This window comes from Chelon labrosus (assembly GCF_963514085.1).
Source record: "Chelon labrosus genome assembly, chromosome: 4".
NCBI classification, from domain to species: domain Eukaryota; kingdom Metazoa; phylum Chordata; class Actinopteri; order Mugiliformes; family Mugilidae; genus Chelon; species Chelon labrosus.
The window spans coordinates 24,998,517-25,142,695 of NC_140340.1; the positions used below are offsets into that span (position 1 = coordinate 24,998,517).

Consider the following 144,179-nt stretch of genomic DNA (forward strand, 5'->3'; position numbering starts at 1 on the left):
CTGCCTGCACACAGGAAAAACAGCCAACAGGCGTCAAAAGGCTCCAACCGGTCTGCACTGCCGATGACACATCTGAACCAGGACTCCCACAGGAAGTGAGTCCTAACCACTGGTCCTCAGTCATTACAGAGGCTGGGCTGCCCAGGGAGGTGCCAGGCCATGCCGGAGCACACAAAGAATTCAGGCGTAAACATACACAGCACACACACACCCACAGAAGATGTGACACAAAAACTCTCGGCACAAACTTCCTCTACCTGTAGCTGTGACTGATGAGTTTCGAACGCCAGCAGCCAATCATCAATCAGCTGAGGACAGATGTGACATTGTGGTGTGCTAAAAGTTTTTTGTGTCTGACACCACACTCACCCCTCCCAGTCCCATATGAGCCTCTCCACACACCTGCACACAGGTGTGATCATTATCAAGCAAACAGGAAGAGCCTGACTGGGAACTGGAAACTAATCCCACAGCTGCGAGGAGATGGCCTGTGGGTGTGTGTATGTATGGGTGTGTGCGTGAGTGTGTGTGTTAGTAAAAATTGTTGAAACCTTGCGTGTGCTGCTCTGCTCTCATAATCAAATTCCTCCGTTTCTTTTCAACAGTGTGTCTCAATAATCACACTGAAGTCAAATCCTCTGTCTAAGAAACCATTTACTCTGTGCTTTTGTCCACTTTCATGTTTCAGGAAGTAGTACGAGCACTACTTATTGTCCTCGCAGCAATAATAACAGCAGCAAAAGTGACAAAGCATTGCTGGAATGTCCTATTTCCTCTCAATGAATTCCTGTACCAACTTTTCCCGTTCTGGCTTCCTGTAGTGTGCTTTTGTAGATCTATTTGCTGTAGCGATAAAGAGGGCGTATTAGCTAATACATTTCCCTTCCACTAAATGAAACAATTTACTCTGAAAAAAGGCTACCAGGAAACCGTTTGCGTGTACTAGCACAAATATAGCCAAGATACACAATGTCCTCAAAAAAATACAACTGTTGCTTTTCTGCCTTTTGATGGATGTGTGTATATTGCAACGGCACCGACACAAACAGTAGCCTGTTGCAGAAATAAAACGCTAAGTGATAATCAGCTCATATATAAAAAGTCCCCAGGGAAATGAATTCTGTGTCAGCGATGAAGGATTGAAGGGGAGCTGAGAAGACAGGGCACTACCATTCTGTCAGTTTAAATCAGGAGCTAATATGTTTCACTTTTCATTCCCCTCCTCTGCCTCTTCCCTCTGTCTTCTCTCTCCCCTTGCCTTGATGTGCTGTAAACAGGCTAAAAAGGGCCCAGCTGTGTGGAGTTATTGTTGGTGTCAGTAGGAAGTGCTGATAGCTTTTGCAGCTGAACAAAAGCTGGATGAGGGGAGTGGAGGGGCGCTCCAGACACTGTGGCTCCAGCCTAGATTCTCTCCCACAATCCCTGCACCGCACTCCCATTGTTCTGCCCACCCGGCCTTCCCTCCGCCCTGTCAGCTGCGACCTAGGACAGAGGGCAAAAAAAAAAAAAAGGAAAAAAAAGAAAAAGGAAGAAAAAAAAGAAAGTTTTAAAAAAACTTTTTACAGGCTACTGCTGCAACAGCTAGAAGAAACAGCCGGTGGTAGTTAACTTTGTTACAGCATGACTGACGTTATCTTTGGTACGGTACAACATCTGTGCCAATACACAGTTATATAGTATATATATTAAAGTCCAAGGACAAGGGAAAAAAAGTTTATAAAACTTGATGCAAAACCAAATTTGCACCAAAGCATAAGAAAGTTTGCATTTATAAACCATTATATGTTGCAAACATTTTTAATATGAGCATTTATAAACATGATATATAAAGCAGTTATGTCATAGAGTAAAAGTTAACTTTAAGAAAGTTGTTTTTGCAACTTTACTATTACTTAATTCATTTGAGTCGATCAATAACAAAATTCCTGCAATACTATACTGTATAACAACAAAATACATGTGGCATTGTTTCGCTTATTATTATTATCATCATTATTTTGATACTGCTGCACCCCTACAGTTTTACTCAACGCTCGGTTGCAAGATTATGGTGGACTAGTTTTAGAAAAAAAGGGTCAAGTGGAACTAAAGTCAGAAAAATATAGAAAGTTGTGAAAAAGTATAAAAATACATGTTTACTGCATGAAAAAGCATCTTTGGAGGATATAACCTGAATGATTGTGATGCATGAGACTAAACATAAGTTTGGAAGAATATCTGTGACCATTAACTGAGTTTCTGCAAATAAATCAAAGTGCACCAAAGCACTGAAAAAGAAGAAGAAAGTTTTATAGTAACCACGGGGACACACAGAGTGAAAGTGGTTGTTTGGAGGAATGCAACTGTTGTTCAGTGTTAAAATGCGGCAGCAGCAGCAGCAGCATAATGACGAGCCTTCCTCCTTTGTAGCTGGGCTGTTAACCGGCCGACTGCGCTTTGCTCTGCAGGTGCGCTGGGCGGTAATCTCATCCCGCTGCTTTAAGGTGATAAATGGACGACAAAGCTCCGGAGCCGGTTTGTTCTCAGGGCTCCGCTCGCCACGCAGGTGAATGGAGGAGTGCGGAGTGCGAGCCCTCTTGTTTGACGTCTCCATGGAGACCGCCCGAGCGGCGCCAGGCTGACAGGCGTCAAGGCTCGGATGAATGGGTGACGTCACCGCGCTGGCGCCTGCCAGTCTGCTCGGGCTTGTTTGGACAATCTGGGGGGAAGATTCAGAGCGGAGCGATGCGATGTGAGCACACACTGCAGAAACATGTGAAGGAATCCGTGAAAGCTGCTGCTGCTGCTGCTGCTGCTCACACTGGGCTTCCTTCAGCATTAAGAGCCAGGAAAAAAAGAGACTCTGTGCTTCGAGAGAAATCAAGTTTGTGAGCATAAAGAACGCTTTCAGCCTCAGCAGTGCAGATTATATCGAGCATGAATGACTGCGCAGTTTTCCCAATCAGTCAACAATCTGCCGTCAAACAATGCTCTCAAGTAAATGATCAAATTCAATCAGTTCACGTAAAGGTTTGTTCAAAACAAACTTTATCTCGAACTGATTAAAGTTGGTTTTAAGTGAATCTTTTCCCCAGAAGCCTTTGGCTACTCTTGTGTATTTAATTCTCTAACTTTACTGTACCATTGTCATCCACATCTGCAGCGCCATCGACAATGGTGAAAGGCAAATCTAGGGCACTGTGGTATCCTAATTATCATTAGCCATTCATCCTATTCATCCTGTCCCATCCCACACACATTCTCACAGCACATACCCAAGCATTCACCACCCCTTGACTGTCCCCAGGCAATCTACACCTGCAGAGTCCCCAAGCCATGGACAGCTGGATTCCCACATATTACCCATAAAAGACACACATTTGTTTCCATTTGTAACGCCATCCCTCAAACAGATTGTAAATCCCGATAACCAGCCGAACGCAGTCATTGGCCGAGAGCGAGGTTTTGGCCCGCCTCCTCAAAACAAATGCAGCCCTCTCATTGGCCCGCCGCCTTCAAACAGGACGATTCGGACACGCCCCCGACTTCAGCAGAATTATAAAGCCGAGGAGGTTTGCCCATGTGGATGTTGTGAACTGTCAACATTGTATTGCTATCATCTCTGAGAGGAGGACAAGCCTCTTTGCTGCAACTACTTTTTTTTCTTCTTTGGAAGCTACACACCATACACTAATCAAGATGAAGGTTGTCGGATCTACCTGCGCCTTGAAGAGCAAGGTCGGCGGCGAGGACATGGTGCGCTGCCTGTCCGAGCAGAGCCTGGCCATCTCCAAATGCAAGATCCCGCTGCTGGACGAGCAGATGAGCGTCTTCCTCCAGGACATGAACAGCTGCTACAGCAAGCTGAAGGAGCTCGTGCCCACTCTGCCCACCAACAAGAAGGCGAGCAAGGTGGAGATTCTGCAGCACGTCATCGACTACATCTGGGACCTGCAGGTCGAGCTGGACGAGCCGGAGAAGAGCCGTCAACACTCCGTCGGCGGCGTCCCCCGCACCCCGCTGACCACTCTGAACGCAGAGATCGCCAGCATCGCAGTTGAGGTAAATATCTTGTCACACATGCTGCAGAATAAATATGAGAATAGCCCAGTGTCCCACATGGTTGCATGTGCCACTGAAATACATTAAGTTTCTGAATGTCAGTAGGCGTGCGCAAAGTTGCCAAGTCCGTGCGTAAAAGCTCCTTTTGCGCACAGGTTAGATTGTAACTGCCTTGTATCCATGAAACCCACATGTACTAATCAACCGACTTTTCTCTCCCCTCAGAGTGGATGCTCAGATGACAGGATTATGTGCCGTTAAGAGCCCCATCACCCCGCAGCGAGCACCGCGAAGAACGAACAAGGCTACATGATGTGACGTCTCGACCACATCAGCAATTAAAACCTTGAACTGTGTAGGGACGTTTCAAACTCCCAAAATGCTAGAAAATATACCGTTGTGTGGACATCGTCCGGCAGCGAGTGTCTCCGTCACTCACGGCTCTCGATTCATCCGAGGGCCATGAGATAAGAAGAAGACCGGCGGTGTCAAGACATAGACTGGGTTAGCCGGGGGGACCAAGACACGTTCAGTGCAACCAGCATCGCTTGTTGCTTGTAGAGTATCTCAAGAAAGCTTATGTGTCTGTTACACTCTTTGTATCTTAACCATATAGAGAATTAAACATTTTGTACAATTTTTAAAAAAAGTTATTTTTCTCAGATTCCTGAGCGACAAACTGTATTGTATATTACAATGCCACAGTATGTGAAGATATTGTTTTCTTACAATGTACTTTATTGGTGTTTTTATTAAAACAAGACAATTATTTTTGAACAAGACTTCTTCTGTGTCACGTGTCACTGTGTGTGTGTGTGTGTGTGTGTGTGTGGGAGCAAGATGTGTATCACATCATGTGCCAGGGGCTGTTCAGTGTTGATTTCTTTCCTAGAATTATAGTTGTGAAAAATAACACTCCTGTGGTTGGTCTTATTATCCTTTAGATTAAAAACAGGCTCACTCATATTCATCAGAACATCTTATCTTGAGTTCCCAGTGTTTAGCTGATTGCCAGTAAAAAGTGCTACACCTACAAGAAGCTGTTAAGTCATTCAGGTTACACAAAACTAAAGCTGGTGGTAAACATAATGGCTCAAAGCCAGTTAAATTGGTAATTTGCCTCCTCTCTATTGGTCATTAAGGTATCTCATTACAAGGGGAAGTCTCACTTAAAATCGTCTATAGATATCTACAAATACAATTCTCACAGTCATCACAAATGTATTCTATTAAGTTTATCCTCCACATGTGTTTAACAAATTCAATGGCAGCGAAATTATTTATGGTTTATATGGAAAGAAAGAAAAAAATAAACACAAAAGGCTTGTTTCACTTCATAAAACGTCCATTTAAACCTGGTGTTTCAATATGTCATCGTGTAAATCAGCAGTTTTTTAAAGTCTCTCCCGGCATCGCAGGGGTTAAAATGGCTTTGGCGAGGCGATTCGTTATAAGATTTATTCTGTCTCCCTGGTGCAATGTTTTTCCCATTTCCCTGCGGTGCGATGCGCACAGCTGCAGCCCCGGCGTGGCCAGTGTGTGATGATTGTGTTTGTGTGATAGCTTTGTGCCAAGGGCAGGGGAGGGCGGCGGGGCCCAGACTGAGCGGCGCCTCGGCACACCTGGGGAAGTTCAGGTTAAATAGCTCCACATTCCTCAACACACAGCTGATTGAAACATTAACAAACAGTAATCCATGGGCCAGGCCGCAGATGGGCCGGGAACCACGCCAAGACGGAGAGAGAGAGAGAGAGAGAGTTAGTCTCGGGTAGAGATTCCCACAGTACAGTCATATGCCTTAAGTTTGCTATTAATATATACACTTCTTATAAAAGGAAACCTACATTGCTCGAGCCATTAGAGAAGTGTATGCGATCACTGAACACAATTATTGAACACGTACTAATTCCTTGATATTCAAAACCATTCATTCTATTTCCCCTCTCAATAGTTAATAAATCGTAATGATCTACAAGGCGCATACAAATGCTCTTTATGGAGTGTGACTGAGCTGTGGTGGAAACCAGGTCATTGTTCTGTTCACAGTAAATCTGTAGTTAATATTATATTACATTTAAATAGAATTAAAACTGCCACGCGGATTTTATATTTACTTCAGTCAAAATTATTATTATTTTAATCCCTGTCTATAAACGTGAATCAAACCTCACGTCCCCTTCTTCAACTCTCTCTGTGGTCGTTAGCGCCCTCCTGCGAACATGAAATGAATTGCAGGCATTAAAAAGACTGAAGTTTCCCTCTTGTGACAAAGAATGAGACATTAGAAGACAACAGCGACCTCCTCTGGTGACATTAAAAACCTGCGGCTATGACTGACCTACTAACATTTAGTACTTAAGTAGCCTAGTGTATTGAAGTACAACTTTGAAGTACTTGTTCTTGACTTGAGAATTTTTGCACAGAAGTTTCATGCTGGTACTTCCTTCACTTTTATGTTTAACTGCCATTCAACCGATGGATTTTACACAGATATAAAACAATAACATACCACCTTTTGTTAAACGTATGCTGAATTGTTACGGATTCAAATATTCTACAGTATTTATAGCAGGTTTAAACATTCCTCTGACATTTCCAGCCAAATGTTGTGTGGGTAACTAGGACTAGTAACTAGTATTTACTGTAGCACTGTATTCAATAAAAAAGTTGTAAATTGTCTGCACTTCATTTGGAAACCTACAGTAGCACTTTTTATTCTACTACATGTGTTTTACAGCAACAGTGACTAGTTTTTCTCCTGATTAAAAATGTACTGCTTCCAGTTGTGCTTTTGTGTCGTGTTATTAGCAGTTCAACCAAAGACTCCTTTCCATCTGAACTTCTTTAATAGTTTAACTGAAATGAGAGTCGGAGATCAAAAGCTTCTCTACATTAAAAATAATAATAATAATAAAATAATAATAATCTGCAGCAGTACTTTGTCGTAACTCCATTTATCATCTGGTGACCCTGACCTTTGTGAACCACTGGAGTTAAATGACTGCACAGTGTATGAAGTAGTTAAAACTGGTGTTGGAAGAAATCTTCACATTGTTAGTTCAGTAAGTATCAGTTGAGCAAATAATATATACGTATAAGCAGAAAGATTTCGTTAAAGTATAATAGTAGTGGTTTGGTCCCTCTGACTGTTATTATTCGTAGTGAAGCCTCAGTGTGTGTAACAGCGTGATACTGTTGTAGCTGCTGCAGGTGGAGCTAGTTTCAACTACTTTATGTAGAGTTTTATAAACTGAGACATCAGATAAACGATTAAATCTGTTTTTTAGGAGCTATTGGATCATTTGAACATTTATTGAAATGAAACCACATCAGAGGGGAAAATAATCGTAAAAATTTGTTGAAGCTGTTAAAAACTTATAGACATCTGAGACCCTAACTACCCACTGTTGTTATTAAGAAGGCGTTTGGAAACCTTTAAGAAATTGTTACATTTTCAAAGCTTTTTGTGTCATCCATTGTGTAAAATCTTCATTTTAAGAGCAGAATATTTCAGGTTTGCAGCTGCATGCAGGTATGCAGCTGCATAAAATGGGAATACTTAAGTAAATGTACTCAGTTACTTTCCTCTAATGGTTAAAACACTCCACCATGATGATCAGTATTATCAATCTAATAATGCCGTAGATGACATAATGGACAGGCTCTCTATTCTGCTTATTCAACTGCACTACTGCCTGTGTTTACACTTGTTGAGAATTTAGTGCATCTCTCTGTATGGTTTTATGAAGTCTTGAAGTTGATTGTTTCACAACACAAAGTAAGCTATAAAAATGAAAATCAAAGCAAGGTAGCATTACTGACTGGATATGAGATGGAAAAAATGGGAATGTCTCATTTCTTCATTTGTTTTATTCCAGTAAGCTGACAGCAGCTTGGCGGTTTTGTTCCATTAAAGTCATTATTTTGTGAAGGCACTATACTGGCTGCTATCTACCGTCTCCACATTGGAAACTCCATATTGGAGTAAATTGCACAGAGGCATTGCAATGATATTCGGAACATAATGGCAGAACCGGAGTCGGGATTGTTTAAATAGAAATTTGTATTTACATCAATATCAACAGAAAAATTCTGTAATATACATCCTGTAAAATGACAGCTTATCTCAGCTCCAAAACAAAGAGAAAACAAAACAAACCAAATCATCTCTTGCCTCTTTTTGCACTTCATCCAAACTTGACAAAGTTCCTTTTTCAGGAAGTAACAAAGTCTGGACATAAAATGAAGTCGTTTCCTGAAAAATAGATGAAATATTGATATGTCTTAGAGTGGATTTCATTCCATTGGTATGTCTCTATCACAGCAAAACATGCTTTTTTTTTGTCTGAATGTAAAAACGTTCTGCTTGAGGGTTGAGTGTTTCCAGTCCTCTTCATGCTGCACCGACAGCCTCCCACTGTGGAACAACCTATTCCATGTCCAGAACCATCCATGATATGTACCCATTTACCATGAGAATAATATAACACATGTCATACAAATGTACACCAGAAGCCTCAGAAACTATACACAGGTGTGGAAAAATATCTTTGGATTGCGCATGTTGAAAAGGTAGATTCAGCAAGTTGATAACAGTCAAAAGAACATGGTGTGAATAAAAATACACTTGACAGATAGAGCTGGTGGGAGAACACTGCAGGGACCAGGCTTGTTGTTGAGCTGAGGAATCCGTGTTCCCACCTGCTATCAATCCTATCATTCTACGTGGTCGGCGTCTTTGCGTCCTGTTCCGTCAGAATTCACCTTTCCTACCTTTCAATAAAACGTCTGATGGCGTCAAAGCTCAAACCTTCAACGCGTCAGATACTCGTCAGAAGTAAAAGTGCCTTGCTAAAACATGAAACACATAACTTTTTGGAAAAATTAAAACGCATTCAGAAAATGACAAACAAAGGAACAGAAAATCAAACTGCAACATTTGCAAAAGCATTAAAAAAAAAAGAAAAGAAAAAAGAAAATCAACCAAATCAGTATTGACCTATGGGACACAAAAATACAAGCAGGTCTCATACTCTGTGCAAGAATGGGCCTTTAAAAAGCATGTTTGATATATTTTGTAGAATATTTACAATTCATATTCACAGAGGACATTTGAAACATCTAATACTGCAGTACCATTTGTTTGCTTATGACAGGGATTATGATGCTCAGTTATAGTCTAAAGCATAGAGGTGAGAGTTATTGCTCCAATCTGCATAACATAGTAAACTGTGTGCTTATAGCTTCCCATGACTTAAGAACGAAGGGCATCCTAGGGGTAAGAAAAGACAAAAAGAAACCCACTGTTGCCAAGGCATCGAATCTCTAGTAAGGCTGTAATGATGAAGAAATATTGCATCAATCTTTGTTCCACGCAGAAGCCTCCAGGTAAAGTGCAGCCACAGCCAGTTGTACCGTAGTCCAGTTCTGTAGCCTGGCCGTGCCGCTAAATACTGCCTCGGAGTTTCACATCTGTCGCCTGAACGCACACAAACACGTGCACACAGTTTTTTTGGATGTGTATGCGTGCAAGGCTTCAGCTCAGGATGAAACCTTACACAAGTTGTCCTTGTAGCCCTACTTTCTGGAGGGCAAACAGTGTACTGTGCCGAGTCACATTTCTGAGTCACATTTTATGCTGGAGGACTCGAACAGTCAGCGTGTGTTTGTGTGTGTCCAGCTCCTTTCCTGGTCCGGTCGGCTCTGCCATTACCGAAAGGGTCCAGAGTCTGCAGTCAGCCACAGGTCCTCAGCAATACTTCTGCTGAGATAGACAAACAGATAGAAAAACCCGGCTAAATGTTGTAACTGGAGCTGGCTCCAGATAGTTCTTAAATATCTAACATTTATACAGTTGGGGAGATAAGATGACTCCAGAAATTCACACAGATAAAGAAATCGTAACATTACATGTAACGACACTAGCTGATGTCATTAAAGCCGAGTTTGGAATGATCCAAAAGGGAGTTTAAGAGTTTAAAAGGACACCGTCAATGTTGAAAGTTGCTGAACTGGAGCCCCCACTGAATCTTGAAGATTTAAACACTATCCGTCTCGAGGAATGCACTAAAAACCGTAAAGTGTTAAATACCTATTATTGTGTTTTCTTTGTGTGAACTTCAGAAGTTAATACCAATGTCTAGTCAAAAATACATGCGAACTTCTCTACTAGAGTGATAGACCATGTGTCTTTGTTCATGAGTAACTTATTTCCCCTACTGTATTCAACAGCGCTGTAAAACATCAGCTGAACCTCATGTAAGGCCACTATGTGTCTACCTGATCAGGTCCCATTGGTATTCTGCCCATTGTCATAGGGTTCATGCTCATTTGGCCCTGAACCTGTCCTGGTATTTGAGCCATCTGGCCTGCACCAGACCCACTGACTGGTCCACCCATGGAGTTGTTCATCATCATGGGTCCAAACTGGCCCTGGTTGCCCTGCTGCGGGAACTGTTGCGGGGGATAGGAGCTGGAAAACCAGAATTCACATGAGTCACATACCACAACTTTACTTTAAGAATGATCACAGAGGGATGAGTCTTTCCTAATGCAGTGCTATAATGGTTATTGAACTCGTAATAAAGCCAAGCAATGATAATATTTTGCTAAAGGAAGCCTGATACCACATACTTGTTACGCGGCATGCCACCCTGTGGCCAGCCTTTCATGTCTCCAGATGGGTACATGTGCCCGCCCTGTGGATTTCCCTGCATCCCTGGCATCATGGTGGTCTGTGGAGGACCTCCCATTCTTCCTTGCATCATATTTCCTGGTGGGCTACTTCCTGGCGCCATGAATGATGGGTCCCCCTGCTGGCTCATTCCTGCTAATTCAGCAAAAGGAGTCACAGGTAAGTAGTCTGGCTTTCGCCAGCCTGATCTGACAGCGGTTTCTTTTCCGCCCTGCAGATCAGTCTGGAAACCCACACATTCACTTCTCCTGCAGCCGATCCACTTTTTCTGGAGCCAATCACAAACGGGCTTATCCGCCTGGCGCGCTATTGGTGGGTTCAAAACGATGACGTCAGAGAAGCGACGGTAAAGTCGGCAAGCAGCTTGTTGTTTACATGAAACATGGCAGCCACCAGAGCACAGCTATCCGTCGACGCCGCTGTCGCTGCTGTTTTAAAAGATTTCAAAGGCAAGTGTTTTCTTTGAAAACGGAACAGAAACTTTCTGCCATTGCTGCTTCTGCAGACCGCTGATCAATCCTACAAACCATCCACGTTTGTTGACACGTTTCCTGCCTGGAGTTTCGCGTCGCTCTGCAAAGTACGTCACCCGGATCGATGGTCTGATTGGTGAATGACTATCCAATTGCGTACAGAGTCATTTGAACTATGCCCGTTGATCACGCCTCTTGTGCAGTAGAAATTACATGGCAGACTCCCCAGACTAATGTTCAGTCTTAAAAGATTGAACTTAGTCTGGCGAAAGCCAGACTAACAGATAAGAGTCATCCAGGTGGAAATCATAGGGCTTGTTCAGACCTTGCATTAAGATCAGATTTGGGTGATCTGTTCGCAAGTGACCAGCTTTAGGTACATGTGTTGAGACCTGGCATTAAACATGCTTCTCCATATCCGATCTTAGTTCTGCGCTCTATATGCAAAAAAACTGACATCATCTGGGGCACAGTAGAATATTTTAACCGCTGATGTCTCTAAAGGATCCTGAACAGAGAACAGCACTGTTTTATGTGTGTGCGTCATGACTTTAGTACACACATTAAGTTGATCTCCACCCTGATGTTAGTTAGATAAAAAACTCATGATTATAAGTCCAACCTTAGAAGTTTCAATACACACCGTAACCTCTGGGAATAAAGGGAAGTAAAGACATCGCTAAATGAGGAAATACTTAACCACACACGGTTCCTTATACATCAATATGACCGAATCAATAATTATTAAATACTTTCATTTGTGAATTCTTACTTTTAGTTAGTTAACAACTACATGGTCAGAATATTTTAAAAGACTCCCATTAATAATGAACATCACTTGGTTTTTCCTTTTAGGTGATCATTTATAATAGCAGTCATGTGTTTTTTTCTGAAAGAATGAGTCAAAATGCTGCTGATGCAGGAGCACCACTGTTGAGTTCACACTACTAAAGGAATGCAGACAAATATGTCCCAGAACACCTCCAAATGTGGTCAGAGATCGGATCTCTCAATGCGTCCTGGGGGTGTTCACCCGTCTTTTTTTTTACGTGACTGGATCGCCCAAATTGGATCTTAACGCAAAGTCTGAACAGGCCCATACAGACTGCTAAATCTGTCTCAGTTAACTCACCATAGTTACCTCCATAGTTGAACCCCTGTTGTCCTGGTTGATTCATGGGAGGCCCTCCCATCGGGCTGTCCATGCCGCCTGGAGCGGTGACATTGGGAGGAGGGCTAAAGGCTCCTGCTGGCCCCTGACCCTGCTGCTGCTGCTGCTGTTGCTGCTGCTGCTGCTGCTGCATAAGCATCATCATCCGCTGTCTCCTCATCTGCATGGTCATCATCTCCCTGCTGCGCTGAGCCATCATCTGGGCATTCAAAAAACCAGGCTGCAGAATAACGCAATACAACACCTTTATTAAAAGGGGCTCTTAAAAAGGAATGTAGACAACTTCATAAGTAAAGTGCCGATTATATACCTGACCACTCATGCCTGCAGACTGCATGCCGGGCTGCATGCCGGGCTGCATGCCGGGTTGCATGCCGGGCTGCATGCCGGGTTGCATGCCGGGCTGCATGCCGGGCTGCATGCCGGGTTGCATGCCGGGCTGCATGCCGGGCTGCATGCCTGGACGCATGGCCGGGTTCCCTCCAGAGGTGTTTTCCATCTTTATGCCTTGTCGAGTTTGGTTCATAAACTGCCAGGAAAGACCACATAGAGACAGTTTATTGTCTGCAGAGTTTGATGATATAGACACTTCTGAGGAACAGGGTGTCCTGTTCTATTTTCAATTTTACAATAAATCTGTGTGTGTGTGTATGATCACCTGCTGTCCTTGTAGTCTCTGCTGTAGTTGCAGTCGAAGAGGCTTGGTGGCAGTCATCATGCGAGGTCTTGTCATGTTTGCGCGAGGGTTGCCCATACCCCCCATGCCGGCCATGCCAGGGAAGCTCCCCGTCTGGCCCATCTGATTCATCATGGGGTTGAAGCCTCCAGGAGCCTGGCCTTGCATGGTGTTGCTGCCATAACCGGGTTGCATTCCCATGGAAGGTGGCCCCGGGGGCCCCGGGGGCCCCGGGGGTCCAGGGTAGCCTTGGCCATACATGGATTTTTGGTCCGTTCCGATGGAGGAGTCCATCCCTGGGAAAGGCTCTGATGGTGGGCCCTGGCCTTGATCCTTGCCCTGCTGGTGGCCTGGGGACTGGTGTAAGAAGACGTTGTCATGTTAGTAGATGAAGTAAGCTTTGCAAACTGAGTACACCAAAGCTGGCTGCAGGTATTTAATGCCAAAGTACAGTATACACATACTACAAAACCAAAAGTATCAAACCTTTGTGAGCTAAAGAACATTTAATGCTAAGCTAAAAGTGAAGTGGTCCCAACACTGGTAATGGGTGTATGTAAAGCAAAATGTATTCTGAATTATGTCTTATACCTGGCCTACTATTTCAGGGATGCCTAGGGCTCGGTCTATTTCCTGCAGAGCGATGACATCAGCAGTGTTGAGCAGAGAGTCAAGCTGGTCCAGAAGGGCCCGTTCGTCACTCGGGCCCTCGCTATTGGCCAGGGGCCCCAGCAGCTCATCCAGAGGGTGTGCAAACTGGTCCCTAATCCAACAAAGGAAACCAAGTGTTAAGGGACGTCAAGAAAAAAAAGACTGCAGTCACAGACTTGTATAGTGTTAGCATCAGAATTCAGCTTGAAGTCTCCCAAGTTTGAGGAATCAGAAATTATACGGCTGGTAAAAGGTTTACCTGTTTGTGTTACCCTGTGGCCTGTCCATTCCCATGGCAGAGTCTGGCCAGGAGGGGGACTGAGGTGGGGGTCCATGTCCACCAAAAGGGCTCATCCTCATATTGGCTTCATTGGTACCTACACAGGTGATGATGGGTAATGTATGATCAGAAACAATTAGTCAAACTGTCCACCAGTCAATTCAAAGATTATTTTAATCGAGATATTTATACCACTTTATTGAACCACACATAAATTATGTTCAATCATAAAACATGACTGAGTTATACATTTACAAGTCACAACAGACTCCTACCCATATCCATAAGCTGTTGTTGCAGCATGGATCTGGAGTTCCCAGGTGCACTGTTGGATCGGCTGATCATGGGTCCTCCCATCGGACCAGAGCGACCCATGCCTGGGTGTCCTGGTCCAGCCACAGGGCTGCCACTAGACCTCGGTATTCCCCATTCCCCTGGCCCTGCCATGGGTGGGCGTTGATGTATACCCATACCTCTGCCCACAGATCCTGAACAACACAAGAACCATGAACATTAAGTGTTTAATAAATGTGTTCAGCAACACAGTCAGTGCAGCTCCCTACATATCAGCACTTTCAAAGATGGTGAGTTAACTGAAGTAAGTAGTACTGCAAAAACTGATGTTTCCATGCTGTCTATTCTGTGCACATCATGACTAAAACAGAATGCTTGGTGTAAGTGTGTAAGTGTTTAAGTTACTTGTTGGATTGCCCCGTGGTGGACACACACCCATGCCTCCAGAAAAGCCATTGGGCATAGCTCCAGGTCGAATAGGAACATCTATGTTCTCTTGTTTGACCAATGTGGGACAGGGAGCATTCCTTCTTGTCGCCAGTCCACCTCCTACCGGTCCCTCTCCACACATGGGCTTGGCATCCATGGACAAGGCTCTTTGATAGGCACCACGCTGACCTTGAAGCATGGGAACTCTCTCCCCATCTGAAACAACACAATTATAGGTTTAATAAACCTCGACACATCTACATCACTGTCACTGCCACTGACTGGAGAGGATCCCAATGTGATACAGTGGATGATTTAAAAATACATTTGAGATGCCACATAGCTAGTATTACTTCAGTGTCTTAACTAATCATACTCTTCTGTCATTTTCTATACCAAGCATGTTTAGCATTTATATGACACACTTGGTTATACTAACTGACATACCGTGTAAACTGTCAGGAACATTCCCCTGTTTGTTTCCAACTTCTTTCCCTGCTCTGGAGTCTGGTTCAGGGAAGAAAACAGAGCTGTTCCTCGGGACACCCAGAATGGTCTCCAGGGTCTCCGTCTGAGCCATCAAAAAAACAAGATGATCAAAAACAATGTCTGGCTGGATATTTTAAAATCTATCTACAAAAATGCACACAGGAGAGGTTTGGAATAAAAGTCCTACCTCATCTGACGGCTCCATCTTGACCTTGCTGTCCATGCAGTGGGGGTCAGAGCTGGTGACCCCTGCACCCTGGGCTCCTCTCCCATCCATATCCTCTAGCTTTGGCTTAATATCACCGCTTTCTTTAGAATCATCTTTATTGAGGAGGTAGTGAAGAAGGGCGTGAGGTTTCTCCTTCTTAGGGCTGTGCTGCTCCTGCTTAGATTCCGATCCCCTTACTCCTCCAGTGGTGGCAGGCCCCGGCTCTGGTGCTCCTGCATCCAAGCTGCTCTTCCCCGTGGCTTCAGCTGTAATGCGAGCCACTTCATCAGGTGTGTTACCATTCTGTAAGAGTTTATGGAGGATCTTGTGCTTCTCTTGCAGTGACTGGCTTGCTAAATGCCCTGTGCCACCACAGGACGACAAAGCACCGTGATTCCCACTTGTGGAAGAGGACACTCCCGTTGAGGAGGAAGGACTGGTGACTCCAGCAGTTCCATCTTTAGCCTCAGGGGTGGAGCTGGGCCCAGAGTTTGTCGTGTGATTAGGTGGCACCAGCTCATCTGTAGGGGAGGTGAGGAGCTGCAGCAGCTTCTTGTGGGACTTGTCAGGGACGCGACGGTTGGATTCTCCCCCACCAAGAACTGCCTCTCCGCTGGCTTGGCTGTCTGGCTTGTCAGGAGGGCCCTCACTGGTGGGTGTGTTTGGGTGCTGCTGAGACTGCTGCTGAGACTGCTGCTCTCCACCAGCCCCTAGTGAACTGCCTGGGCTCTTAGAGTCGGAGTAGGCCGGTAGGCCTGGTTTACAGGGTCCACCTGCCGTCTGATTGGTGGAGTTGATGCTTGGGGAGCTGTCAGGTTTATGAGGAGGAGGAGAGGTGAGTGGGGAGGGCATTGGATTGCCCACTCCTTCACTGATGGCTTGGAGAGCATTCAACGAGCTGCTGGAGAAAGTGGTACCTCCACCTCCAGAGTTACTAGCATGAGTGGAGTTCATTGGAGAGTTCATACCTGCAAAGGAGACAACCAGAGGTGAAGTGAACAAAACACATGATTTAAATAGTCGTGGTTATCCACAACAAACTAACCTCCTTAAATTAAATGTTACTGATAGTTCTTAAGTTTGAAAGAAGTTTGGTTAGTACCTCCAGGAGAGAAGGGGCTGGCACCTGTCTTGGGGCTTCCTCGAACTCTGGGTGAACTCATGACATTATGTGGAGGACCGTTAATCCCTGGACTGGCCTGGGGAGGGCTGGTCATTCCCATCCCATACCCTCCACCTCCAGGTCCACTTCCAGCTCCATGGAACTGACCCATCTGCTGCTGATGGTGCTGCGGCTGCTGATGCATTCCGTGGTGGCTCATCTGATTCAGCTGGTTCATGGACCCCATTTGATTCACTGAGTTCATGGGGGAGTTCATTGGATGCATGGAATTCATTTGATTCATCTGATTCATCTGACCCATGTTGCTCATCTGATGCATGGAATTCATTTGATTCATCTGATGCACGGGATTCATTTGATGCACGGGATTCATCTGGTGCATGGGATTCATTTGATTCATGCGACCTCCTGCAGCGTATTGAGGTACTCCTCTCTGTGGTATGTTGCCCTGTTCAGCCATACCATAGCCCCTGTTCATGCCAATGCCTCCCCCTGGCCCCATATTCATCTGTTGGTTGGGGTTGTTCATGCCCATGTTTTGAGGCCTCATGCCCCCAGCCTGGTTCCCACGATAACCATTGTGATCCCTACAAGTAAAAAATAAAATGAGTAAAATCCATTTAATAAAGAACAAAGATTCTCTAAGCTCTAAAAATCATATTATTAAGTAGTTTAGAACTTTTCAGGTATTTGCACCTTTGTAGCAAGTGTGTAGACAGGAAAGAGTGTGGTTCATTTGTGTTGGGATTCCTACAGAGGTCACTCCTTGTTTGGGCTGTGACTGGGGTGCCATCAGAGAGTGAGAAGCGGTAGAGTGGCGTCTCTGCATGGCCATTATGAAAAGCTGGAGCAGAATAAAAGAAGTTAAAGAAATGAATGACGCCCAAAATTGCCAACTATGAACAAAGAATGCATAGTATCAGTATTGATGACAGCAATGTAGAATAACATATGGAAATTTAAAACATAACAAGTACATGCCATAAGCAGCTCTTCATCTATTGCTCCTTCTTTACCATTTACCCTTTTTGCAAAGTGATCTGCTGGCATGACTGATTTGCCGTTTATGTTTCAGGATACAAGTCACCAGCTCTTACAATTATGAATGTCTGCAGCTGCTCTGCAATAAATGTACCAGTAAACAACAGTGGAAAGTTTTTATTGCTAAACAACTTTGAAAAGCACTGACAGCTTTCCAAAGGTCATGTCTGAGGACTGGAGGCTACTGACTACTGATGACTTTCTAACTACATGCTTACATGACAATACACTAAGCAATGCACAGCTCAGGGATTGGCAGAATCTGCTGTGGTTTAGTACTGCTCCCCAGTAGGACCATTAATATAGGTCAGCACAAATATCATTCTCTGTTTGACAAGAGAGGCTAGTTGGTTGGAGGTGCAGAACTACATACCATCTTGATAGTGGCGTTTGTAGGACCACGGTTGTCCCTCGCTTCGATTGAGGAACATCTGCATGCAGCGTCTCACCAGGTCCTCCCAGCCGGGACGCATAGTGGTGTGAAGAGTGCTCTGCTGTTCAATTTCAATCAGTTTACCTAAAATAGAAGATGCAGTTAGTATGAAACAAATGATGATGGGTGATAAAGGGGAACAAAAGGGCTTTAGATAATGCTTAAGTTTCATTTCAGTCCTTCTCGCCAGACAGACATGCAGTTTTATCCGATAGCCTACTTGGTCTTCCAGAGCTTGTCTTGACCTCTACAGTTTCTCTTAATGACATTTTCTAATGAAAATGTGGGCAGTTGAAATTCCAAGCTTAATTTTCATATCCTCTATTGCTCAGAGGAGACATTGATTGCAAAGTTTTCCCACAATGTTTGAAGTGTTATCAGGCTGTGGGACTGTTGTGAGTCGGCAAACCTGGACCTGCTTTATACGTCTTAAGGAGTCAGTTAAAGCCTAAGGAGTTAATGACATACATACTTCTTTAAAATTCAGTAATCTATGTAATTTGCCCAGGAATGCCAACATTTTGTTTCTGCTGCACAAAAAAACAACAACACTTGGGTAAAAACTTTGGTCAATTAGATGTAACACAGTAGACACTTACCAGACAGTTCATGGCGGGTGCTGAACCTCTCTGTCCTCTCTACTGCTGTGATGCGTCGTGCCACACATATCATACACGACTGCAAATCTGAGTAGAGAGCAATGCAATGTTAAGTCCTCATATGACTACACTGGAGGAGAAACTGAACAGTCAGTGATACTTACCATCTCCCTCCTCCATCATAGCCCGGGGCTGTGTGAGGGCGAAACATTGCATGGTCTCATAGCGCTGGACCCCAGGCCTCTCTTCTGACAACCCATGACTCTGACCATGAACCAAGTTCACCAGCATACGACAGTTGAAGGTGTGGCTTTTCTGACGGGGTGCCTCTCCACCCCACGATGCTCCATTTGGTGCTATATAGAGAAAAATGTAAACAGCTCAGACTGTCAACAATGCATGCAATCGTTCATGCACATATGTGTCAATACATGTGATTTTGAATGAGTTTGAATCAATATAAGTCTGCACTTTCATCTCACCGTTAGACTTGGGTAGATTCTTGTGAAACTCCTCTCTGTCCTCATCGTGGATGATGTTGTACACGCTGGTGTTGATCAGCTCCTCCTGCTTGTACTGCAGGTACTGAGTCACATTGTCTGACACGAATACAATGCTGCCCTCTCGGTTAACCACAAACAGAAATCCATCCAAGGCCTAGAAAGAGCAGGGGCACACATGACAATAAATACTAATCAATGTAAATAACTTTTTTTCCCATCAACAGCAAGAGCAATGACATCAAGGCATCGGTCAAGCATATGGAAGGGCAGCTAATTGGTGTTGCCCTGAGTGATGGTCCCCAAGCTGACCTGTAAGAGCAGCGGTCCGAGATGGTCTTTGTCAATGACCCCTTGACCAGTGGAGGACACATCCGCCTTCTGGACATCGTCATCATTGCAAGGGTTTTTTCCTGAAGACATACAAAGCACATTATATTACCAACTAAGAGAACAATAATTTTACAATTTTGCACATGGATGTTTTACTACACAGAGCATTACATATCACAACTGACGTGTGCGTTTTCAGACAAAATATAATAATGGACATTTTTTGGACGCCCCTTCATCATGCTGCCTGTGACAGCCATTCTTTGAGTCACTACTTTTTCTGACCACCAGATGGCAGCACAAGTCACGGCTGCATGGTTGGCATGCCTTTCTATTTTTAAAATCAGCATGTGTCTGAGGCTTTGTTGGATACCACTCTATATAGCAGGGTCATTTGCAGCACACTAAGCAAGATGAGAATTAGTGTAACAGTAGATTCAAGACACTTTCAAACCAAAATTCTTGTTCAACCAAACTGACTTAAAAAAAACTTATAGCAGTGAGTAAAGATGTGTTATATAGGGGTGGGGGTTGAAAAAAGTGAGTTAAATAGACAACAGATAGGAAAAGAAGAAAACAGAAAGGCCCTTCATCATTCCCATCCTGTAACTATGGTAACCTGGCTGCACAACACCAGGAACAGCAGTAGTCAGCTGTGACCCTCTGGGTAGATTCCAATATGATTGCTCCCTTTCTTCCTTACCCACTTCTCCTCACAGATCTAATCTCAAAGCTAAAAACAGGTGGGGGAAAATATCCCCACCTTTGCGTATTTAATCATGTCATATCTGCAAAATGATTGCAAAATGGCCTACAGACAGGAATGACTCTCTATAAGGTCTGATTTCTGAGTCTCCAGTGTCATTAGTCTCCCAGAGAGAAGCATGGTTTGGCACTAACAGATAGACACTGTCACTGACAGCCTTGAGCCATGACCACCGAGGCTTGGTCTCAATTACTGGTGTTCATTTACCCCCAACGACACAAACAGCCAAACTCGCTGTCGGTCTGAGGCGGCCTGGCCATGAACCAAACACACCACTTCATCACTGGCATCATCTGTCCTGCAGCAGGGCACTTGACAAGCCTAACTTTGTCCACTGTTTGCTTCACAAATAAAAATAGAAAAAAAAATAATAAAGATGAGGTGAATTATAATGTTTCCTGAAGAGCCTGTCTAGGAGTGCATGGATGTAATCTGAACAGAGGTGGTACCTTGCTCTTTGATTTGTCTGATCTGCCTCACGGTCTCCTTGAGGATGGCACATTTATCAGGCTTGACGTTGAAGCTGTCAATGTTGGAGAGGTTGGCAGAGATGAGCTCAGCTAGCTCCTCGATGTACTTGCTCTCCTGTTCCCTCCGACGCTTGTCACACCTGCCGGGGCGCCAAGGGGATTAGACATGTTGCCATGACAACCTCACCTTCTCATGCCCCATCCGTATGCAGGCCATACGGGGCTCCAGTCCTTTGGATGTTTTATTAGAACCAAATGCACGTTTATAACAGGGATGTTTACGTGAGGCCAGGAGAAAGAAAGGGAGTTGACATGTGAAATACACTAAACAGATGCTCTAGCACTCACCCCAAGCCTGGTGTGTCACAGGTGGACAGTTTACGTTTGCGGTCTGAGCACAGCGGCTCCAATGAGTTGTCTCCTATGCCACTCATCTTCAGCGCATATCAGCACCTGAAAGCACACATCCTCACATCACATATATATATATATACACACGCACACATATAGACAGTGCAACATCATCAGAGAGAATAAAGAGTGGTTTATATGCTCATACGTGTGTGTGTGTGTGTGTGTGTGTGTGTGTGTGTGTGTGTGTGTGTGTGTGTGTGTGTGTGTGTGTGTGTGTGTGTGTGTGTGTGTGGCATGATCCAATCAAAAGCCATGTGTGGATTGGAAAGTGCTCTTAGCTGTGTGTTTTTTTTGCCAAGTCCACCCAGAATGAATAACTGTAAATGAATTGATGGTAGATTCCCACAGATTTATAAGGGCAGGCTATCCAGTTAGTAAAGCAGCCTTGGTTTCTGCTCTGTGTTTGATGGGAGTGAAATCTCATCTGTTCCACTGTGAGAAGCGACTGATGATGATGTAGTGATTTGCAGCCTCGGGGGAGATGGGTCATCCTGCGTTCAGCCAGCCTGCCCGCTAGAATGATACCACTCTGCTAGCAGTGGCAACACACATACACACTGCGTACACAAACCATTTCCACTACACTTACATGCTCAGGCATGTCATAACACAGTCTGTGAGAGTAAAGAGTCCTAGCACCTACTATCCCAGCAAGGCACATATTCAGCAGCCAGCCAGCTTTTGTCTAACGGCCTGGGAATGCAAAAGTAAAAAACACAAGCTGCTCAGGCTTGTGGAGCATTGAAGCAATTCAGGCGAGGCTCCACAGCGTATTCCAGTGACAAGGGAGAATGATCCATTTACCGCATTCTCTTTACTCTGCAGTCTCAATACTAGGCTACATCCGTTCTTTCTTCCAATAGGGTTTGACTTCTGCTCTCGATACCATCCTCAGACAACCCCTCCCTTCTCTCCCTCCCTCTCTGGGTGTAGCAGTACTGAGGTCCCTGCCCTTGTTTTGTTGCTCTGGCATTGCCCTGTGTCTGACCCCTCAGAGTTCAAATTAAAGGAAACCCCTGTAGCCAGCTTCTAAGGTCATTGCTTTTCCTATTCCCACCCAGAAACAAGCACAAAGCTGTAGCGTGTGGCTGTACAACCAGATTGTTCAACTGAAACTCTGTCCTGGACTTTGTGTATGTGTACGTGCACACACACAAGCGCACACAAGAGTGAGCTCATTCCAGAGAGGAATAGTGTAGAACGGATGGGAGCCATTATGCAACTCCTGCTCTGCAACTGCAGGCTAGGACATGCAGCCCAGTCACCCACCACCCCTACTACTACTACTAGAAGAGCACCAGGTTTCAGACACACACTCTGCACCATAAATCTGCATCGCATGCTTCTTGTCTGTCTACGTTTCAGCACCCCTCTCTAAATCTGCCTGTCGTGCTCCGGCTGTGACTCTCACTGCCCTCCCTTCTCTCTTTCTTCCTTCCTTCCTGGTTTCTGTCCTAAGGCTCACCTCTGCAGCAGTGGAGAAAGATGACATCAGCCCTCAGTCAGCCACACATCCTGAAACAAACAGCAGAGCTGTGTGCTGCTGAGAGTCTTTCTGAGAGCAGGGATTCCATAGCAAGGTAGTACAACAGGGTAGCTACGCTGAAACCCAGACTGAACGTAAATAGAATCCAACATGGACATTCAATATTCTTAGAAAAATGCTTCTGGCTCTCTTTGTTGTATATAACTGTAGCAGAACAACTCCATTATCATGAGACAGACTCATAATCTACTGTAGTTTTTATGTTCATATGTTTCAGTGTAACAATCATGTTGACATTTTGCAGTTGCTAAAAGTTTGACATGACTGAAATCTGAAAACAGGCACCCAATGAGTAAAAACCTCTAGAGCAAAGCGAGACATTTCAAGCAGCAGCCCACCAAAACCACAGATGAGTCTCAACAGGCCTGGCAGTATGCCACTGACCTGAATCAGCTTCATCTGACAACGTGAAACCTGCACAGGGACAAGATGAGTTGTTTCACAAACCATCGAGTAGACAGACAGGAGGTGCCAAAGTGAGAAATATAACATCTCATAGTTAAAAATAAAAGGGTCTGGTCTTTATGTTTAATGGATTTTCCACCTGGGTAGAGTTTACAAGTGAGGGTGAGTTTTTACTTTTTTTATAAAAACAGGACGCTCACCTTGGCCAGAACAAGCCCCAGTCAAACTCCATTCAGGGTCTAGTGGCACTTCAATGTCTCGACATCTCCTGAAAACAAAATAGGAAAATATGAAGGTCACAAACTGTGGCTCTCTTTAATGTCTAGATGTCTCAACATGACTGTGGCATTCATTTGTGTCCTATTAAAAAAAAAAGACTCCGATATGTTTTTCTTTCGCAGAAATTCATGGGAAAACTGATTTCTAAAATTGCACAGGAAGTCGCAGCAGATAGCATCCTGTTTGCGTCCTCCCCTCAGCCTGTTCCACTGCGTCATCACTTCCCTTTCCTGGAAATGTAGCCACTCATCCACCCTATTTACATATTCTGTTTATCAGTCTGGTACCCTGTTGTCCTGGTTCTTACACACACCATCTCTACAAGTGCTGCTGGCCATCACAGGTTTTCCAAAGCTTAACAAACTCACTACTAAGAGAACAAGGCAACATACAAACAATTGCTTTCGCTCAAAACTCAAAAATTCCTGCAAAAACTATTGAAATTTATTTATTTGATTTATAAACACAAAATTTACTATTACTACTATACAATTTATAGTCACCAAGAGACAGAGCTAGTTACATGTCCCAGCACTTCTTTTTAAATATACATGTGCTGGTAACCACTCTGTCAAATTTCCTAATCTTGACAATCACACTCATAATCACAGTAAAGAAGACCCTTGTGTTTTGCGTTCTCTCATCAGAGCATTTGTATATGCTTTCATCAGTGCAAAAGAAGTTGCACTGAGCTCATCCCCCATCTGTTTTTCTATTTCAATAGCAGTAACAATATTACGCTGAGACATAATAACTTTCCTGTTTGAAAATGATTTTTTTTGAGTCAAAATTATTATCAAGTAAAGTGTAAAAAAGGTTCCAAGCCAAATACTGGGAGCGTTTGGCTACAAACTACTCCCAAAACCACTGACCTTTAGCACCATGGTCCCACTACCCACAGACAAGCCTGTCCGATGTTCTTTCCATCATGAAATCTGAGAATAATCACACACACTAAACACAAATTCTTCACAAACTAGATTATAGGCTAAATATAAAATATGCACTTCTCACAACTAATACAATAAATGGTATCAAGAAATATTCTCATCTTTCATTATTCTAGCTCACAATCGTCACATCCATACACAGGCAGTATGTGAGTCGTAAGTCTGCCACGTGGGCCAGAGTGTGTTTGTGTATTCCTCCACCACAGACCACTGATCACATCAGTCCTAAACATGGAGCTGCAACTGAGCTAATGCTGCAGCTAAATTATTTAAATACAGAACGACAGAAAAGCGTTTCCCTTTTTGTCAGCCATCTCACAGTTTAATAATTCTGTGGCAAGTGTTAATAACAACAGATCAATAATTTATAGAAACAGTGAGCGAAAATCATCCTGTGAAAAGGAAGATCTATTTGACAGATTTCATTTTTCCCCCCTGAGCCTTAGCTTCTCATTCACATTAATTTTTTAGAGGATTGTTAAACTTTGTTAATCCCTGTGTTTTCTGTCCTGCCTTACAAACACATACACAAGAAGCCTTTGGAAGTGAAATGTAATTCAGACCGGGCGATATAAGCACTCATATGAATATGGACCACAGGAGGTGGAGGAGGAGTCAAGGCAAACTGAGTAGAATAAAAAGAGGAAGGAGGAGGGGATACAGTGAGGGGGAGGGGAAGAGAAAGGAGACGCTGCACAGAGCCCTAGTGTTGGTTACATTTCAGAAACGTTTTCATACTGCTATCAATGCTGATTATTTGACTTTGTCTCAGTTCATTAACAATACTTGCTTGGCTCATTTTTATTTCAAACAGAAAGTCTTATTAAGTCTGACCTCAATGTCCCATGGCGCTTTAAAATATTAAAGTCACACTAAAATCTTGCACAACAGAAGCTTACATAATGTCTAATGCTGGCTTCTGTAGTGTGCAGTAATGCAGCAGTAGGAAGCGAAGTTGTGGACTGCAGTTGTCTGCCAGATCTGTTTTGGAGGAGTACCCAGACATATCTGCAACCTTAGCAGGCTGCTTTCAGTGTTGTGAGTGTGGTTAGAAGAGACCAAAATGGTCCTTTTTAGCTAGTAGTAGATAAGTCAGTGGTGCTACCTACTCAAGAATCAAACAGCAGATATAATAAATAAATTTAAACCGACAGCCTAAATAATAATCTGAACAAAACTTTGTGGCTGCAGTCAGTTTCTCTGCAGCACAATGGATTAACGTCACAGAGTTAACCGAAACTGTTGTGGTTTCATGACACTCAGCCAAAATCATCTGAGATATTAATGTTTAAGACACTTTTAAATGTGGCTATAGTCTGCCTCTTTGTTAACAATATTTGTGCATTTTGAGTAAAATGTAACCACTTCAGTTCTCGTACCTAATTGGTCAGAACTGCAGAAGCAATAGAAGCCAAGAGAATTATGTGCTACCAGCTGTTTAATTACAGTTTATCTTTATACATATTTTATTGTATCTTTCAACTAAATAGGTTCTATTCAAATGTTAAGTGCTTATGTTCTCCGGATAGCTCAAAATGCTAATCTAGCAACAGTTAAAAGACGCACCCACAGGTCATAGGACAGTATGCCATCTATCTTCAATGTTTTATGGAGAAAGGAGCTTGCTTCACCAGCAGCTCTGTGGACAGTGCACCCTCACCCCCATAGGCAGTGAGTTGCTCCAATGCCCAGATTAACGTGACCAGCTAACAGCTGACCCAAGTCAAGATAACACCCATTATCGGATTATAATAAACTAATAATATCTTCACAGTTATTAACTGCAGAAAGTTACACTGACAGTTAAGTGTAAACACCAACATTATATTAACATTATGCGCTATAGCTCATGCTCAAGTCCAGGAGTACAACAATACCCCAAACCCTGTAGTTATGTATTTATGTCATGTAATTAGGTCAATATTTGATAGTTTTATTAATAATTGTTCCACACTGTAGCACACTTTAAATCAGTATTAAAATACAATGTGTACATCATGATGAATGTATCTCACCATGATGTACTTCTTGAGTTATATTCTTTAAGCTGAAGGAGTGTTTTACAAACAACTACGAACCTCTTTGACTGAGAGGGATTTTGCTTCCTCGTGCCGTCTAGACTACTAAACAACAATATTGTAACCACTCCCAAATCAGTGGATATTGGAGTGAACCTACCCTGTAGTATGATTACAGTTAAAGTTTGTCCCTTATGAAAGCACCTTTGTTATACTTTTTAAAATCAGGCCATAATGATTTTCTGGTCTTAAATGACTAATAGTGTTCTTGAAGGAACTAATGTGTGTGGGTGCAGTTGTGTTGCTTGATTGACAAGTATAAACATTTTAGATTTCTGACAACCATGCTTATTCTTTTATTGACGTGATGCTGATGACATTGCTATTGTAAACCTGGTACAAATGGACACTGCATTTTTCTGTACAAATTATTTCAGTAAGTTATAGGAAAAAAATGCAACATTTCAATGCAGAGTGGTTTGACTAAAAGGCCAGAGCAGCAGCAGTGTCAGTCAGTCATGACCAGAATAGTGAGGAGGACATTCCTGCTCAGCCTGAAATAAGGCCTGCAATCTGAGCTCCCTGAGACAAAGAGTAACAGACCTAACAATAAACACTGGCCCACCCAAAACAAAGATCTGACAAACTGGGGCACACATACACACAATTATAGACCCCCAAAAACACAGATATTGAACAGCAAGAGGAGGTGGTGAGTAGACAAAGAATACTGTACAGAAGGCAGTTTTCAGTTAATTTTGAATCATGAAAGATCCTGGTTGAAACATTAAGCATCTTTACTTCATTGCACTCAAATATACACACACACACACACACGTACTGCAGAGGCAAAGTAATAAAGTAACAAAAGGTGTCCATTGCCGTCTTGGACATCAAGTGCAAAAAGGAAACAAAAGGACAGAATGACTTCCTGTTTTCCTTCAAAGAAGCTCTCCACCTCCTGTCGAGCATAAAACCAGTCATATACTGGGTTAAGTGCAACTGGAGCTGCCACCTACCCCAGCAGTGTCAACGGTGTCTCTGTGGGAAATCTTAATCTGAATCCAAACTCTGATTTCAGACAGGGCCCACGAACCTTCAGCCACAAGTAAGAAGTCCAATGGACTGCTGGACTGTGAGCTATAGCTGAGCTCTCAGACCACAACAAAGGGTGGACATTTCAAAGTGTTTTGGTACATGAACCTAAATAAACTGCTATCTTTTTGGGGTGATTTATGAAACTGCATAATACTTAAGGGAAACACTATAATGTTATTCTAAGGTTGACATAAGAAGTTAGTTAGTACTGGGAAGCAACGTGTCACTTGACCCACCTCTGATGCTAAGAAAGAAATATACAGTCATACTGTAGCTAACACTCATGTTAGCTACATATTATTGGCAACACCTTTACCAACACACTGTTACATCTGCACTTTGCACTTTTGATCTTGTGTATTCAGAAAAGAAAAACTATAAATGGTTTAGTAAGGGCTCTTTAGCAAATGGTCTGTCTTGGGAGTTCAACTTTAGTGTCAGTGACATAACAACAACCGAGAAAGCAGCAAAAGCACTTCTGACCGCAAACGGGGGGGGGGACAGTAATCGACTTCAACCCATAAAACGAAACAAAACACTCTTTAATAGAAGTTGGTGTGAATGAAAGCGGGAAACTCTACACAAGTGAATGTAAATAAAATGTTTGTAAAAGTCTGACTGCTAAAGACAAACAACAGGATCAGATTTTAAAACGTAACATTTTGAAACAAAAGGCATGGCACACCTTCAGTGACTAGCAGTTGGATATGGCTGTGAAGTCTATGCTGGAATTAGACATGCTTTTTTTTTTTTTTTTTTTTTTTTTTAAATAAATGCCACAAAAAAAAAATAAATGAATGGATGGACCACACTGATGCCCTGTCATGTCATTTAGAACAAAATTTAAGTTTGTTTTGTAGCTATCTATCATCTTGACATTTGGGGGATTCCTCTTAAATTTTAACGAAAGACAGCTACCAGAAGCAAACAATTTTTCATACAGTTGAATGCACCATTGTCGCTGCTGAATATTGCTTATTATCCCATTTCCTGCCAACATTACACATGATCTTAATGAAACAAGGGCCAATGGGACTTAACTGGAGCCAAACGTTGTGATGGCAAGATGGAGAGTGCTGCCACACAATGAGATTCAGGAATGGGGATGAGGGGGACATGTGTGAAGCATGTGTGTGCATGTGTGGATTTTGAATAAGTGAAGTCGTAAATTGCTCACAAAAAGCCTCATTTTAGATGGAGATACAGCTGTGAAATTCCAACAAGGCTTAAAAAGCAAAGGGGGAAACACAGACTGTCTTTTATTTGTCTGCAGACATTTCTCTTTGTGTCACCGCACACTTTCAATGTGAAGGTCCTTTGAAACTAGGGCCGAGTTGTGAACTGCCAAAAATAAAACTAAATACATCACTGTTTTACCAAATGTATTCATGAGCTGTGTCTTTCAAATACAAAGCCTCAACAAGCATGATTGAATTAGAGTTAATATTATTTCATCATTCAAGAAGTAGTCTGCAGCGGAATAAAGCACACCTTTGAAAACCGTGGTGGTGATGCAAATGTGAGAAAAGAGGACAGGGAGGTGGGGATGGTAAAGCAGACAGAAACAGATTGTGAAGCATTTCCATTAGTTAAAAAATGAAGCCGCTGTGTTTATGTTAAGTTATCGACCAATCAAACAATAAAACACAGGAAAACACAAATAAAGCTTTGTGCTCTGCATCTGGACAGTCAAATTTATAGTGTGACACATATACACATATTCAATGGGATGAATATCTTAAACCGTTTAACCCATCCTCGACTCATTTATACTGACTGCAAAACAACAAACTGTTGACATTAATTGCATTAAAAATTCCCTCGTAAAAAAATTCTGCAGTACATAATGTCCATAGATGAATGCGGTGAGAAACAGGGTGTAGTTCAAAGCACAGGGAAAACTACCTCCATTGAATTGCTTGTTTCCTCTAGATAAAAAACAAAAAAAAACAAAAACAAACAAAAAAAAAACATCCCCCCATCCTTACTCAACGCACACAACACAGAAGAGCTCGGACAGACTGTGTGTGCATCTCCCCATTTTTCTCACACAAACTGCAACGTGCAGAAAAAACAGGGAAAATAAATGAAGGTGAAAACAAAGGGATGGTGGATTCCACAGTGTGTGTGTGTGTGTGTGTGTGTGTGTGTGTGTGTGTGTCTGCGCGTCACACAGGCATCTCCTTCAACTATCCATCATTAATAAAGACAAAGAACAGGAATAGGACCCACGCGGGCACAGACACAACCATCTAACGCGTCGCATAGCGCCACTGTAACAATCCTTTCATTTTCTTAAAGCTTGACATGTTGGTGTGCATAGCGAGGCGATAAGCACGGGGACACGGCATTGTTCAGGATAGACCACGGTGACCAAACAAAATGAAGGCGGCCATGATCACAGAAGGCTAATATTATGGAAATGAGTTCATTAATCAATGGCTAAACAGCCTTTTATCTGGGGAGCCAGAACACCAGGGCCTGATCAGAATCTACGCTGCCCAGTCTGATAACACACATCTTCACTAGCACCAGATCCAGCTGCTGTAAGCCCACAAATCTTACATGGCCACAGATAATTTAGTGTGAAGATATGTTAAACATTCAAATTACTTTTGGCTATTTTAAAAAATGCTTGACATCGATATTAAATATTGTGACTGATTTTTAACTTTGCTGCTCAGGAGCAGTGTGAGTTTTGTGTACACGTTTCAACTGTGCCACTCGCGGTTTTCTCTCTTCCTTTCCTCCCTCCCACCCTCTTGCTCTCGTTTCTTTCTCTCCTCCCTCTCCTCCCTCTCTGCGCTCCCTCCCCCCTCTTCTTCCCCCTCCTTCTCCCCACCGTCCCTGTTGGATTGGTGGAGTAAACACAGGAAAAGAGCAGGCTCTGTTCCACCACGCCAGAGCTGAGCCTGGGCGTTCCTACAGCGCTCCTGCGCCGGGGTCAAAAGTTTACTGTGGTTTTCATTTCACCTTTCCTCAGCCAATCACAGCGCCACGCTGCAGCGCCTGAACTCTGACCCCTGCAAAGAATTCCGCTCAAAAGATGGTCTGACGCCAGTTTCACAACTTCAGCTCCAATTTTTCCCCTTACTACTCCTTTTCCTTTCTTTCAGCCGGGCAGTTCCACGTGTTGACAGAGCCGAGGTGAAAAAGATTCCAGAAATGGGGCATGAGGGGAAGCGGAGCAGGCGCTGAAGACACTACCAGTTCCTGCTTTGTTTGATCTCCAAGGGTGAAGCAAACTTTTGCAGGAAGAAAAAAATACCCCAAAATCAAAGAATTAAATCAGGATCATTTTACAGCTGGATATGTCAGTGGAGACTATTTTAGTTTGTATCGTTTCAAATTCAAACTACTTACAAACAAATCCTCATGCGCTGGATAAAGTGTACCACTAAAGGTTTTGGTTTTCAATTCTTTATGGTCCTTTACCTGCGATGATTCACACAGATGACTTTAGATGTCTTATGACACAAGCTAGAAATAGGGGTCAGAAGGTAAATGGGTGGGGAGAGACTCTGAGCTTTGCTGCAGTTGTATCCCAACACCTGGAGATCTGTTTAGGAATCAAATCAAAGCTGACTGGACCCAGGCACACGTACACACACCCACACACCCACACACACACAGAGCCATAATCCAACTGTGAGTTTGTTTTTGTCTTGGTGACACTGCACTCTGTCCCATCTGCTGAGTGATTAAGCCTGCCCTGCTAATCAAGTCCTTTGCACTGTAAGGGGGTAAGCAAAGGACAGCACAGGCTGATCGAGCGGACACACACCAGACTATGCTTTCCCTCTGCCTACATGGAACATGAAAAAAGGGGTCCGTGTTCCTGCAGACCTCATATGGCTCAAAATGACAATGAATTTAATGGGTTCAGAAAGGCTTTCAAATGATAAAACTCATACTATGAACCAAATAAATATACTGCTGTCCGTTTATTTTATCATGTGGACATAAAAACCATGTACTGTGATGTGGATCGGACTGTTGTCAAATCATAAATTCTCCCACTGTGGTCCACAGACCAATAGTTTTGTCAAACTGGAGCAGGGAAGAAACACTTCCATAACAACGAAAATGTACCCGGGTTGAGCCGTGAAATTGTTTTATTGCTCTCTGCCATTGCATTTAAAGTAAAGTAGTGGACATGTGTTTACTGAAAGAAAAAGAAAAAGGCATTGCTGTGAGCTCTATTGGGACATTTACCCAAGACAGGAATCACTGATCAATAGAAGACTACTAATGTATTAAAATTTACAAGCTTCACTGATAACAACAGGACTTCCTTGTGGTTTTGTTTTTTTGGCCCCTCAAAACTGTCGAAATCAAACACACAAATTTCTTTAAATAACCTTGAGCTTCCCTTCAATTACAAGAGTGACCACATGGAACACAAAGGAGCTCAACAGCCGTGAGACTGGTGCTAATAGAATGGGGACCTTTACGTCTCCTATTCTGGTATATTTCCACAGTCATACAGAATCACTTGTTCCACTATGGCAACTGCAATCAGATGTGCATATAGGAGCAAACCATTAAACAGGCTAAATGGGAACATGGTGATCACTTGCCAAACAATACAAAAATACTGATCTGAGACTTCAGTGCAAAGCTTGACGTGATGTGGCCATGTCAGGAGGCAAGTGTTAGCTCCGCTATTCTGGGGACGACAGTAAGCTCCAGAGCAACAACCTTTTGATTAGAGTGTTGCCTTAACGACAAGCCACATCAACAGGGGTGACGCCACCAGGCATAGAGAAGAACCATATTGACGAAGGGAACATTTTCCATTTTATCCGTAAAGAAGTGAAAAATAAATCTGCCCAATTAAAAAACAAGTGTAATAAATTATGTGACACATGGCTTGCCAGTGTTGACATGGTGAAATAAGTCTGGAGCCTTTAACGACGGCCTGAACGCCTGCCATTCATGACTTGACTTTTCTTTGAACTCAAGGCTGCAACAAAGTAAAAATCACAGTGAAAAACAAAAATGGTGTTAAGTACAGTACTGTGAGCAGATGTCCACATACCTATTGCAACCTGTGCCATTTTCTCTCATTAAAGAGATTGTAAATTTCACATGAACTAGGAGACAGTGTCCGTACAGTCCCTGCTTGCATGGTCTCATATCCCCTTACAACTTACGCGACTGCAGCGCCATGCCAGCAGTTGCTTTTCAATCCAGGGAGACCCAGAAACCAACCACACCCCACTGCCACATAACTTCAACATCTCTTCAATAACCGTTTCATTTTAGAGATGTGCAGAGAAAGAGGAACACAATGTAAACAAAAGAGAATGCATGCAGCCAATCATATGACATGGCTGATGTATAACGATTTAAATGATGAGGCCAGTAATGGTAAGCTACAGTTAAAAAAAACAAATAGGACTTGCCTATTCTGCAATAGTCTAGGCTGAAGACCCCTTATTTTTTTGTTGCAAACCAATTCCCACATCAGATGTGTAACGGGATGACTTAAAACTACATTCAGCCGGTACCGGTACCTGCAATTCATTCCACTCTTGAGTCTAGCCTCATTCAAATGACTGGTAAACCTAGCAAGACACAATTAAATAGAATAATCATTAGGATAAAAGTTAGGTTTCTGTTTAACTCTGAATACATGCACACCCTCTCCAGTGATCACCTACACATGGTTGCTTTCTTCTTTCCCATTCCTTCACTTTTTTCAGGCAGCCAGTCCAATGACATTTTAAAAGATCTTTACCATTGAATATAGTTTCATTCTTTATAGCCACCCTAAGTTATCAATGCTGGATCCAACACAGATTTTTCAGCAGGAATAGGGTGAAACAACTTCTTTTTTATTTTATATACATTATATTTTTTTTTTTATCCGATGAAGGCAAAGTATTCATAAGAAAAACACTGTAAAACACTGTAGACCGAGTTATGATAGAGTGTCTATGCAGCAGTTGAAAAGTTCATTCAGAAAAGAGAGCATCTCTTTTTCTCTTTCCCTCTTCACCAGCCTCTTTCTTCTTCTCGCTATGTTGAAAAACAGACAGAGGGAGCATCTGGTAGCAGTTATCTCTCAAACCAAACTTTTTTTTCACCCTTGCCGTCTCTCCCCAAAGCATTTTTTTATAAAAAAAAAAAAAAAGACCTTAAACAAAACACAAACAAGGTCTTGCTAACATTTTACAATAGTAACAAAACTAAGCCAGAGTCCTACCCTCCCACTGGCTTGTTCAGGTGAACTCGTTTTACGAGCATTCTTCAGCTGGGGGAGCGAAAGTTAAAGGGGGAGTTGAAGTTAAAGAGGAAGGGCAAAGAGGGGAGGGGGACAAAGCTCTTGGCACTCCCTTCCCTAATAAACTCTTGCCTTCATCCAATCAATGAGGACTAGAGGGAGAACTGTTCCAAATCCTTGCTGGTTATAAACTAGAATTGGGTGCAATGATTGCTTCAGGCTGCCTGTTTGGCTTTTAGAAGTGTGCATGGCTCACATATGGCTCAGCCAGCCCAACACTTGGGTTTTTACCTCAGAGTTGAAGAAGAGGGGACAGAGTGGATGAATGAGATGTGACTTCAAACAGAGTCTGAGAGCAAACTGCACCACTTGACTCGGATCTCTGCGAGTCCGGCTTTCTCCAGTTTATCTGGTTTCAGCATACGCTCACTCTCACTTGTTTGGGCAAAGCAACTTTAAATATTTCAACAGTGGAAACATGACTGTCTTGTTCAGCAGAGATTTCTATATTTAGCGCAGACGTAGGCAGAATAAGCAAACCTACCTGTTGAGATCTGCCACACCAACACACCAGTGTATGGTATGCACACATGACATGCAGACCATCGTCGCTGTACGGCTGACCTTGAGATGTGTGGACTAAACAGGATGTTTTTCACAGCTTGAGCTGACCACAGGAAACTTCTGAATTCTTAAACCTTGTTGTAAAACAGCATTGTATGACAAGTTGAAGTAAAGTCTAACCAGCTTCAGAGAATCGACCACTGCTGAGTACTCTAACTTTACTTGGAAACAGACCAGGGTAAATCAAATTCATATCAAAGAAAACACGATTACTGACGGCTTCAGGATACGCCACTACCTTAAAGCAACTGGAGAGCAACTGTTTTCCTTGTCTAACTCTGCACTCCCTGCATTGCTGCCCAACAAAAAAGTACTTAGACCAAGGAGTCATATTTCAATTAGGTGAAACAACCAGGCTGTCCTTTCAGCTCTGTGTCATCAAGAATACTCTCAGGGCCACTGTTCATCCACACACCTATTAATCTTAAATTGAAAGTATACCACATGACCAATTGGCATTTACTCCGGATTCCATCTCCGGGTTTCTCCTAAGGCACACACACTGACGGAACACTCAAAGAATGCCATCTATTCAGACATCAGTGACACAAAAATGCAGCTTGACAAAGAGATCAGACGAGTCATCAAAAAGTGCCACACAAAAGCGGTATGCTCTTCACTTATTTTCTTCCCTCTGCCTGAAACCACTCTGTCTTAAGAAGCTAATGAAACACTGTAGCGTATTTATTTATCCAGTGTCGTAAAAAAAAGAGATATTGTGAGGAAAAGTAACTAGGATAGTTTGACTTTGTTAAATTTAAGTATTAAAATATTAAGCTTTGAACGCAATGTCACTAAACATGGATATCAAGTCCGTCTACTGACTCCACAAAGTGTATTCTGGACCTAGATTTACACGTCTGTATCGTGTTTACAGAACAGTGGCATGAAGGAAGCACTAGAGTTTTCATAACTCCACTGAGTAGCTATGGATGCCACTGAATGAGGTCTATAGGTATTGTATTTCCATATGCATTTAATATTTGCAATACCTGCTTCTTAGATATGTTAGTCTGTTTAGAAACTGCCTCACAATATTGGACATTTTGATGGTCTTATTGGCAGGGTACTAAATATTCAACATCACAAGTGACCTCTGAGTATGAGCTAAATACCAGCAATATCACTAAATGTGTGTTCATTTTGTTATCAGTCGACGTTATCACAGAATCTTTGACCACCGAGAGGCTTCTCCCAGACCCATGAGAAAAAGTGATAAGTTAATGAATTATTGAGAGCACAGGGGCCGGCAGACAAAGAGCGAAAGCCATGCATCGCAGTCACTTCTGCACCCCATCTGCAGTCAAAGAATCCCCCCAAAGATTGATTCATTGTTAACACAGCCTGACACCCTGTGTGAGGGAGAAAGAAAGTGGTAGATAAAGGGACAGAGAATGGGGGGACAGGGGCTCCATTTGCCAAGAATATGAGCAGAAGCAGTTCATTGGACAGGTTCCCACAGTGGTCATTCTACCACTTACAAAAATGCCACATACGCTGGCTTGAGTAATTGCCTTCTATCTGGCTCAAAATAAAGACAAGTTAGCTCGTCTGACGGCTGAAGGCTGCCATAGACCGTTCTCACTTCTACACGCCATTTCACGTGTGCATTATTGAGATATCGTAGCCTCTTTTTAATAAATGTCCTGCGTGAAATCACATTATGCTTTAAACTCAACAGCAAGCAACAACCTAGTGGACAAACCATGCTAAAAACATGGTACAAACACCTAATGATTTCAGAGAAAGCAGCGAGACGTTAATACCTGCAAGTATTGGCAGGGAAGCCTGGAGGCAAAGAGAGCGACAACACACCTAGAACTCGACCGTCCCAGCCAAAGGACTAATCTACCGCGTTAACGTTTGCCTGTACATGAGCACGCTCTCCAAGAAATGTCCTCTCTCAACCTCAAAAACTGAGTGCTCAGCATTACACCTTGTCACGCATGGAGAAAGCAAACCAGGACTCTGCCTGAACCCTGCCAGTGTTTATCTTCCTCTCTGTCTGCCTGATTCCCACACACACATGCACCAAGATGTGATTTATATAAGCCAGGATGTGATAGGCCATAATACCAACTATTACAATCACGAATACACTACAGAAAATAACTAAAAGATGCTGTGGATCGTCCATAGCAGCTATGCTGAGCAGGTCAGTTCAAGTTTAGTTTGTCAGCAGTGTAGGCTACTGATAGAGACAACTAAGAAAAACAGGACGAAGTGGCGTTTCACTGATTCCATATGACTCAACGAGAGCCAGGTCAGTTTGTTGCCATTTGTCAAATCGTATTGCATCTGCGAGTCACATTATAACGTGAAGAAACTATGTTTCCCCAACAAAAAGTAAGACGCCTCACATTGTATTTAGGTACATTTTATTCCGACTGCATTCGCGGCGGAGCCTGGACACAGGTAACAAACGACCGATGAACATTTTTGATTTTCTAGAGCAGGACGACTCACAGCAGCCGCGGTTGAGCTGAAACTGTGAGGCAAGGCGGACTGGACTGTCTGGTAGAAAATATAGCACCCAATGCAACCCAGCCGCGTCGTGGACGATGAACGAAATCTAGTGGCGCTACAAAGTTAACACTTTAAAACACAAGCGAGTTCACTCGCATGCAGTTTTCTACAGAGTATCACCAGCTAGGCTATAGCAGCGAATCAGAGCCTGTGTCTCGTAAACTTTGTAGCTGGTGAATAATGGAGACGTCAACAAACACGAAAATAAAGACGAAAGACATACCAACAATGCATGGTATAATTTATATCAAATGTAAAGCTGGGGAGACAATAATATCATAACAAACATTCGATAACAAATAGACTAATAGAGGCAAGGTGGCTCGTATCACCGTGGCTTATAAAACACAGCCTTGCTCGCAGGCGAAGCAACACCAACTATCTCTGTAACAAATTTGCACGTTCAAACACAAACTAGCATTAGCGTTCAAAACTTGGGTACAACCGAATCATAACCCGACTGCAAAAAAAACTCACCGGCTTCGACGCTTTCATTGAGTAGAGCAGTTTCTTTTACGCCTCTACAAACTCTCCGCCATCTTCGGCAAGACCGTGTTTGTTTAAATGGGAAACACTCCCAGAGCGGAGGGAGCCAGCTTGTAGCAGGTCGACAGGACTTCTGGGTAATGTAGTCTTTCGCCGTGGCAAGCCGCACCGAACTGTTTGGCATGTTTTCGAAAATGGACTACACCTACACCAGGACTTTTAGCTGAGCAGTCATTGATTTCAATTTTTATTTATAGCCAGGCAGGAGAGGAGTTTTATACGATGTATTTATCATTCCAACAGAGTTTTGCATTATTGTATTATTAAATACATACTACAACTACATTTTTATTCACAAAATCGAAAGGTTTCTTAAAATTATTGAGCTGGACACAAATGGGCATTTTGAATTTATTTAATAGTAGCCCATACACATGCTTCTACTGAAGCAGAAAAAATAGTCTGCTCATATTAAAATATCTTTATGAGGGGACAGGATCACATGTGAATGGCAATATGGCAAGAATTAAGCAGGAATAAATATCATACATTTCAAAATGGTAATCCGTCAGTCATGATTTATTTACCCTAAGAAATTAAACTATTTCATGGCATGTCGCATTTTAGCCTTTTAGTATTTTGAAGTTGTTTCTGTTATAATTTGGCTGCCAACTCACATATATGCACAACATGTGCAGCCTGGTCTGTGGGAGCAAGTGTGGAGCCGCTATGGCCCCTGAGTAACCAGTGATGATGGAAGAAACTATCTCCATGGTGACTTCTCAGGCAAATGAAATTTTGAAAATGAAGAGGGACTGAGGGCCAAAGATGGAGTGAGAGCAGTAGAATCAGGGAACACGAGGAAGTCTAAACACAGTTCTCAATATGATTATTTTTTTATTGTTTTAAAGCTTTGAGGAGGCAAAACCATATGGATTTCTTACAGCATCTTCGGTTGGATAAAGTTCAGCAGCAGTTGCAGTATTTCATCTTATGCCACACATTCATAAGATTTACTCTAACTTAACTAGAAAGACTCATCTTCAGTCTTGCTTGTACAGCTTGTAAATATGCGTAGTAAATCATTAATACAATTTGTCCCAGAGACTGCATCCCCATTAATCGTTCAAATTGTTTGTTAGAGGACTCATGATAATCCATGAGATGATGAAACAAAAGTTTAAAACGCATTTCTTTTGTGTGTGTGTGTTTTAGGTCTGTTGGTAAGACCAAGAGATCCTCAATTACATTCCAAAAGAGGGGCCCTGTGGCCCTCTGTGTGAGCCCCTTCCCCCAACTAAACATGGCAAACTGGCCTCCCCCCTCAGTGAGTGTGAGACACTTTATCCCATCCCCCCTCCCTACTCGGTCCCTCTCCACTTTGAAAGGACAGGAGATAACAGTTTGAAAGGACAGGAGATAGCCCCATAATCATTAATGTATTCAGATTGGTTTACCTGCAAACAGCCAACAGCATGCCTTTCTTTGCCCCTAGCCCATCCCCATCCCCCACTTCTCAACACCACATTGATGCAATAAAGCACAAACACAGGGCGTCATACATTCATTATCAACCATAACTGATAACTCATTTTGAGATTTAATTTCCAAATTGCGTATATAGTCAGATAGAGTCTAGCCATTTAATCTTTGATAAAAATAAACAGCAGTTCATGAGCCATGATCTTGTGTGTCAAGAATTAAATCTAGTTTAAAGATTTGTAAAAAATAAAAAAATAAAAAAATGCACGTATCATCGGTTGTTTTTGTAATTTGATTTTGCTACATGATTTACAGATCAGCTGCCTAATGAATATGAAAATCAGATATGTGTACACTCAACTGTAAGACAAATGCAGTTGTTACTAGACACTGCAAAAGCAGTTACAATTTGATGTATCAACGAAATATAATCTATTGTTTAACTGCGGAAAATCTAAACAAAATAGCAATTATACTATGAAATGCAGTAGCCTTAATTATTCCAGTGTATACCTATCAAGTAGTGAGTCAAGAAAAACTTTTCAGGGTCAGTTCAGATAAATGCGCCGGCTTCGTGGAAAAACAAAAAGCCAAACAATACGGATAGGCTACTGGTGAATCAGGAAAAAAAAAAGATACGATTTATTTGAATAATTGACGTAATGAGAGAAAATGCGTCCTAAAACCTCAATTACAACCCGAGCTGAGTTGCTGCTAGTGAAACGCTAGCTAGGGCGCCATCTAGCGGCCTGAGAGGCTCGTTACCAGTGGTCCAAAAAAAAGGTCGACATGTTCGAGGTCACGGGTCACCGTCTGTTGTCTGGACACGAAAAGGTACATTGGACCTAAAATATGACACAAATAGGCTAAAAAAACATATAATGTCAAGAGACACTAGTATTTATTATTGGTAAAACCAAATATATTGATTCAATTCAGATAAATATAGCATGGAAAACTCATGGCCAATTGGTCATGCTAACTCCTAGCTAATTGATCATAACTTTAATTTTACGCATGTTCATTTTATCTGGAGAAAGATGTGGAAATTTGCTTTGTCCATAAAGTATCCTTATTATTGATAAAAATAAACCTAGAAAATGTTCATACAATGCTCCCACTTTATAATGTTTACATGTTTACACATTATTATAAGGCTAAACGCAACTAGCTAAAAAGGCTACTGAACAAGTCTTACTCAACTACTGTGCCAAGATTTATCTGTATGCTTCATGACTTCTTTTTGTCAAGGTACTCTTTAAGAAATTATAGTTATTAAGCGTTTTTGACACTGCGTTTACATGGACCAATTTAAATTACAATAGTCCTGACGTATGATAAAATCATACACAGTAACACTAAGTGTTGTTCACCTTGTAGTCTGCTGTTGGCCCTGTGATGTACACATTCACCATGTGTCTTTCACACACAATGTATATGTGCGTTCCCTGATTTTAGCTACAAACCTGGTCGGCTCTTTTGTCAATTCGGGCCTCATGGTTAAATTCATATTTATTTGGTGGTTGTTGACATGAATAGGTCTGAGAGTGAGTGGGTGTGGTATGCTGTGATAAAGTTTTCCCACTGGAGGTCAGTGTGATCTTTCGGACTGTGGAAGAAGGGGCCACAGTCAAGTGAATAATGGAGGCAGGTGATTTTCCAAAGTGGTTTATAGTACATCTAGCAAATTATCTTTTTTCCCTACGCAATAGCTTTATTTTTTTTATAAAACAATATAACCTGATATATCTTTCGTCGTTATACTCCTTTCCTCTTTTTGGGTATTCCGTATTCTGCAGTTGCATGATATTAGGACTTGTCCTATAAGCATATACATCTTCTTTACTTGAGCAAGGGAGAAAGGACATCTGAAGACAAACAAGGACTTTAAAAAGGATATAATTTATATAAATTTTGAGAGATGTGAATCAGGTCAACAAAATCTCTTTACTATCCACTACTTGGCGAAAAGTGCTAAGGAAGTGTAGTTTGCTTTCTACACATGTGCAAAGAATTTATTTTCAGTCATTTATAAACATTTACCTTTAATTTCACATAAATTACAAAGTTATAAACACTAACTCTGAATCGCTCTGTGATAGTGTTTTCCCCTCAGACATTAAGAGTACATTTCTTTCTTTTTAAAGAGACACATTGCGAGGCATGCATATAAATTCATGTTGCAAATGTCAACAAAGTCCTAAATTATTTATGACTTTGTGAAATATGTAAGAATAACTTTATCCCTCTTTAAAAAGGAGAATTTCCCATGAATAAGTCACTCTTAACAAATGCTAGAAATGGGAGTAAACTGCCTACAGTTAGTAATGCAAATGCAAAACATACATTTTCTTGTTAGTAATGCACTGTGTTTGAATCAACATGAACTGAAAGCCTTTTAAACAGGAACCACAGAGTTAACCGGTAGTGACACCACTTCATAGGCCAGTGCCAGGTGAGTCACATGACTGTAATTTAGTCTGCACCAAAACGTTTATAGGTCAAACAATCAGTGTACATTTGACTTAGTGCCTGCTTACCCTTCGGTCTTATTTATATAGTCGTTTCTTTATCTTTCCCATGATGTTTAGTTTAGCTTGAGGGTGGGAACTTGTAAGGCAGATTCCTTCTTAAGAACACACAGGCCTGTTCTTCATGCGTATAAATGCTGACTTCCCTTTACAGCTGCACCAAAGCTCTCCTCTACAGTGCGCTTATGAAACAACAACAGCCATATTCAGTCTTATCCTTAGCTGACATGTGTGCGTTCAGGGGCTGATTATTTTGATCCGGGCCTGGCTCTCCTTGCTCTGAGTACTGCATTTCAGCTTGCCTGTGCTAAACAAAAGACAAGCAGCCAGGAAATGCACTAACCAATCAGCAGCCTCCTTACATTTTGTCAGCACGCGGGGCCAATCTCAGAGTGGCTTTTATCAGAGCAGTGGAGTCGGACAGCTAGGAGAGCCGTGGCTGTGCTCTGAGCAGGGTGAGGGCTGACAGGGCTGTCCTCCATGTTTTAATAAGCACTGACATACCACACAGAGTTTTTAGCCATGCATCCACAGAGGTAAGCCTTATTTTCATTTTTTCACATATGCTACTTTGTTGACAAGGCACCAGCCACTGTATGTATGTGCCTGAGTAATAATACAGGTTTGTCTGACAGACTGGGGGAGGGGGAAGAATATTTATCACCCCACAGCATAGGAGTGCAGCTTGGAAGGAGAACATTGCATGGTACAGTTCAACACAGCTTCTGCTGGCTGGGTGGCTCTCTGGATATCTACAGTAGGTGGTCATGGATCAAGTTCAAGGTCAGTGTATGTTTATAGTACACTGACTGAGAAAGGCTGCTCTCTTCTGTGAAGTTCAGGAGAGTTTCTGTGGCTGTCCCTGGCCTGTTCTGTCAAGATGACAGGCCCGGTGAGGGAGCCAGGCAGGATGGGAGAGACAGGGAGCAGTGCAGAGGGTAGTCCCCAGAGGAATTAACAGATGGTAAACTGACAGCACAGCAAGATTAATTTAGGCCTCAAACTGGACTGAAATCAAGGCAGCATGGCCCTGGAGTTAATTGTTTGACAGACTAAAATAGCAGCGAGTATCGCGCTATCAATGCCTCAATTGACTAATTTTCCAACATTTAATCCGTCCACCCCAGAATGATGCTCTTTTTCAATTGAGAAATCAAACCTGCCTGTCTTTAAAAAAGCCTAAACCTGTAATTTGTGCAGCAGTTTGCTAAAATCTCAATAATCTGCTGACTAAATATGTTATAGCTGCTTTTTCATGTCAGTGCTGGAGGAATTGCCTGAGCCTAATAGTGTGCACTGCCTCCCAGTGTTGTTCTCTGCTGCCGAGTGTCAGCCATTTTAGAGAGCTTCCCCTTTCTGTCCCTCTGCTCCAAGCACACTGGGTATTTGTATGTTAGAGAGAAGGAAAGAAGAAGGGAAGGACTTCCTCTGAAAAGGCTCTACATAGAAACCTCATCCAGAGAGGCTTGAAAGCCTGTTTGAAGTCGACGAGGTTAGACTGAATTCTGTTTATATGTAGTGGTGTTGGTGTTGGTTGTCTGTGTGCATGGATCAGATATTTTTTTTACATTTAGTTAAACATTTTGATCTATTTTTGATAGTATATAGGTGTATATTATATATTTCAATTAGAATATGTCATATGTGTTTTTATTATTAGTGGATGACTGTTTAAAATATGACCAGGGGAACTGTGGCCTGGTTATAATGATGCACATGATGTTGCTTGACCAGGGTTCAGGAGCAGTCTGCATTGACTGAAACAGCAAATCCACCTCTCAGTGCTTTGTGAATGGTGCCTGGTAATGCGTTTAATCCCTTCATTCCACTACGGTGTGAGGATTGGTGCAGGCACTCTTCAATCTGCATTAGACGCACAGCCTATTTAGTTTGGTGTCTGTCGTTAAAGTTCCCCTCCGGGCATGGTGGAATATATATATAAAAAAATCCTCTGCTGGGAATAATGACGTCTCTCCTCTCTCATTAAAAACTATCCTTCAAGTCTTACGTACACAAGATGGCTCCCACTCCACTGACAATTCATTGTCACTGTGTATTCAGTGTGTGCTTCCAAGTTTTCCAATCACACCTTCAAACTAGTTTGGATATAACTAATCATGGCAGATGCACGCCCACAACAACGCTGATTTTAGCTGACTGCAGACAAGCTTTCCACTCTCAGCAGAGGAGTTTATCTTCTAGCATGAGTATATATCATTCTGCGCAGTGAAGGTCAAAAGTCCAAGGAAGCAACATCGATACAAACACATTAAGATGACCCCCTTCGATCATTGAAGACAATGGAGTCGACCTTGACATTCTGGCTTGGATGTGTTTCTGTTTTGGAGGACAGTTTTCGCCGTGTCCGTATCACTCTGTTTAGACATTTTGCATTGTTGTGATTCGTGTTTATTTTGATCATAGGTTACGTCATACTGCTCGTGCTCAGATTTCCAGGCAGATATTGATATGACAGTATATGCTGAAGAAGCATTAGCGAAAGAGGGAGAGAGGAGGTTGTGCCTTCCATGCCGTCTGGGAGGCCTGTGACATTTTCATCTTTTTGTCCACTATTCATGCCCATGCTGCATATCAGCATGCCGGGGCACATGATGAGCCACATGTGGTCCTGTACAGCAGATTTTACTGGTGCCGTGTGTACGTGCTGTGTGTGCAGTACGCGCAGTAGTCAGAGAGAAAGAGACAGAGAGAGAAAGAGACACAGGGAGAGACAGAGAGAGAGGGAGAGAGAGAGAGAGAGAGAGAGAGAGAGTGTGTGCCTTCAAAATGGATGCCATACACATACACAGGCTAGGAGCACAGCGAGAGAGGGAATCTGATCCACTCCCTGTCAAGCCTGCAGGGATGCATCTTACATGTCTGACAAAAGGCACACAGCCAGTGTATGTATGTCTCTATGGGGTTTTAAGGGAGTGAGGGACTTGGATTTCAGGAGTTTTTTAGTGACAGTCAGGATCAGTCCTCTCTGCATTGCAGCACTGTGGTTGAGGAGAGCGGGGAGAAGAGAGCCTGTGTGGAACACCGAGCCAAGCACCCAATCAGGTACCTCCGTGTGGTGCTCGAGCCAATCGGCAGCTTTCATCCGAGGTTAAAGATTGACAATTGCAGGAGAGAGCAGCAGGGAGAGAAGGCCTTCTGGGAAACCTGGACCCATCTTTTCCCTCATCCCCCAACGTCCTCAATAATTGATAAAGATTAAAGAATAAGCTGAAGAATCTGAGTGTGAATAAGGAAAAAGGTATGCTGTTAATTTCCTACATAGAGGCATGGCTGTTATTGTAATGGTGGGTGTGGAAAGGGATGTTTCAATAGGCTGTGTTGGATATTCTGTGGTCTTTGATTTAAAAAATGTGTTTTAGTCAAGATGGTCCGGATAGATTTTTGCTGTTGTTCCTGTCTCTCCTTCCCTTTGTGTGCTGTATTTCCTGGCTTGGGCAGGACAGGATGTTGTTGGGGTAAACTGTCTGAGGCTGTCCAGACAGGTTAGATGAGGAGGCCAGTAAAGCCATTTCACTCTTCTCTTGTTTGTGTCTGCAGATGTGCTGTGTGTCTGTATGTCATTTCATCCCTCTCTAGTGGTAGGGGGAGATGAAATGTGTGGGGGTTGGTGAGAAGGATGAACGAAATGGAAGCAGTGTTTTTGTTTCCACTGATTGAAAACAATACATTTAAATGGTGTTTTCCTCAAGTGTAAGTGTGAAATGAAAATGAGAACTGAAGTCCTCTGAACAGTGAGGCCATTGCATCTGCTGTGGCGTCAGAGAAAAATGGTAACAATGGAATCGACAACAGAGTGCCTGCCCACAAGGTGAATCATATTGGATTGATACTAAGAAAAACCTGTTGGACATCATGTTTAATAAAAGGGGTTTGCCGGCATATTGTGGCTTGTATTTCCCAACAGAAAACAGGCTGTGATTACATAGCCCATTATAATGGGTCGTTGGTTATTAGGTCACTTGATCAGTGAATGTAGCTTTTTGCTTAGTCTAGTTTCTACACTTGTTGGATGTCAGATACTTTAAACTAGAATGCTCTGTGTATCATTTTTACTTTTTACAGAGCTGTAGGCCAGTGGAGAAAGGTTGCCACTAGTTATAATAGGATAATTACACTACACATTCAGCTGCTGTTGCTCCAGGATTGGTTTGTTTTTGCTTTACTTGAGTTAAAGGAATGCACATGTTTGCACATGTTGTCTTTAAGCTCTTGATTCATGGTTTATGTGATATAATTCTTAGTACAACCAGCCTCCAAATAAGCTGGGGTTAAGAGAGGCTGTGTAAACTTGTAAATTAAAACGGAATGCTGTGGTCCGCAAATAATAAAACCTGTCGACAAAAGAATTGTTTTTGAAAAGTATACACTCATTCTGAACCAGATGCCAGCAATATGTGTCAAAAGAACATTGGGACAAAGCCATGTTGATCATCCCCTTTTTTATTTAACAGCACTTAATGTTTAAGAACTGAGGAGGCCAACTGGTGTGTAAAATGTTGTCCAATATTTGATCAGTGTAGGATTTCAGTTGCTTCAACGCCTTCACAATTTGTGGTCTCATGATGCACTCCATCTTTTCCGCAACCCAGTTATCACAAAAGCACATGCGTACCATCATGGATGATGATTTAAATGTTTTTATATAGTGCTTTTCTACCTGTTGGTACTCAAAGCGCTTTACAGTCACAGACGCATATATAATGAATCCTATAATGCCCCTACAATGAAAAATCCTCTATAGCTCAGAAGACACATTGTTGATAATCTCCAAAAAAATAATTTACATTTTTGATTATGACAGGACAGTTATCCACTTTGAGAAAGCAACAGTGTTCCTGGAGTTTGTTTACAAATGTTTTATTTTGATGGCAGAGTTTTAATTTGAATTTATAGATGGACTGCATTCAGTGACAGTGGTTTTTAGAAGTAATTCTGAGCCCATGCAGTAATTTCTATTACAGAAACACATTTGATTTTAAAGCGGTGCTGTCTGTTGCCATTCAGTATTGGTTTTCAGCCATGTCCCTGGCATCTAGAGATGGTAGATCTCTCCAGAGTCTATAGATCTTGTAGTATATCTTATAAATCATGTTAATAATGTCCACTGTAGCTACAATTCCAGAATTATTGTTCTTAAATTGGTTCTATTTGCCCACACAGTTTTCCAAATAGTGGTGAATCCTTCCCCATCATTACTTCTGAAAGATTCAGCCACTCTGAGATCCTCTTTTTGTACCCAGTAACTGACCAGTTGCCTATTCACCTTATTAGCTATGAGATGTTCCACCAGTGGTGTTTTGCCCCGTCCAAGCATTTTGAAACATGTTGCTGGCATCAAATTAAAATGAGCAAATACTCAAAAAAACCAAAACAATAACGTTTCCATTTTTTTTAAAAACCCAGTTGTATTTTTCTTCCAAGGCCTTGGAAGTTGCAAAAAAGTCTTGTCAAAAAGCATTCATCCCCTGTGTCTTAGGCTAGATGTTAGTATGAGGCAATTTGGAGGCTCTTTTTCAGTGTCTTATTTGTCTTCATGTAGTGCTGTCCCACACTAATTTCTTTTGGTTTAGAGTTATTGAACAAATGAAACCTTCAACAGGGGAGAATAACGGATATTTTTGTCAACGGCATATATTATTTTGAAATGAATCCTTGTTGAATAATGCAACCATTTACAGACACTGTTGAACTTAATCTTTCATATCTAGCCTTTAGGCACAACACTTTGCTAGAAATATGGGTTTAAAGATGTGTTTTCATTAATTTCTTTCTGAGGATTTATAAGGCTTTTATTCCCAACTGAGCAACCCAACTGTTATCAGTGTAAGAGGGAGCTTGTTGATAAAATGTACCATGTATCTTAATTGTAGGAGGATCAGGTGAATGAGAGGTAGGATAGATACATTTCTAGAGAAACACATTGTAGTCTACTCCTAACACCTAAAATGTGATCATTTAATCATCACTAATTTGACTCACAGCTGGTAGTCCTAAGAGAGATCAGGGTACTTTTAAAAAAGAGGTTTATTAATGAACAGTGAGCCTCAACAGTTTCTTGAATGTTACATTTGCTAGCATTACTGATTCAATCACTCAATCTTCACTTGTCCATCAAGGGTAGTTGACCTGATAACGGTGTTCTAGCATGCACAGAAAACACAATGTTCATCTTATACCATAGTGCTTTCCCTGTTTTTAACTTAATGATAATAAATAATAGACGAAGACCATGCTCTTTTGTACATCAGTGTGACAGAAGAAGAGGAAAAAACTGAAAAACAGACAGAAGATATGGAGATCTCAACACGATCCAAAGGTAAAAACATACTACAGTACAAAGGTTTGCTTATAGATACTGTAGGTTGGCAAATATACAGTATATGTTTTCACCTGTAGCATTTCCTTGTCATATTTAAAATGGTTTTGTTTTGATTGGTTTAATGGCATGTATCAGGTATACTGTTTTATAATGCTGTCTCCTCTCAGTGGTGCAAGTACAGGAAAACTCTGGTGTGTCATTTGCGGTAGTTTTTCCTGCATTAAGGAATTCAGTGGTGTGTCCTCTCTGTAATTTTTTATTTTTGGCTGCAGTTTCAGACACGGGGCCAACTGAGCGGACGGCCCCAAAGCGAAGAATGCCCAGTCCTTCTCACTCATCCAATGGCCACTCCTCTGCTGAGACTTCACCATACCCAGTGAAGAAGAAGAAAAAACCTGGTGCTGTTAGCAGCAGCAAAGACCAGGTACTGGTCAACTCACAGTGTAAAATTCAAACAAAAGGTTCACTCTGGTCACGCCATCCAATTATAGACCTATTATTGCAAGTGGGACTAATATTTAGTCTTAGACTAACACATATGGTGAAACTGACGAATATATTCTTCGTCTTTCATCAAAAAGTCAAGTTTCTTTTATTACTGCAGTGGCACTGATGTGGAAAGTTTTGGTTTAACTTTCAGTCTAGTAAAGGATATCCCTTCTGATGCATCGAGATTGTACTTTGGGTCTCATTCCATAAGATCCTGTAGCTGGAGTCATTGTGTTTTTGGGTTGTCTACATGTATGTCTCTACAGCCCATTCTTGTGAACACGATATCTCAGAAACACCTCAAGGGAATTATTTCTAATTTAGTACAAACATCCACTTGGACTCAAGGACGAAGTGTTTAGGGCTGAGTTTGGGGCTCAGACGTCAACAATAAGGTCACTGTGCCATCATAAAATGTGTTTCTTGCCAAAAAAAGTCATCAAGGACATAGTATATCTAAACAAAAACAAAGCTAAAACAAAAGGCAACTGGACACATAACTTGTTGAGTGTCCTTGGAGATACTTCACTACTCATCCAAGTAGCCTTTTCAGCTCTAAAAGACTGGTGGGGAGTTTAGGCTTTTAATAAGAACATCTGAGGGTGGTGGACCCTTTTTACAGTATAAACTATTTCATTATGTGCCTTTCTTCACTTCTTTTATATTATATGAATGAGTCTGGACAAACGTGGATGTAATCTGACCTGTTGGTGAAGGCGTACTGTTACGATGTAGTAGTCCCATTGTTTTCTGAGTTGTGCTTGCTGTGTTTATTGTTAAGTGCTGTGAACACTTACTTGTCCTTGTAGGACAAGTAAGGTCATGGTCAAACATTATCAGTTTCAGTATCAGTTGAAAATGAACTTGCTTTTATGTTATTATTCAAATAGCTGCATATACAGTACAGTAGAAAAAATATAAAAAAATAAATCCTACTTTTGACAATAGAAGCACGATAAACATATTTTGCTGTAGAGAAGAAGTGTTTGGTTGTGATCAACAGCTCAAGTTCTGTCAATATTTTATGGCCTGTATTTACTCATGCTAGGGCTGCTGAGCATGAAAGCTCTTTAGCAGGAACGCCCTGCTCCATATCGCACACACATTACACACATACACACCCCCTCCTGCCCTTGAAATTAACCAGAGTTACACGGTCTGCTGTGTGGTTGGGGCCAAGGAATATTGTGTATTTAATGATATTGCTAAATTGACTTCAGTGGCTTCATGCATTCCTGTGTGCGAATGAGGAAGAAATATTTCTTACCTTTTTGGAGACTTGAGCTCAGAACGGTTGTGCTTTCCAGTAGCTGAGACAGGACATATTTTATCACAGATGAAATTCTTTGGACTTTGATGAACGCTGTGTGATTCACTGTTAATTCCAGCTCTCTGTTTAATTCCTTCAGGGGTTAAATGTTGTGATAACACACACTAGACCATACGTTACTGTGTGTTTTCACCACTGAACTCCAATTATTGAGGATCCTACTACCGTGTTATGTCACTGTTTTTTACAGTGTGGTGTTTAGGATTATCATATACATGTGGACTTATACTTCAACTATATACTCAAAAGTCAAGTATAATATACTCAACTACCAAGTAGTTAGCTCTGGCAAAAAGCGTATCTGTAATTGGAGCAAATGCTTTTATAGATGACAGTATAGAAGACTGTATCGTGGTAAAAGTTCTCTGCAGCCTAAATAAAAACATATGTGATTAATTGGGGATCATGATTTAGCTTGCATTTGTGATGTGCATGCGTAGCTTGCTCTGTGCTTAAAACAGTTTACACATGCATAATTCATTAATGATAGTACAATTCACTTTACCTTTGGAAACAATTACTTGTCATTTTTCCCTATTTAATCAAGGCTGATTGGTGGTTGTTATGTTATAAAACACAGACTGACAAGTTACATGTATGAATACCAAGATCAATTGTTGTTGTTTTTTTTTGTAATTTCCATCACACTGAATTTTGAAAATGTAATGTTGGCTTTTGACTCTCAGTGGGTCACCCATCAAGCAGCAGTAAATGTCCAAGCTCGGAGAAGTCTGTGTTTTGGAAGGTAACTCTTGTGTGCTTTTTGTTGGTGCTTTGCATGTCTGCTTGGCTTTCCTAATCTCAGTCCTGATTTTGACCTTCCCCGACCTTGTGTTTCTTTTGCCTGCATTTCAGTCAGAACTAAGACATGGTCCCTTTTACTATGTGAAGCAACCAGCACTCACCACAGACCCTGTTGATGTTGTACCGCAGGACGGCAGGAATGACTTCTACTGCTGGCTGTGCCACCGCGAGGGCCAGGTGCTCTGCTGTGAGCTCTGCCCCAGGGTGTACCACGCCAAGTGTCTCAAACTACCAGCCGAGCCCGAGGGCGACTGGTTCTGTCCGGAGTGTGAGGTACTCACCAAAGAATGGACATAGTATATTATTGATGTAAACCATACTTAGAGCCCTTCATGAAAACCTACAGTAATATTTAATAAAAAAAAAAAATTATAGTGAAGGACCTAACAGTAAGTATGGACATTAATGTCCAACACATGTTGAGCCTCGATGTGTTCTGTACTTTAACAAGATATAAACAAAGTGTTTATTTCCTTTTGATGTCTTTTAGAAAATAACAGTTGCCGAATGTATAGAGACTCAGAGCAAAGCCATGATGATGCTAACTATAGACCAGCTATCTTACCTACTAAAGTTTGCCCTGCAGAAGATGAAACAGCCAGGTGTAAGTATTCTGTAACCTCTGTCTTTCTAAGGAAGTTTTGCTACCAAACTGATAACACTGTGTTGAGGCAGACAGCCTTTTTAAAGATGGGGTACTCTGCTTGTTCTCATTTTAATTTCTTTTCTAATTGTACGTTCTGATATATCTCCTGAATACTGGCATGCGTTCTTTTCTGGCCAGTCCTGATTTTTAGATTGCTGACGCAGCCAAAAGTATTCCCATCAGTCGTGCCAGATATTAAGATCTGCACCCTGAAGTACTTACCTGTTCACATATCAGCATGATATAATATTGAGTTGCATGTGAAAATAATTTCAAGTAACAGAACTAACAATCAGAGTCACTGTATTATAATGGGCCTGTCATGGCTGGAAACCATGAAAGGAAACATACTAGCTGGTGGTGAGGATACAGCTGCCCCTCTCACTCTCTTTCAGGATCATCCCCGCTTGTCATCTCGCTCCCCCCATGCAGCTTCCACGCAGAGAAAGACTTTTAATTGGGTAATCAATTACACCACTAACAAGACCCCGTCATGATTTCTTCCTCCACTAGTTTTCCTCCTTTTGTTTGAAGCGGCTTTTAGAGTTTTTAGTAATAGCATGGTGGTAGCATGTTGATGTGCGGGAAAGGGGACAGTTGTGTAGTGAGTTCAGCCTTAGAGTTCATTTACCTTCACTTTCTCTTATGCTGCGTCAATTTTATAGACTGAACCCTTCCAGAAACCTGTGTCTCTTGAACAGCACCCCGATTATGCAGAGTATATTTTTCATCCAATGGATCTTTGCACGCTGGAGAAGGTAAAATGCTCACACATTTATTTGATGCACTTTAGTGTTAAAAAGTTAATCCGTTTGTCGGTTGAGCATGCTTTCTCTTTGCACTACAGAACATCAAAAAGAAAATGTATGGCTGCACAGAGGCGTTTCTGGCGGATGTGAAATGGATTTTGCACAACTGTATTATATACAATGGAGGTATGTATCTTATTGGAGGAGCCATAATAAAGAATATAGACTCAAACACATACATACTCTAGAAGATCTGTAAGATAACTGAAATTAATATTAGCAATAATGTGTAATTTTTTAAATACAAGTCCACTGAATTAAAAATAAATTAAACAAAAAGGGTTATAATGGGTTGCAGGTATATAAATTGTTTAATATGCATGTACATCCTTTTTCCAGGCAATCACAAACTCACAGCTACAGCTAAAGTGATAGTAAAGATCTGTGAACATGAGGTAAATGTGCAGTTTGGATCAACTTTCAGTATGGTTGACACTAGACCCGACAACTGAAACTTACTTTGTATGTCTTTTTTATTTGCAGATGAATGAGATTGAAGTTTGCCCTGAGTGTTATCTGTCTGCTTGCCAAAAGAGAGACAACTGGTTCTGTGAACCTTGCGTAAGCTAGCCAAGTTACCTGAAGTTTCTGTTGATGATGCCATCAGATTGTTTGCCCGCTCAAATGTAGATCACTAGAATGCAACTCTGTAGTTCCAGTGTCTTACTGTATGTCTGCAGAGTAACCCGCACCCTCTGGTGTGGGCCAAACTGAAAGGATTCCCATTCTGGCCTGCTAAGGCTCTGCGGGACAAAGATGGACAGGTGGACGCCCGCTTCTTTGGTCAGCATGACAGGTATCAAAACTTTGGTTTGCTTCTGGTACTTGGACATTGAGCCAAATATCAGACTGTGTTTAAACACACGAGACATTATGTTGTTCATCTTTACCTTTCAGAGCTTGGGTTCCTTTAAACAACTGCTACCTCATGTCCAAAGAGATTCCATTCTCTGTGAAAAAGACCAAAAGCATCTTCAACAGTGCCATGCAAGAGATGGAGGTCTATGTGGAGAATATGAGGAAGAAGTTTGGAGTATTTAATTATGCCCCCTTCAGGACACCCTACACCCCTGACAATAACTTCCAGATGCTGCTGGATCCATCCGACCCCTCATCCACTCTCATCAAACCTGAGAAACAGGAGAAGATCAAGCTGAGCTTCGATATGACTGCATCACCCAAGATCCCATTGACCAGAACCATGTTGCCTGGGTCTGGAGTAGGAGGGAACACAGCGGGGCGGCGACTCCCTCTCACTGATATGCCTCGCTCCCCAATGAGCACCAACTCCTCTGCTCATACAGGTTCAGATGGGGAACAGGAAACGGCGGAGAAGTCCCAGGCTAAAGCAGCAAACAGCCAATATAGTGCAGGAGAAGAGTCAATGGACTGTACAGGTATTTAACCAAGTGCATTTTAGCGTGTTAGTAAAGTCGGTTAAGACCACTTATGAGGTGATTGTGATTATTATATAAACCAATATTTTATTGTCTACAACAGTACGACAACTGTGCCCAGATACATTATTCTCTTGGTTTGTACATCTGTTCAGCCCATTCTGTTAATGAGATGTTTCAGCAACACCTCGAGGAAATTTCTTTAAATATTGCACAAATTATTTTTTATCCCATGATGCATATTTCTGGCCATAACTCAAAGAATCACCCTCTAATCATATAAACATTTCACACAACTGTCTAATTGGGTGAAATGATCAAGAGCTGAAAATGTATATTATATACAGTATATTATAAATATGAATGTAAATTGTAATCAATGGAGTTACATGAGGCAGTAATTCTACTTACACTTTATAATGCTGCTTTATATACATATCTGTTTTTACAGCCTCACCTGCCCATCCTCGACCTTGTCCTGCCGGCACTTCCTTGGATAGTCCTAAACCGTTCCACTCTCAGGCTCCTGCCGTCCCCAAGCAGGAGAAAACACCACCGACAGGGAGCATTCTGAACCTAAATCTAGGTGAATCTTTTCTCATAGGAAGAAATTGTAATGCCCATGTAATTTCCTGTGTGTAAATACAGGACACTGCTACAGTACATTGTAAAATAAGATCTGTCTTCTCTGGTGCTGGTATTAATAAATTCTGGCATCCTTGCATATCTCCCCAGATCGGAGTAAAGCAGAAATGGACCTAAAGGAACTAAGTGAAACTGTTCAGCAGAAACAAGGAGCCACACCAGTCCTCACCTCCCCAAAAAGACAGATCAAGAGCCGTTTCCAGCTGAACTTGGACAAAACCATTGAAAGCTGCAAGGCTCAGCTAGGTCAGTACAGATAACACAAAATGTGTGTGTGTGTGTAAATTGACATTGTCATTACTGAAAATGTATTTAACTGAGCACACCATAGGAATGTGGCTTTAATAAGAGGTGTATTCTGATCAGATATTTGGCGCCTTGTTCTTTGTTTTGCAGGTATTGATGAGATATCTGTGGATGTGTATAAAGGTGTCGAACACAGTGACTCAGAAGACTCAGATAAATCTGACTCCAGTGACAGTGAGTATGCCAGTGATGAGGAGCAAAAGACCAAGGATGGCCAAGACACAGAACCTAATGAGGAGCCCCAGAAAGAGTCAACCAAAACTAAAGTCAAAGACCAACCTCCCTTAAGCCAAGAAGAGGAAGGTAAAGCCGATGTGCCTGTCACATCGGAACCTACAGCGGGCCATGCTAGTGCAACCTTATCTGATGCTCCTACTAAAGAGAAAATAAGCACGGATTTGGAAAAAGAGAGTCCAGAGAAGAACAAAGACCCTCCAGAATCATCTACTCCCAAAGAAAAGTCTCAAATGAAACAAGAGACAAAGCAGACTTTGCCAGTGGAGGACTCTGACTCAGAGAGGGAGCTGGTTATTGACCTCGGAGAGGAACAAGGTGGCAGGGACAGAAAAAGGAACAGAAAAGATGGCACCAAAGAGTCAACTGCTGGTAAACCTGATGGTGAGATTTATACTTCATCTGCTGATTCCCTGAGAAATAAACATTGAATTTAAAGTGAAGTCATCAGTAACTTTGTAAACAGTGAATAATTCATGTGTTTTTGTCTTGTAGGCAAAGCTCTGACCACATTAACACTTGCATCTCAAAATAGCACAGCCCCTTCCACACCCTCCAGTGTTTCCACGCAGTCCCCTGTGGCCATTCCTGTCACCATGGTCTCCTTCACTGCTCCATCTCCTGCGACCATTAGCCTTGCATCTGTGTCCAGTGCCACCGCAACAGCCCCCTCTTCCTCCTCAGCCTCCACAACACCAGCTTTGAAGAAACAGCGCCCTCTGCTGCCCAGAGAGACAGTGCCAGTGGTGCAGAGAGCTGTGGTGTGGAATCCCACTGCCAAGTTTCAGACCTCCTCTCAGAAGTGGCACATGCAGAAAGTGCAGCGTCAGCAACAAAACCAGCAATCTGTGGCAACCACTCAAACGCAGGCATCGTCACCCAGACACGGCCAGGCTCAAGTGCTGACCCAGACACAAGCTGTTGCAAATGGCTCTGCCGCTGTCTCCTCATCATCAGCACAGCAGTCTTCACAAAACACACGCTATCAGACCAGACAGGCTGTTAAAGGTAAATAGCATGGGTTTTGTCACCAGATTAACAGTTTTCAAGTATGAATTCATACCACGTACAGCAGGGTTATTCAATTCAAATTCAAACAGGTCTACTAAGAGAAAATTCCCTCAAGCAAAAGTCTGGAACAACTCCAGCTTCCTCCCACCATCCAAAGACATGCTCGTTAGGTTCATTGGTGCTTCTAAATTGGCCGTAGGTGTGCATGTGAGTGTGAATGGTTGTCTGTCTCTGTGTTAGCCCTGTGATAGACTGGAGACCTGTCCAGCGTGTACCCCGCCTCTCGCCCAATGACAGCTGGGATAGGCTCCAGCACCCCGCGCGATGAATGAAAAGTCTGGAACATCATATCTAACCTGCGTTACTGTTCCTTCCCATATACATGTATTTATGTAACCAAACAGTGTAAACAGCATGTACCTGTAGTCAAAACAAAGAAGTGCAATTCAATAATGTTCTAACAATATTTATTTTCAGTTTCACATGGAACTGCAACGATTATAAATGATAAAAATCATTCCAAGGGAAATGAGGGCTACATTTAAAAATTAAAATACTTAACAGCCTCCCTCTCATATCCTATTCCCTCGACTTTCTCTTCCTCAGTGAGAGCAGTGAGCGTTTGCTTGGCCTGCTTAGATTTCCAACTTTATTGTTTCTTGTCTCGTCCCTCCCCAGCGTTTGTGTATCTCACTCACTCAAGTCACAATGCTTGTCGGAATGTACAGATTCTATTGGCCGAGTCGCATCACGTGAGATTATTGGTTTGGGAGACTTCTGGTGGTCAAACCGTAAAGGCAACAAAACTGAGCTGGTTAAAACAAAAACTCCCCATCAAAATGCTCAATCATTGAACAGTTATAGGTCTAGGTCGGTGTCTGGGTCTGAACCCGGACCATGGTCTACCTATTAGTGAACTTGGCTCTATAGTAACAAATATGCTTACTAAATATTGCACCACCTGTTTGTCAAAAATAAATAAAGAGTGTTTTCCATTCTAGCTGTACAACAAAAAGACACTCCACTCAGCACGTCCACATCGACTGTCACCCTGGTATCCAGCAGCCCAGCTTCTGTTGCCATGATGGCTGCATCGAGTTTAGGCACAGCCACTGCATCATCATCCGTTGCAACAGACCTGTATATCCCCACTGCCTCAGCAGATGTAGCTGCCGACATTGCCAAGTACACAAATAAAGTTAGTATAAGTTTTTTTCCTTGATATTTCCTTTATAATGGACTGAATCCACTGACTTTACATTGACTGATCACTCCCTGGCAAGCCCCATGAGCAATTTGTTTTATTTCTCTCCATGGGCAAACATTTCTGGTGTTAAGTACACTGGGATACATCCGTTTCTGATAGCTTTAGAGCTACACATTTTGACTGCTGCATTGAATGGAACTTGAAGATTACAAAGGACCAAGTTTATGTTCTACAACTATGAAGTATTTTTTCTCTAATGACACAACATAATAAAACCGTTTTTTTTTTTTTTCCTTTCAGATAATGGATGCAATCAAAGGTACGATGACTGAAATCTACAATGACCTTTCTAAGAGTAATTCAGGAAATACAATAGCAGAGGTAAGTATTTACTCTCGGCTCTCTAGAGAACAGACCTCACAGTGGCTTTACATGTGACGGTGTTCTTCTGCTTATATGCCTGCCGTTTTTTTTCTGACAGATAAGACGTCTGAGAATTGAGATAGAAAAACTACAGTGGTTGCATCAACAAGAGCTGTCCGAAATGAAGCACAATCTTGGTGAGACTATGTTAATCGTTTACTAACCACACAATTTTCCTTCCTAAAACTGTGCAATTCGTTCTACTTGACCATGTTTGTGTTCCTCAATCTAGAGCTAACGATGGCAGAGATGAGACAAAGTCTGGAGCAGGAGAGAGAGAGGTTAGTGACGGAGGTGAAGAAGCAGATGGAGTTGGAGAAGCAGCAGGCAGTGGATGAGACAAAGAAGAAGCAGTGGTGTGCTAACTGCAGGAAAGAGGCCATCTTCTACTGCTGCTGGAACACCAGCTACTGTGATTATCCTTGTCAACAAGCCCACTGGCCAGAACACATGAAGTCCTGCACTCAGTCAGGTAATAGAATGTGCCAGCATCAACAAGCTGTTGATGACATTTACAAAAACAGAGTATTGTTTTTTTCTTTATCCAGGTTCTTAACCCTGTCTGCAAGTCTGCAGTCCTTTGCTTGCCTTTATAATCAGAATCCTCTTTTTATCAATGTAATGTATTTTGTCACATTTGTTCTATTTGTAGCCTCTGCACCACAGCAAGAACCCGAGGCTGAGCCAACAGCAGACCTCCCAAACAAAAGTTTAGGGCAGGCTAGCAGTGGCCCAAACTCTCTCAGAGACCCGCCAGTCTCTGCACCATCAGAAAAAGACTGTGAGACGGAGAAGAGCACTGACAATGTTGCTGTCACTTTGTCATAACCAAGCTACTTGAAAATGTAAATGTATAGATTGTTTTTTTTTTCCACTGCAAAGAAATGTCAATGTAAATTGTTTGTTCAAGAGCCTGTTATGAATATATAATTCAAATTCTGTTCATTTATTATATTTGTTTCAGTGCTCGCATACTGCCCCCAGTGCACTGTGGTGTAAAACTCGGCTGACAGCATATACAGAAGTAGTAACCACTAGAGGGAGGCAGTTTAAAAAAACAGAGACTGTATACTCATGCACACTTTTGCAGGTCCTATACAGAGAGCTGTCAGAATAAAGATCTTACGAGCATGCTTGAGTGTCACAAAACATTCACATAGTGTAATGGACAACAGTAAAACTGTTTACAACTGCAAAAATGTAACCCATGTTAAAGGACCATCTCAGCTGTAGCTTAGAGGACTGCTGACAGAAATGTCTGTAAATTACTTATTTTGTATTCTGTGTTAATTTATTTGTTATTAAAATGTTGCCTGCTGTATACCGTAAGGAGAAGAACAAATACACACATTTTAACCAAGCTGTTTCTATGGCCACACTGGAGTCTAATTTAACAGGGCTATGTCTTGGCAAATTGGCAGCTTCACAACTGCAATCTCTTGCTGTCTGTAAACAGACACAGATATTCAGTATATTGTATGTTGAAGATGGCTTGTTAAAAATATTATTTGGTAAAATTTCCATTTTAGTGTCCAGTCACTCATCAACGTTTAAAGAGGTTTTTATTATTGAAAGACTTATAAGCGCCTAGCATGTCTGCCGACAGTCCAGGCAGAGCCAGTACTATTTTTTTGTGCCGGCGCAGTTCTCCTCCGGGCCAGTGGGGGCGGTGGTGGCACAAAGCGTTTTCTGTAAACCGTCAGCCATCTGCCGCAGTCAGTTAGCTCGGGAATGGAAAATGGAGGACTGACCGAAGAAAGAGCGAACGAGGGCATATCATCGGTATTTTCTAGCGTGTAGGTGGGTAGAATAAACGCATTTAATATTTTAGTTGTCTAGTGTTGTTTTTTGTGGAATGCGCCTCTGTCTCAGTGTTTGTGCTGCTGTTGGGGGTGGCTTAGTGCAAGTAGCGGACGCAAGGTTGAACGTGATGCGCCATACTTAATTTGTAACGTTTACTTGTGAATGGCGTTATTAAATTGTGCTGCGTTCGTCCCAAATGGTTAAGCGTTGCTCTTACACCGTGGTTTGTATTCTTGTGGCTGGCTGTCTTTGTTTTCAAAATTGCCTCAATGCTAATGGTTTGAGGTTGAGTTTGCCGCTAGCTTACCCATGCTCGTTGTTGCTAGCAACGCTAACTAGCCTGGTTAGCTACAAGGCACGTTTTCACCACGGAGTTCGTTGTTGTAACACGAAACGGGGAACGACGAAAATGGCCGAATAATGTAATGGCATGTTTGCGTTACACCAATGTCCTCCAAACACAGTCGGCCCCGGTGCTTTCGGTCTACGTTAGCTAACGGTAACCCGTGAAGTGGTTTGGCGGAATATTGATCCGTGGCCGTCAGTGGCGATGTCCGAGTGCAGGGGTGCAGTGATACGTTATCATGTCCGTCCAGCAGTCCGGGTTTTGTCATACATGTTTACAGGTAATTTTTGACAATGTTCACGTGATACCGCCGTGTTGTACGGTTACAATGAGGAATTTTGAGTATATGCGCACCAAGGCCGTGTGCAGCTCCCCTCTTTAGGTGTCGATCAGAATCGTCTACACTTCAATGCATCTCATTCAGCTGATGTTAACGTAGTATACTACATACATGGTTTACATGGTAGAAAGTTAATTTCTTTATTAAAAATGGTTTAAATGTGAACACTGATCTTCGTCGCGAGCCCCTCCTATCTGTCCCTGCAACTGTTGCCTTCCCATTCACGTGGCACGGTGTCGTGACCACTGGCACGCCATTGGAGGAATCCAATTCGATTACTCCCCGTCTATTGGCTGGATTTCTTCCCAGTGTAGACGGAGGGGTGTGTAAGGCTCAATTACCCTCAATTTAAAAGCATATTCTAATGTTTTTGTTTGTTTTTTCTTGTCTGGCATTTATTGTAAAACTGTTTATTGGCATGGCTTACTCATCAAGAAGCTGTCGTACACATATTTTGATATTTGGTCATTGGCATTTATATAGACCGTATAGATGTGTTACATTTCCAGAAGATAAACATGGTTTGCTTTTTTTCTCATCTGCTCAACTCCACATTTTTGCATTGAATTTCAGAGGAGTACTTTGAGCCTAACTTGTGTTTCCCTCTTTCTGGCAGATTCTTTAATCTTGTACCAAGACCGATGATTACTGGTGTGAATCCTCTGTTTTGTTTGGAGAAGCATTTTGTCACCCATCACTGCTAAGCTGCAGGTACAGAGAGAGATTTTCCCCCTTATATGCTCATTATGTGAACTAAGCAAGTTCGGCTTCAGAGTCTAAAGTGACGTGCACCTTCTTCAATTTACATTGAAATGGTCATAAATTATCCAACTAACATTTTTTGAATTCTGCCTGGCCACCTTAAATTTGGTTTTAGTCTGGTTAATGGCTAACATTGCTCAGCTTTATAATTAAAAACATTAGATTCAGTCACTGCCGAAGGGGCTGTATACTCTTAAAAAGTCATGCATGCAGCTTAATGTAATTTTTATTCATACAAATTATGAGTTTGAAATATTGTTGTTGTCCTCTCCTTAAAGAACCAGGACAAATATTAGGACAAATGTGAAGTTTGGCCAAGCAGGAGTAAGAATCTATATACTGAGCTACTCAGTATCGTATAAAAAGGTGACATTACTGCATACCTTCTGAAGAGCTGTCATTAACTAAAGATAATTGAATTAATACTGGACAATGCTTACATTGGTGTTGTGTTTGGTATATTGTCTGACTGTAGTAGAAACAAGCACATCTAAATTACCTTTAAGAGCAGCACTGCCTTATGAATGAAACTCTGGCATCCTTCAGTGTTTGTCCTTTTATGAACTGAAAAGAGTGACTCATAGTCGGTCTCTTTTGTTCTTCTCTTAACTATAGACATACAGTTTCAAAGTAGTGACTCCATCATCTATGGAGGGGAATGTGAGCCCTGAGCTCTCTCTAGCTCCTGAGCCAGAGCAGAGCCAGGACCATATGGATAACTGCTCTCAAGGTACCTTGAAAGAGCTTTTTTCCCCCCACATGATATAAAATATTACAGTAATACTAAGCACAAGCATGGTGTTGGGTTCTGTGATTTAAGTGGGTTTTTTATTTCTTTTTAAATGAGTACAAATATAGTGGAATGTAAGGGCCAATCTCCAAATGAAATTTTTTTTTCCAAATTAGTTTTGACTTGTATGTGTGCCTGAACACACGACAACCAATAGTTTTGTAGCAATGTTATGTTGCATTCTGGTGAATGCACGCTTTACTCCTTTTGCCCACAACCACCTTTGATCGTTTCTTCACAGGCTTTGGAGAGGGGGATAGCGAGCAGAAGGAACAGTTTCAAACACAGAGAGAAAATGTGGCCAAAGAGTTGTTAGAGCAGCCTGATAAACCTTCAAAGGGCAGCAGTGAGGTAAAGAAGACTTGGAGTTTCCGTCGGTCAACTGTTGCAAAGAGAGAGATGCCAGTGGAGGCAGCAACCGACAACCCTGAAAATCGCTGTCCTGTGCGCCGCAGTGGCAGACAGCCTAAGCGTACTGACAAACTAGAGGAATTCCTCTTGACTACCAAAAGAGGCTCAAGAAAGAGCGCCCCCCCCAGTCTGGAAAGTGGGGATCCTCCTTCCCAAACTCCAACTGATGCAGAGACTGCCTCAGAGGCCAGCTTTGATGGCAGTGCTGACTCCAAGGCTGTTGAAGATAAGCCAGATTCACCTGAGAGAAGGACAAGAAGCAGTGCAAGGAAGCAGACTCAAAAGAAAACTCAAGGTGGCAGGCAAACCAGAGGAGGTGGTGGAGTGACAGTCAAAGATGAGGGAAGCTCTGATAATGAAGAGGATGGCAAAGATGGTGTCAATAAAGATAATTTGCAAGAGAACAGTGAGGAGAAAAAGGATGAAAACAATGATCCCAGTTCTGAGAATGTAGGGGGCAACAATTCACCACAGACTCAGCCAAACATGGAAAAGGTGGAGGTTGACGAGGAGGACAAGAACAAACTTGGACAAAAAAATGACAACGCAGAGAGGGAGACTGACGAGGGCAGAGCAGACGAGCCTGCAGTGATGCCGGCAAAACATGGACCAATAAGAACTTATATCAATAAAAAAAGGGCAGCTAATAGTAAGAACTCCACTCCAGCTAAAGACCCTGCCAACAAGAACACTACTCCAGCTAATAAGGAAACAATGCTTAAAAGTACTCCAGGAAAGATGCGTATGCCCCAGATGGAAGAAGACGAGGACGAGGACGATGATGAGGATGAGTCCTCCGCATCTTCGTCGTCATCCTCATCAGCTGAGTCTGATGATGGCGGTTACGACCCCAATGCACTTTATTGCATCTGTCGTCAGAAACACAATAAAAGGTACGTTTCATTAGGGCATTGTGTACTATACTCACAGTTAGCTCATCGTCAACTTAAAACATTGTTGATGTTGTGCTAGTATGTTATAATTTGCTCTCAGTTTTAAACATGGTATATGAATGTTTGCTCCTAGTTGTAACATTAGTAGTTATGAGTAATGTTGGATTCCACTTTGTCATTTAGTAAATTTAGTAAAAGTTTGAAAATGTGGCTCAAGCCAGGCAGAGTTTCTGATGAACGTTGCTTCATGTTCTTTGCTCAATAGGTTTATGATCTGCTGTGACCGCTGTGAGGAGTGGTTCCACGGGGACTGTGTGGGCATCACTGAGGCCCGTGGGCGCTTGATGGAGAGAAATGGGGAGGACTACATCTGCCCCAACTGCACTGCTAAGAAAAACCAGGTGGTCAGGCCTGCCACATCCATCCTCTCGACAAGTACAGAGATTGGGAAACCCAGAGCTGATGTTGCTTTTCAGATTAATTCTGCTCTAAACTCTTCTGCAAGTGCTGCGAAAGTCAACGCCAGTGGAGCAGACTCTGGTTTGTCAGCTGTACAGACTTTTGCAACACCTGCATCCTCCACATCTACTGGAACTGAAGAGAAGGGAATAGAGGACCTGGGCATCAAAGGCAGGATAGAGAAAGCTACTAATCCAACCGGAAAAAAGAAGATAAAGATCTTTCAGCCGGTAGGTCCTTGCAACTGATAATAACTTGCACATAGCTTGCCTCCATTAAATTATTGTTCCGTCATCCACTACCTCTAAGAGCATTTCAAGTGCTATTCTGATAAGTACTGCTGTGGTTAATGATTCTTTGTTTTATGCTGTCCATTTCCGTAGCTGTGTTCTGATGGAGTCTGTATAGATGTAGTTTTTAAAAATGTCGATGAGAACTCAATAAGTTTAAGTTGAGGTCTGTGACTCCACATTTGCTCTATTCTTGGCATTTTGACATAATCTGTGTGGATAAACAAATTGTTTCAGGTGTGCAAAAGATGGCCTACCACAGTGTAAAACTCAAAACCATAACATGTTCACAAATGTACTTGTTCTCAGTTGTAATTTCAGTATGAACGACATACTGGCATTGTTACCTTATATAGGACAACAGTCCTCATCATTAGCTATTAATATTATTTTGTACTGACTTGTAGCAGGCAGTACTGCAGCCAGCTGAGCCAAAAGCAGACCAGAAGACCACATCAACTGTGGAAAAGAAGGTAGCATCCACATCAGAGCAGAAACCGCCAGCAGACACAGAGCAGAAAGTCGCAGTAAATGTGGAGGTGAACACAACAGGGGATGCTCCACAGGACAAGACCAAGCAGACTGCGGACGAGGAGTCTTCCCTGCCCAAATGTATTGGACCTGGCTGTGACAATAATGCCCAGCCAGACTCTGTGTACTGTGGAAATGACTGTATCCTGAAACATGCTGCGGCAGCTATGAAGTCCATCACTGATGTCAAAGAACCCAAGCAGAAGGACACAACCAAGGCTCAGAAAAACAACTCTACACCAAAGGTAACTCGGTCTGCCTGAAATGATGGCCTTTGTTCTTACAGCAGAGACGTAATCTAAGCTCTCTATACATTAGTCTGTGTCTGTAATGTGTGTCACAATGTGTGTCCTAGTCATTGATATTAGACTTTTGATCTCACATCTTGACCGCATCAGAAAAAAACTATTGAAGTACTTATTTGCTAATATTTCGTTTTCTTGCTAGTGTAGCTCATCACTAGTTTTAATTAATACTGGAGTGACCGTTTAAGACTAGAATGAACATATCCAAGGTTTATAACATAACTGTTTAGGTTATATAAAAAAAATATATATATAGTCTTGGTGTTTACTATCCTTGCTGTGCTTCCATGGTGCTGCATCCTCTGGGTCACAAGAAAGCAAGTTTTGTTCTGATTAAAATAATTCAGAAAGCTTTGCTGTTACTACTTGGACGTGGTATTTCTTAAGAAATGGATCTGGCAGCTGCTTTGTTGGGATGTTTAAGTTCTTGTCTGACTAAGCAAATTTAGGGTTGGCACTTGAATGCTCACATTAAAAATGGTACAAACCTTCACACAGCCGGCTAGTGAGGATGCGAAGTGGGTGTGAATTTCAGATTGTCGGGTTTGGAAATTTGCAAGAAACTGTCGACACAGATCCTTATCCGACGTCAGAAAGCTGTGGTGGGAGATGGTTCCAGTGGCGCCTGACCTTCTGAAACAAGAGTTTGGAAAGAGCAGAAATCCTGCTTAGGTGACACAGCAGTGCGCAAAGAGCCGAATTCCTGCTTAATCATTCCCACTAGGTCATGTCGAGAACAAGTGCACTGCATGCAGATTAAAGTGACAAGTAATTGAAAATGCTAATTTATTAAAAATGTGAGCCCAAAAGGCTTCTGGTGTTTTCCTGCCCTGATCAATATGTGGTGACTGTATGCAGGAAAAACTGCATATGAGACACAGAAGGAATGAGGGCTGATTAATGTTTTCAAAGGAATGTTAAAGTGTACATAACTAAATACTTAATCTAAGTAGTTTTGTTTCTGTACAGTGCAAAGGCTAAAACCAGTCATTATAAACTTGAGCGTTGTAGAACAGGCTGTATATATTGTGTATAAGGGAAAGCATTCTAAAAAAACCCTGTCTTCAGTCTTCCTGGGAAGTGCTGGGGAAGCAAACTAAAGCAGCATAACTTACCCTGAATGCATTGTGATCTTTCATTGTTTCAAGTAATTTATGTTCAGGAAAGTGATCTTTATTTGGTTTAAAGCTTAACAACATCTACTGAAAGATAGCCTGATAATGCTGAATTTGCTTTTTAACACAGGGCCCTAAATGCAGTGCCTGAAATTAGCTTCATGTCTCACAAGCCTAACTAGTTAAATGTAACAGCCAAAAATATTTTTGAACATTTTCCACAGTAACATGTCCAGGTTTACAGAAGTCAATGCTTGCACATGCATGCAGAGCAGTTTAGGAGGAACCCACCAATTTTCTGTTGAATTATGTGCAAAATTATGAATTCCATACAAAGCATGCACTGTGACAAAAGAGCACGACTGCAGGATGTTTTCTTTATCAAGGCTACATTTTCTGAACATCAGGTAGTAGTTCTTGGATGGAATCTAAGATGTGTCTGGGTATCAAACTGTTTCCTGTTACTCAAACAATGCTTATTGAGTTATGTGAATGCCTCAATATGTGTGTTTCTTCCTGTCCACCCAGAAGAGTGGTGCTGGTGGGAAGAAAGCACAGAAGACCACCCGGGAGGAGTCGGACAGCGAGGACGAGTACAGTCCAGAGTCGTATGAGGACGACGAAGATGAGCATGCTGAGGAACACCCACCCCCACCGGCCACTGCATCCTGGTCCAGCGACCATAATTACATTGCAGTAACACCAGAAAAGACTACACCCTTATCACCAACAGTGTTAAACAAAAAGTGTATGTATCTCTTTGAAGATCTTGGGCTGTTGTTGAAACCACATTGTTGTTCTTCCAGTATAAATGTGGTTCCTGTCGTGCTAACCTCATTTAGAAATGATCAGTGCATTTGGGAAAGAACATGAACTCACCTGTGCTCTAGACGTTTTTAATGATTTGCAAGGTTTTGTGGTTTTAATAATGTAAATATTTTGTTACTCAATTAAATGTCGGCAGCTGTGAGACAGGTAAGTGGTGTTTGGTAAGTATTGAATAATCCAGAAAATATTTATTTTGAAAGGGGCACTCCACAGATTGCATGCTTTAAAACTATTTCCTTAGCAGTTGAGAAATGCGTTCTGTGGCTCTGGAGGAGTTATTTAAATCGGACAAATGAGCCTCGATTATACCATCGGTATTATCCTGGCTTTGAATTAGAGGCTTAAAGTTCTCAAAAGAAAGTCTGTGATAATTTGGATTCAGCAATTTGTACAATGTACATATAAGCAGTGTCAAACAAATGATGCTGACATATTCTAGGAAATGCAGAGTATGCATTTCCATTTTTCCATACTGTGGTGGAAGTGTGGAAGCCTCCACTGCATTTATTTGAATAGTTTACTTTTTGGTACAGTGCAACTCATTTGAGTCTCTCAGTTTGTGGAGTACTGAATCTTTGGAGTACCCCTTTTGAATGATTTACAGTTCATTTGCAGGGCTTTACATGAAAACATGAACCGGTGGTAGAGACGGAGAACAGGTCAATAATCTTAAATTCACAGTAGCGATGTATGAATGTGATGAGTGGCATTGGAGTTTGTGTGTGCGGGAGATTCCAAATTGGCTGCCTGTACAAGTCTCTCCACTTCCTGGGTTCATCTCCTCAGGTGTTGGTCCCAAAAAAGTCCTTCCCTCTCTTTCTCCAGCAGGTAGGTGCTTCAGCAGTTCCCCTAGTTAATGTGAACCTGTGAAGATGGCTCATATTGAGCATTGAACACAAGCTTGTGTTTTTCTGCCCTTAATTTGTAGCGGTTTTTAAAAGTTTTTGATTCATATTGAATATGATGCCTCACTATTCGTGGGAAACTGGCTTTAAAATAAAAGGTGATAAACAGATTTTTGGATGCCTCGATTGATTATGTGAGCAGTGTTGGCTTGCTGTAGGATATCCTGACCAGTTGAGCTCAAACAAGCTTATACAACTGTTTATTCTACACACACTGTGGAGCCATGATACCTGAGAACCTCATAGAAGGTGAGCAGCTGGATGAGAAGGGACCTCTACTCTCAAGACCAGACTACCTGGAGAGATGGGTGAGAAGCGGTGAAGTTCAGGAACACCACAGCAGAAGATGAAAGCTGAAGACCAGGCTGAGCACGCTACTTAGAAGAGGGAGAGCAGCCATCGCCACTTTTTACCACACATTTTGCAACGGTTGAGATCTGATACCTATTGAGGGAAGCTTCTGAAATGTGGACATTTTCATTTTCTCTCAGTTATAAAAGGCTTATTGAAGAAACTCAAAAGGATATATCTGATAGGATAGTTACTGTTAGAGATGTGTCACTGCATCTTGTCAGTTTAGGAGATTGGTATTGCCACCGATGGTGGTGTTATCAGCAGGAAGAAATAACAGCTCATTGATTTACTTATTTATAGCCTTTCTTTTGCTAAGTGATATTTTGACTTGTTTGCCAACTTAGGATCTTTGGAAAATGGTTGATTTGGATTGCTTTTGTCTCAATATTGTTACTCAACAAAAACTGGTTTATACATTTTGTGGGTATATGACGTCTTCAGTGGTTTATTCTTATACTAATGCAGCTTTAACATGATAGACACCGCTCATCTGCAGAAGACTGAAGATTGACAAGTGTGTTGCCATGTCAGTTGTGGTTCATTGTTGAATGTTTTGTCCAAATGTAATATTTATATCATGAGGTATGGTTTATTTTAATTACATAACTATAAAAGGGACTTCAGGCCTAATAGCTTTTGGAGTCAGACTTCATCCCTCTACTCTGGGTAGTGTTTGTAGCTGACCTTGAGCTATGAATATATCTTTTAGATTTACACTTGTAGAATTAGATTAGCTGTTTATTATGTCCAATTTCCATCTTAAATTTTTACTCTTAATTCTGTGCAAGCAGAATTAAGTCATTCTCCATTTATGCTTTAGCAAACAGTGACAGGTGATGCAGCATCACAGATGATGGATAACTGCTAAGGGTGCTTGTCTCACACGTTCAGCTGATAGGAACTGGTCGAGCTTGTTTTCAGTAGTCACTTTTATCCACGTCACTGTTGGAGTTTATACAAGGTTGGTTGTGCTCATGCTATCACTCTGACCTGTATGGATATGGATGAGTCAACCTGTCTTTGACGAAGTACTCATCAGCTCCACCTCTTGAGGATCATTGCCCCCAAATGATATTTGGAAAAATCTTTCCGCAAGGACTTGCATAAACAGCACAATGTATCTGCTCTCAGTGCTACAAATAAAGAGGGAGTGTTCTTCGACCTGTCAGCTTTGAGTTTATTTCATAGTGTTTTTACTACGTGTTTACACAAATTATGTGAATGTATTATGACTTGTGTATTTTTTGAAAACTAATTTGTTGTATGTTTTCAGTAGTTAAACGTATATTGACTTAACCTATTTTCAGTCAGGACTGTGGTTTTTGTTTTGTGATTTTTGGTTTTTGTTTCTGCAATTTAGCAATGCAGTGCTGCATAGAATGCCTGTACTGAAAAAGATGGCATGTTTTAAAATATTGGATCTCGTTCTTGATTTCCAGCCTCTCCGAAAGAAGAGAAGCAGAGTGAAAAGGAACAGAAGGAGAAGGAACTGACCCCAGCTCCTGAGAAATCCTCCCCGGCATCAGCAAAACCAAGCAAAGGAAACAAGAAGTCCCCACCAAATAGAGCAGCTAAGGCTAAGGTTTCCTTGAAGGGCAAGAAACCTGCCCGTCAAGCTGCCAGTTTAAAAGGGTCCAAGAAGCCTGTGACGCCCCCAAATAAAACTGCAGCAAAGTCCAAGAAACCAGGCCAGTCCTCTGTTGTCGCCCAGTCTCCCTTCCCTCCTGGACCTATCCACGTCACAGGAGCACTGAGAGTCACCAAGTCCAGCTTCACCATTCCTAAGAAGCAACCTCAGCAAAAAGACACTAGTTCCCACAGTCACTCCTCCCCATCCTCTAGGGTCCCATCATCTCCTGTTTCCTCATCTCCCTCCAGCCACTCTTCATCTTCTAGACCTTCTCATCCTCCAGTCTCAACACCCTCTTCTTCCCACATGCCACCTCCACCCAACAACCAGATGAGACAGAACATACGCCGCTCACTGACAGACATCCTCTATAAGAGGTGAGTATTCCACAAAGCCGTGCACCGAATGTTCCTGTTGTCTGTTGAAGGAAATGGTTGGCTTAACAGTCTGAAATGCAACTTTTTCTGTTGTTCTGTGCCACCAGGGTAAGTGACAGTGATGATCTGAAAATGACGGAGAGTGAGGTGGGAAGACTGGCAGTTGCCATTGAGAAGGAGATGTTTAACCTGTGCCTTAGCACTGACAGCAAGTACAAGAACAAATACAGGTCCCTGATGTTCAACCTGAAAGATCCTAAAAACAAAGTGAGTTAACAAACATACATACATACCCTTAGTTTTTCATTTTCAAGTACTTGTTTTTATAATTCGTAGGTCAATAGTTCTGTGGCTTCGCTAAGTTTCCCTCGTGTTTGTGTCTTTGTGTCAGGGCTTGTTTTACAGGGTGGTCGGTGGTGAGGTCAGTCCCTTCAGACTGGTGAGACTAAGTGCTGAAGAGTTGCTTTCCAAAGAAATATCTGAGTGGAGGAAGTCTGACACTTCTGAGGTAAATATTTAAACTAACAAGTTAATACAAGTTATCTTGAGATTCATAGACCTCACTGTTGGGGTTGACAATAACAAAAGACTGAGTATATTTTTGTGTAAATAAATGATGAAGGTTACAAATGATATGTGGTTACCATCTGCAGGCTCAGTCTCCCAGTGCAAGGGCCCAGTCCAAACGGGGCAGCAGGCATGACTCTGGCTCCCACAGCATGGATATAGAAGATGCTCCACCGACATCTGATGCAGATGTATGTATCTCTGCCACATCTTCTCGCATGGCTTCTGCTACAGTAAGTGGTGGCAAGCTGCTCTTCTTTGACTTTCACACTTTCTTTTCATCTCGCATGAGGTTGCTAGAGCACAATTTGTAGAAACTACAAGTAAATATGATAGCCAGTATGTTACAAGCTAGTTAACTTGCATCCTGTCCTGTGCAGTTTCCTTCTTTCTTAAGCCTTATCTGCTTTTCACAAAATGCAGTGCTTTTACATCATTGTATCCAACCAACATTGTAACTGAAAACTGAGGTTACTTGAGTGACTATCATCTGTTTGACTGTGATTATTCTAATTTTGTGTCCTCAGGACCAAGATGAGTCTGGCTCAGCCCCTTCAGCTTCAGCTCAGTCCTCTGCTGTGGAGGGAAGCAGTGGCAGCAGCATGCCAGACATTTTCAGTAACATGCTCAAAGACACCACTTCTGAACACAGGACTCATTTATTTGACCTCAACTGTAAAATATGCACAGGTAAATAAGAGACTGACATCAAGATACTATCCCAGTGGATTTAACATGATTTGTTATATAACAGATCTGAGTATTCATGTTTTTTATTCTTGACCTTTAGGTCAGAAGACAGAAGATGAACCTGCAGCCAAAAAAGCCAGACTCAACAAGAAACCTGAAATGAAGCCTCCCAGACAAGAGTCATTGTCATCCAGGCAAGGAGATGTCTCTCCTGTCAGTCAACAACAGGCCGCCACAGGATATCAACACCAAGATCCTTTAACTTCTCAACATCCTCCGTCCTACCAGTCCAACATAGAAACAACTATTCCAGAAGCACAGCCGCAGCTTGCTCCAGAGGATACCAACATGATGGCGCCTCCAGCCCAGGTCCCTGTAACCGTCGCCCCTGCTGTCTCCTCTGTCAGCATTACCCGCAGAGACCCACGCATGGCTAGGCACAGCTCGGGTGTGACTGTCACGTACACTACTCCAGCAAAGCCCACTAGCAATGCACCAGAGCTGCTCACAACTCCTGTTACAGCTCCAGTGGAAGCTGGCCCTAAGGCACCACTGCCGATGCCCCCAGTTCCTCTGCCTCCAGTGGTTGTGCCTAAACCATTGAAAACAAGGTGATTAATCTCGTCATACTTCCTCTGGTTAACTAATACCAGTGATTTCCATTAAATGTCTTGTATTGCCAGTGTACGTTTTTTTTCTCTAATATTACACAGCAGTAACAGTTTGTAACAGGAGCTATATGGCTGAAGTACGCAGTGATAGTATTTGGCCTTTTGGCCTCCGTTATTGAAGGAAAGCTCAACATAAGACAAAATGTGTACTGAATTATAGACTCTGAATTAGCTTGTCATTTTGGGAATTGCATCCAAATCTGTCTAAAATAAATATGGTCTTGATTTTTACAGTACATCTGAGCCTCCACCAGAGGGGGAAACTGCCATCTTCCTCCATGGCCAAGAGAAGATTTGGAAGGGATTTATCAACATGCAGTCAGTGGCTAAGTTTGTGACCAAGGCTTACCTGGTCTCAGGATCCTTTGAACACCTGAAAGAGGTAATCTTTGCCTAAGCATAAATGTGTAGATTAACTTTGATATTAAGGCATGTTCATGTTTGAAACTAAGACTTTCTAAATACTTAAAAACAGTAAGCATCATTTAATTGTTTTGTTAATGTTCAGGATTTGCCAGACACCATTCATATCGGAGGCCGGATATCTCCTAACACAGTGTGGGACTATGTCGGGAAACTGAAAACCTCTCTCTCCAAGGTTTGTTTGTACTAACATTAACCTGCTGAAAAGCTGATTTAAAAAAAAAAAATTTGACATGCCTTAACATACGTTGCCTTTTGTTTTTTGTTTTTTTTTTTACTCACAGGAGCTGTGTCTCATCCGTTTCCACCCGGCTACTGAAGAAGAGGAGGTGGCATATGTATCTCTCTTCTCTTACTTTAGCAGCAGAAAACGTTTTGGTGTGGTGGCTAACAACAACCGCCGCATCAAAGACCTCTATCTTATACCACTGGGCTCAAAGGATCCATTACCCTCCAAACTGTTACCGTTTGATGGACCAGGTAAGCATTTAGAGGGGTACACACATATACCTTTGTGGTTTGTTCATTGTAATTTTGTATGTTTTTATGTTTTCCTTGTGTTGTTTTTGTCTCTGTACTTATGGTGAGTATGTTGAGTGTCCTTTTTACTCTGGTTGGAATGAGAGCTTGTTTAATTTACGAGTTCGTACTGTAGAGGGTGCTCACACTCCTTGTTGAGTCTCCCCTGACAAACACCTCTGTGCATGCAACAGCTGATGTTCTCATCTCTGTATCTGACTTTGTATCACACATTTCCAATAAAAGAAGCTTGCATTGCAGGTTGGTGTCATTTCAGGCCAGTGTCAGCCTGTTGTTTCTTAAGACTTAATATAAACGGTGCTGAATACATATGTAATCATTATGTTTGTATGACATAAGCTGTCAGTAACTTTATATTAAGCTGCTGTTAAACTAGCAGCATGTTTCACCACATATCCCAAACACATCCTCCTAACTGAAGAATCAACACTTGATATAAGCTAGGTAACTATACAACATTATCAGTATCACATGACAAATACAGACGTGGCAAGTAAAAACACAGACACCTCTGAAAATAAAATGGCATTATTATCTTGTATTTGTCAGATATTTCTAAGGAATCTAAATCAAATTATAGTAGGAAAATGCTACCTGATTATTGAATAGCCGCAACAAAATATAACTGTCTGCCATCTTACCATCTGTTGCAGTCTCTCTTTGTCATTTTATTTTGCCAGTAATTTCTGATTAGATGTTATTTGATTCAACTAGTCTTCATAATATCCGCCCCTAAACAGTTGCTTTAATCATGAGTACAAACTTTGGTTTTATAGTTGTTCTATATTAAGCCTTAAGTAAGGCCCATTCTTTCTGTCTGTACCAAGGACATTTACATTTATTTGGGAGTAACTTTTCCATGATCAAATCTTTTGTTTCAGTAGTTCTACTGAAAGCAGTGTTTTTTAAAAAAAAAAAATTATATTTGCAAACAAGACTTCTGTTTTGTTTACCTCACAGGGCTTGAACCCGCTCGTCCTAACCTCCTATTGGGGCTGCTCATCTGCCAGAAGGACAGAAAGCGTGGTGGTGCCCCGTTAGAGACTGAGGAGAAACGGTCCAAGACTCAAACCAAAGATGCAGATGAAACTGGCCTTCCAAAACCACCTCCCACTGTCCGAGCAGATAGAAGCACACGACAGAGTCTTGAAATTCCCTTCAGCACTACTCCTCCAGGGTCCCCTCCATCTTGCTCCTCTGAGACCTCCAGTAGCTCTGTGACCACCTCCTCAGCTCTTTCCCTCCTGTCGTCTGTCAAAGCTCCACCCACATCGACTACCACTGGCAAGGAATCTCCATCCTCATCCAGTTCTGTTGCTTCCTCTGCAGCATCTGCCACACCTCTTCAAACCATTCTCAAAACTCTTTTTGGGAAAAAGAAGCATGACTCAGAAGCTTCCAACTCTCCATCTGATCAAGGGGGGGAACTGTCTGCTCCACCTTCTACATTACTTGACACCTTTGTGCGGCAGTTTGCACAGATTTCTAAAGAGAAACCGGTAGAGGAGGATGAAGATGACCGACCATATGATCCAGAAGAAGAGTATGACCACAGTAGGGGCTATAATGTGCCTAAGAAGCCTGTTGAGGTACTAATCAACCCTGAGCTCCCTAAGCAGCCTGAGGTGGTAGCGAGTGAAGCTGATGATGTGGCGTATGACCCAGAGGATGACTCTATTTTTGACGAAGTCAAAACTGTAGCACCAGTTCAAACCAAGACAACAACTGAAAGTATACCTGATCCACAAAAGATCCTTGACAGCCTTAGACAGATTGGGGATCTAACATTGCAGAAACAGGGAGAACAGGAAATGACACCTGGTGCCTCACAAACAAACAAACTCTTAACTCAACCTGCCAAATCTCTTTTGGCCAGTAATCAGTTGCTTCAGCTTGGCAAAAAGGTTGAAGAACTAGTAAAGTCGTCATCAGTTACTCCCTTGATCAACCAGAAGAGAGATCCAAGACAGAGCAGAGATCCTCGCCAGGCTGCTGGTGGCAAGAAACCATCGGATGAATCTGAGGAGAAAGAGGAGACATCTGATCTGTTTACTGATCCTATTCCTCCCTCTCAGCCTCTTGTGCAAGAACTACAGCTGCCTAATACGACTGAACTTGAAGACTCCTCACAAGGTGTAGAGACGTCACTGGCTCAAGAGGAAATGAAAAGCGAGCTGCCTCTCTTCACGGACTCTGTCAAGTCAGAGGTGTCAATTCCTTTATTAGGAGAGGAAGTGGTACCTGATATGGAGGTCAACTACATGGATGAGAAAGAGGCAAAAACTGAGGAAGCTGAGCCAGTTGAGGCTGAAACAGAGATGGACAAGTACAGTATTTGGCCGAATGCTGCCAGTATTTTAAAAGTTGGTGAGGACTCAGAGTATGAGGAGAATAGCCAAGATGCACAAACTACAAGCTATTATAATGACCTTAGAAACACAGCAACAATAACTTCCACAATCCCAGTACTCACTCCCAGCACAGCAGTAGTCGACACTCAGGCACATCGCGTGCCCCATCACATTTCAGCATCAGGCTTTGATGGCGAGTACAGACCTCCAGCTGACATTCCCCCACCATCCACCAGCTTCCTTCCTCCCCATTCCATGCAGGGGCAAAACCTGATGATGAGGCCTCCACCAGTGTCTATCCCACCACCCATGCAGGGCGTTCCTCCGATGTCAGGCCCCCCTCCTATGCAAGGGCCCCCACCACCCATTCACGTTCCTCCCCCTGTACGCGGCCCCCTCCCCATACAAGGAGATGGCAGTCAGCAATTTGGCCCACCTCCATCTTCATACCCTCCCTATCAGAACCAGTGGCCAGGCAACCAGTTACCACAGCAGCAGCCACCTCCTGGGCCACCACCACAGAATATCATGCCACTCAGAGGACCACCACCACCACCCTTCCCTCCAATGGCTCAGAGAGGCCCTCCTCCTCAAATGTTTGATCCTGTTGTTCCCCCTCAGCACATTGGACACCAAGGCCCCCATCCAAGTCTTCCTCCACCTCCTTCGTTTGATGGACAGAACAACTTACCTCCACCAAGATTCTCTGGTCCTCCACCACCTTTTAACTTTCCTGCAAACAGAGGTCCTCCTCCACCATTTACAGCTCCACCACCTGGTCACTTTGATAACAGACTCCATCCTCAAGCCCTCTTCCCAGGGCCCAGAGGTCCTCTCCCATCTCAGTATAGTGATCATGGGGCTCAACCCACGATGGCGGACCAACCTCTGGGACCTGTAGAACAGTATAACAAAGACTCAGCTAATAACTCTTTCAAGCTAAACCTAGACCAGAATCCAAACACGCACCATCAGGGCCCTTTGGCAGGTCCAACCTACCGGGGACCTCCACCTAACCAATATGAGGACAGAAGAGGTCCACCTATCACTGGGGAGGTCTTCAGTCCACATAATCCATACGGGGGCTCCAGACTATCATGCTCACCACCACACAGAGGATCTTTTGATGAACACAGAGGTCCTCCTCCGCAGGAGACTAGACCCCACCTTTCTCTGCCTTTCGGAGGATCAGAGCGGTACCGCTTTGATAGGCACTCAGATGAGGCTAGACCTGTACGCCACAGTGGGCCACTACTGCCAACTCCTCCAGAGGGTCCCTTAGGTCCCCCAAGTCGGATGGGAGCCCACAGCCCTGACCTACACAGGGATGACCACTGGCACCGCCATTCTCCTGAGATGAGGAGGAGAAGCAGCACCACCCGTGAAGACTCTGAACCTCACAGTGGAGAACGTTTCAGCCGCTTCGAAGGAGGACATAGAGAACTTGCTCCTGGTTCCTCACAAGTCTCTGAGGAGAGACAAAGGGACATGTCTGAGGACCGCCGAAGGGAAAGAGATAGGGAAGGCCCTCATGCTGGCAGACCTTCATGGGACAGGGGGCAGGGAATGCGGTGGAGCCGAGAGCGAGAGTGGGACAGAAGCAGAGAAAGGGACCGGGATCTGGAGCGTAGCCGAGAAAGAGACCGCAGCAGAGGGAGGGAGGTTGAGAGGCACAGGGAGACAGAGGGAGAGAGACACAGAGATCAAGACACAGACAAGAGGAGAGACCGAGAGAGAGATCGGGAAAAGGAAAGAGACAGGGAAAAGGAAAGAGACCGGGAAAAGGAAAGAGAGCGGGAAAAGGAACGAGAGCGGGAAAAGGAACGAGAGCGGGAAAAGGAACGAGATCGGGAAAAGGAACGAGAGCGGGAAAAGGAACGAGATCGGGAAAAGGAACGAGATCGCGAAAAGGAACGAGATCGCGAAAAGGAACGAGACCGGGAAAAGGAACGAGACAGGGCTAGAGATTCTGAGCGGAGGGACTATGACCGTGACCGTGGGAGAAACCGTGACAGAGAACGAGAACGCGAGCGAGACAGGAGACGGGACAGATCCAGAAGCCGAGACCGAGACCGGGATCGTGGGAAAGACAGAGGCAGGGACAGGGACAGGGACAGGGAGAAGGAGAGAGATCGGGACAAAGACAGAGACCGTCGGGAAAAGAGCAGGAGCAGAGAAAAGAAAGAGGAGAGGAGGGACAGTAAACACAGTGCACCCAAGGAGAGTGATAAAAGTGGAGAAAATGACAAGAAAGCTTCGTAGTCTCTGTTATATGGACATTATGGTTTTGAGACTCTTAAATCTTTCACATGTTGAAATATCATTGTAAATGTAAATAAGCAGTATTTCGTTAAATTTTCACAATTGTGTTCCTACCAGAAAAAAACAAAAACATTTGACAATGTTTGTATTCCCTTTGTCACGTAACGGTTTCTAAGTTTGTTTTTTTTTACATTTCAAAAGCAAAGAACAGAAGGCCATCTAAGTTGCTTGTGTACAAGACGTATTATGTAGGCTACCAAGTCCTATTACATGTACTCTTCTCTTGTCAAAGCTATTTTTTGAAGAAACGATAAAGTAACTGATTAACACACCACTTGCAATTTGTAAATATGAATGTATTTGTGTATATAGTGATGTTTTTAATCATACTTTTCTAAGTAGAGAAAATAAAAGCCATATATCTGAGATAGATAATGTGAAGGTTAAGGCAACACTGTTGAGACACTTGTGTGTTTATATGTTCATTAGCTTTGAACTGAAAGGCTTCAGCTAGCTACCGTATACACCCCATAAATGGTTGTTTATGAAAAGTTCCTGATTTTGTTTCAGCTCAACCAATTAAACCCGTTTGACACAATCTGATTGTCTCAGTTGTGATTTTGCATTGTTTATCTATGGCCAAGTACAGGTGGGATCTAAGTAAACCAAATTATTATAACCACAGCAAGGCTATTTACACTGAACTAAATAATGTGACTGACAGAAGTATATAGCATTGACCATTTTGTGACGATACAATGTCCTGCTGGGAAACTTTTGGACCTGGCATTCATGTGGATGTTACCTAGACATGTACCACCCACCTAGACCAGACCAGGCAAGCTTTGTGACATGGAGCGTTATCCGGCTGGAAGTAGCCATCAGAAGATGTGTACACTGTGGGCACAGAGGGGTGGACATGGTCAGTAACAATACTCAGGGACTCAAAATATGCCAAGAAAATATCCCCACATTACTATAATACTGTAACTGTAACTGTTGATACAAGGCAGGGTGGATTCATGCTTTTATTATTTATGCCAAATTCTGAACCTACCATCCCACTATCAGAGCAGAAAACGAGACTCATTGGACCAGGCAACGTTTTTCATCTTGAATTGTTACATTCTCGAGAACTCTTGAAAATTGTAGCCTCAGTTTCCTTTTCTTATCTGACAGGAGTGGCACTTGGAGTGGTATTCTGCTGCTGCAGTCTTTTTCAAGATTCAGCAATATTATTTTGGATATAATCTGTCCTGTTATATGAGTCCAGTCAGGTAAATATGCATAATCCTATGTGTAATCTGGGATGTAAAGCAATTAGATATAAAGAACACAATGTAAACATGATGAATGAGAAAAGAGAATGAAGACATGAGACATTGTGAACAATCATTTCAGGTTTATTAATTACAGCATAAGCAGTCCTCACAGTCCTTCATAAATCCCGATACTATATCATGAGCACTTGTACCGTGTAAAAAATACATAACCAACTCAGAAAAGTGCACATTTGTAAAGAGTAAGAACAAAATATGAGTAGAAGTCCAGAACTTAAATTGTGGATATTGTTAAGTTTGCCAGGATTATCTCTAAGGAGACTTGCATTATCTCTTGTCATCCATCTCTTTCAAGTGTTGCTCTCTGGCTGCAGGCATCACTCATAGGCTTTCAGAATCTGAATCAATGGAATCCTTCCTTGTCTCATCTGGGGCTTTACCTCCAACACTCAGATACTCCTGAGAGTTATCGTCATGAGACCATAACTTCTGAATTTTCTTTGGGCACCACACAAACTCATCTCTAGGAGAATAGTTCAAAAAGGCAAACTTGATGAGACTCCTGCGCTCTCTCTTATCGAGGACAGCAAACACAAAGTAGTTGAGGACACTGTCCTTGACGTTTGGAAGTTGTCTCTCGATGAGTGTCTCCTCCAGGAAGAAGCGGACCAGAGGGGCTTGGTAGTGACGGTATCCTAGGGTTCCCAGGCACTTCAGGATGCGGGTGATGCGCAGGTTGTTATGTGTGCGACTGTCAAACAAATGATAATAAAAAAGATTAGTTAAGAGGATTATGTACTATTAGAGAAGAATGTTTCCTTATAATTCACCTGTTAAGGTTCTTGAATCTCTCAGCCCAGTTTGATGCTCTTCTGACTTCCCCTGTTTCCTCATTGTACAACATGATACCATAGAAGTCCAACATGAGCTTGTATGACTTCAGCAGGTTTGCCTTTGCTGTGGGGTTTGCAAGAAAATCCTGGAATAGACACAGAACGCCTGTCAGAACATGCATAGTGCTTTGATTCGAAATTTGAACTTGGTCACTTTTCCCAGTTTACCTTAATTTCCTCCTTTGTCAGTGTGCTGGCCTCAGAGTTCATCCCTGGTTCCTGCAGCGGGAACAACCTTTGAGAAAACAAAAGGTTACTACAGAGCAGGTCTGGCCTTTTTACATTACACTTAGTGACTTACCACTGAATATAGGTGTGCACATACTCCAGTGGATCATACTGCCCATACCATCCTTCATGGAAATCAGTTATTTTGATGCCTGATAACAAATAAATATAGATGTGTGTCACCACAACTGATTAAATCTCTAAATACTACATAGATGGTGGACAGGTTATTGAACTGTTTTACAATTTAGGAAGGAGTTCAGCCTGATTTTACTGCACCAAAAAGTGGTGTGTTCTGTGGTCTCATATAGTAGGCTATATCATTTACTGCACCCTATAAAATGGAGGAGAAATGAAGCAGTGTTTGTTTTCTGGTGCACTTTTGCACTGACTGACAAAAAGGATCACACCTTAGCTCTTATTTAATTCATTCCCCTTTTTGTGCCCATGGACTTCGTACAGTGTGATTTTAACAGGCCTACCGTCAGGCACAGAGGGTGTCAATCCGAGGTAGAAATTCAGGTTAGGCTTGTCATCCTGCTCAAGAGAAGAGAATTTATCTTAGAGAGTACATATTAAGTCGTGTCAATAAATCAGAGTGTGTGTGTGCGTACAGATGCTTGCTTTCCCCATGGCTGCCTCCAGGGCTGGGACTGTGGGGAAACAAAAAAAGGATGAAAAATATGGCTTGTGCTTTAACATGTGACCTTGTGTGTTCGTGTTTTGTGTGTGTGTGTTTATAACTTACAGGGTAGTCATGCCGGTAGTTGTACATGTCTCTTGCTGCATTTTCAAATCTGCTGAACTTGTACTGGAGTGTAAAGAGAAGATAGGCTTAAATATTCATACCTTGTTTACACTGCATAGTTGAGCAGCCAAAACACATGAGATTTAATATACCAGTTAGACAAACATAAAGTCTAAGCGTGCATGAATATTCCAGCAGTGGCCTAAAGTGAAACCTAGGTGAGGGTGGCTCCTGCCTGAGCTGTGGCTGGCTCCTGGATCACTCACATGTCTGTGGCCTGCTGGACGCCTGTAACTCCTTGAAGTAACCCGCGGATCCCCCTCGGTCTCCCAGGTTGAATCATAGTCGCAGTACAGCTCATCGGTGTTCTCGACTCGATACTCCTCTCTGTCAAACTCGTCATCCGCCTCTTCGGGCCTTCGCTGGCAGGGACCCTGGTCGACGTCCGCGGCCCCCCGCCCAGCGCCAGCCTCGTGCTGACCCTCCCACTCAGACTCCTCGGTGGACACAGGTGAGTCTCTGGGCGGATTTTGGCTTTCGTCCCTTTCTTCAGTTACCTCGTTTTCGCCATCCCGTCGCCAGACTATTGCTTTCAGCCTTGGGACATATCTGAGGAGTCTTCTAGTGATGCCCCACAGTTTGGTCCAAGCCCACTGAGAAGAAGAGTACAGTATATGGAACAGACAGGCCATTACACGTTTACCCTGGCGATAGAGTGCTGACAGCCTCATCTCTGCGTTGTATGCCGTACACTCGGAGTCACTCTGTTTCACTTTCACTTTAACTTTCATTTACAGAAAAACGAAACCCCAACAAGTAGAACAAGCTGCCCAATGATAGGTTAAAGCGAATAAATAAATCATTCTTCATGCCATGTAATCTATCACGTGTTAAGGTTACTTTCAAAAGCTTTAAGCCAAATCAGTTATATATGTCATGAGGCCAGTTACTGGTGTCATGCAGTGGTAGAGGAAGTGGTCAAATTTTTTACTTATTTATTTACCACACTACTCTCTTAAGTCAGAGCCGGCTCTTGGAATCGGCGGTAGCCTAGGGCGCCACCTGCTGGAAGGGCGCAGCTACAAGCCCTCAACTGGCGCCCCTTTCTTGTGCTCTGTCTCTCTCAACAAATACAAAAAAAAATAAAATAAAAATGAATATAAAATAAGCAACAACACCCGAATTGTTTCTCATCATTTGCTTGACCTGGCTCTGAACCTGTCCTGCACCGTGCACTGTGGAAGAGTTTGGTGGGACGAGTTATAGGAGCGCATCTCAAGTAGTAGGTCCTATTGACAGACATGAACCAGATGTGCCATCGCGAAAAGTGAAAAGGCCGTCCGAGCCCTCAGGTGTGGCTTGTAGAATGCAGAGAAAAGAGGGAGGGAGAAGAGGTCCCAGAGTTTTCTTTTCTGACATTATGTTTGCAGAGGCCTCTAGAAGCTGCTGCGGAGAGGAGCTTCTCCAAACTGACGCTTATCAGAACTTACCTGAGATCCACAATGTCTCAAGAGCATCTCATTTGACTTGCTTTAATAAGCATAAATCGTGAGGCTTCTTGGCAGGCAAGGAAGTCCAGATTTTAAATGAAAACTATCAGAGACTTTGGGTAAGATTTTAGTGCTAGTTTTATGTTGTCTTGTCTGCACGTTCTGCGTCTATAAGGCACATTGTTACCAAATACAAGCACAAAGTATTAGCCCATTGCCAACCATCGCCAAATCATAATCTTGCCTAGAGCTCCAAAATTGCTCGAGCCATCTCTAAGTAATCATAGAAATGTAGGCCTCTTAAAGTACTCTAAATGAAAGTACTCAATAGAGAAAAATGTTCCCTATGACAGTTATACTATTGTATAGGTTGTGATATCATTAGAGTGTTATTACTTATGAACTCAAGTGGTAATTTAAACTATTTTAATTTAAATAAATGTGTGTTAAGTCACCATCTGTCACCTAATGTTGGGACAAGATTGTGTTTAAACCAGGCTGCAACATCCAGGCCTGAAACACCAGAACCACTACTACTACTACTTCTACTACTTCTACTAATAATACTAACTAATTATAATAATCTTTACGTCTACAGCACTTTTAAACATTTACGATGTGCTTGACAAAGACATAACAATCACATATGATAAAACCTGGCTCATAAAACGAAGTTAATTAAAATAATTAAAACAATCAAATACACAAAAATACAAAAAACTCGATAAAAAATAGGATAGGCTCTCTGATAAAAGTATGTTAGAGTAGAGATTTAAAGGAGATCGCACAGTCATCTGACCTGATTTCCTCAGGCAGATCAGTCCTCCATTTCGTGGGGCCCTAACTGCAGATGCCCTGTCCCCTTTTGTTTTCAGCCGGGCCCCTGGTATCATGATACCTAATTTGTATATAGGACTGATTTTGATTACATTATATGCATTTTTCTATTCCACTTACTGTATCCTGAATTCTAACGTGAATAACAAAGTTGTGGTAGTCTATTCACAGAAAGAAATAACTGATTTTTCATCCTGTACAGAAAACGGCACGATGAATAGAATTTCAGAACGCAGCTATTACTTCATTTGCAGCCATTTGAGACGAGTGATTCACATGATATTGAAAACAGTATTCTTTTTAGTCACAGTCATCCTCACACCGGGGGCCAGAGCCTCCCTCTGCATGTGACGTTGAGGAATTAAAGACCATGTCCGTGCCCTTTTGGCTAATAAGGCTCACAGGACTGTTCACATTAACTGCAAAGTTCACTACTGTTTTCCCTCTGTGCCACTGATGACTTGTCACCCAAGAGACATTTGCCCGCAAGTTCGCGTAAAGCTGCTACTTATTTATTTCCATTCAACACAATTTAAAATTAGGTACCACTGACAAAAATACACCGGCTCTCTGGATTATATGATCGTCATAAACGCTGTCCTTATCTCCACTGTCACCACGGGCTGTTATCGGTGTAAAGATAACATCATGTTTGCAGTATATTTCCCCGCCTCATTTTCTACGGGAATGGCACTTGGACAGACGAGTGCCTCGACTCCAGTCAGTGGACATCCTGCTCTTAATGTCTTCCTGTGGAAGATGAAGGTGACGCAAGAAGCTGTACTGTAGAGCAGAGAGATATGTGATGTGTGCATGTGATAATGCAGCATCATTACTTCATGGATAGAGTTGTTAAACCCCAGGCCCTTTTTATATTAAAGTCACTCGTCTTTTGCTTAGATTGCACACACAGAGGGCTTAATGTGTTTGTTTATGACTGTTTATGACTGTGACAGGAGGTGGTAGAGATGGTGGACACCTACAAGTTCCGGGGGGTAAACTAAACAACAGACTGGATGGGTCCGACAGCACAGAGGCCCTCTATATCTTCTTTATTGCAGCGTGCTGGGGAGGTGGCTTCGTGACCTGCGGTGCCAACAAACTGGGCAAGCTGGCGAGGAAAGGCAGCTCTGTGCTGGGGGTGGAACTGGACAGCGCAGAAGCAGTGACAGGGACGAGGATGAGAGGACAGCTGAAAGCCATCATGAACAACCCCTCTCGTCCCCTCCATGTCGAGCTGAGGTGGCTCGGGAGCACGTTCAGCCACAGACTCGCACAGCCACGAGCATAATAGAATTTAGGAGGCTCTTTCTTGCCAACAGCTTCCGGGCTGCACAACACCACATCACCCAGAACCTCTAGCCTCCAATGACTGTGATCTGATAACAGACACCATTCATCTGTCTTATCAAACAAACTGCACATAATCCCCTCACACATGCACTGTTATTGCACGCTGTACTTTTGGGCCATGCCTACATTTTAACCGCAGATGCTCTGTATCTTCACATGGTCATATACAACACGACTGATGGTCCCAACCCCATTAAGAAGACAAGAAATTCCACAAATAAACCCTGACAAGGCACACCTGTGAAATGAAAACCATTTCAGGTGACTACATCATGAAGCTCATTGAGAAAAGTCCAAGGGTTTGCAGCGCTGTCAACAAACCAAAGGGTGGCTACTTTGAGGACTCTAAAATATGAATCACATTTAGAGTTATTTCACACGTTTTTGTTTACTACATAATCCCATATGTGTTGATTCATAGTTTTGATGCCTTCAGTGAGAATCTACAATGTAAATAGTCATGAAAATGGGTGAGAGGGTGTGTCCAAACTTTTGACTGGTACTGTACATACAGTATATGCAGATTCTCCTGATTCTCCCTGAATTCTCCTACAGAAAAATCATTAAAGGTACATCTTTCTTATAATAGTGTATATTATTTGTTCCAAACGGAAATTTACAGAAGGACTTCATCTTGAGTAAAACCAATGTAAGCCTTGAGTGACTTGTTTAGTGCTCTCACATGAGGCTATTATCTCTCAAGGACTCCTTTCAAAAGTAGATAATTGCTCTTACAGCCAGCGGAGAAAATCAAGATCTGTCTGAATGCCACACTCTTCACATCTGCTCAGCAATAGATCCATTTGTGCGTACCAAAGCACGTTGAGTTCCTGTTCTGTCTGGAAGATAGAAGCACAGTATAGAGATAGCCATATGTTCTGTGGGGAATGGAGGGCAGTAAATGTGGATTTTAATGACAGATCTCAGGCTCTTTATGGCCAGCTTTAGTGCATGAATGGGCTCCACAAATTACAATGCCCTCCTGAAATAGATGGAAACTTCATGCAGCATATGAAACTCAAATAAGCCGCAGCGTGGGGCTACAGCAGTCTGCTTGTGCTGCCTTGAACCCAGTTAGCGTGACAGTGAGCAAAGGCCCAGAAGATGCCACAGGAAAGCTCGGCGAGGCTCCGCGGACGAGGCCCCCGACAAGGAGCCGTACACACAAATCATTTCTCTCACTCAGCCTGCGCGTTGGACTTGGTTAATGGCGACGGCTCGGTGGCGGATCACTCAGCGACTAAGTGTGCTTGATAAAGGTCAGCGCTGCCACTTGCTAATGCTTCACCGCCCAGACTAATACTTTAGCCGAGCGCAGTGTGAATACTCTGCACATGAACGCTTCACAGGGCTAAATAATCAAGAGAGTAGAGTCTGGAAAGGCCAGCTGTTTCTGCTGTGCTTCTCAGAGGCAGCCGCAGACACAACACACAACTATGCAACCCAAACCTCTCCAAACTCAAGGCTGGTTTTTAACAGCTAGAAGCCTCAGTCTAACAAAGGTTTTGATGATGCTTTAAAAACTCTGGGAAAGGAAGCTTTATGTTTATTTGGTAAGCTTGGAAATTTACAGGAACTTTAATCTTCCCTACAGTACCCATTGCCTGCACTCATAATTCCTAATTGCCTTACTCCATTTTCTCCCTCACTTATTTTTGCGAAGAGAAACTCTCTGTAAATTCAGAGACATGAATTATCCAACATTAAAACACATACTGAATACCAAACTCCCCAAATATTATAGTTCTTTTTTTTTTGTCTTGAAGTCTGCACTTTTCATCCAGCGTTACCAGGGCTTTAAAGATCACCCCCTGAAGGTTTTTTTATGACATTTAAAAATAGTCTTCTCTGATCATTAAGCCCTTAAGGCTGAAACATCCCCACATTAGTCAGTAAGACCTACAAAACTCTGAGCCCAAAATGGATAACACTGGGCTCTATGAATAGGAGATACTTAAGTGAATTTTGAAAAACAATAAATCCTCTCATTTCCACCAGGCCCGAGAGAAATTTGACAAAATTTGACATTTTTAGTTCAGAATGGTAAATTCAGTTTTAAAAAGTTTCAACTGCAACTCTATCGAATTAGATGCAACAGAAGTGAAGCACAGCAAATGGCGCGTCCATTTCAGTGAATCTGCCATGCTGACCTGGTCTTCATACAGTGACCTTCAAGGGGTGAAGGGATCATTCTGTGTTGGAGTGTTTTACACAATAAGTTGATCAATTATATTTACAATTATTAAAATTCCATCTAAAAATCCAGAGTTAATGAATATGCACTTATTGTGGACTGGACATAACACTGTGACTTGTTTAAGCTGTATACTGGACCATGATTGCCTTTTGCACTTTGAGTCGGTCTTAAACTGAGATTTTCAGCAGGGAATAACTTTGCTTCCTCAGCAGATGGAGGCGAAAACAACATACAGCCTACATATACAGTACACACCAGCTCATGGATAATGAGGAGCACAGATGACCCTCTCCATCTGGATCACAACCTTTGTCAGTGTCATGGTACGAACTAATGTTTCTGTAACTCTGTTTTTTTGTTTTTGCGTTTCCTGTTTTTATTTTTCTAAGCTTCTTCCTTTGTTTTTCTTGTCCTGCCTCACTTCCTCTCTGTGTTTTCTCTCTGATTGTAGGATTGGTTTCTCCCTGTGTGCTCCTCCCTCACTGGTTTCACCTGTGTCTCGTCCACCCCTCAGCCCGTGTATATATAGTCCTGTCTTTCTCTTTGTCCCTTGACAAGGGTCTGCTCAGTAACCTGTTGGTCTCCTAGTGATCCAGCTTGTTTTCCCTTGTTCCATGTACCTTGGTTTTTACTTTACTGTTTTATTGGATTTCACCAGTTTTTGGATCTGTATTTTTGTGTTATACCTGCTCACCCTGCAGTGCTTTTAGTTCCTGTTTGTACGTTTTCATTAAAGTTATTTTGCTTCTTGCTCTTGCCACCCCTTGTTTCCTGTGTTTGGGTCCTTCCTCTCCACGTAACATACAGTGTCTCCCCTCCGGCAGAAGCTAAACAGCAGGATAAACTGCCTTAACTGGACCTTCAACCCAAAGCCAGATACAGTAGATAAATACACTAATCAAGTCACTAATTATGATGTGTGGAGTCTTGAACAGTAGATCTTTTTCTTTCACGGCTGTTGGTGTATTGTTACAGCCGTCCCATCTGTAATTCCACCAGTAGCTGTGTGGTAAGAAAAGAAGGTTGACTTTCACATTCATCATTAGACTGAATGCAAATCAGCTTAAAAGGTTAAAAGGTTTTCGTTCTCCCTCCAACTGAGCATTCTTGGATCAGTTTAGGGCTTACGTTGCTTCAGCCATGGATGTGTAGGGGATTCAACTCTCTGACCGTATAGTTAAAAGTTCACTTCTAGAAAAGAAGAAGAAGAGAGAACAAGTGCAAGTGTACCCTTTAAATTATCTTTTATTTTGCTCTTAAGGTTCAGTGCTTCTCTGTAAGAATGCTAAATGAGTATCCCATGGAGAGTCAAGGTGCTGTCAGCAGCTCATATAACTAGTTAACACGTTTGGTGCCATTTCATCTTATACAACAGGCTACAATTACAGCTCATAGGCGTATGCTGTAATCCTAGCAGGTCAAAGAGGCCTCAGCACATCAAGTGTCTGCAGATGAAGGCAGCCACTGCAGGATGCGCCTGTCCCCCTGAGCAGCGGCAGCAGCAGCACCGTCCTACCCTCCCTCCCTGAGGACTCCAGCATTCCGGAGTTGAGGATGAAGACGCAGAACATCAGGACCCTCTCTCTCATCCTCTCCATCGTCTTCTACCTGCTCATTGGAGCCGCCGTGTTCGACGCGCTGGAGTCGGAAAACGAGAGTTTCAGAAGAAAGTCGCTAGAGGAGAAGCTGAACGAGCTGAAGGAGAAGCACGGCTTCCTAGAGGAGGACTACAGGGAGATCGAGAGGGTGGTCCTCCTGTCGGAGCCGCACCGCGCCGGGAGGCAGTGGAAGTTCGCCGGCTCTTTTTACTTTGCCATCATGGTCATCACCACTATTGGCAAGTACATGACACGGTACTTTCTCTATGTCTGCTTTAGCTCATACGTTTCTGAATGTGTTCGTGTGCTCAGGATTTGCCACTCGAAAGCCACGTGTGGAATAATCGAACTTGTAAAACGACTTAAAGGAACTCCAGCAAAGTTATTTTTGACTGAAAGGTGGTTGTACAAAGTTTGCATTAGTTTGCGTTTTTGGCCAGGTGTTACAATGGATATATGGCAAAATATTTTGTGTTTCTGTGTGTTCTTGGATTAAGAGAGACGCAGTGAGATTTTTAACCGTTTTCAGGTTATTTGCAGAGATTTTTTTTTATTTATCTGCCTCTCACCTTCAACCTCATTTCTAAGCTAAAACAGCCATAACAGTTTACACAGCCTGCACAAACCTGAACAGACATTGTGTTTTCTTATTTTCTTTTAGATGTTTGTGCAATCTGTTTGTTAGTTATCTATGTCCACCTTTACAGTTCTGTTCAAAATAATAGCAGTGTGTTTAAAAAAGTGAGTAAAGCTCAAAATCCGTATAATAGCTTTTATTTCCATACATGCAAATGTATTGGACACATTGCACATTCTATTCCAAATCAAAACAGAACAAATATTTATCAGATTTGTTACTACTTTACAGGAAGTGAAAAAAAGGAATCTCTGGTTGTTCAAAAAAATAGCAGTGTCTGTATTTTTCTTTACAAACTCATACATTTACTGTATAAACTGTAAAATGCTGAAAGTTTTAGATTTCCTATGAATCGCTGAACTAATATTTGGTTGTACAACCACTGTTTCTGAGAACCACTTGAGATCTGTGTTGCGTGGAGTCGACCAACTTCTGGCACCCGTGAACAGGTTTTCCAGCCCAAGACCATTGAATTACATTCCAGAGTTCTTCTGCATTTCTTCGTTTTGACTCAGAAACAGCATTTTTGATGTCACCCCGCAAGTTTTCTATTGGACTAAGGTCCAGGGATTGATCTGGCCACTCCATAACGTTAACCTTATTGGCCTGGAACTAAGATGCTGCTCACTTACTGTTGTGTATGGGGTTGCTGTCTTGTTGAAACAGCCATTTTAAGGGCATCTCCTCTTTGGCATGAGGCAACATTCATTCATTCATCTTCTGTAACCACTTGTCCTGTGAAGGGTCACGAGGTGGCTGGAGCCTATCCCAGCTGTCATTGGGTGAGAGACCGCTTCACAGTGTACTGTGTCTTGAATTCAGTGCTTGGGAGTTGTCTGTCTGTGGCCCCTAGACCCAAAAAGAACAGTCTCGCTTTCATTAGTTCTTACCCCATTTCTCTTTAGGCCAGACGATGTGTTCTTTGGTAAATTGATACCTGCTCAGCACATGTCGTTTTTGAGGCTTCTTGCCGATAGCTTGGCCTCACATAAGCGTCTTCTAATTGCTGCAGTACTCAGCAGCTGATCATTGGCTGAGCCATTGTGGTTATTCTTCGATCCATTTGAATGGTAGTTTTCCGTTTTCTTCAACGTCTTTCTGGTTTGGTTGCCATTTTAAAGCGTATGAGAACATTGTAGCTGAGCAGCTTACCACTTTATACACGTCTTTATATGTTTTCCTCTCTTTAATCAACCTTTTAAACAAAGTGCGCTGTTCTTCGGAGCATTTTCTAGAACTACCCATTTTACTCAGATGTTCAGAGAGACCAGCATGTACAGCATTTGCATCCTTAAATAAGAGCCACCTGTTTGACACCTGGTTTTTCACAGAATGAATGACCTCACTAATTGAACTCCACACTGCTATTATTGTGTCCACTATTCACTCTCTGCTTAGCTTTATTTGGCCATCATCGACCTCTGATTAGATTCTCTGTCATTAGCTGAGAGATTGTTCACTTCACATGCTACTTTTTACTTCCAGCTGCCAAAACCAAACCAGTGAAGAACAGTGAGCTGAAAGATGATACAATGCCTAGTTCATCCTCATTAGATGTCACCTTTCCGTGGTTCGCTTTACACATATAAATATATTGTAGAGTCCACCTTGAACAATATAAACAGTATAATTAAGACTTATGGTTTAAGTAACATTTATGCTAGTGTCATTTAAGGTTTTGACTCTGACCTGCACCCAATGATGTGTGAGTATCCCTGCTGTGCAATATACAAAGAAGTGGTAAATGGAAATGGACTGTGAATCTTAGAAATAAAACTGTATTTCTTGATGCTGTGTGACCTGTGGTGTACTCTGACCCTCTAGGTTACGGCCACGCTGTTCCACGCACGGATGCAGGCAGGGCCTTCTGTATGTTTTACGCCGTCTTGGGCATTCCTCTAACGCTGGTCATGTTCCAGAGCCTGGGCGAAAGGATCAACACTCTAGTCCGATACCTCCTGCGCAGAGCCAAGCAAGCCCTGGGCTTACGGAAGACGGAGGTGTCCATGGGGAACATGGTCTTTGTGGGTTTGCTGTCCTGCATGAGCGTGCTATGTATTGGAGCTGCGGCCTTCTCCCATTTTGAGGGCTGGACCTTCTTAAATGCCTACTATTACTCCTTCATCACACTCACCACCATCGGCTTTGGGGATTTTATAGCACTGCAGAAGGAGGACACCCTCCAAAGGCGACACGACTATGTGGCCTTTTGCTTCATGTACATTTTGGTTGGACTGACAGTAATTGGAGCGTTTCTTAACCTGATGGTGTTGAGGTTTCTGACTGTAAACTCAGGTGAACCTAATGTGAGGCCTGATGCTGGGGAAGAAGAGCAGGGATCACAGCCTAAGGATGTGCAGGAGAACAGGGAGGCGTCAGCCACAGCAGCAGAAACTGCTGAGGCCAGATGTAAAGACAGTGAAGATGGACATAGCAGCCGGTCTAACCTTACCCTTCCCATGGAGGGGGGCTGCAGCTGTATCAGCCTCCTCCCTTCCCTTGCAGAAGAAAGCAGACTTATATCATCTGATGCCTCTCAGCCCCCCGAACCCGGTAGATTCAGAGCCTTGTTCTGCTGCATGTGCTGCGGCCCGGACATTTACAGCAGCACCTCTCAGGCTCAACATGAGCAGACAAGCGGCCACTGCAACCCTGTCTTTTTCAACTCCATCTCTTTCAGGGTGGACCACGCCCCTTCCAGCTCCTGCACTGCTTTGTCGCAGGCCTCCTCCAGCAGGGAAGCTCTCTGTCTGGGCAAGTACAGTCCTCACACCAGGCGGAAGTCGCTGTAACTTTTCACTTTCAACTGGAGCTCTCTTTGTTTTAAGCTTTTTATACGCACTACAAAATTAGCATGACTTGTTAACAGATAAACTGTTGCTTATAAAACTGTTTATAATGTATTTTTCTACATTGAAGAAAAACTAAAGTATTTCTGCAGACCCAAGTTTATCCACCTTTTCCTGTTCCACTCCACTGTATTGTATAAGTTACAGAAGTTACAGAAAGTGTGTGATCATCTAGCAGAAAATGTACTTCGTACTTGAGAAAGGCGGGCATGTCTGCATGAATATTATATTATATTTTAGCCGCCAGACTTTCCACCGCATTGTCACCTGCGACCTTCAGTTATTTCCACTCAGTAATCATGGCCATTTTCTATTAGGAACGTTCAGTCCATCCCTCTCTGCCAGGTTCCCTAGGTAACGTTTCCATCCTTGTTGCTCAGTGTTGCAGAAACTGGAGACATACAGTACAGCGTGAGGTGATTGTCGAAAGGCAGCGTCCAGTCAAAATTGTGATTTCCAGAATGCTTCATGTGTGAATAATGAGTCCTTGAACAGACTGGAATATGAGCGGCGGCGCTAGAATGGTGGCAAATTGGAAATGTTTCCAAATGAGTGTTTAATTGCCTCCTCAGACATGTGGTTGAATTGCACAATACTTGCATTAAAACTTCATTTTTAATACAAGCCACTGAGACATGTAAGAATGCATTTGATTATATCTCTTACATATCTGGAAGAATAAATGTATTTGTTTAATGTACTAAAATTTGTTACCTAATCGGCAATTTCTACACATTATTATTGGGAAAACAGTTGTATAGTGTCATTTAAGTCTAAAATATAACTCTGATGATATGAGTCTGTGTTACAAAGGGAGAGTTTAAAAAGAAGCAAGTACTGGTGGGATGGTGGCTACTTTAATTTGGCTCCACTACACTTCCAGATTCTTACACACTTCCACTGCTGATTATAGGAAATGTAGGTTCTGGGGTCAGCATCCCTTGCTTCTGTTTTGACCATTCAGCTTTTAACGCTTCTCTTGTGAGTTTCTGGTCTTTATGTCCGTATATACTAAACAATTTCATTGGTATGAATGTTCGTTCAAGACACACAGAAAAAAATATGTTGATCATAGTTTGATCTCAGATCTTTAAAACATTACCCATGTTTCTGTCGTCTCTCTCTGCAGCCCTCTCACTGATCTTTCCTTCTATTGATATTTGTTTCTCAGCAGGGCGCGAGCGTCTTGACTTCAGTCACAAGAATTTTGTCTGTTTTGATTCTTGCAAATCGGCGATCAATTTTCTGCTTGCATTTGAAAAAGCGTAGGAGGAACCGATGGCTTAGGGCCTGCCCGCTAAACAGAGGAGCCATATTCATGATGGCAAACATCTGCCCTGTTAAATACCGCTGAGGAAGGGCAATGACGCTCCAGGTGCGCAGCCCCTTGGATGAGTTTTGAATCAGACTGGCTTCATTTTAAATTACAATTTTATATCTCCTCCATTTAATCTTCCATTAATCTGTGGCTGACCTGTGTCCTGACCTCCCTGTGGAGGGTCAGCTTGAGGATCACTCTGGTTTTGCATTGCGTTATATAATTAACAGGAGACTCCAGAGGTGGATTTTTTATTCATTTTGTTCTGTTCCCATTTCTCACACAAGGGGGCAGCATTGGTCTGCATAAAACGGTCAGTATTTTATGAGCTGAAATCTTTGTATTTTAAATGTTTCTTTTGAATTTACAGAACCCTGAATGACACTAATGTAAATGCATGTTATGTGCTCATATTCTCTGTGTGTGTTACACCTTCTTTGGAGACACGACTGTCTGTTTGGAGCCAATGTGTGTGCCATCCGAGTTGCATATGGAATGAAAGCATGACAGCAAGAAATTAGTTTTCATCCCACAGCGTGAACTATGACGCAGATTTCTTCTGTGGGAATAGATGTTCAGCTACTTGCATCAGTTTCCAGCATTATCGACAGTGATTTAGGAAGATACTTGTGATGCAGCAGAAAGGAGGTCTAAGCACTGAGCTTCATGGCATAAAGATCGCTTTTTTTGTGGACGATGAAAACTGATATCCAATTTGCATAATTATCCAATTAATATTGCTGATGCTGTTTCGCTTTATTCTGTTATGAGGCCTCATATGGCTTCTATCTATGGCTGCTGCAACATTTTGAGCCTCAGTTGTGTTGAAAAAAAGTGTTGAAAACCTTCTACACAGACCACTGATCAAAAACCAAAAACCCTGAGGGGAGCTAATGATGCTATAAAATGAATTGGACATGCAGAATGAGTAACTTTACTCCAAAACAAAGACTTTTCCGTGAAGATTTTCTGCTCTTATGTTTCCTCATGTATGACTGTGAAGATGAGTGACACCCATGATTTAGTTTCTTTTACCCCCAAGCCTCTTTTATTGCTCTCTGAGTGGCTGAGTAGCTTTTGTATCACTGCTAAATAGATAATGTATTTTTTTTTATATATGCATACAATGGGCTTTACAGTTAGTGAGCTGAAGATGGTGTTAGTGATCTATATAAAATACCATTGTTTTCTGAATACAGAAGACTTCAGGTGAGACCTTGCACACGTCCAAGCGTGCTGTTCACATTAATGAAAATGCAGTTCTGCAGGAATTCAATTCATTTAGGTGTCATTGTTTGTTTTACCACTTGCTCTCCAATAAACTGCTCAGATCTGTGGTAGAGTCAGAAAATCTATAAAAATTCAGTTTGAAACGTTAATAATATGCACACAGCAATGTTAATTAAAAACAGCATAGAACGACAATTTCCTAGTAGACTCTTCATCTGTGGATGGCAGTCACTGACTTCCGCCATCAAACCTGCACACATGTTTCTCCGATGCTGTGCTGTTGTGGCTAGGTGAATAATTCATTATATTGTTAGATATTTCTTTTTGTGAACACACCCTGTTAAGTCATTACTGCTGCATGCTGAAGGGTCTTTCATGTGCAATCATATGCTAGAGGACAGATTAAATCAGAAACAAGCCGTCAGATCACACAGAGTGCAGCTCCAATTGTTCCAAAGGCCAAACAGCTTCAGTACGGCAGGAATACAGGCAGGATGTTCTCAATTGAAGCTGTATGCAAATAAAGTATTTATGAATGTACAAATAAACTGAACCAATACTGGTTGCCATGTTTTGATTGTGGAGAAATATATTTGTCCGTGTATACTGTATTCATAATCTGTCGGGAGGAGCTGGGAGATTATGCGTTATTTTCTTGGGTGTGCATCAGAATGCAAAATACCTTCTGTGCAACTCACAGGGAGCACAAAGAAAGTCAAAGGAAGTAAAAATAAGAGTCGTATTTATTCCGATTAATTAAATAAGTAGAAACTGGGATTCAGCTAGAGAGCATTGTAGAAAACAGACATTAATATAAGTTCATTGGTGGGGTAATTGCTCATTAGTTTTAATTTCCAGCCAATTTGCTGCTTGTGTTGAACAGGGTGAAAAGGCTGTTTTTACGCAGTGGTTGTCTCCTCCAATCACGCAGTGTGTTTGACACACTGTGTCTCTTTGACACAAAATGCCAAAGAGGTCACACTGTTTGATTAATTGCAGTTTAAATTAAGCCAAGTTTGAGTCACCTCTTAATCAGCAGGGATATATTTACAATAATGTCATCCAAATCTGATGCCAGACATCACAGACTGGCAAACAAGTAAGGTGAACATCATCCTGGTGTGTTGTGAGTGTTTATTAATGGTGAAACAAGATCGTCTCAAATCTTCTCATTTCTTTCCATTTCAGTGTAAAATGACCCACAGAATTCACAAAATTCACAAAAAAAATGCTATGTGATGCTGTGATTTAGCCATGCTAGTGAACTGGTTTGAGCTTGCGAGGTCTGTCCATTGGTCTATATATGCTACGTTGGTCCAAGTTGAAATGATTTCTAGAAACACATGTCTGGTATAATCTATGTTAGATTTATGACCATACATAATCTGTTAGCAAGGGGCAAAATGTCTGGTTTTCAGTTTGTAGTCAAAGTGATATTGACCAGCCATATTTGAACAGACTTGTGCCGTAAACTGTATGGAGAGTAATAGATGAGGATCCCCTGCTCATCCTCTCTTGACAAGCAAGCTGAGGTGCATATGAGGTTTAACAAAACCTGTTAACTGACTGTAGACTGTCCAGTTGTAGACATCAGTTCCCAAGTTGCCTGGATATTCATTATCTGTTGTCCATATGTCTCCTGGTTGTTAGAGAACCACTACTAGGGGGCAAAGGCTATAATCAAGGCTATAATCAAGGTTAATCTGAGCAAACAGACTTCAAAGCAGAAGAAGCCATTTGGATGAGTGGTGAAATGTCTCAACTTAAACAAGTCCCATACACTTAGCAAATGAAATAAAACATCTCCAGTTACAGAGAGATGAGTCAATAGAAAGTCAGCGTGGCAAAAATTCCAGCTATCCTTTACTTCAGTTCCAATAAGTAAGGCCCTCCACAGTGATCTCCCTATGCCACATACTTGATTGGCTGACATATTTTTTCTCTCTCTATCGGTTGAAATCCCCTGTAATGAAATCCCAATAGCATGTTACAGCTACGCCAGGCTATATTACCCCAGATCAAATTTAAATGTCTTGAATGCTTTGGTTTATGACCTACTAAACCAACATCATTCCTGTCAGTCTCAGCTACACTCTGTGTTACTTGGGGCTGGTAGTGCTAATTGGCAAACACTAGCATACTGACAGGCTCCGTTGTTCTTGTAACTACGCCTGTAAGAAGGCTGATGTTAGCAAGGCAACACTACCAAAGCAGCACGTAAAAGAGAGTAGCTCTGGAGAAGAATCACCCCCAGTGTGATCTTTTGTTTGCGTAGGATGATGTAAAATGATCAAGGTTGGCTATTATCCATTTCCTCCTCAGACAACAGCTTCTCTGAGCACATAACGTCTTGTCCAAACAGTGTCCAGGAGATGGAGCGAGAGATGGCAGAAAGAGGGACACAGTAATAGGTGGTGAAGCGAAGCTCTTATTCTCCTTGGACAATATATCTGCAGCCAGGAAGCAAGGCTGAGGCCAGTGGCAGATTAATGTCTGTGTGAAAGCGTCTACATTGGGTCTAAGTGCTTCTCTGTCAGAGGACAGATTATAAAAAGTGAGGAGGTAAGAAGTGGAGTCAAAAGCTTATCATAGAAGTAATGGTGCATGTGAGTCTCAGCGATGTAGAACAACAAATATGTTGCAAGATGAGGACATTTGTCTGCTCTACAAAATCTATTGCCGCCAGCCTCATTGTCGTACAGGTCAGCCTGATCTGTCCAGTAGCCCCACACTTTACTTTTTGTGCACAGCTCTACATAGAACATATGTGTTTCCTTCCAAAGGTATAAGACTGATTCAGAAGTTGCTGTCAAAACAGAATTTGAATGAGCAAGATAAGGCAACAGAGAAAAAATGCAACACAATGGCCCTCAGTTCCATTAGATAACAAATGTATCCCTTTTATATATTTTTTAGATGTACTGTGGAGGGAAGAAAAGAATAGGAGACCCTTATAAAGAATCGTTCCCACTGGAGATATGAAACCCAATTTATTCATAGTTCTTTAGCTCAGCCGAGCAAAAGACTGACAACAGAGTGATTTGCCACATCTGTTAATCTTCATAAATGAGCAAGTAGTCAGATCTTTGCTACGGCCCCTGCACTAAATAATTTACAATACTGCACTTTAGTTTTATTCAATTTTTCTCTTTTTTTCCCCCTCCCCGTCAACCATGAGAAGCTCAATTCATTGGTACTGTATGACGAGGCGTTGCTGTGTTTCCTTCATACAGAGCCATGTTCATTAAAGAGAAGCCTTATGGGGATGTGTGGGGAAACAAATTGGGACACTGAGAGAAGGGAACATTTATTTAGCAATTCAAACCATTGTCCACAGGGTGACATAAAAGTGATACATTTAACTGTGATAGCTCTTCCAGTATGTACGTCTGTTTCTCCATTAAGATCTCACTGAGCTTCACAACTAATTAAAACAATCATCTCTTTCTGTGGGACTGGTCAGCATCCACCATACCTGCTGTGCAAATATCAGTGATGACCGCAGCAGCATCTCATAAATTCTAGTCTGATGAAATTGTTCCTTTTGAACAATCACCGCTGTTTATCGCAACGCCGTTTCTTGCCTCCGAACCTTTCCTTTTTTCCGTTCCCAGATATAATGATTTTAATATTCCATTGACTGTGTCTTTGCTGGTCTACTGAGCAGGAAGCAGACGTTTCCATCAGCAGAGCTGCGCCTGGCATTCATCATCAAAGGTCTGCCCAGGAAACAGACAGCTTTATACTCATCTGCATCTGCTTGGTATGCCAACTGGGTGAACATCCACATCATCCTACCCACACTGTTATTTCTGATTAGCATATAATGCATCAATTACTTCGCTTTCACTAAACAAAAAAAAAATAAGCTACCATAAGTTTTGTTTCCATGGCAACTATGAAGAGTGCTGGCGGCAGGAGTAAATTGGTTTGGCAGCGGAAGTTGTATTGCAATGGCGAGAACCAAATGGAGCTGAAATTGTAGTCCGTCGGAGCTGATCCTAACATATGGAAACTGATAAGAGAGTGGAGTGAAGACTGAGCGGTTTAACTAGACAAAAAGACATTGATAAACACACACCAGCGCTGTGGTATGAAGACAATCCACTGATTATGGTGGAAAATATATGCAAAAACATATGCAAGATATCCACCCTGAACATTTAAAACAGACCTACAGTATACTGAGACTGTCCTTGGTACCATCTTGACATTTCAGCATTTAAAAATGTCAGTGAAATTACTGCATTACATCATCTTACTTTAAAGTTGCAATCATTAAGTTTTTCACTTAGATTCACGTCTGTTAAGGCTCTGTCTGTTTTTAAGCCTATAGCTCAGAAAGAGGACAGTATTGCTGTAGTTATAAGTTTGTATTAATAAACTGTGTGTCTGTGGTGACATTCCCGGGTAAATAATGTTATATTAAGTTAAACGGTGAGATGTCATCTAATGTGAACCTACAGCTGCATCTTCACATTAAAAGCATTTGACTGGCAAGAAATATTTACTGTAGTCATTATGAAGTAGTCAAATATGTGCATGACAACAGTCATTTCTGGCATTTTTTGACAGCGAATCAGTTTGAAACATTGCAGGGAGTAATGGAACAAGAAGGAGACGCCACATTGAGCTGTTAGATGAAGAATGGCCAGCTGCACGCCTTACATTGTGCCCTGCTGTTCAAAGACTCATGCCGTGTGTAGCATAAAGTCGTAAATAAGCCGCTTACGGAATGATGGAAGTAGAGAAATTAATGTCTGACGTCTCTGTTAAACAGTTTGTTTTACTGCATCCAGAGTTCTTTAAGCTATAGCATTAAACCTCAGTTGGGTTACCACCAGTTCAGTACCATGAGTACCATATGTTACAGACATCAACAGTTAAACAACGGATGTGGCTTGCAAGTATTTGACTTGTGGCAGACTTCACATAAAAACAGTCTGTACATGCTGCAGACAGTATAATTTCTTCCTGTTAAATAACTTGTTCTGGTTATATCCTAAATCAGTCTTGCGCTAATCAACGGGCTATTTCTGGTGTGAAGAGAAAAAAATAAATGTAAAGCACTTTGACAGGTTTCTACCGGCTCTTACCTTTTCCAACTGAACACAGGGTCAAGGAATATAATTTAGTGTAATTTTTGTTGACTTACATATTATATTATTAATATATTACAGTGGAAAAGTGTTATCATTTGATGATACCCTGTATGCAGTTTTTGTCAATGTGTGAATAACAGCAGTAACAGTTGGTTCCTCAGGATAAAAATACTGTAGAAGACGTGGTTATGGTGGATTAGGGCCTTCACAAATGGTAATCTCTGGAAAGAAACCAGTATGGTGTCTTCAGTAATCCCACAGCCAAAGGTAGACTGATGCTTTTATTAAAAGGATACCTGAGCTGTCACTGGTAAAAAAAAATAAAATAATAAAAATTGTAGGAAATTCCCAATATGCAACTGTATTTGATTTCTAATCTGATCTGACGCTGGCAGAAAACAGTTCAACAGGTAAATAAATAGATATATCATTTGATTCTGGCTTCATATGCGCTTTCTTTACCTTGGATCCTCACAGGATCGTGCTGTCTCCGGAGGAACGCGGGAACTGCTGTAATATATTCAAGCACCTGTAGTCCCACTCTATTCATGCCACTGCTTACACTTCCTTTTATCGTGGGGGATGTATTCGCTGTGTCTGTGGGTGATTGTTTGCCACACAAGATGTGCTTGTGCAAAACAATGAATCTCTATTGAGCTCCAAAGGTGGTGCTCTTGGCATGAACAAGAAAAACAAACTTGTGGTCCAGATCTGTTTTGTTAAGGAAATCTTAAAGGACTACAAACAGATATTTGGTGTGGACTTTCAAAGATAATGACTGCTTGGTTTTTGGTGAGCATGTTATTGTTGTATTTGATTTCTTCCTTTGCCTTGGCTCCTCAGAGGATCGTGCTGTCTCCTGGGGAACGCGGGAACTGTTGTAATGTATTCAAGCCCTTATAGTCCCACTCCATTCATGACCACCACCACTCTGGACAGCATGTGGTGGTTACCTAACAAGTTAAAAAGGTAAGTTTTATAAAATGTATGTGCGCATGTTATTTTAATGTAAAAGCTGTAACTGAAGTTCTGGATACTTGATACTTCATGCTTAGTAATGGAGGCATTTGGAGGCTGTGTTTTGGCATTTTGGTGCCTACAAAGGCTGAATCTATTCCTACATATTAATAGCACTAAGTCCTAGTATTGATCGGTTGTCCTTTTTTTGGATGCTATATTGGATTTTTTCAGCTGTCTTGGAGAGGTGTGACAAACTGATGTTAGGGGTTAATATAACAATGTTTAGTCTAATGCAGTGTAAAATAACGTGTCAGTCACTTTGATTTATTGCATGGATATACTGTTTACCTTGATTTTCTTCAACTGTACAGTGAAATGTCAGCTAGGGCTGCAACAACACATCAACATATTCAATCACGTCAATATGCCAATGTGAGCATGCTGATGTGTTTACTTCATCCCCAATTATGGCGGCTCCTGCTGCCAGGCATTTTGAAAAAGGGACTTAATCCAAAAAAGTGTCAAACAGAGGCCTATGAAAATAGACACTTAACGACAAAAATGAAATGGCCTACCACAGCGGCACAATGCCATGCACAACCTTCAAAAGGGAAAACGTCCTGGGGCTTTCCATCCTCCAAATGATGAGACAGCAGCAGAGATTTTTGGTCTATTAGAGTGATTTTTGTCTGCTTCTTGGTGGTTGGCTCAAGCATGCCAGTTATGTTTCCTATTTAGACCTACAAAGAATAGATCAGAAGTTTTGTAATGAATAGTATTATTAGGTGAAAGTTAAAGTTTGAAATGGTCCTTTCATTCATAGAGTGGTTAAGTCCAGTTTTTTTCAACTGAGACAACTGGCCAAAGTGAAACCATTTCTTTCTCTGCATCACTTCACTTTCTCGACTACTGCTGGTTCAAAATGCTGCTGCTCAACTTTTAACTGGTGCCAAAAAACAAGAGGCCATTACCTCAATTTTAGCGGCAATTCACTGGCTCCCGGTTCGTTTCCAGATTAATTTCTTTCATTTGTTTTTAAATGTGTTCATGGCCTCGCTCCACAGTATCTGTCTGACCTGCTCCAGCCGTACGCTCCTTCACACTCTCTCAGGTCAGCAGATCAGTCATTGCTGATTGTCCCTAAGACAAAGAGGGAGTTGAGAGGTGACCGCCTTTTCAGTCGCTGCCCCCAAACTGTGGAACGACCTCTCTTTGCACATCAGGCAGGCCAACTCACTTCTTCTTTTCAAATCTGCTCTTAAAATAATTTTTTTCTCTTTGGCTTTTAACTCAGTTTGAGATGTTGGCTCTTATTGTTTGTATTGTTTGATTGTTTTATGATTTTAATCTTGTTTCTAATTCTTCTACTGTATATATTCTCATGTCTGTGTACAGCACTTTGGCCAACAGTGTTGTATTTAAAGTGCTCTATAAATAAAGATGGAACTGATTGACTGATTGATACCTCTTCTTACTGAATACGACATGTTGGCCAGAGTAAGTTAACCGAATGATTCATCAAATGCTATATACTGTATACATATATTGATTAACAAAAGAAAAAAAAGTTTTGTGTTGTTGCAGACATATTGTTGAATTATATGAACTGACACTAGTCATTCTTTGTATAATTGTTGCTATATTGTTAATGTTTTCCAACACCGCGTATTGTGTAATTACTGTCTCCAAAGGTTGATAGTGGAGCTCTAGGTCTTTAGTCATTTGAAAGTGCTGAAAGGCGTTCTTATTGCCGTTCTTGAGACCTTGTGATCTAAACCGTGATTTCTGAGATGTTTGTTGTTTCAGTTTTGATTTTGTGTTTAATTAAATGAGTTCAGACAAAGGGAATCAAGAGCCATAATATTCCAGCAAGTGAGTACTGATTATAGGAGCTATAATGTGAGAGTAGTTTTCTTGTCAGGTTGAAGGCGATACAGCACCCTAAAGAAGTGGGTCAGCCGGGGGCCCACAGTTCATTTTGGCCATTTGGCCCTCTAGGATTATCTGGCTGGCTTATGTTTATTATACAGTAAATGGAAAGTGTCCTTCACATGAGTTCAAGCTACCATTCAACATTTATTTCAGCAACACTTTTGGTTAGTATTTCAGCAATAATTTTGTATAAAAAATAACTTTCAAATACAACATTTGTGATGTATGAATAAAACAAGAAAACAAGACAGCCTAATCGATAGATACGGCATGACTTATGAACTGCAAATCTACCGCTTGCTTTGTTGCATGATGCCTCAGCTGTGTGACTCACGCTGGCTGTGCACGCCTCCCACTTGAGCATCAATCTTGTATCTTAAGTCTCTTGTTTTCACTTCACTAGAGAAGCACGAGGCGTCTGAATTAAAGATGGGCTCAAGACACTCCATCGCTCATCGTCCTTAAACAGCTTTGCCACCTGCAGAGACACTCTAACTCATTCACTTTCTCTAACAAGAGTACGGACGAACACACAGGAAAAGAGTTGTGGCAATTTCAGCCGGAGATGCTGACTTACTCTGTGCTTTTAAATATGCAAAGAAGTGACTGGAATTTAATGCTTAAGACATGTAGTCTGTTAGAGGAGGTCAGAGGTGGAATAAAAATGAGGTCTTATGTGTTGAGTGTGAAAAACACAAGTGTGAACATGTCAAGGGGAAAACAAACAGACCTTGACTGTGATGGGAAACTCTCTTTGACACAGTACAGTAGGCCTATGTCATTTGACACGCTACATAATTGCTATTCAAAACCTTTGCATTGTAGCTATTCACCAGACGCCAGTTATTATTAGTAGTGATGAAATGTTTTACACTTGGAAACAAAACAGTTGACACGAGTGCTGCCTTCGTTTCATTTATAGCGACTGCAGTGTCATTTGTTTCACGCGTTTCTGTCAACACACAGTCTAACAAGAGCCGAAGCATCGACCATGTACTGCTACTAGTACCACATCTCCACTGCTTGGCAGTATATCTTGTTTACTGTAGAAACATTTATTGCTAAAACATCCATGAATCACATCAGACAGAAGAATGTGGAGTTCGTGCAGGTATTTCATGCATGATTTTAATCAACCTCCAACAGTAATGTGACATAAGTGAAGGTCTAGCACCTTATTCCATGATCACACTGTACGACATCACAGTTACAAAACGACCAAGCGTTGCAGCCTATACTGACACTGAGTCATCACTGAAGTGTTGCTCAAGACATGGTTGCCACTGATATTGATATCCAATTAAAAATGAATTGGTGAAAGGTGTCATGGTGTAGAGGTTCTCTGACCACACACATTATATTAAATAGCCTCAGAGACGTTACAGAACAATAGAAAGAAAATTGGATACTGGATCGTGATGGAAAAAATATATACAAAAATTTCCTCTTACTTGGGAGCAAACTGCGCGACATGGGATTGTGTTGTAGCAATGCAAATGTGAGTATGCCGATGGGGAGCACACTTCCAGAAACAAAAATATTGTTATCCCTGTTCAGAAGAGTTTAGATATCCAGAAATTATAGCACCAGGTGAAGTTACCATTTATACTGTTAATCTAATACGTTCAGTTTAGGCTACAAGAGTTCAACACTTTTACCTGAAGGTGGCAAAACTTAATTAGTTTCACCTTTAGAGGAAAAAAAAAGTGAACATGAAACACCTAAAACGGGTACAAAATGTGTAATAGCTAATGAGCAAATCAGAGGTAAAATGATTTCTGAAGTTGCTCTCTCTCTTTCTGTGCGTGGTTGTGTGCATATTAGTGTGTGTCCTGGGCGAGTGTTGTAAAGCAGTTTATACAGCCACGTTATGGGGATACGTCCAAATCCTCATAAAGTAAATCATTATATTTTAAGATGAAGGCATGTTTTAATGTTAGGGTTAGGCATGCAGAAGTTAAGGGTTAAAGCAAGAGTAATGAAAGGAAGTCAATGTAGTGTCACACATACACCCCTGTGTGTGTGTGTGAATGTGTCACGCCTGCAGCTAACCTGGCTCAGAGCTGTGTATCCCTTGGAGAGGTGATTAAACAAAGAGGTGAGAGCCAGAGGTCTCTCTCTGTTGGAATCCAGCTGAATACGGATGTCAGTGCTCTGATTAATATCAGCCACACGTCCTACACACTGGCTCGCCAAAATATCATGTTCATTACCAGCACTGCAGTAGAATTATACCGTATTTGTTTCCATTTGAGTATAAGGCAACGACTCATGCTTATTGTTCGTAATGCTTGTACTGTCGACTTGACTCACGTAGTCATCTTTTGATCATTTACGAGTGGTCGGCCTAAGGGAAGCCTTAGCACCAGGCCAGCACTGCTTACACATTGGTCAGAATATTATGTTTCACAAATGGTTGCTGCTCTGGAGAGTTACTTTTATAACGTATTTCGCTTGTGAGTACACAACACATCTCCTTAGCTTTAATTTGAACACATTCTATTAGTTTATGATCAATAAATAACATATTTCAAATACTTTGGGCAATTCAACATTATATTACTGGATGCAACAGTGTAAATGAATGTGGACTTTACACATACTCTACTCACTGGTTTGTTAAGCTGCATTTGATGTGTTTGCAGACATTTCTAGAAACGGAGGAGGTGGATTACTGTGGCATTGCTAGACTCAATTCTCATCAGAATATGAGCTGGTAACACCATTTGGATTTCATTATAGGGCGCGTTTCAGCTGACACAGGGGGGAAAAAAAACTCTGCACGCAATCGTATAGTCCTAAAACCAATCAAAGTCATTTGTTGTAAACACATTCAGCTCCATGGTAATCAGATGATGTATGATGTACGTACGTTGCTGTCATGATATTGATGTTGCATGTGGTACATTTTGCTATCCAGTTTGTATTCCTAGCATTTCCCGTTTTATTTTGTGTTCTCTTTGCATTTACGTTAGTTTTACTTCCTACCGTTGTCTGTTCTCGCCTTGGTGATTACACTCACCTGTCTTGCTGTGTGTCGTTTGTCTCCGTGCTCTGGCCCTCATCAGTGACACCTGTCAGATTGTATGTATGTAATGGAGCCACTCCAGACCAGCAGTCCTCCACAAACATTTTGTGTGTAAGGGGAGTCCTGGCTGGCTTCCAGGCTGGAGGTGGATGGTACGTTAATGTTTTTTTTTTCTTTCGGGTTGATTTTTACACTGGCCTCATCTTCTCATTTGCATTTAATTAACCTTTTTTAGCTTGTTATCCTCAGTGGCTTGAAGAAACCAACAGCTGCTTAGCAGTGTGTTCTCATTAGTGTCTGATGTTACCACTTGAACAGCAAGGTTTTGAGCCGACTACCTCTCAGGTCACAACCAAGAGCTCATGGGTTTCATTTGAAGCTTTAGTTAGCTAGACCTGCATAGCTAGCTACCACAGAGCTAATTGTCTAAGTATGTTGCTTGCAAGGGTTTTGGGTTGGGAAATAAAACTTACTTTAAAATGTTTAAGTCAGAAGTGGTCTCTTTGGATCAAGAAAACTGCTTTTTGTCATGGTGAGCAGATATGGCAATGCACAATCATACTGTAGTTGGAAGTAAATCTACTTTTACTTGGGAGCAAAATGTGTGACATGGCATTGTGTTGTAGCAATGGAAATGTTCCAGGAAGTCCAGTTTATTTATTCTTGTTCAGAAGAGTTTAGATATCCAGAAATTCTAGCACCAGGTGTAGTCATCATTCATAGTGTTAATATATTAGGTTCAATCAGACTACAAGAGCTCAACACTTTCACTCGAAGGTGGGAACATTGCAAACCTAAAAACTCATTTCACATCGTAATTATGAAGAACTGTGCTATCTGTGTTCTTATGATGTAGTATTCATTTCCTAACTCACTAGAGTATGTTGTTGCTGTCAACAGCTGTCAGCTGCTGGTCCGTATATGCAACTGAACTTCTGACTTGATTACATTCAGTGTGAAGGAGGTCAATTCCAACATATAGTTAAAAAGAACATTAACTTCTATGACATTATGCTTAGACAAACAGAAACAGCAAGTGATAATTAATGTCTATAAATGACCTTTGCGTCCTGGAGAAATGGTGCATAACACTATCATGAATCCAGCATTTACTTCCTGAGACCAAGCAAAAATAAAGTGTGAGAATTATTTGAACATAAACTGAGTCTATTGTATAGAAAACAAACAATATTTTTTATAGCTGCAGTGGACAGCAGGACTTCGAGAACTTCATATTCTTGGATTCTGTGTCTGATTCGACCAACAACTAAATTAGCAACAGCAAACATAATTATGAAGCTAGTTAAAATATTTAACTGAAATACAGTGAACTTGAACATTGTTTACCTCTATGGAAGCATTTTAAATGATCAAGGATCAGGATGAGAGATCCGAAGTTTCAAAATGTCTAGGGAGGACAATGAACTTAAACCCTAAACTGGATTCTCATCACCCATATACAGTTTCTTCAGTGGAAGGAGTCTTGATTCCAGAAGCAGATTATTTGTGTTTGTTCCTCTTGGCTTCCTTTTGGGACAAATTCTGCGGTCAAAGTTTTGCATCTTCTTCAAGCTTTTGCAAAGTCTGTCCCAAAAGAAATCCACCTGTGCTCTGTCTAGTCCTTTACCACCATCTAGATGATCCATGCCATAGACATGAAAAGCCGACCAGCAACAGGAACTACCATGAAAACCAGGACGTCCTCTGATGATAGCAACTGGGTCAGGAGCCACATGTAAGCTTAGCAATTAAATAAATTATTCTGATATTATTTTATCTGTTATTGCTCTTTCTACTCTATGGACAACTTGAATGAGGCTGTGCATATATTTAAGTTAGAAATCTGGGCTTTATTTCATTTTCTACTTCTAAAAAGTATCTCTCTTCCCTCTTCTTTTGCACTCAAGATTCATCCCTACAATAACATCACATTAATGTATTTAACTGCAAAGGTCACATGTAGCTCCTGACCCCTTAAACTCTCTCTGCTTCTGTCACATTGCTGTCCCCTGGGATACCATGAATTTCAAATAAAAAAACAAACAAACAGATATAATTATTATTTTTTTAAAGTATCCATTAGAGACTCATGTCCTGCACAGAGGACAAAAAAATTAACTACCAGCTCCTAAGAGGACAATAGTATTGGGGTGTTTTGGTCAGAATTCACACCACATCTACGACAAAATAAAAACTAAGAAGCAAAAACAGTTAAAACATCATAGATTTCTATATTTCAAAAGAACGAATCACATTTTGAGAATGAGACACGTCATGTAAATTAAGGTTTGGCAGTAAAACTGTTTTTACAGGCAGTTTCTGACGGCAATGCTCCTTTCGGGCTGTTTTTCATCAGAGAGTTATAGTTTTTACTGCACATCTGATAAAAGGAGGCAGTTTAATTGAAAGAGGCGCCGAAAAGCACTGATACCCTCTGATCAAATGCTTCCTGCTCAACAGTGTCAGCTGAGCCCTGAGCTGAGCCCTTTGGAGAAATTCTTGTCGGCTTTTATCTTAAAGATTTACACTCAGTGAATTAATGCACATAATTATGCGAGCTATGAAAAACAGCTAACAGAGCGTTGCTTGAGATGGTCTGACCAAGCACTGTCCTCACATCATGTTATGTTTATTATTATTTTGTCAGTTAAGTTGTTTACCAGTATTATGTGCAGTATCACAGATAAACCATGGCATGCTGGCAATAGAGCGTTTATGAAATGGGCTAAGAGGTGCAAACACTGTCAGTACATGTTCTTCAGTCTTAGCCTGCTGGACTTGTTCCAAGAAATCATATTGTTTCTATTACTTTACAAGTCTGCGGAAAAGAAAAAGAAAATAAAGCAGACAAATGCCTTGGCTCCCAGATTACTTCAAGATTACAAAAAGAAATCTGCTGCTTAAAAAGATGCACACACACACACACACAAAGAAAACTTGCCAGTTATGCAGAACAGAGACAATCACAAATCAAATTACAGTCATTTAAACTGGAAGCGGAAATACCAGTTATCTGAAGATGGAAACTCTGTGTCTGGGATGTTTTTCTCATGCTAAACAGCAGCTTGGCTTATTTTAGACGACGGTGTTTAAACGTGTGGTTTTAAAAGTCCAGTTACTACAGAAAACTTGGTCTTGGTGTATGAAAAATTCTACAGTGGCTGGTGCTTATGATTCTTCCAATGGGGGAAAAAGTCTGAAAATTAAATTAAAAATAAATAACCATATGATATAACCACTTATTACCAGCACGATTACGTAAATACGTCAATTTGTGTGGAATATATCTATGTTCATCTCCACTGCCAGCCATGCTGAAAATTAGATATTATCCCCCTCCCCCCAAAAAGCCTCCAAATTCGATCAACACTAGTGGTGGAATTCTTCAGAGAGCTTATAAGATGGATGCTTTGTAAAACTGAAATTGCTTACCACAGCAGGACGACTGCTATGTTAGCTATGTTATGCTAAACGTTCATGTGTGCAACCTTTTATAGATAAATAATAGGGGTGCATTTCTGATTACAGTCAGCACCAGCCATTCATTCATTCATTCATCTTCTGTAACAGCTTGTCCTCTGGAGGGTCACGGGGTGGCTGGAGCCTATCCCAGCTGTCATCGGGCGAGAGGAGGAGTACACCCTTGACAAGTCTCCAGTGTATCACAGGGCTGACACAGACAGACAGACAACCATTCACACTCACATGCACACCTACGACCAATTTAGAATCACTAATTAACCTAATAATGAGCATGTCTTTGGACGGTGGGAGGAAGCGGGAGTACCTTGCTGTGAGGCACCAGTGCTAACCACCACAGCACTGTGCCACCCCGCACCAGCCATGGAAGTCAAATTATTCTGAACACTGTTGACTCTAATTAATGCAGAATACAGCAAACGGCATCTGTTCTGATTGTTTTGTGATGAACAGCACCGACACGGTTTAAAATATGTTTGAAGTCGGAGTTATTATTTAGTGGTAAATTGATTATCTTATTAGAAAGTTAATCTCAAACTATTCAGATCAAGTACTCAAACAAATCCTGTGTAGCAAACCCTGAGTTTGACATGAAGTGATCATCACCAACAGTCTAACCATGCCAGTGAGTATGTATGTATTTAAAGTGAATGGTTTCAAATGAACTAGCCCCTCTTGCACCACTGTTCAACATGGATGCAGTGAGGCTAACACCAGACTCATAGATGGTGCCCCCTCACATGAAAACTGCTGATCTGTTAAGTTGTATGCCTTTGAGGTTTGCTTCCATGGGGTGCGGTTCACGGTGGAAAATCAGAAGCAACCAATTAAAGAGCGACATAAGGTCATATACTTACCAAAAGCTGAAAGACCTACATGCAGAAGGATTTATGTTAAACATGTTTATGAGCAGACCTTCTCTCTGGATAATTGGAGGGGGGCCGCCACTGGAAATGTGTAGAAGCTTGGTGATGTTCTGAACACTTGCAAGGCTGAGGCTGACAAGCTAACTGCTAATGAGCAAGCATGCTGGTACACATTTAATCCGAGGGCTGGATTTCTAGTCTCATTAGTTCCTATTAAATGGCATTTTAAAGACAGTGTGCCCAAATCAAGTCTTTTGCACTATCACACACGCCATGCATGTTTATTATTAACCCCCCTGAAACTGCTAATAGTACAACACTGAAGTGGCTGCACCGGCTTTATTGACTTCCCCCAAAAGCTGAAGCTCCACGTACACAGCTGCTGTGCAGCAGCAGCAGAAAGCACTTCAGGCAGAGTCCATTAAATGGAGAGACAATAACGCTGTGGTGAAAAGTCACTTGAAAATGTTTTTGGAAATCAGAGTTCAGATGTGCGGGAGAAATGCTGAGGTCAGCTTTGCCCTTTACACTTGTGAGTAAAGCTTCCCGGTAGTAAGAGAGCCAAAGTCAGCCTTAAATTAACTGCTAAAACATTTTGCTCCCCGTGCCAACAGTTTCCTCCCCAGCACGCACACACACAAACACACACAATCACAGCCTGAAGAGTTGACAGGTGTGGATTTTAGATTTGCTGCAGTAAGGAGACTTGCAAAGTAAACACAGCCTAAAACCGGAGCACAAACACACTGACTTAAGGTGTCAGTGAGGAAGAATCTTCCGTATGTCAATTCGCTAAGGCGAAATTTGATTGTATAGACTTGGACATGACGTCCCCTGTAAATGTGAAATGACAAAAACAATGTCCAAGAAGAGCAAGATGTTGCTAAAGATGTTTTAGTCCCAGTTTTTGTGTGGATGATATATTACTGCTGCACTGCTCTGCCCCTTCAGGAGAAACCTCTGTGGCAAATATTTTACTGCTAATGCAAGACGCAGGGTGGCCGTATTTCTAAAATAGCCTCTAAAATAGGCACTGCACTGTGGTTCAGCTGTTTCAGAAGTATGTGAAATGTGAAGGCACTGCTGGCCCGGTGCAAACTGCAGCGTTGTGGGGTTGCAGACAGCAATTCTGCTGTAACCCCATTGTGGCTGGCAAACATGGTGACGCCGCTGCTTCCCGCTGGCAGTGCTGCAGATGATGAATGATGCCATGCTGAACCAGTTTAAGAGGAGCATCACACGATCGTTCATTTCAAAAGGCATTGCTTCACACGACGGCCCGGGGAACGGCATGGAAAGTAATATCCATCAACAGCCAGCCAAGCAGTAGCGCTATCAGCAAACACAATTTAGAGCTCAGAAACATTATTGTTTTTCTCCCCCTCCTGTGTTCATCTCAGTAAAACAATGAACTGCCTGAGTGATGCTCATTTGATGAATATGATGCTGCTGTCATGTTAATATAAACTTGGTCATTATCGGAAGGAATTGAGTTTGGATGAAAAGACGTTCTGTAAAAACAGAAAAGTTCCACTCTGTTCTCCCATCTTCTTTCATCTTATTGGTTTAAGCCTTCCAAAGAATAATTCCTCTGCCTCGAGTTTCAGAGGAAAGTCGTGGCCACGTTATTACAACCAGCAAGAGCTCTGCACCATTCGAAACAAATTAAAAAATAAAAATCTAATCATAACCATTAAACTAAATCACCAGTTTCAAATAATTACATAGTAAGCTACAAAACAAACCATCCAAATAGAGAATAAACGACCACCCTAATAAGCAAAGTGCATTTTATTAAAAAACAACAACAGAAAATTGAAAGAACACTTCAGAATGTTCTGTCACTGACTATATATGGGGACATTTTGTAAGGAAGCATCTGCAGGTAAAATCTGGATCCGTGCATCCATACATGGTGGGTTAGTCTGTACCAACATATTGGAGACTTCTCTCAACAGCTTTCAGTGGATTATTATCTGATAATCACTAATCGGCCTTTAGTGCTGATGATTTCCCCCGTGTAGGGGTAATTTGTGCCTCTCCCTTCTGATTTCTATGCTGTCTCAGTTCAGTGCTTCTTTTTCAATCGGCTGCAGATTGGCCATTGCAAAAGTTGAAAAGTTCACCCAGTATGTGCAGTCTAAATTAAAGACTGCAGAAAACCGTGAGTTATTATGTAATGTGGATTCCAGGGGCTGTACTGGCGCTGTCAGTGAGGTAAATAGTGCGCTGGTACTCTCGGTAGTGTGACACAGACAGACAACAAGTTCAGTTGCAGTAAATGTGCCAGCACTTCCACCCTGGAGGACCCTCTACCGGGGACCAGGCTGTATCTGTTATGAAAACACAGGCGGTGGTATTTCTTAAAGGTTGCCAAGTGAAGCAGCACGTTCACTGAAGAGGCTGCTTGGTAGCACTAGGACAAAGATGGATGCAGCATTTAAATTTTTTTGAGCAGAGGTACAGTTGAGAATTTTTATAACAGGTTTAATAACATCAGTGTCACTGACTCAATAATATGATTTTTTTTTTCAGCTACCACCAGAGACCATTGAGCTTAGCATAGCTTAGCTTAGCACAAAGAGTTTAAACTGTTAACTAGTTACTAACAGCCAGCTGGCTGTAGCCCCAATAAGATAGGTGTCCATCGTCTCATTAATTCTCAGGTTTTCTTTCTAATCAACAGTGTTGGCAACAATGTCATGTCCGGTGAGACTGTGGTGAGTGTTGCAGAGAACTACCATAGCTGAAATAATAAAGCTCAGTCTGTAAGTTGCCATGGAATGAAATGATAAGACACTTTTAAGACACTTTTTTCGCACTGAGAGTTCTCTCTAATGGGGCTCTTTAGACTTCACTTATCTCCCTATCTCTTCTGAAAATTTGCATGTATACGCTCAGTTTAATCAGGTTGAGCCCATTCCACTCTATTGCAGGACTACGTTCTCTCTATTTCTCACCCACTTCTGCAGTAATCATGATGTGATGGACAGCTAGCAGATCTCTTCTGCTGTGATTAGATAAAGAAACCTCTGTAAATCACAGGTCTAAATACTGGGCTACAAAACGATAATGGGGTGCAAAGTATTTGCCCATCGGTCGGTGAGGATACGATGTAACTTGGCAAAAACCTCAAAGTACGTATAACATAAATTTTGCTAAACTTTCTACACTCTCAGGTGCTGCACCTTACCTTTACACAAGGGGGAGCTCACTGGCCAGCCCATTAGAAAAAAAAAGTCAGGGGCGCACAACAGGTAAACCAAGTATTTGTTTGTGGCTTGTGAAAAAAATATAAAAGGGGGCTCAGATGACTACATTTTGGTAAATTTTGCGATGAGAGGCATAACCATAACTCCCCTTAAACATGTGAAGGTCTTACAGGGCCCCCCTTCTATCTGCCCTATGACATACATCTTTGACCAGGCCCCCCCTGAACCTAGGGTCGCTGCTGCCACCAGCAGCACACTACGAGGAGTTGCTAGACAATCCCACTCATCTGATACCTTCAACCTTCTCAAGGAACTACATCACAGAATGACCACTGTCTTCAAGTTGGCAGATGAAGTGTCAACATTCAAAGCCAAACCAGAACAGTGGGATTCTGTAAGAGACCGATGCTGGATCGTCTTCCCTGATGTGCAGTCACCTGGCTTCACTGTCGACAGAATTTGACCGTTATGCCAAACTGCAGATGATGGTGATGATGATGATAATGAAATGCTAAAAAATAGATCCATGCCTGATTTGGAAATATGTTGCAACTCCTTGAGCTTACAAATAACTGCAATCTGAATAGTAAGTTTGACTTACAGTAATATTTGTGCTGGTGTTCTATATCAACGTCAAGGCTGCATGCCCTGAAATAACAGTTCTGTACAACATCAGTACTGTTGTGAAAGTTTTGAGTCCCATATTACTAAACTAGTCCAGACTTGTTCTTACTATCTGAGGAACATTTCCAAAATCCATCCCATTTTAACTTTTGAAGACATAAACTATTTACCATGGTTTTATTTCATCGTGTCTAGATTATTGTAACAGCCTTATTACCTGTTTGAACAATAAATAAATTTCCTGTCTTCAGATGGTCCAAAATTCAATTGACAAGCTTTTAACCAGAACCAGGGATCATATCACTCCGGTTTCAGCAGGTCTCCACTTGCTCACAGTATGTTTTAGAATCGATTTTAATTCGTTATTGATTACTTTTAAAGCTCTTAATGGCCATACTGTGGGCTATATCACTGACCTCTAAGCACCATACATGCCAGCATGTACCTTGAGGATCCCCAGGCAGCAGTCTACTGTCTGTTCCAGGGGCCCAGTTGAAACCAAAATGGACAGGGCATTCGCAATCAGGGCCCCACAACTGTGGAATGATCTGCCTGAGGAAATCAGGTCAGCTGACTCTGTGATGTCCTTTAAATAGCTACTCAAAACATACATGTATTAGAGAGCCTTTCCTGGTTTTTACTTGAGCATGCCTTTGGACGGTGGGAGGAAGCCGGAGTGCCCGGAGAGAACCCACGTAGACACAGGGAGAACATGCAAACTCCACACAGAAAGGAACCTTCTTGCTGTGAGGTATCAGCGCCAACCACCACACCACTGTGCCACCCAAGTGTTGCACAAATAAAGATTATTATTGTTTTAAATATTTTCACACTTAAGAGATAAGAACTTTTAACACTATTTTGATTATGTTTTGATAAAATTTAGCAAATATGTGCCATAAGGACGCAAGAGAGGTTAACTGAGCTTCATGAGCTGTTGAATAAAAGGTTCAGTAGGGCACAAAAGAGTTCAAGAGAGTTAAAGCTACTGAAATAGAATATTTTAGAGGTTGGTTAAGACTGCATTAAGTGAGTGAGAGTTGTAGCACATACTTTACAGCAATATGAGGTACTGGTAATGTACCGTATATTCAAATGGTTTCATTTTGTTAAGCTCTGATATGTGGATAACTACTCATGAATATAGAAATTTGACACACATCATCTCTGTACTGGTAACTTCCCTAAATACAAAGTGTGTCTGGGCCAAGAAAAGACGCTTGAACACCCGTAAACACTACAGCCAAAGGCCAACTAGCACCAAGGTTCTGCATTGGTGCAGGAAGAAATAATTCTCCATACCAGCAGGTGGCAGTAGTCTGTATTTGTTTAAAATGAGAAGCTGGAAGAGCTTCAGTAGAGGTAGAGTTAGTCTTTCCAGAATCCGTGCCAAAGGACCATGTTCTTGAGACAATGTTTGCTTATTGAAATGTTAAGATGAAGAGTGTTCCCTCTGTGTGTGCACTCTTGATTTTTTGCTTCAATTTGCCACTTTTGTTTCTCTTCCAGCGCACCAGTTGGTGCTCAGCTCAGCTGAACAACCAATCATCAAGTCCTCTTGCCCAGAGCAACAGCAAGCACGACAAACCTCAAAAACCAAATGCCACAGATGCTCACCAAGTCCTGTAAGTTGCAAGATGGGGCCTCCATAGATTGGATTTGTTTGTCTAGCACTTCCTACAGATGCTCAATTGGACTGAGATCTGGGGAATTTCGAGGCCAAGTCAAAACCTCAAACTTGTTGTTGCGCTCCTTGGACCATTCCTGAACCATTTTTGATTTGTGGCAGGGTGCATTGTGCTGATGAAAGAGGCCACAACTCTCAGGGAATACTGTTTCCATGAAAGGGTTACATGGTCTGCAACAATGCTTAGGAAGGTGGTATGTGTCAAAGTAACATCCACAGAGATGGCAGAACCCAAGGTCTAACATTGCCCAGTAAAGCATCACACTGCCTTTGCCGGCTTGCCTTCTTCCCATATTGCATCCTGGTGCCATGTCCGCAGGTGAGTGACCCACACACCCAGCTATCCACGTGATGTAAAAGAAAACGTGATTCATCAGAGCAGGCCACCTTCTTCCATTGCTCCATGGTCCAGTTCTGACGCTCACCCCTGTCCAGCAGTCAGCATGGACATGACTTGTCTGTGTCTATGCAGCCCCATATGCAAAAAACTGTGATGCACTTTGTATTCTGACACCTATGTATCAGAACCAGCATTAACTTGTTCAGCAATTTGAGCTACAGTAGCTCGTCTGTTGGATCGGATCACACGGGCCAGCCTTTGCGCTTACATGCATCAATGAGCCTTGGTGGGCCGCAAATGACCCTGTCAACAGTTCACCACTTGGACCACTTTTGATGTTTCTTGTCAAACTTGCTCCAATCCATACGCTTGCCCATTTTCCTGCTTCTAACACATCAACTTTGAGCACAACATGCTCACATACTGCCTTTTATATCCCGCCCACTAACCGGTGATGAAGAGATAATCAGTGTTATTCTCTTCACCTGTCAGTGGTCATAATGTTATGCCTCATCTGTGTATTTTCTGACATTGTCACTTCTTTACCCAACAATTCAGTCGTTCATCACATTTATCAGAGACAGCTTTGACGCCACATGCTCCTCAGTGTAGTTTACTAGGTGCCATTTAACTCTGAGTCTTTCAAACGGAACGAGATTGGCCTCTTGCTATTTCTACTATTTCACACAATTTTGCTCAAGTGTCAACCTCTAATGGTGCAAACAGGGTGAAACCAAATAACTCTGTCTCCCGCTGTCACAAGACCATGTCAACAGGTTGCTGCCATTGGTTGCTTCTCACACATCAGGGCCTCGTATCCTGATAACAGGCGCTCTGAGAGGCGAAGTAAGTGCTTTTTGGGATTTGTTCATTATCTGCCTGCATTACTCATAGCAGCAGTTAAAATGAGACTATGCTCAACATAATTAAGTGTGTCTTAATTAATGCTGCTCCCTCTCCCTCTGAAAGGTGCTGAAACGCTGTTCACTAAGTTTCATAATGGCTGATTTATCTAATGGTATGTAAATTCCTGGATTATGTAAATACATTTCATGGTAGAAATAAAAACAGCCTCAACAAAACCAATTACACGTGCTCAGAAATTGAGACTACACTGTTCTATCTCACAGTTCAACACTCTTACAGGATATTGATGTGCTCTGCGTTAATAACATATTTGGCCCCAGGCAAAAAATATAATAACTTCCCATGTAGGTGTGATGATTCTTATTATTAGCTGTCTGACTAAGAGAGCTTTTAATTTCAGCTACATATTAATCAGATGCTGATATTTCACATGGAGGACTTTACGAGCAGGATGTGGACAGGACAAAGAAACCTGTTCGTGAGCTTAATAACTCTTCTAATGCGCGTTGATGATTGATTGCAACTGTTAGGAAAACAGAAATTCCCCTTTTCCGTCCCCTGTCACGACAGAATTATTCACAAAATACACCCACCTCATGCCCTCAGCGCCCCGAAGAGTTGTTTTAAATATAATTTTGTGTTGCAGCATTCACCTCCGAATGAGTTCAACCCAGCTGTGGGCAGAAAACGGTCTGTAAAACCTTTCATTAGATGTTATTTATGTTTTTGTTTCCAGTTTATTTGCCTATTTTGTTATGTGCAGTTTAAATGCACCAGCATGTTTTCCTTCCTGACTGTCTAATTAAACTGCTGTTTAAAGATCTTCCTGGAATGTAATACCGTCACTGTTAGAAAGCCCATGTTGTTTAGGTGTTTTCAATTGAATACTGTTCAATTATATTGTGTTTTTTGGTGAGTTTTCATATGTCCGACGCTCGTGAACGCACCATAGCCGTTCCGACGTTATTTAACGCACCACACCTGTGTGTGAGATGCCGTAGCTGTGAAAGTTCGTTTTCCTCCGAAGACAACAGTGGATAGCTTGCGATTTTCCCTTTACCTGTCTTCCCAGCATTCACCTATATGTCCTGGGTTTATTGTGTGTAAATGATAGAAGAACCACAGTCGAATAAATCCACCACTAAACTGGACATCTGCCTCGGTGTCTTTTAACGGGGACACATCCCATACACCTTGCCGCTCTAAATAACCAGCTAAGTCCTGGAGAACACCTTATCTCCTTTTTATGGTCCTTCGAGCCGGATTAGAGTACCAACCAAGGTATGGATCCTACAGATGCCCAGACTGAGCCAGCACCCCAACGTGTTTCACAGAGACAGCGACACCCCCCAGCTTACCTGAGTGACTATGTGGTTGCAACTCTCCCTTCAGAGGGACAAACCCACACCACACAACGGGCTCCCTCCACCCAGAGTTCACATACCCGAAAAACAGGCTCATCTCGGAGGAGCTCCAACTCCAGGTCTGGACGCTCATCTCGCTCATCCACCAGCAGATTCCCTTCTCACATTTTATCAGAGCTAGAAACAGCCCAGCTCGAAGAGCGCATGAAAGAAATGGAGCTTGAGGAATTACAGCAGCACATAGAGGAGGATCAACAAATTGACCAGGAGTGTCAGCGGCTTCAAACACAAGCCAGGGAAGCCCAACGGCTACAAGAGGAAGCCATTAGACAACAAGAATCGCTAACTAGACAGATGGAGAAACGACGCCAGCTAAAGAAGAGAGTGAATGAGCTGGAGATAGCTAAGATGGTTACTTCTCTCCTCAAAGAGAAATCACAGGATCCTGATGGCGCCGGATTCTCACCACGTCCATCAGATCAGCACAAGACAAGTAACCCTGTGCCTCTGCCTCTGGTGCTATACGCAGCCCCATCTCCGGCAACTCTAGCTCCGCCTCCCACAGCCCCGGCTTCGCCACCAGCGATAGTGGTTCCGCCTCCCACGCTCCACACAACTCAGCCCGCTGCGGCCCTGGCCCCACCTCCAGTGAGTGTAGCTCCGCCTCTCACTGTCTCACTTCCGCCTCCAGTGAGTGTGGCTCCGCCTCCAGCACGCAGTGCAGCTCCACTTCCCTCAGATCCGCTTTCAGTACCGCTGGCTCAGCCTAGCACGGCCCCTGCTCCGCCTCCAGTGCAGTATCCATCTCTCCCCCCACTATTACTGTCTGCTCCTCCTCCTGCATCCTTGCATCCTAGTTTAGCACCAGTGAACTACAACCTGGTCCCTACTCCATATTCAGCTCATCCAGCGCAGTATCACCCAACTCAGTCAGCCTTTACCTATCCTGTCCCAGCAGCGTCGTACTCCGCTTCAGTCTTGCCCAAATCCAATCCACAACAGCCACAGGCAGCTGATGTGTCACCGTTCTTCGCCCCATCTTACGGCATCCCCAAACCTATGATTCCTTGCTTTGAGAGTGGTAGAGAAAGTGACTTCGCCTTATTGAAGATGGCGCTCGACAACCTTCTGACCGGCCATGTGCACCTGAATGAGCAGTACAAATATCAAGTGCTCCTTGGACATCTGAAGCTTACATGCATGATCCAAGGCCGTATACAGCAGCTATGCAAGCTCTACAGGACAAGTATGGACAACCTCGTCAGCTCGTCCAAAGTGAATTGGGTGCCATCCTAAACGCTCCAGCCCTCAAGTTTGGTGACTCTGAAGCCTTTGATGCATTCGCCCTATCCATCCAATCACTGGTAGGCATGCTTAGGACCCTGGAAGGACAGAACGGTTACGAACTGCGATGTGGATCTCATGTCGACCGACTATTGAGCAAGATGCCGCCAAGCTATCGTGATGGGTTTGTGGAACATTGTCTGAGCCAAGGTATTCTTAGGACAGGTACTGACCAAACTTACACCCTACCTGATCTGAGTTCCTGGCTACAGATGAAATCTCAAGCTAAACGCATAGCAGGTCGAGCAGCTTCACTGTATAACTATGAAGCACCCAAGCTACAGAAGAAGGACCAACGTCCCTTCAACCGATCAAAGGAGAAGTCAATGGCATTCTTCCTCACTGCCAGTGGAGACCAAATCCCCCAAGGACGGTCTTCACAACCGAAATCCTCGTCCAAACCCAAACCATATTGTCCTCACTGCGACAATAAAGAACATTTCCTGAATGCCTGCACTGAGTTCAAGAAATTCAACACAGACCAGGTCGTGAGGTGGATAAAGGATGGACATCGATGTTGGAAATGCGGACGATCTCACAAACCTGAGGTTTGCACCCTCAAGCGACCGTGCAATACCTGCAAAGAGCAACATCTCACAGTGCTACACGATGCAGTCCAGCAAACCCAGAAGAGTGTGCTCATGGTGACCGCTCCGACTGCAAAGGTGTACCTGGACAGACCAAACAGATCCCCCAAGGTGATGTTGAAGGTTGTGAAGGTTCTACTGCATAATCAAGACAGAGTACTGGAGACCTATGCAGTTCTAGATGACGGTTCGGAGCGAAGCATTATCTTGCCACATGCTGTGCAACGGCTGAACCTCACCACGCAGCCCGAAACACTCACCCTCCGAACTGTTCATCAAGATGTGGTGCAACTTCATGGTGCATCAGTCGCCTTCTATGTGTCTTCACTGCCCAAACCTGAAGAGAAATATCACATACGTCAGGCATTCACTGCTGACAACCTGGGACTCTCAGAACATTCATATCCAGTGAGAATCCTCCAACGGAGATATAAGCACCTCCGCCACCTACCTTTGCCTCCTGTGGATCACGCTCAACCCCTGTTGCTCATCGGATCCGACATGGCTCATCTCCTGACACCCATAGAGCCGGTGCAGTCGGGACCTCCTGGGGGACCCATTGCAGTCCACACCAAGCTTGGCTGGTCACTTCAAGGTCCCACCAGTGTCGACCAAGTTCCTGTATCCAACCAGCAGTGCCTGTTTACAGCCATAGTATCACCTACCTCTGAACTCTTCAAGAACGTTGAACGCCTTTGGCAGATCGACACGCTGCCTTACACAAGCGAGAAGCAGGTGACCCGATCGAAGCAAGATCAGCAAGCCCTAAATCTGCTCCAGACATCCACCGTCAGGGTCAATGTTGAAGGGGTCCAAAGATATGCTACACCGCTGCTTCGCCGAGCCAACTCCACTACCCTCCAAGCTCCTATGGAAGCGGTGTTGCCTAGACTTCGTAGTACTGAGAGGAGACTCGCCAAAGACCCACAGCGCGCCGAGGTCTATTGTCAGGAGATCCACAAACTAGAGAAGATGGGCTACGTAGCAGTGGTGCCACCGGAGGCAGCAACATCCACTCCGGAATCCTGGTTCATACCTCACCATATGGTGCGACACAACGAAAAGGACAGGATTGTCTTTAACTGCTCCTTTCAGTACGAAGGAAAGTCTCTCAACGACCTCCTTCTTCCTGGACCTGCCCTAGGCCCATCGCTGCTAGGAGTCCTCATTCGGTTTCGGCAGTACCCAGTTGCGGTGAGTGGTGATATCAAAAGTATGTTCCACCAGATTCGCCTTCTGCCAGCCGACAAACCTGTTCTGCGCTTCATCTGGCGGGACATGAAGAGGACTGAAGAGCCGAAGATCTACGAATGGCAAGTCCTTCCATTTGGGACTACGTGCAGCCCTTGCTGTGCCATCTACGCCCTGCAGCGGCACGTCCAGGAAACGTGTGAGTCCAACAGCCATCTCGTTCATTGTGTTGAGCAGTCATTCTACGTGGATAACTGTCTCCGCAGCACCCATTCAAAGGAGGAAGCGAAGCATCTTGTTGATGGGCTGCGCCAGCTGCTCCACACTGGGGGCTTCGAGATACGCCAGTGGGCTAGCAACATCCCGGAGGTCATTGAGCATCTTCCATCCGACGTCAGATCCGAGAGCAGTGAGCTGTGGCTTTCCCAATCCAGCATGGATCTGCAGGAGCCAACTCTTGGGCTATGTTGGGATTGCCTCCGTGACTCCCTAAAGTACAAACATAGACCAGCGGACAGAACCGAACCCACATTGAGGAACGTCTACAAGGTACTTGCCTGTCAATATGACCCCCTAGGTTATATTGTACCGTTTACCACCAGAGCCAAGATTCTAGTCCAGGATCTTTGGAAGGAACAAATCGGCTGGGATGAGCCGATCCAACCACAGAGCCTCCGTGACAGATGGCTTGCCTGGGAACGAGAGATTCCAGACCTCATCCAGATGGAGATCCCCAGATGTTATGCGCCAGCATCTGCAGACTCGCCGACATCAAGCAGAGATCTGCACATATTTTGTGACGCTTCTGAGAGAGCCTACGGGTCTGTTGCTTACCTACGAACAGAGGACGCTCAGAATGAAGTCCACGTCTCCTTTGTCCTAGCCAGGTCCCGTGTGGCGCCAAAGAAGCAGCTGTCCATGCCACGGCTAGAGCTGAGCGCTGCACTTACCGGTGCGCAACTAGCCAGTGTTCTCCGCACTGAGCTCACCTTACCCATCAGGAGGATCACTCTCTGGTCCGACTCTACTACAGTTCTACACTGGATCAAGTCAGAATCCTGTCACTATAAGGTCTTCGTGGGTACACGTGTGGCAGAGATACAGAGCCTTACTGAGGTGAGCAGCTGGAGGTACGTGGACAGTGCGAACAATCCCGCTGATGACATCACTCGGGGAAAGAGCCTGAAGGAGCTGTCCCGACCACATCGTTGGCACCAAGGCCCTGATTTCCTACGTTACGCAGAGGATCACTGGCCGACCAGCCCATCATCCTATCCGGAGACAGATGATAGTGAGCTGAAGAAATCATCCTTCTGCGGACATGTAACTGTTGACACCGGTCTTCAACTCCCCGATGTCAGTCAGTTCTCCACGTGGAAGGACTTGATGCAGACAACCGCATGGTCCCTTCACGGGGCGGCCGACCCAAATTCTGACTCACCCAGTGAAGCAGCTGACTACATCAAGGCTGAGAACCTCCTCCTGAGACGGGCGCAGTTGGAGTCATTCCCAGAAGAGGTCAAAGCTCTCATCTCCGACCGACCTTTGCCAGCCTCCAGTCGTTTAGGCTCCCTATCTCCCGAGTACGACAAGGATGCAGGACTTCTCAGGGTCGGGGGGAGGTTAAGGAGAGCGGAGCAGCTACCACAAGACACCATCCACCCGGTCTTGCTAGATCCCAAGCACCCGCTGACCAACCTCATCATTCAGGATTTCGATGAGACCCTCCTGCATCCTGGACCCGAAAGAGTGCTAGGTGAGCTGCGTCGTCGGTTCTGGATTCTGCGGGGGAGGGAAGCAGTGAAGAGGTGTCAGAGTCGCTGCATACAATGCCACGCATGGCGAGGCAATCCTTCTGTCCCTAAGATGGCGGATTTACCACCTGCTCGTCTACGCCTCTATAAACCACCCTTCTATTCGACTGGAGTCGATTGTTTTGGTCCATTCACAGTCAAGATTGGACGCCGAACGGAGAAGCGTTGGGGAATCGTTTTTAAGTGCATGACAACCCGTTGTGTGCATTTAGACCTCCTGGAGAGCCTCGATACTGACGCCTTTCTGATGTCTTTACGACGTTTCATCTCCAGAAGAGGCAAACCTTTCGAGCTCCTGTCCGATAATGGAACCAATTTCACTGGTGGAGCCCGAGAGCTACGTGAGGCCTTCGAGGCCATGGGCCCTCAACTGAAGGAACAGTTGGCAGAACAGCAGATTGAGTTCTGCTTCAATCCCCCCAGTGCTCCCCACTTCGGTGGAGCATGGGAGAGAGAAGTGAGGTCCGTCAAGACTGCTCTCAAGGTGGTACTTAAGGAGCAGTCTGTGCCTGAAACAGTGCTCCGCACAGTTTTGGTGGAAGTGGAGGGCATCCTGAATGCTAAGCCCCTGGGTTACGTCTCATCAGACGTAGCTGATCCAGACCCCATCACGCCTAGCATCCTACTAATGGGACGCTATGATGCATCCCTTCCACAGGCTGTTTACGACCCCAGTAACACCCTCGGGAATCGTCGATGGCGGCACAGCCAAGTCCTTGTCGATCACTTCTGGTCCAGATTCATCAGTCACTATCTGCCCAGCCTGCAGGAGAGACAGAAGTGGCTGAAGGATGGGAAACAGCTCGAACCAAATCAAGTGGTGCTCATCATGGATCCACAGCTCCCGCGAGCTTTATGGCCTGTTGGGAGGGTAACAAGCACTTACCCTGGAGCTGATGGACGCATCCGGACCGCTGCTATCAAGGTCAAAGATCGAACGTACGTTCGACCAGTGGCTCGTCTGGTCCAGCTCCCTAAGCTGGAAGACGCGGCCGAAGATTCAGTTACTTGAGTGGACTTTCTATCTTGGATTCGACTGTCTGTGTAGACAGTCGGGGGCGGCTGTGTTAGAAAGCCCATGTTGTTTAGGTGTTTTCAATTGAATACTGTTCAATTATATTGTGTTTTTTGGTGAGTTTTCATATGTCCGACGCTCGTGAACGCACCATAGCCGTTCCGACGTTATTTAACGCACCACACCTGTGTGTGAGATGCCGTAGCTGTGAAAGTTCGTTTTCCTCCGAAGACAACAGTGGATAGCTTGCGATTTTCCCTTTACCTGTCTTCCCAGCATTCACCTATATGTCCTGGGTTTATTGTGTGTAAATGATAGAAGAACCACAGTCGAATAAATCCACCACTAAACTGGACATCTGCCTCGGTGTCTTTTAACGGGGACACATCCCATACACCTTGCCGCTCTAAATAACCAGCTAAGTCCTGGAGAACACCTTATCTCCTTTTTAGTCACAGACTTATTAAATTGCTTCATATAACATAATTAAATTATAAAGCGAATAATGATAAAAAATAAAACATTAGACATGAAATGCCACATCTGAGTAAAGTGAGGTCGGTTGTGTTGGCCTTACATAACACCTCCCAGATTGATGGAGCGCCACCACACATTTTCATTTCCATTCTGAGCTTGATTCACTGAGAAAAGGGGCCGTCTAATACTTAAAATAAGCTAAGGGAAACATGCTTAATAACTTAGACAGCATATCTCTATATAATGATTATACATGACTTCATGTTTTTTTATCTGTCAGTCTCAGAGTACACATCTGAAAACATCTGTAAATATTCATATTTGCTCTGAAGTTCTACGCAGTGATGCAAAGGAGGTTTACATGAATTTTTTCAAATGTATCCCCAAACAGTTTTCTCAATCCGTCTCATTTGGATGGTGCAGATGTCTAAAAACATAATTTCACAGCTCATGGGGTTTTATTTGAGCTCTGCACTCGTGTTACCTCGTTTGTCAGGGTTCTCACTGATTTCATTTTTCAAAATGACATCAAAACAAGCATTTTGTGCCCCGCACTAGCAATCAGCTCTCCAGTTGTTTGTATTGCTTCATACATACAGTCACTGAAATGGCCACATTGTGATTGTGTATGATGACTGTGTATGAGAGCAGCATTGTTCATCATCGGATCAGGAAACAGTCATTTCTGTGTGATGATTTTTCACATTACAGCATTGGGCTTTTTAAACATTCCCATGAAATTGAATGCTTTTGTACATCCGTGTTTTAAAAAATGTAGTGATGTGAAGGAGATGAAGAGAGACATACAGAGTGAGAGTATGAAAGGCTGGGAGACAGAGTGAGACGAGAAGGAGAGAGCGCGAATGTGCTGTAATCCTTGTCGTCTTGGTGGGGAAGTTCTGTGTTTGAACAGAGAGTGACGAGGCAGGGCACAAACCTCCAGGATGGATCTCTGAGATTAAAGTGCCCCGATCGCTGCTCTCACATCACATCCCCTACCATCAGGGGGGAATTCATTTACTCACACAGAAAGACAGGCCAACTGAGAGCGTGGAGGAGAACTGACAGAAAATGGAAAGCAAAGCCTGTCTGGAGGCTTTGTAGGAACTGAAAGCAGTTGAACTCTCTGAGGGCCTGTGGTTCAGCTTGGAGAAGACGTACCGAAGGGAGACACACAGAAGTGAATATGCTGCCTGTAGCTTGACTCCTATGAGTCTGTTTTCTCACCCCTTTAGACAAAAAGACATCACTATAACCCAAATAACCATTTAAGTATAACTTCTCTGCACTTTCAAAACTTAAAATGGTTCAGATTCGACACATTCACTAAAGTGAACTAACTAACTGTTTGGTGAGAAGTGAGGGGTTAAAGTCCTGCATACCAACACATCTTGTACTATTTTGATTAAGACATTTCTCAGGAGACCAAACTTCATGTATTCTAAAGTCTGCACTGTCTGGAACTAATATTTACTTTATAGTGCACTATATTCACTGACGGACATTTCATTTGTGTGAGTCTACAGCAACTGTCAGAAATCTGAACTTACTTCTCACTTCTGAGTGTCAGTTATGCAGTTCATGTTGTGTCATTTAAACCAATATTATAAGCAAACACCACAGTAAAACTTTGATGCCAATCCTGTTCAATGGGGAAAATAATAAAAATAACCATGTGAACACTTGATCTAATTGTTTCTCCCAGAGTGGAGTAAATATATTCACACAAAGGAACCCAGAGTAACTTCTAAACAACTAAGGGCCTCGCTCACATTGGCTAAAGTTAATGTTCATGTATCCACCATCAGGAGAAGACTGAATAACCATGGTGTGCATGGCAATGTCATGGCAAAAAGAACTTTTCTGCCTGTCTGCAGTTTGCTAAACAAGCCAGAAGAATATTGGGAAAATGAGACTGTGCAACACTGCATTACAGTATCAGAACCTCATCCTGTCAATGAAAGACAAGCGTTGTAATGATCTTGTCTGGGCGAGTTTTGCTGTATCTGGGCAAGGATGGTTCGCCATCATTGATGGACAAGTGGATTCTCATTGTGTGTCTGTCTGGAGATCTGACCATGAGCTGAATCTTAAGAGAAACTGAGTCATACAGCAAGACAAAGAGCCCAAGCAGACAACGAGTCCATTCTCCAAAAGAATGGTTAACCCTTTATACGGTTACCATATTTGGTAAGTTCATTGACCTTGATTTTCTACATGAAAATATATATTTTTTAATTAAAAATAAAAAAGTCTTCTTATGCCCTACAATAACAGTCTAGAGTTGAAATTTAGAATTTCCAAGTATTTCAATGTGCCCTATAAAGGGTTAAAGAAGAACAAAATGAATGTTTTTGAATGGCCAAGTCCTGACCTTAATCTAATAGAAGCAGAATCTGAATCCGAATTCTCTTTATTACTACCTTATGTTCACGGAAATGAATGTGTAATGATGTTTAGTACAATGAACATACACATAGGTCTGGATAATTAAACAGTAAGGAAATATACAGAAAATGCTGAAATATGAAATGTTGTGGAAGGACCTGAAGCAAGCATTCATGTGAGGAAACCCACCAACATCTTAGAACTGAAGTGGGTCTGTACTGCGGAACGGGCTAAAATCCCTCCAAGCTGTAGATGAGAGATCAGAGGTTACAAGAAACACTTAGTTGCTGTTATTGCTGCTCAAAGATAATAATAATATTTGCATTTTAATTGATTGAGTGGGTTGCTTTTTGCCTACTGTCAGGACTTTTTATGCAAACATTTATACATTTCTGAATAGCGTAAAAGCTTTTAAACAGCACTGTACATCTTATTGGATCATTTTGTTAAGCATCTATATAAACAGATAAGATGGAACCTCAAATCTGATTTCAGTCAGGTTGAAGAAATATTTTCCACGCAATCTCAGCTAATGATATCTCCCACTCGGTGAAAAGAACTAAAGACATGTCAACAAATTCATGTCTGAATGGCTGCAAATAAACCACCGCTGACAGTTCAAAACAAAATCAATATCTCACACAAGAAGGATTTCATATGACACTGTTTGTAACCGCATTCAAGCATTACGAGCTGCTACAAACACAGAATAAAAGTGTAGAATTTAGGTTAGTAGGAATGATGCGTGAACACGTGGAATAATGAATACATTTTTCTTGGCCTTTTGATTCTGCCGACATTCAGTGAATGCACCATCAGCCCTGAGAGGAGCTCCAGTCAGCCAGATACTGGGAGTCATTAGTGCTCTGTGTTTTCATGGCCTATAAGGTGTCGTTCAGTCCATGGTGTGACACACAGGGGTTTTTATTTACTCTGGCTGATAATACCTCCGCTCATATATAGTCAATCTAGCTGTAAGAATGAAAATGATTCAGCTATCATTCATTGTAATATTTCCACCTGTGCTTTTTGTGCCGTGACATGCTGAAATGCCTTTTCCGAGAACTACCTCACTAAGGTCTACACAGTCTGCACGCACTCATCCAGCTATGAGAAGAGGTTTAATCAGGCACATAGAGTGTACACCTGGGTGAGTGTGCTGTGAGTTTTAAAACTGACAGTACAAACCTTTTGGTCAGTTACTATGACAGTTATTTTATGGTAGGTCCCTGCAGAAAACACAAAGATGCACTGTATTTTATTATCTTTACCAGCAAGTAATATGCCTTTACATGATGTGCCGTTAGTGTGCATGTACATTTCTTGTCGGTGCGTCAAGTCTTTTCTCCTCTGTGGCTCCAGGCACCGCTGGTCCTCCTCCCGCTCTGCAGCAGGTGATCGAGTGCACCTGTTTCCACTTGCTCATCAGGGGAAGAGAGTATAAAAGCAGCAGAGAAAGGCCAGTCAATGCATCCAGGCCATTTGGAAGTATTCATGCTTCTTCTGCTCATTCCTTATGTTGAGGGTGTTATTATGTTTTTGTTTTTTGTTAGTGGGTTTCTGGCTTGTTCTTATATCTTTTTCAGTTAATCTTTTATGATTACTCTTCTTGTCTCACGACTCTCCTTCTCATTCCTTCTCAAGACTTTTTTGGGGAGTGTAAGACCTGAATGTAAAGGAATTTCTTTGCCAGTATATAATTTCTTGCTTCCTGCAATATGTTTAAATAGTTTCTTTCTCTCTGCAGATTTGTCTGAGAGAATTCTGGTAGAGAAAATGGAATGCAAAGGAGCCAGAGGAAGTCTGTATGTATAAATGAGATGCAGGCTGTGTTCTCAATGGCATATTACATACTACTAGTGTACTTGATTCTGATCAGAATCATGAAATGGGAATAGGACCAGACAAATCTAACAATTTAAAGTGTGACAAAGATAACAGAATACGCCTCTCATTCTAAATGATAATCCTTATGGTCACGCTTTTTATTTGTTTTAATTGACGATACATTTGTATACCTGCATCTGTATCAGTTTGTGGTCATTCCTCAGATGAGGGAGTACAGCCTCATGACTTTTGGTCTTTGTTTTGAACTTGTTATCATTTCCTGTTTTATTTTGAAATCTGTGGTCTCCATGCTTTACAAATTATTTTACTTCCTGTTTACTTTCCCTCCATTTTTTTTTTTTTTTTCCTTTTCCATCTTTTTCCACCTGTAGTTTATCAGCCAATTACCTACCTGTCTACCTTCTACCTTCTCGTTGTTTTTCAGATGGTGTTTTGGATGGCAATTATCAAACTCTCCAGGCAATTTCTAGTGTTGGACTTCTTGTACTGTACATCACTTTTTGCTTGTTTTTCCTGGATGTTAACCAGCTCCCTGTGGTTTGTTGATGGACATTCCTACCCTACATCAGCTGGTAAGTAAAGCTAGCTCTTCTCTTTCTCCTCCATGTTCTGCTGTTGGGTCTTGCGTCCAGTCCAGTTGCATACAGTGGATTTCTATTTAAATCCTTTATTGATATTGTTAGCTGCTAGGTTAATCTTTCCAAGTTGATCTCATATGCACGTCATTCATGTGACTATGTCATTTTCACATTCTGCACTCGAAATACTATAGGAATTAGTACATGATGTCCAAGTATACAATACTGCAGTCCAACTCTCTCAGGTCTGTTTGGATTAATGGTTAAGGTGATTTATTTTTTTTGGCTGTTCATCTGGGCTCAGCTAGCAATACCACCGGTAACCATTAGACAGGAACAACATACAAAGATTTGTCCTTAATCAACAAAGCACACAGTATTGGTGGATGGCTACATCCTCACGTTCATGGTCCATGCTTGTAATGGGTTTTGCTCATGGATGAACAGACTTCACAGTGATCATTAACGGAAAGCGTTGACATTTATCAGTTCAGCTCCTTTGAATGTAATTTGATTCAGTACATCACATTCATATTTCCAGCAAATGTACAATACATAGCAGTGGCACTGAGATGAACTGAACAATTCGAACGTTGCACTTATCACATAGCTCACTTTTTAAATGACCTTGCTTGCATGTTTGGAAATTTTGTCGTCCCATTTAAATGTTCCCTGACTAGTGGAAAGCTTGGCCAGTGCATTCAGACTTTCCCAACTGATTTTGCAAGAACACCTTGCTCTCTGGCTGCCACAACACTTTTCAAACGGGTTACATATGAATGGAGATTATGTCGTCCATGTCATGGTATATCTAAAACTACAGCATCTGGGCTTGTCTGAGTTCTTGTGGACGTTTCACCACTCATTGTAAATTTCAGTCTGAAGAAGCCACTTTGATGAGTGGTGAACAGTCTTCAAGAAACAAGTCCAGTTGCCTGTCTTTTAGTTGCATTTAACGCCAGTCCAAGCCCACCTGAAATCCATTTTTATTACGCTGTATTGTCTCCCTTAGTATGAGAGTCTCTGGGAACTGATTCTAGGTGGTTGTACATAGCTTTATGGTGATTGCACTAGTGGCTTACCTGGCTGCATGTCTCACGGTAAAGTCAACATTGTCTCCTTCCATGAAAACGGCTAATGCACCATTCTTTGAAGTGACACACTGTAGTTGAATTGTCTCCAAATACTACAAATAAGTTGCTCCTAGATTTTAGTTTTTCACTGCATTATTATTACTGAAGTTATCCAGATCAGCTGATACAGTGTGCTGCAATGCAATGTGGTGGAAGTTTAGTGTAGGCGCTGGATGGATCTTATTTAGCTCGAGCTCTTCCTTTCATGCTGCAGCTTCTGCAGTCTGCTGACCTTTCATATCAAATCTTTTGTAGACAATAGTATCTCCAAATTGCAAATCTCAGCCAAGGCACGAGATGGAGGCAAGCTGGACATTTGGGACATTGTGCAATGTCTCATATTTTCAGAAATATTTATTGACAGAGCAGTTTATTTGTGAAGTCATTACAGCTTGACAAATTATTTCGTTTTAGGCGTAGTGCTCTAAATGGAATACATGATTATATTAAAATCATGGATTAGCTGAGGAGGAAGCCAGTGAATGATTCTATGGATTTTCTCAGCAAGACAGCAAAAACGACTCCAAAGGAATCACCGACCCTGCATCATTTCCTCTGAGCAGAGATAAGAGAGTGAATCCCTCTAAGCTGCCTGCATCAGACCTCATGTCTGAGGTTTGTCAAAGCAGCCTGACGCCCTTGCAGATTGCAAATGCAAACTTCTTATATTTAAACATTTTTCACATACATCACCTCATTGGCTTCCCTGTGATGGGTTGTGCTGGTTGAACTCAACTGTGGACAAAAATGCTTTGAGTCTGCTGTGACATAAAAGGCAATATTTTCTAGAGGAAAAAAGAAAATCTGCTAACATCTCTTTTGTTTGAGTGCAGTTTGATGACATCCTGCAATGGCAAGGCCAAACGGTGCAAGGCCATGAACCAGTGTAAGCGCAAGAACACATTCCAGCTAGACATGTAGCATGAATACCATACTTACAGCTTAGAAAATGGAGGATAAAATATTTGTGGTGAAATCTGTGTAATTCTCTTACATGACATCCATTGAACTATGTACTACTCAAAAGGTCGAAAAGGGATTTTGAATACACAGTATGAATACAATTTGAAATGACGTGCTTTGTATCAGTTATGTTTAAAATACTTTATTCAAGGCTCATTTGCTATACAAACAGCCTGTCACATAAAGAAGCACAAGTTTGTCCTTGCATAAACAAATCCGAGCATCTTATTGCAACCAATTTCAATGTGTCGGCACCCTCTAGATGTCTTTGACACACAGACTGTAGAAAAAAAATGGATGACGCATCTCCACTTCCTCCCACTGGGCGCACTGATGCTACAATTCCGGGCATTCGGACTGTTGTGAGTTTGGCGCAGTACTGTCCAAGATAGATAACCTGCCCATTCTTCAGCTAAACTCAATCACGCTTGCATTTGGTTAGTACTGTATTCTGCTCTACCGCCACCAGTTATAAAGAAATGTTGGATAAGTTATGGTGCAGTTGTCAGTGGCAACTGTCAATCATGATGGCACATCCTCTTTCTATAGCATCAAATAACAAATGAAACTTCTCAGTAAAATGCACACACTGGTGTTATATTAACTACCTAAAATGACAGAAACCATTCTTGAAAAAATAAATAAAAAAAATAATAATATTTGACATGTGTTTCTTTAGTGTTTTAGTTTGGCCCAAGTCCCATCCCCTAACATTGAGGAGGTGGAACTTATGACCTATACTGCAGCCAGCCACGAGGGGGAGCTCCACATGCTTTGGCTTCACTTTAGAGGACCTGTCATGATGTCTACTTACTTACAGTCTATGCTTTCACAGGATGAATGAAGGACTTTGGGTGAGGGAACTCTAGCTTGGTGTGGATAGATGGACTGACAACTAAACAGGCAGGGAATTTCAGTGCTGTGGTTTACATCCTGATGTGTCAAACCGCTTGCAGCTCCTTCAGATTGGTAGACTTTGGTGTGACCTTCTGTATGAACATTCCCGAGGGCCTCCCCGTCATCCATACCTGTTTAGTAAATTAATGATGTTAATTTTGACTATAGCCAAGCTAAAATGTGACGCTAGTAATCTACTTTTTAGCATTTAAAACAAGACAGAGTTAAGGCTGAGTATTATCATTACTTTAGTTTTTACAAATGAAAAATCAAAATCAATTTGTGAATATCAAAGAACTGAGATGTTTCAGCTTGAACCAGTTGTATACTGACTGCAATACGTTGTGTCTTGTGAGACTTGCATAATTGTTTTATTTTTTTATTTTTATTTTATTATTTAGAATATTTTCCTTTTCTCAAATCCTCCTGGTCTGCAGCTGCTTGGTTCTTGTCACATATCCTTGGCATAAGTCTCTGTTCATCTTAGCGCATGAATCAGTTGTTACTGCCAAAGAGGCTGCCTAATGATACAGTCTCTTGATTAGATGAAGTCACTACTCCCAATTTGCAGTCTATCTAAGCAGTGAATGAAGCACACGCTGGGACGGGCAGAGCCAAACGGAAAGTTGGACGTGGCGCACTCGATGCCCAGGCGACCACGGCTGCCACAGCAGGATGTTCCTCTGCACAACCGTAGACGAACAGACAAGTAGCATCTTGTTCCAGGGCCCAGGCAGAAACATATGACACAAAGTTGGCAGCTCTGTTTTCTCATTTTCATGTTTTTGCATCACCTCCGATGCAACGTTTTGTTTTGACTAAGGAGGCAGCAGTTGTTAAGGATAAAGATGCAATAATGAGCAGAAGTTGCATCTAAAGCCGAGACTATTTTTAGTTGAGAGTTTGATGCTTGAGATAAAGTGAGGCGTATTACACCAAAAGGCACTTTTGAGATAAGCTTCTCCACTGGAGTGTAATGCCCCCAGAACCATAAATAATTGCCCCCACTCATTATTTAAGTTTAAGTTGTGATGTAGGCAAATGTTCAAAACTGTTGTCGCATTACAAAGTCACACAGGGGAAAGTATATGATGGTATCAAAGAACAAATACCTGAGTACAACTCCAGTTTGAGGAAGAGGTACAAACTGATCACATTAGCTGTGTTTATATGGTTACTAAAATCATTCTCATAAGAGATGGTCACAAGATTTAGGCGTTAACATACCCCAAAACAGATTATATTAGTTCTGGTAGAAACCTCCATGTTTGTATTCTCCCAGGAACTCGTCTCATCACCTGATGTTTACCCCACGTCAGGAATACATCAACGAGAAGGAATATATTTAGTCCACCCGCAGAGATGACCGAATCAAATTTCGTTTTATTATTAGGGGCTAATATATTTCCCATTGAATGGATTATTAAAAGGTTTCAACACATCTCTCAATGTGATTAAATATTCCTACCAGTCAGGCTGTTCCAGCTGAGTTGTTCACATGAGGCCTTTTTGTCCTGTTTGGGCCGTTATTCTTATGAACAGAATATTGGTGTCCATGTTTCCACAGCTACTCTGTCTGAATTTTCTTGAAGCTCTTTATTCCACATCTGTTCAGTTGCCTTTTGTGAACACACCACATATTTTGTTTGTACTGTAGGGTGCATTTAATTCCTCCAAGAACTATCCCGCCTCTTGGAAGATGGAGTGCTGTGGCCTCCACTCTGCCATATTGACTCCAGTGTTTGTGGAGTATGGCCATGCCCGAGCACTGAAAGGCCCATTTCTGCCTGCTTAATCAATCTCTTGTACATTTTCTTTTGAACTTAATTGACTGGTTTTGCTTGGACAGCCAGTTCTGCGAGGTGAAGTGGGTACAGTTTCACACTGCTGTTCACTGGTCCTCATGAATCGCAAACTATTGATCATACTGCTGCATGGGGAAGCCAAATCTGGTGCAGCTGCTGTGTCAGCAGTCTCTCTCCTGGCTCTCAGAAGGAAAAACACACAAAAACGAAGACAACCAAGAAACGGTCAAATAAAAATTATTTTAAATGACTGCTTTGTGTAGTTTAAAGTGCAGATTTGATCTTTAAGGGATGTTTTCCGAACTTGATTGTCGCCTTCAAAATGTGCATTCATTTATTTTGTGAGGTGATTATTGATCTGTTCGTGCTGATGTCTTTTATACATACAGTCAATTTAAAGTACATGTGTGGTTTATGATAATGTGTTTCCCGATGATTGATGCCCTAAAAGTCTTGCATTACAGCACATTGTGACATGCTGAAAAGTATCTCGAGCCATTTTTGCAAACATGCAATTATTAGCAGCATCACTTTTAAGTCTCGCTTCAGCAGTTAAGTAACTGAATCGTATTTACTCGAAAGCCCACAAACCTGTCAATGCAAGAAATGTTTGAAAATTCTGTGCAAAACAGGCAAACCGCTTGCATCATACGAGTCATTAAATTTGCTGAGAGATGTGCATGTTCATAAAAAAGCAGCTTTCATGTTTGAGTGATCCAGCAGCGGCAGTAGTTGAAGGAGTGGATTAATAAAATATGCGGCCAATATACATAAAAAGGCTGATGATATTAAAGTTGCTTGAGGACGAAATTCCATCAGTCATGTTTGTGTGTATGTTTACTCCTCATGGGTGCATGTGTTGATGACAGCTACATTTTCTCAGTTGAAGTCATTACCATCCTCTCTGGAGGTGTTAACTCATAAGCAGCCTTCCTCAATAGAAGATTAATGACAATGATTTATTGAGGTAACAACAGAAAACCATGTAAGAAGATTCCCTACTTAATATTTCATTAACATTAAAATGTGATGACTGCAGTACTTGGACTAGAGGCCTTTTCTTAGAAAGCAGGGTGGTTGAATCTCCACAGTAATACATGAATATGCGCCTGATTGCTTAAAAGTATTCAGATTATCAGACATCAAAGATGAAGCGAAATTAAGCGCCGTAAAAACGCTGTCCGTTTAAACTTCAACTTTACATGTCTGACTTTTCCAATCTCTCATTTTATGTAGAATATCATTAGCACTCGTCAGAATCCATCAGGAAAAATGATCCAGTTTGTATTGAGCCTGCTGTCATCATTGAGCAGACTGCTGCTGTGATTCATATCTGATAAACTGGAGATTGCAGGCTCTGGGAGTCATTTTCAGAAAACTTTTTCATACACACATTTGCAATGTGAACTTCAAGTATGTGTGGAAAAAAGAAATAAGCTTCACATCTTCATGTTTCTCTACAGTGATAGGTCTTACATACGTAATGCTTCACATCGTTTTTTTTCTTATTTTAGTTCCGCCAAAGGTGCGTTGTATGAGTTGGTTTGGTTGTATTTGTGCAGTTTGGATGTTAGATTCCTTATGCAGAGCAGCATGTCAAAAAGAGTCGAGTGTTTTGAAAAGTGAAATGTGGTGAAATGTGGGTTCATGATCATAAAAATTAAAATCTGCTTACTGTTGCTAAACTTAAGCCGCACATTCAATATCCTAAAAATCTGAAACGAAGGCAACTGGACTTGTGGAGTTTCTTGAAGATGTTTCACCACTCATCCAAATAGCTTCTTCAATTCTAAAAGACATTTGGGGACAGGTGGGGACAGGTGGAGTCTCGTAGAACTGAAGAAACTACTTGGATGAGTGGTGAATTTTCAAGAAATTCTACAAGTCCAGTTGCCTTTGCTTTAAACTTTTTTGGGCATAAGCCAACACCACATACAGGCACCCTGCTTAGACAAGGCCAGAAGAATTATGAATCACATTTTATATGTTTATATACGTCAGTTAACTCACAACAATGGTATTGTTTTCACCTGTTAGTCTTTGTGTGTGTCATCACCACAAAATGTGGTCCTTAAGACTCCTTATGTAGCGGGTAATATGGTTCTGAATACTTTGTCTGTGGACAGGTTTTTGTCAGTGTGATGTGGCATCAAAAGTGATGAAGATACAGTCACAAAATGTGATGGCAAAAGTGTCAAGTCAAAATGAAAAGGACTTTTAGTATAATCCTGGGGACACTTCCTGGCTTTTGACTGGACTGGACTGAAGAGAGATATTGTGACCGGCCTGCACAGATCTTGAGATGCTGGGATTTTGAAAGGCTCACAATAGGTGACAATACTTAAAATGCCTAAACAAACTACAAACTATTAAAAAAAAAAAAAAAGTTGACACCTGGATTTAACTAAGCAAATAGGTAAAAGCCTCCTATTGGATAATTACTGCATGGGTGATTATCTTTCAGCTGGCAACAAGTTATTTCACCCCAATGCAATGAGTAGTTTCTCATTTCAAATGGATGTTAGTCTGTTTGAGAATGGTCAAATCATTGGCATGCATCAAGCAGAGAAAACATCTAAGGAGATTGTAGAAACTACAAAATTGGGGAACCATCGTCTTCGTCTTCACTCACAGTTTGGTGAAATCAAATCAAAGAAAAACAACAGTAGAACTCAGGGCTATGTTTAGTAGTGAAAGTAAGAGCATTTCCACACGTTCAATGTGAAGGGATTGGGACTGAACAGCTGTGTCGCCTTAAGAAAACCACTAATCAGTGAAGCTAACTGGAAAAAAAGGCTTCCGTTTGCTAGGGAGCATGAAGATTGGACTCTGGAGCAAAGGAAGAAGGTCATGTGGTCTGATGAGTCCAGATTTACCCTGTTCCAGAGTGATGAGGGCATCAGGGTAAGAAGAGAGGCAGTGCTATGATCTGGGGTTGCTGCAGTTGCTCAGGTCTAGGTTCAGCAACATTATGTGTCCAAAGAATGAGGTCAGCTGACTACCTGAAGATACTGAATGACCAGGTTATTCCATCAATGGATTTTTTCTTTCCTGATGTTCATGGGCATATTCCAAGATGACAATGCCAGGATTCATGGGGCTCAAATTGTGAAAGAGTGATTCAGGGAACATGAGACATCATTTTCGCACATGGCTTGGCCACCACAGAGTCCAGACCTTAACTCCATTGAGAATCTTAGGGACGTGCTGAAGAAGGCTTTGCTCAGTGGTCAGACTCTCCCATCATCAATACAAGATCTTGGTGAAAAATTAATGCAACACTGGATGGAAATAAATGCCACAGCAAATGTGTGCTGTAATCAAAGCTAAAGGCGGTCCAATGAAATATTAGAGTGTGTGACTTTTCTTTTTTTGTTTTTTGGCCAGGCAGTGTATGTTGACTTTGTGTAATATTTCATAGAACTTGCTGCAAACCCATCTTTTTTACTGGGCCAGCTGTATTGGTTTTGTGTTGGCTTTTTTATATTACCTTTTGCTTCATAATATATTCTGATAAAGTGTTGAGCACAAACTTTTCATTTGCTTTCTTACTGGGTTTTGACTTGATAAAGCTGCGCTGTAGCTTTTTTTTTTTTTAAAAGAAGAGGTTAGAAAAAGCCATCTGGCTCAGATGAACTGTTCACAACTGTGTACCATGTTTACATTTTGCCTTAGTAGTTTAAGCGGTTTGGATTTGTTGTTCTTTGTGGCCTTAAGGTAGACTTCATCATATCTACGGTCTTTGTTTTTATTTGCATCAGAATGAAACTCCCACAGTTTCCTGGCATCCAGATTTTACAATAAACAATGTTTTTTAAGCTGACCCCTGGCACAAACAAGTTGCCTTAAATATTTTAAACACCTTCTTCCAGATGAGAAGTTAAATACATTAGAGTTTTCTCTCCTGCTTGTTGGGATATTCACAGTAGCACTGTGTCGTCATCAGTTTCCATTTCAGCTTTCTGGCGTTCTGCGTATGTCAGTGGTTGACAGTAACTTTCTCTGGCCTTCCACAAGGAAACAAATCTGCTGCACTGTCAACCTGACAGCAGCCTATTTCAGAGAAAGGCAAAGTGAAAGGTCTGCCAGGGCCAGTCAAATTATTTCCTCTGTCCTGATGCACTTGGAGACAGATAAGCTGTCCCTGCATGCTCCCCTTCCTCAACTCACCTCAGCTCTCCCCAGTCTCCTTGGAAACACTTGAAAAACATGATTGATAGAAAAGTGCAGACAGAAGATAATGTCAGCACTTGTTGCCTGGCAGAGGTCTCCATCAGTGGCACTGTTAACACAGGTTCTCCATCCATCGTCAAAAGAGTCCAGACATCACACAGGTCTCCAAACAAATGTCACAGGAGTCAGTCTCTCTTGTGTTTCCGTTGTGCGTAGCGCTATAGAGTCCAACCAAGTGCAGACAGACCGTCAGTGTGGACAGACGCTGTGAATATAGAGGAGTTAAGCCTCGGTGGTGACATTTTGAAAATGCTTGTTTTGTCGTTGGCCCTTAGTCTTGAATTGCGACTCATCCAGCCTTTAAAACCCCTGCGCTGTGTCTGCAGAGATGTCAGCACTGTTAACAATGTGTCAAGCTCACAGGCTGGAGCTAAAGAAAACACATCCAGCTTCATTAGACCTGCCAAGTGGGAACATAATTGGTAAAATCAGTAAGGAACTCGTCCAGGACTGATGTGTGGTAGTGTGGCTGCAAAAGGGCTCGTAAATGTAATCAGTGTTTACAGCTTTGTGGTAAAAGTGCTCCTCTAGGATCCATTTGCTCTGAGTGAAGTTAACATGCCACCAGTACTTTCAAACCATAATTCACGTTTACTAGGGCTACGGAAAGAAGAGTCATTTGTCATTTATTTATCATATGACACACATGTAAATGGATTACATAGCTGAGGTTTAGAGTCTATTCTCTCTTGCTTCAACTCCTCTATTACTCATCCCTCACTCCCACCGTCTTCTCTCCTGTCACCAGAGCTGTGCTCATATCCATTACATGGCTCCACTCCTGTGATAAATCTGTCTGTCAGCAAGACATCATAATCAAATTGTTCCAGAGGTCATTTAACATTGCAGAGGAGGGACTTCACTTTAGCCCTTGGAAGATCCGGCTCAAATACAATTTATGTGTCAGAGATGAATTGTGGGATGAAACATTTACAGAGAAAATGAACTGTCTTGCAGACTGAAATAGCCTTGTTATGGCTGACTGTGTCACTTATCTGCTAACTTCCATCTCTGGCATTTAGGCGCTTTTCCTCCTTCCATTCTGCCTGTGATTTAAATAATATCCAATAATAGAAATAACAGATAAGACAGTTGCTGATAATAGAACTGAGCTGGATGTGTGAAAAAATATACCAAATGTAATATAGACACCAATTTAAAACTAAAATGATACAATCACTTAGGGAGGGAGGCTGCACATCAATTACTGTTGTGTAATTTGGGGTTTCTATAATTCCAGTTTTATAAACACAGGTGGAGCCTTCTAATGAGGTCTTTGCGTATGCAGTTACTCTATCAGGATTAGCCCAGATTTTCTCCCAGTGTACCAGTCCTACACATCATTAGGTACAGTCGAACTATCTAATACAATCTAACAAAACAATGGACTTTTGCTCTTGGCTGGTAGAACTCTAATGCTTATTAGGTGACTAATTAGAAAGACAATAAATGAAACAATTTCTAGAGAATGGAATGTTAGAAACAAGCAATCAATTATTCTGTCTGCTTCCGAGTTGATTTACTGTTTTAACTTTAGAATACTAGCTTCAGAATCATTTTTGATGGTATGCTAACTGGTATGCCGCTTTCATTATTCATCAGTTTCCTGCGAGGAATTAAATTAAATTAAGTTCATTAAAATGAAAACGGCACTACATCATCAGTTTGCTGTAAGAAGAAACTTGCTCAGTCGTCTGTACAGACATTGGGGCAGAGGCAAAAGGACTGAACATGAGTAAGTTTTGGACTGACACGTGATCATTTGGGAGATCTTCACAAAATAAAGCTGCAAGAAAGACAGTGAGCTAGAGTCAGGCGTGCTACCTCCTTGCTATAATTTGTGTACTTGCACCTTTTACTTGAATTTTAACCACTAGCTAGACATCTAATCACAGTGGTGTAATAGTTGATTTAAACTGTACAGGTTGCCCATTGTCAACAAATATTGACTTTTAAATAGTTATTAGTTGCAACCTTGCGTGGCTTTACCAGTTCTCAGAGAGCCGAAGTTACAGAAAATAACAATTCTTCACATGGCTTTCCTTTATCAGAGCATTGAGGCCTAATAAATGCACATAACAAATAAACATAACAATGCAATTACGAAGCTATTTGAGGCGCCGCCTAAGATGTAAGATTGCACAACCTAAATTTTTTCGTGTCACTGAAAGCAGATAGGATGTCAGAAGTATCATATGCAGTGTACCATGTCTTGCACAAGTAGCATCAAAAGTGGCTTCATGCATACACAGGTAAATCCTGATTGGCTAAGCAGCTAATTGCAGAGTGCCGTGTTCATGTAACTGGGCAAACCCTATGTTTTTGTTTTTCAAACCACAAAGTTTGGGCATGTATTCATGGAGCAAGCAGTCAACCTGCTTTTTATATAAGAACCTAACATTAATCTTCTGCTTGAGATACAACCAGGGTGGGATCAAGCTTAATTATGAGCTTCAGCTGCAGAATTCCCTTCTCTTCTTCCCCTTGGTGCTGAAAATTACAAATTAAAAAGCTCTAATCAGGAAGCTGTTCAGTGCCAAGAGCGTCCAAAGTAATAAAAATGTAACTGCAGACAGCATCAGGGCTTTCAACCCCATTTCCAGCCACAGATATTCAAATTATCTGTGCAGACCATCAGGACCTCAGCAGCAGCTTCATTGTATGATGTTGTTGTTAAATAAATTAGCACAGTGTCTTCATGGCCAGTTTCAAAAGTTCACTGGATGATTATTGGGTTTGGTGTTTAGAATTAACAATTGGAAGGATTTGAATTTAATTAATTCAAAGAGTGTCATTATTCTCTTTGCCTAATTAAATGTCATGCGTGTCCGCTATCTTGTTTGTATTTTTATCAGGAGTTTTTCTATTAATAATGATATTCATAAAAAAAGGTTGCCCCTTTTCCCATTTAGGGGCCACTTCTCCCACAATAAAATGTTGAATGGTAACATTAACCTTGCTAAAACATGGAATCACGTTGTGTATTTGCTTGTAATTGCTCTTGGACTATTCTGTGCAACTTCACAACAGAAGTACAAACTTCCAATGGGGTCACTGTGAGTGTGCATTACAGCAGGAGGTGTCATGCTTGTGTTTGAAGTGAAATAAACATTTACAAATGAATAATTGATTTTATCAGTATTATTTTGGAGGGAAGGAGTGAAGAAATATGCATGTTTTGGGGTTCTTCAAAGACATACCTAATGCATAAGTAATGCTTTCCACTTTCAAGTGTAAAGTCCCACTTTTGCCTCAGGTATTTCATTTTTCTGTGTTTGCATCTCCCTCTTCATTCTCCATAAACACAAATCAGAATAAAATAAGCAGAGGAAAGACATGGAACTGCACATCAAAGATCATATGACACACAAAGAATGAAATGGAACTGAAGCACTTCTTCTCATTAAAGTGTTGCAAGCTCTCTGCTTTTTGCAGCCTTGTCTCGACAGCCTTAAATCTAATACAGTGTTACCAGAAACCGTCACGGTTCTCCTCTAAGGTCACGCGGAGTTATTCCTTTGCAATGACAACATGTGATTACGCAAAAGCTGCCAGCTCTCTTGTGGCTTGAGAGCGGGTCAGCAGGTATGGGGCCATGTTGGCGGAAATGTAATTCTGTTGAGGAGATTGGATTCAGGCTGCTTGACCCCGCGGCAAAGCTTGGCTCTCAGCGTTGCACATCTGTTTGGACATTAATTGGCTTCATTGGTTCAGGAATAGCTCTCCTAACACAGCACAGCGGAGAAAGAAAAGCCGAATAATAATAAATTGAGTGTGGTCCTTTCCTAATCGATGTTATCCTTAAGGCCAAACTCATAGGTACAGGAAGCAATCATGAAAACATTGGCAGGTACAAGAGTGATTTTGTGGGACAGCAGCTTTGCAGATGGGAGGGGGGCTATTTCAGAGGAAGAGAGGAAGGCCATCTGGGGCCAACAACAACAGGAACATACAATCTGTGAACAGATGCAAACTATATACACCGCTATTCAAGCATGCAAAGTGTTGCAGTAAATTTGAGTTGCTGTCTGTGAATACTTAACAGCTTAGGCTTGATAAACACGTCGCCAACAAAAGAACAGAAGTTAAGGTCTAGCATTGAAGTCCAGTAAAACAGTCCAGTACTGTGCTGCTTCACTGTGTTTTCCATCTTTGTCTGCCTTCTCTTTCCATGCATCGGTTAAAACCTCACAGGTGCACAAAAGAGCAACACAAGGATCCTGTGTTGTCTTGGCGCTTACAAACACACTTGTAACTAATGAATTCTACTGTATAACAGGTTTGTTCTGATTGAATGTGCCCAAAAACATTTTGGATTAATCCACAAATTTGTCAGCTGAGTGCTGAGAGATTACAATGGAGATAAAAACCGCTCAAAGATTTCAGAATATAAATTTATTCTATACTATAACGTTACACATGGCAGTGCATTGACACATATGATGCTGCACAAAAGCTGCTTTACAAGAGCTGTACTAGCAAACATCAAGCCAAGCCTGTTGTTGCACTGACACACAGTTGAGGTTCACGACAGTTTGTGGTTACAGGAAGGAGCAACTGCAGAGGGACTTTGAACAAGAAGTGTGCTTATAGCTTTTCTTGGCTTACTGTATGTGTAACATGAATTAAAATAGCTCTCGGACAAATTTTCTGGTGGGATGAGTCGGATACGTGGGTCACTTTGGATTGAGTCATGAATAAACGTTGCACATGAGTTTTTTTTTTTTTTTTTTTTAAACCAGATTTAAATAGCTGATTCTGTACATGAAGTTCACATGTCAGTTGATTTGTCATTTAGAGGGAGGCCTGATTTTATTAACCCAAGATAATATCCTAGGGGCATCACCAAGATAGCTTGTTGAAAGTTTTACTAAAGAGTTAAGGTCATGTGAATGTCGTCCACATTTAAGATAAGATGAACTTTTATTGATCCCCAGTAGAAGAAATTCAGGATGACACAGCAGCATCAGAACTGGATACAAAGAAAATATCAGTAATGTTAATAATAACCACATGCAACTTGTATAATAAATATAAAAATACACAGTATCTCTTGTAAACTGTGCAATGGCTGTAGGAGAGCAGTTAGAAACAAACGAGCAAAAAAAAACATCTATCTAATGTCTATCTAAATATGACCAAGTACAATCTGTCTAAAATAAATATGAAAATACACAGTATGTATGGTAAAATGTGCAGAGGCTGTGGTAGGCACAGCCGAAAAGACAACAGTGTGTATAAACAGAGCGTGTGTGAGATGATTATGTACAGTTTGTTTGATGAGGCAGATGGCAGTAAGTGGTGTCTCTTATCTGATCACAGTCAGTTACCTTGACTGTAAAATCCCACATGTTTTAGATAAGTCGGACTAGTAAGCAAATCAAAATGGAATATATTTTTAGACAGAATGATGTCTACATGTTACACTGGAATAACATTAAGAAAAATTCTTGGTAAGTATGGACAGAGAAAGAGATATACCTTTGGCTAAAGTTTGGGTCAAGGTTAAAGTTGGATATTGCTTTATGTCATGGTTAGGGTTGGTGTTGCAGTATACCAGACGTGATAAAAGGGAGAGGAATCAATGGAGAGTCCCCACAAGCATAGCATCCCATGTCTGTGTGTCTTTAAAAACACTATTGAAAGAATGCTGTTCACTGGACAGCGCATGTAAACAGTGAGCACCTGCATTGACTTCTGTCACATCAGGATTGGCTTTGGTCCTCTGGGAGTGTGTTGAGATGCACTTGGTCGATTATTTAGCTCACCCAGTGAAGTGCACATCTTGCCAACATGAGCGCTCAAGCAGAATTAATGCAGGAAGAATGTCTATGTGACCAGGAGCCAAAGACTGGCCAAAGAAATGCAGTCAGTCACTATACCCACTTTAAGCCCAGACCCTCTCGATCAGAATGTTGAACTGTAAGAGGCTACACTTTCACAGTACTCTTAATTTTTTATATTCACACTAGGTTTAATTGAAATTGAAAGTGAAATTGAAACTCTGGAAGCCTGCCTCAATACTATGCAGCTCAGCTTGTTACAGAGGGTCAGCTGTAGTAATGCGATGTAGCAGAGCAGACGGCTGGAGCCTGAAACAGCTTCAGCACCATGGACAGATCCTTAAAACTTAGCTGAGGCTTTCCAGTTTATGACTGATCACATTCTTAAATCTGAACCAATATCATAGTCAGTTGGTTGCTTAATGAGCTTTTTATTGAAATAAAACCATTGTTATGTTTTGTACTAAAAAAATAATAAGATCTCCTTTATTACTGTATATTTAAGTGAAGTGTTGGCTTGTTTTATCTTCATGACATCTTGTACTGACCTTGAATAATATGATAGTTGATTAATTAGTTCATCGCTAGATAATTAATATGCAGTCATTTTAATTATTAAGAATTGAAGCCAACTTTCCACAAAATGCTGCACAATGGAATCTTTGATCAAACATGAAAATAAACCTTGTTAGTTGTCAGTTAGCCATTAACTGTGTATAAAGATGGACAATCCCTCCTCAATGTCACCTATAGGATTACTGACAAGCAGCACTGAGACTGTGGGTGCCACCGGCCACCACCATCTTGAAATTGTCCGACTCCCGCCTATATCCTGGCTAATTCAAAAAGGGGTCACAGATGTGGAGTGTGAGGGCAGCCCACGCAGGCAGACACCTAGGCTGAGAGCTAGCAACCCGCGAGGGCAACCAGCTGTCATTGAAGCAGCCGGGTCCTAAATTATGCATAACCTTGAGCCTTGAAATGAATTAAACAAGTGAGCTATATAAAAAGTTGTCATAAATCGGAAGGTTGAGACCAAAACCTTTATTAGGAAGAAACTGAGGGAGTGACAGAAGCATGATGAAGTTGTTCATAAAGAGAAAAGGCTTGTTACAAAGTTAGGCATGGGGATGGACTCACTTTTGGAGCCAACCTCAAGGTTTTGGCATTTCCACGCTGTCTTAATTTTTGAGCCGTGGAGTTTGCTATTTGCTTACAGCCCTTTATTATATATAACCATAATGGTCTGTGAGGATGCACTTTAAGATGTTGTTGTTCAGTGCGTTAAAAACCACACGGATGCTGGAGCAGTTCTCGTCCTGTCATGACGCGGTGTAATAGGTTAAAAACTACAGCCCTTAGGTGATTTCTAACTTGTGAACATATGGCTGGAACTCAGTATGATGTACTATTACTTTGAGGATGTAGACTTGCTGCAACATCATTATACTAAAGATCTC

General features: G+C 42.1%; 6 protein-coding genes across 17 annotated transcripts; 4 read left to right on the forward strand and 2 right to left on the reverse strand.

The window, feature by feature from the left end:
* Positions 1–3,543: 3,543 nt before the first annotated feature.
* id1 (inhibitor of DNA binding 1, HLH protein) lies at positions 3,544–4,823 on the forward strand. The gene is made up of 2 exons (XM_084542042.1): positions 3,544–4,041; positions 4,267–4,823. Exons 1-2 carry the CDS (start codon positions 3,679–3,681, stop codon positions 4,300–4,302), a joined length of 399 nt encoding a protein of 132 aa, XP_084398168.1. The 5' UTR covers positions 3,544–3,678; the 3' UTR covers positions 4,303–4,823.
* Positions 4,824–8,086: 3,263 nt separating this feature from the next.
* ncoa3 (nuclear receptor coactivator 3) lies at positions 8,087–37,571 on the reverse strand. 5 transcript variants are annotated; one of them, XM_084543549.1, is made up of 23 exons: positions 37,238–37,571; positions 23,237–23,304; positions 21,020–21,124; positions 20,651–20,811; positions 19,415–19,515; positions 19,085–19,259; positions 18,767–18,958; positions 18,603–18,689; positions 17,944–18,087; positions 17,226–17,373; positions 16,509–17,116; positions 15,386–16,374; positions 15,157–15,280; positions 14,686–14,925; positions 14,262–14,474; positions 13,966–14,083; positions 13,647–13,818; positions 13,038–13,412; positions 12,690–12,908; positions 12,341–12,578; positions 10,675–10,870; positions 10,321–10,513; positions 8,087–9,805 (listed from the first exon to the last, which is right to left on the reverse strand). In XM_084543549.1, exons 3-23 carry the CDS (start codon positions 21,103–21,105, stop codon positions 9,791–9,793), a joined length of 4,794 nt encoding a protein of 1,597 aa, XP_084399675.1. In that variant the 5' UTR covers positions 21,106–21,124; positions 23,237–23,304; positions 37,238–37,571; the 3' UTR covers positions 8,087–9,790. The 5 variants fall into 5 exon arrangements, with proteins under 5 accessions (XP_084399675.1, XP_084399674.1, XP_084399673.1 ...); XM_084543548.1 differs by having other exon boundaries at positions 10,675–10,867; positions 12,350–12,599; XM_084543547.1 differs by having other exon boundaries at positions 12,350–12,599.
* A 4,159-nt stretch (positions 37,572–41,730) lies between these two features.
* zmynd8 (zinc finger, MYND-type containing 8) lies at positions 41,731–58,229 on the forward strand. 3 transcript variants are annotated; one of them, XM_084543553.1, is made up of 21 exons: positions 41,731–41,795; positions 47,529–47,596; positions 47,872–48,023; positions 50,274–50,495; positions 50,713–50,826; positions 51,264–51,329; positions 51,534–51,626; positions 51,716–51,803; positions 52,017–52,072; positions 52,161–52,238; positions 52,358–52,473; positions 52,575–53,074; positions 53,526–53,660; positions 53,810–53,965; positions 54,116–54,643; positions 54,755–55,267; positions 56,272–56,468; positions 56,778–56,858; positions 56,959–57,037; positions 57,133–57,372; positions 57,553–58,229. In XM_084543553.1, exons 1-21 carry the CDS (start codon positions 41,782–41,784, stop codon positions 57,726–57,728), a joined length of 3,672 nt encoding a protein of 1,223 aa, XP_084399679.1. In that variant the 5' UTR covers positions 41,731–41,781; the 3' UTR covers positions 57,729–58,229. The 3 variants fall into 3 exon arrangements, with proteins under 3 accessions (XP_084399679.1, XP_084399678.1, XP_084399680.1); XM_084543552.1 differs by lacking the exon at positions 41,731–41,795 and adding an exon at positions 41,858–42,042; XM_084543554.1 differs by lacking the exon at positions 41,731–41,795 and adding an exon at positions 42,979–44,518.
* A 151-nt stretch (positions 58,230–58,380) lies between these two features.
* dido1 (death inducer-obliterator 1) lies at positions 58,381–77,141 on the forward strand. Of its 6 annotated transcripts, none has more exons than XM_084543539.1 (17): positions 58,381–58,700; positions 60,006–60,100; positions 60,767–60,881; positions 61,183–62,245; positions 62,511–62,934; positions 63,402–63,770; positions 65,474–65,693; positions 68,472–69,039; positions 69,147–69,306; positions 69,431–69,547; positions 69,693–69,839; positions 70,134–70,296; positions 70,397–70,907; positions 71,202–71,349; positions 71,476–71,565; positions 71,675–71,870; positions 72,891–77,141. In XM_084543539.1, exons 3-17 carry the CDS (start codon positions 60,800–60,802, stop codon positions 76,541–76,543), a joined length of 7,911 nt encoding a protein of 2,636 aa, XP_084399665.1. In that variant the 5' UTR covers positions 58,381–58,700; positions 60,006–60,100; positions 60,767–60,799; the 3' UTR covers positions 76,544–77,141. The 6 variants fall into 6 exon arrangements, with proteins under 6 accessions (XP_084399665.1, XP_084399668.1, XP_084399667.1 ...); XM_084543542.1 differs by having other exon boundaries at positions 69,693–69,797; XM_084543541.1 differs by having other exon boundaries at positions 65,477–65,693.
* A 383-nt stretch (positions 77,142–77,524) lies between these two features.
* Positions 77,525–80,775, reverse strand: LOC311487317 (opioid growth factor receptor-like protein 1). Its single transcript, XM_084543555.1, has 8 exons — positions 79,959–80,775; positions 79,693–79,755; positions 79,559–79,597; positions 79,427–79,481; positions 79,018–79,096; positions 78,885–78,951; positions 78,654–78,802; positions 77,525–78,574 (listed from the first exon to the last, which is right to left on the reverse strand). The coding sequence occupies exons 1-8, from the start codon at positions 80,481–80,483 to the stop codon at positions 78,205–78,207; spliced, it is 1,347 nt and encodes a 448-aa protein (XP_084399681.1). The 5' UTR covers positions 80,484–80,775; the 3' UTR covers positions 77,525–78,204.
* Positions 80,776–86,707: 5,932 nt separating this feature from the next.
* LOC311487519 (potassium channel subfamily K member 15-like) lies at positions 86,708–90,596 on the forward strand (the record flags this gene model as incomplete). Its single annotated transcript, XM_084543820.1, has 2 exons — positions 86,708–87,406; positions 89,629–90,596. The coding sequence occupies exons 1-2, from the start codon at positions 87,124–87,126 to the stop codon at positions 90,594–90,596; spliced, it is 1,251 nt and encodes a 416-aa protein (XP_084399946.1). The 5' UTR covers positions 86,708–87,123.
* Between the last annotated feature and the right edge of the window lie 53,583 nt (positions 90,597–144,179).

What these genes read in the sequence shown, in the direction of transcription:
- id1 (XM_084542042.1), top strand. Translation starts at nt 3,679, where the DNA reads ATGAAGGTTGTCGGATCTACCTGCGCCTTGAAGAGCAAGGTCGGCGGC. An exon ending in TCGCCAGCATCGCAGTTGAG is followed by an intron (nt 4,042 to 4,266) that starts GTAAATATCTTG and finishes CTCTCCCCTCAG; the next exon opens with AGTGGATGCTCAGATGACAG.
- ncoa3 (XM_084543545.1), bottom strand. Translation starts at nt 21,105, where the DNA reads ATGAGTGGCATAGGAGACAACTCATTGGAGCCGCTGTGCTCAGACCGC. An exon ending in TCTACACACTTGCTACAAAG is followed by an intron (nt 17,117 to 17,225) that starts GTGCAAATACCT and finishes TTTTACTTGTAG; the next exon opens with GGATCACAATGGTTATCGTG. An exon ending in CTGCAGGCATGAGTGGTCAG is followed by an intron (nt 12,600 to 12,689) that starts GTATATAATCGG and finishes GTTATTCTGCAG; the next exon opens with CCTGGTTTTTTGAATGCCCA.
- zmynd8 (XM_084543552.1), top strand. Translation starts at nt 41,963, where the DNA reads ATGGTACAGTTCAACACAGCTTCTGCTGGCTGGGTGGCTCTCTGGATA. An exon ending in CATTCTGAACCTAAATCTAG is followed by an intron (nt 53,661 to 53,809) that starts GTGAATCTTTTC and finishes ATATCTCCCCAG; the next exon opens with ATCGGAGTAAAGCAGAAATG. An exon ending in GACCAGACAGGCTGTTAAAG is followed by an intron (nt 55,268 to 56,271) that starts GTAAATAGCATG and finishes TTTCCATTCTAG; the next exon opens with CTGTACAACAAAAAGACACT.
- dido1 (XM_084543539.1), top strand. Translation starts at nt 60,800, where the DNA reads ATGGAGGGGAATGTGAGCCCTGAGCTCTCTCTAGCTCCTGAGCCAGAG. An exon ending in CCTTTGAACACCTGAAAGAG is followed by an intron (nt 71,350 to 71,475) that starts GTAATCTTTGCC and finishes GTTAATGTTCAG; the next exon opens with GATTTGCCAGACACCATTCA. An exon ending in TGAAAACCTCTCTCTCCAAG is followed by an intron (nt 71,566 to 71,674) that starts GTTTGTTTGTAC and finishes TTTTACTCACAG; the next exon opens with GAGCTGTGTCTCATCCGTTT.
- LOC311487317 (XM_084543555.1), bottom strand. Translation starts at nt 80,483, where the DNA reads ATGAAAGTTAAAGTGAAAGTGAAACAGAGTGACTCCGAGTGTACGGCA. An exon ending in GACACCCTCTGTGCCTGACG is followed by an intron (nt 79,097 to 79,426) that starts GTAGGCCTGTTA and finishes ATTTGTTATCAG; the next exon opens with GCATCAAAATAACTGATTTC. An exon ending in TGACAAAGGAGGAAATTAAG is followed by an intron (nt 78,803 to 78,884) that starts GTAAACTGGGAA and finishes TGTCTATTCCAG; the next exon opens with GATTTTCTTGCAAACCCCAC.